Source organism: Aythya fuligula, chromosome 3 (assembly GCF_009819795.1).
Source record: "Aythya fuligula isolate bAytFul2 chromosome 3, bAytFul2.pri, whole genome shotgun sequence".
In the NCBI taxonomy this organism is placed as follows: domain Eukaryota; kingdom Metazoa; phylum Chordata; class Aves; order Anseriformes; family Anatidae; genus Aythya; species Aythya fuligula.
In genome coordinates, this window is record NC_045561.1 from 80,776,889 (window position 1) to 80,919,459 (window position 142,571).

Sequence of the window (142,571 nt, forward strand, 5' to 3'; positions counted from 1 at the left end):
AAAACACAGACATTCATGTTTATGCTGCATGATCAACCACTGAAACAGACTGGGCTATAGCTTTGGATTTGTAAGGAGTTTAAGTAATAATTTCCTAAATTTTCTAAGACTAGCAATCAATTTTTTGAGAGGTGGATGATCTGGATGGCAGGGGAATTTGTCAAAGGAATATTGCTTCCTTACTTCTCTCTTTCCTAGCTGAGAAGGATAAACTACAGGAAAACCCTGACTTTCCAGGGCCCCATGGAAGGAAATTCTCCATTTCCACAGCAGAAGTGTCCTGGGTGGGGTTCTAAGGAGGATGGCAGATTCATTATTGTCTAAGACTTTGGACATCACTGTCCCACCTCTAACTCCAAGCCCTTACCTTCACTTGATGTGGGGGAGAACTAAAAAATAAGCCCTGTAACTAAAAAATAAGCCTGGGAACAGACTCCTTTAAGTGCTAACAGTCACTCTCAACAAAGCCATAGAAATTCACTAGGCCCTGGGTACCTATTTCACAGAATCACAGAACTGTCGGGGTTGGAAGGGACCTTGAAAGGTCATTGGGTCCAACCCCTCTGCCAAAGCAGGTTCCTCAGAGCAGGCTGCCCAGGTAGGCGTCCAGACAGGCCTTGAATATCTCCAGAGAAGGAGACTCCACAACCTCCCTAGGCAGCCTGTTCCAGTGCTCCATCAACCTCACGGTGAAGAAGTTATTTCACATGTCAGTGCGGAACTTCCTGTGCTCTACCTTGCAGCCATTGCCCCTTGTCCTATCCCCACGAACCACTGAGAAGTGGTTGGCTACATCCTTCTGTCGCCCACCACTCAGATATTTATATACACTGAGGAGATCCCCTCTCAGTCTTCTCTTCTCCAGGCTGAACAGACCCATATCTCTTAGCCTTTCCTCATAGGGAAGATGCTCCAGGCCCTGTATCATCTTTGTGGCCCTCCGCTGGACTCTTTCCAGGAGATCCCTGTCTTTCTTGTACCAGGGAGCCCAGAACAGTACTCCAGGTGAGGCCTGACCAGGGCAGAGTAGAGGGGTTGGATTACCTCCCTTGACCTGCTGGCCACACTCCTTTTAATGCACGCCAGGATCCCATTGGCCCTCTTGGCCACAAGGGCACAGTGCTGGCTCATGGTCAACCTGTCATCCACCAGGACCCCCAGGTCCTTCTCCTCAGAGCTCCTCACTAGCAGGTCGTCCCCCAGCCTGTACTGATACTTTGCGTTGTTCCTTCCCAGGTGCAGGACTCTACACTTGCTCTTATTAAATCTCATTCGGTTTCTTCCTGCCCAACTCTCCAGCCGGTCCAGGTCTTGCTGAATAGCAGCACAGCCTTCTGGCATGTCAGCCACTCCTCCCAAAAAAAAAAAAAAAAATCCTTAGATCCCATTAAAAATAAATAATACAAATTTGCATTACTACAAGCAAGGCGGCCTTGTTTCATTGTCAAATAAGCACTCTTCATTTTTCTCTATAAAGCAAGAGAAAAGGTCCATATAAATATATCAAAACCCACTTCAGTATTATCTCAGGGTTTCTTAAAAATGAACCTAAAAGTAACACATGAAACCACAGGACTTTCCTCTGAACAACTGACAATGACAGGGGACTGTAATGTCTTACTTTTTTTTTTTTTTAAACCTAACTAGACTTTTTTTTTCTTCTCACCTTTTTCCCCCCCTCCATTTCCCTATCCCTCTTCAAATATTCTCCAAGACTCTGATGACTCTGATGCGTCTTCTGTTTTTAAGATGCAGGCTTATGTTCCTGTTCTGTTTATACCACAGGCAGCACAGGGATGATGGCTGTCATGGCATTGCCACAGTAAAACAAAGTAAAATTTAATAAACACTAATTCCTGCTGCAGGTGCAGCCTCACCTCGAGTACTGCAAGTAGTTTTGGGCACCATAGTTTAAGAAAGACATAAAACTATTAAAGAGTGTCTAAAGGAATGCTACAAAGATGATGAAGGGTCTAGAGGGGAAGGCATATGAGGAGCAGCTGAGGTCCCTTGGTTTGCTCAGCCCCGAGCAGAGCAGGCTGAGGGGAGGCCTCATGGCGGCCTGCAGCTCTCTCATGAGGGGAGGGGAGGCGCAGGCGCTGAGCTCTGCTCTCTGGGGACAGCGACAGGACCCGAGGGAACAGCATGGAGCTGGGACAGGGGAGGGTCAGGCTGGGGGTTAGGGAAAGGTTCTGCACCCAGAGGGCAGCGGTCACAGCATTGGACCTGACAGAATACACAAGTATTTGGACACCACTCTCAGACACAGGATCTGTGTTTTTTTTTTTTTTTTTTTTTTTTTTGTGGGTGTGTGTGGGTGTGTGTTTCTGTGTGGAGCAAGCCTTGTGGGTCTCTTCCAACCTAAACTAGTCTATGATTCTATGCTCTCCTTGCAGTTGTTGAGGAATTTTATTCTGACTGAAAGCTGGTAGAGGTAATGAGGATAGGGCATTTCTGCTTATAACAGCGGAGTTTGTATCAGGGCTTCACTGGGCATGAGCGGGGGACCTCTGTCACACTGAGATGATTTTCTAAAAACGTATGGAAACTGATAATATTGCACCACTCATGTGCCTTCAGTTTAATAAAAATCATACTAATAAGCACCAGCTCCTTTTCTATATAAAAATTCACCACCTCAAAGTTGCACATTCTTATGTATGTTTCTGTTGCTTGGTTTGTCTTCCAGTTGACAAGGAACTGGCCATGCTGCATGACCCCAGAAACACCCTCCTGGATTATCGCATGGAGCGGCAGAAGCTGGGGAGATCTGGGAAAAAAGTGAACAAATGCAGGAACTGAATGACATTTAAAGGAGTCTCATGTCTCAGGAAGCAAGCTTACAACCAGTGCTCAGCTCTGCAGGTTTAAAAATAACCAGCTGTAGATAAATACCACGGAGGAGAACAAAATGGAGAGAAGCAAGTGCGGCACTGTACAAACAAAACAGCTACTGCCATTCAAAAAGGCCTTGTAGCAGTTTTGCTCTGTCCCATGAGGCCAGGTGAGCAGTACTTTATTCCCCTCATCAGACACCAGAGACCTCCTGCAATGTACTGTATCAGTTTGTTTACATAACGCAGGATTTGGTGGGAGAGAAAGCACCTTGCTCACTAGTCCTTCGCTAGCCTACAAGGCAGAAAACTATATAACAAGCTCCTGAGAGAGCTGAGCTCGCATACAAGGCAGGCAGTCTTATTAAATTGAAGATGCAAAAATAGCAAGTTCATATCAAGCAGTGACATCTAGAAATTGAGAAGGGTGATGAGGGGGAACTGACTTATTTTCATTACATGTATACTTTGGGAAAGAGTGTAGGTTTTCTGAAGTATACTTCCCACAGAGTTTGGAAACAAAATATAATGTTGATGGGAAACAAAAGGACTTTGCTGATTGACCATGCCAAATTTTGAAACCATGGAAAATTGCAATCAATGTTTTTCCAAATGGTTATTTTAGATTGAGGACAATCCTTGAATAAACAGATGATTTTTCAAATAAAAAGCCCTTAAGTATGGATGTGTCTTGTCACACAATCTCCCCCTCCCGTTAGCTGTAGATGTACAGGTTTAAGTGTATTTCTGATTGGCTGAGGCCCACAAAAATACAACTCAAACTGTTCAAAAATACTCTTGCCTTTTATCTTCCATTTCTAATTCAAATTTAAGCCCAAACTGATGAAGAACAAGAAGTGACTGTACTTACTGTCCCTGATAACTATGGGACATGACTGTTCCTACCTGCTAGCAATTACTGTCTGCAATTACCTCTCCTTGCAGTTGGTTGTTGTTATCCACTATGTTCTTGCATGGTGGGTAATGTGCTTTGTATGAGTTATCTGTGTTTTTGCAGAACTGTAGGTTTCACAGCCTTCTGAGAACTCCTTTGAATCATTTTGTAAATATTAATGAGGCCAGAAGAAACAGTGTAATTTACTAAATGCTATGAGAAGAAAGGAGTCAAACATCAATTACCTTTACTATACGTAACAGTTCTCCATCACATTTTAATACTATCCTATTTTTAAAATGTATAACTTTTTCCACACATATATTTGTGCAAATAATAGATTCATTGCATTGAACAGGTGAAGAGCCAATTATTTGTTACTTAGAAAGAGCTACCTCTGCATTTTTAAAGTAAAGGGTAGGATGCTGAAATGTAAGTACCTCTAGTTAGATCTAGTAGTCTCTAACTTCTGTTTAATTAACTATGCTTGAAAAGTGCGAAGCACTTTGTAGTTCCTTCCATTTGAAATCAGCAGAAGGTTCCGGGTGGAAAACAAACAGGCATTTATGCAGAAGCCATAGCATTGATATAAACAGCAGAAGTTAAATACAGGAAAGATACTTGGACTTTGACTTCAAAGGAGGCAACTCGTAAAAGAAACACAGCAAAGCATGGAAGAACAAAAACAGTAGAAACAAGCTGATCTTGGTCATCTGCCAGAGGAATCTGCAGTGTGATTGCTGGGTTTCCCACCCTCAGCTGGCAACTCGCACCAGGTGCCCATTATCACTCTCTGGGTGTTTCAAGATGTCCTACCTGAACATTGTAGTATCACATCAGAAGTGTTTTTCCCATATCCTGTAGTCAAAAAGTTTAAGATGGTTTTCTTCTGATTTTATTCTTTCCATAAACTTGTTCTTTGCAGTAAGAGCAAAGTATGCATTCTTTTTGTTCTTACAGACCTCATACCACAAATTTCATTTGATTAACAACACATACAAATGCATTTCAGAGAGCAAAAGGAAAGAAACACTCTAAAATCTAAATCTACCTCTGCCTACAGTTGTCTCACACAAACAGAAAACAACCAGAAATGATCACAGCTTCAAGCAGAGAGCAAACCCTCCAGCTTTTGGGGACTGGTCCCTGCTGTAACACTCACTCGGTGTCTTTCTTAGCAGAGAATCATGATCAGTCAGGTAGAAGCAATTCATAGGCCTGACTGAGCACACAAACCACTCTGGAGATCTCACCTGGACTGTTAATTGTTTGGGTCAGGAACAGTCCTGGTTTTGTTCAGCATCTGGATGAATATTAAGAACCATATTCTGGTTGGTGTCCTTGTTCAATGCCTCTGCCCAAGAGTTTAAGAACTCCTGAAATATTTATGATATTTATCTTTGGCAGAGCAAGATAACGCTTAAGATGTAAGGAATATAAGGGACATTTAGAAACAGAGATTGCTCACTGTCTTCTGCATTAGGATACTCTTAGAGATCAAGTTCTTCATCAATCTGTGTATTTCCATTCTAAGCAGTATTGACTTTTTACATTGAAGAAACATGCTGCCAGTAGAAAAATCCGTGATTTTGGATATTGGTCATAAGTTACAGTAATTGTTCCCCTTTCCACTCCATTCTAACTCCCTCAGTTTCAAACACCCATTCCTCCACCATCCATGGAAAGACTCGCCTGGACCACATGTGAAGATATAGAAGTAAAGTTTAACAAGCCTTACTACAACCTAGCATTAATGTTATTTCATGAAATGTCTGAGAATAGAGATCTAAAATGTTATTTTTTTAATCACTCTTAAAGACTTCCGTACTGTAAAATAGTATTACAGCTACCGAGTAGAATGCAATGTAGGTATTAGATAAGAATTATAACAGAAAAACACTGGGTGCCTTTGCCATAACTGCTTATTGAGCTGTAATTGCTAATGTGCAGGACAATCTGACATTCAGGACTCTGTATTATGTCATGAAAATCCTCAGACCTTGCTGTTTTCAGTTCTGTTACTGAATAGTGCCAAGAAACATCTGTTTTCATGCTACTGGCATTAAAAACATACATCTTATGTTGTTCCTTGGACAAGGAAAAAATATACATTTAAATAACACTATAGAACAAAAGGTTTTTAAAAAGCAAATAGCAAATGTGTAAGAATAAATCTGAGGAAGATAAATATAAGCCTTTGAAAATTGCTGAAAGCTGTGAGAGTATTTGAGGTAGTACTACTTTCTAGTACAGTACTTACTCTGTTTTATATGCATCCCCAGGCAACGATCAGTAGCCTAGGTCAGTAGCCTACGTCAGAAGCAGCAAATGACTAACACTTCTGAGAGTGTTAGTCATTTAGCCTGGTCCAGTGCAGCCATTCATATGTACTTACCTCCAAAATCTTTGGAGTTCCTTCATGCTAACAGCATAAATTAAATAAATTAACACTGTAGTCATTAGTAGCACTGTTAACAATTGTAACTTGTACTAATATTAATAATCCAAGTATGTTTTCCCAAGTGCAGTGTAAGAAAAAAAAAAGCAAAATTAAACAAAACCACAGCAAAGCAGCCTGAAAATCAAAACAGTTTCAAACCTTCTAGAGGTGTAATCAGGTCAACCACATGGGATACCAGCTCCTCCAAGTAGCCCAATTCCATTGTAAACATTGTAAAAAGCTAAGAAGCTGCCACTGCTTCCTGGCCAAGGGTACAGTTAATTGTCACTCTGGCCTCTATCAAATTTCACAAACTCTGACTTCTGTCATAATATTTCATTTATCTTATTCTATCTACCTGATTTCAGTGGACAACCTAAAAGTTGCCATTCAGTCTGAGTTGTCCAGTAGAATGTCCATATTTCAAGAAACGCTTTGTACTGCAGTTGCTTATAGATCTGACCAATATGTTTTTTTTTCTTAAAACCAACTGTCTCCAGAGTTGCTTGCTTGTCCTTTATGAAGCCTTAATCAAGGAAGCAATCTGAACAACTCCAGCATTATGAACCCTCAGGTGATCAGGATAGAAAAGAAAGATGCATTAAGTATTTTTATATAGGATCCACGACTCACTGCTCTCAAACAGCATTTAAGCACAATCACTCAAATACCTTCTCCAGATTTTCATTAAATAGGTCTGTAATTGTGTTTGAAGTTAGTTGCGTAAGTATTGTAAAGTCAACTTGTGAAATGTCTCGAGAACAATTTGTTGCATTTTGCAGTTTTTGCTATAGATATATAAAAAAGTAACAATGAAAACTCAGAATTGCACAATATTCTAGAACAGGTGAATAATTTCAACCAGAATCTCTAAAACTCGGCTACTTTTAGGACTAATCACACCTGGGGACTAAGTTTTTCTGCATGACAAAGGCTGTTTAATTAGCACATGTTTAATCCATTAAAGCGATACCTATGCACAAGCTATGCACAAGCTGTGCTGAGCTGAAAGTATAAATTTTCCTTCAATATAAGGTTCTGATTAGGATTTGAAGAAATACATCTCTCAGTGAAAGTCATTGTTTTCAAAAATATTATATTTGCAGTTTTAAGGAGTAAATACAATTGCAATAAAAAACAGAATCGATCTAGTGCCTAACAAATCAAAGATCCAACTCAGTAAGGAATTTACTTTCTTCACACCCAACAAGTTCTGTAACTAATACCACACAATATCAAAAATGCCTCTTTGTAGAGCTTTTTCTTACACACTTATGTAAATCCATAAAATCATCCCCTTAAATGAATACATCTCCATTATGACCTTCTCTTATGTATCCAAGATTTACGACTTTCTTGACCACCTCCTTGCTCATGCACAGCATTGTAGTAGTTATTTTAGGTTATTAGGTTGGGTGGGGTTCTTTTTTTTAAAAAAAATCTGGTATTTTTCAGGCTAATGTGGATGTAATTAAGAACACCTGTATGCATATAAACGAACATCTTGGTTACTGTTGTATTACAGTGTCCAAATTATACAAAGCCAAAACTAAAAGGAATTTCTGTTAACCAAGCATGCTGACAGATGGCAGCAATCTAAACTGAGAACAGCACCAAAAATACATCACTCAGAAGCGAGAAAGAAATGTACTGAGAGGTAGTATGATTTGTTACTTTAAAATCATAGTACCTCTAACTCAATGAACTCCGTAGAATGACTTGTCAACTGGGGCATTTTAACTTGTGTAGTACTGTCCAAATCATTTTTTGGAGTCTTTAAGATTTCTTCTTCTCTGAACCACAGAAAACAGGATGCTTATTGCAAGACACCTAAAAAACACACTAATATATTAGAAGACAACCAATAATTGTACCACCCTTCAGGTAACTCTGGGGACTATTTGTACTACTCCCAAATTCTCAAGGTCCTGTGGCTCCTACAACTGCATTTCTCAAAATTGATTTGCTCATTTTAAGTATTATCAAATTTATGTCTGAGTGCCAATAGTCATACAGAGAATAAACAACTTTATTTTATAATAGAATTACAGAAAGCAAAAATAACACTTAATACAACTTCAAGCTGCTATAAATCTAATTTGGCATTTTAACTATACACAGAGTCAACAGCAAAACAAAACCAAAACAAACCCCAAAACAAACAACCCCCAAAGAACAACAAAAAAATAAAATCCAAAATAATTAACAGGTTTTCTCAGTCTTAAATGGCAGTTTCAAATGATGGTACTGTCTCATTACTTTATGAATGGAATCCATCACGCACTTTTTACTCAGTATCCCAGAAACCTGCATTAGCCATTAGACAAAGCATCTGAAACATATACCTTCTCAATAGCAGAAATGTCAGTTCTAACATGTAGGCAGTGAGGTTTAATAGAAAGCAAGCATTCTACAAGGTGTGTTCAGACAATGGAAGTGTTGAAGTTCGGACACAGTAACAAAAAAAAAAAAAAAAGCACTAAGGTTTTAAGCTGCCTAGATCATCTCTTGTTGGAAGAAGAGAAAGATATTTTGTTATTCCTTCTTTCCTTATCTGGAATGTTGCAGACCACAAAATGTCTACAAAAAGATGAGCATTGGCACCAAAGTGCAAAAAGAACACAGTGCTCAGTCAGAAGAATTTTCTTTGTAACTCCTCCTCCTCTACAGACTACCGCATCATCTCTGCCCCACAGAGAGGAGAACCTTAGAACAGAAAGAGTTACAGTAGATATCAGTATAAAATTTATCCAAAGAAAAATATTTTTTTTCAAATTTTAGGAAATGTTGTATTTTTATAAAAATCTTTGTTATGTGATACTATATATTTACCTGAATAATCTGCAAAAATGTAAATTATTCCAGAAAGATTTCATTTGAAATATTTGGAAAAAAAAACTATATCTAAATTAGTTAAGATCCCCCTTTTTGCACAATAACTACCTGCTCCAGTGAACAATACCTTCCAGACTTCTTTTGTGTTCACTTTCATATAACCAAGAATCAGCTTCAAAAATGCAAATATTTGTGAAAAAGAAGATCTTGCCCTCTAAAACTTCATTTTAAAAAGTCTAAGTTTGTTAAGAAGTGGTTATAAAAAATAAACAAGAAAGATTGTAAGGGAATATAGACCAAAGATGTTAACATGGAGTTTGGTATTGGCATTTCAGTCTTAAACATCTGGTCATCGTTGCTAGGCTCGGTGAATTCGGTTGAGTAGTGATGACTTGGAATGATCACAGTTCTTCGTGGTTATGAACATGGTCAGTATCATTTTCATTTCTGGAAGAAAACGGAGGGGGAAGATTACATAAGCATTCATAGCAGATGCTGTGTGAATGTCACATCATCAGATTCAAGACGAATTTTTTTTTTAAAACGATATCAGTTATTTTGAGGGAGGGTTATTTCACAAAAAAAGTGCTGTATGAACTAAGTCTCCTTCAATCCTGAGGTAAACAGCAATTCAGTTTCTATCAACGCTTTTCCTGCTTTAGTATATTTTTCCCTCCCCAAAATTCTCATGGTGTTTTAAATAGTCACCTCCTGCACAGTTTACTGAACCATAGTCTAGTGCATAAAAAGAAATGAAGATAATTGCTCAGTTAATAATCCCTGAGAATCAGAGTACAGCATCTTTCCCTTTCATTTAGGGAAAGCAAAGATACATAAAAAACACTGCCATAGTTGTGGTCAGGGCAGAGCTTTCATCACCTCAGAAACAAATAATCCAAATTCATTGTGCATTGCTATTGCCTAAACACAGCCGTCTAGAGACATTTCTACAGGCACATGGCTTTCAGCTGGTGCTACAGGAGGGCACAGGTCTCCAGATGGTCCATGTTGCAGACAGACAGATATTCAAGGCATTTCACATGGCCTATATCTGGGCAACTGAATTTGTTCCTGATTTAAATAAAAGGCATTGCTCAGTCACCACATCTCAAATACAAGAGTAACGTGGTCCTCTTTCACTTTCTAATAAGCATTTTAGTTTAAGAACTGTAAAGCAAACCCAGACAAAAATAATGCCTTCCAATATATTGCAAACACCATTCTACAATGTATATATATACACGATGTAAATATTTCTAAAAAAAAGCAAAACACACCCTCAGATGGAAAGAATTACTTTTTTTTTAACCAAGTAGTAGAATATTTGATGAAAGAATCAATTTTGCAGTTAGTCACTAATGTAGAAACATGGTGCAAACCTGCCAAGATTTTCTTCCTCCCATGTCAGAGTCCCTCCAAGAAAGATTACTTACATGGGACAGATTACGCTGAGCACTGATTCGAAACATACTTTTCTGGACTGAGATAGCATGAAGAAACTGTCATGTTCTGCACAAATATAACAAAAGAACCAAACTCGGCTCCCAAGACCTTTAAATGCACACTTAATAATAGTAAATAAGTATTTCAATGATAGCACACACTATAACAGCAAATCCTTACAAATCAAAACGATTTGTTCTGCTTTCTAAGTGCGTCTTTCTACCTCAGATCCTTCTCTGTAAATCCTGAAAATACGAGAAGGATGGTATGAGTGTGCATGCTTAGTGTTGCTGTGTACCAAGGGGCTAGTGAAGTTACCTAAAACAAGGGCATTCTCCTTTGCTACAAACTAACAGCTCTCTCAAAAGTGGTGTGGATTTTTCCAAGCTCCTCTGGAACACAGGTAACATTCCTATAACATTCCTATCTCACAGTTCGTGCAGGTGCACATCCTCTCCTGTGTTTTCAAAATAAATCTGGAGCATACGTGCTATACCTGTTTTCAGTGTCACTAAGCAACAAAGCTACAAGACAAATCCAGTTGAACGTCAGAAAAAAGTTAACACAGAGATTCCTGCACAGTTCTTCATTTTTGCTGACTTGTTCCCATCCCTCCTCCCCCACAAGCAAACATCTCCTTGACCCCCAATAAAGCAAACAAAAAACCTCAACAAAACAAACACATGCTCCTATCCCCCCCCCCAATAAATTCCATTACACACACACACCAGTTCTGTGGCCCTTCAGCCTATTGCTTTATAAAATAAATCTTTCCTGTCTAAATCGCTTTTACATATACAGCACATGCAAACAAAGGGTTGGAGGTACAGCACTGTGTTTTAAGTTACTGACAGCTGAAGTTGTCTGAGAGTGCCTGCAACTTTTTAAAAATATATTTTTAAAATGTCAGAACTCTGCTACCTCCACCAAAGACAGCCCTTTGTTATTTCCAGTTTATAACATCAACATCCAAGAGAAGGAGCGTTGACCTAGCACTTCCAAATCTGATCCATATTGGTTTTGGTTTGTATAAGTTACGAGCAAAACTTATTCCTTCCTTTTTCAAACACACAATAACCTGACTAACACTGAAGAAATTTTCAGAGGGCAGCTCAAACATAGCTCCATTCTGACTTAAAGGCTCCAGTTTCACAGCAAGCTCTCAAAGGAGAGTCAACCAAAAGGTAATTTATGAATTAAAAAAGTAAACTCTTAATTCTAGCACAATCTGTGTGAGGCCAGGAAAAGCAACTGGAACCCTCTCATTCAATACTTGGGTACGCCTGCACACAAAAGACCTGGAGGGGCCGCAACCATTCTACACATTACTGAGGAAATAAGAATTGAGACCATTAACTGCTGTAAAATAATACAAGATAATTTTCTTCATGATAAAGATGATTTTCATTTCTTCAGATGATTTTTTTTACATCAAACTCTACACTAACAAGAGTTTTCCCACTTGATAGCAGCCAATAATACCTCGGCTAGCCAAATACTGAGATCCATCAGTAGAAAAAGAAGTCTCCAAAAAGAAGGTTTAAAACATCACTGTTTAAAACTTCACTTATTTTTAAATCTCTCCTGTTGTTATTTAACCTTTACAATCAATATATTTTCCTTGAAGCTGAATCTACAGTCAACAAAACAATCAAGTTTGAAAATATTGAAGCTTCAGTTTCAGGACATCAGCCAGCATGACAAGCTGAAGAAACCTGAAGCTTTAAACACCAAAGCTGATATCAGGCTTCACATTAGCCTATATCAATTATGACAGCACTTTATTCAGTGTTCTTTGTGATCTTTCTGGTGAATACTTCAAGAACAGCAGTACTTTTAAAATTATTATTCCTATAAATTTTACTAGTAGCAACAAAAATAGTTTCCTTTTGAATATCTAAATTCTGAGCTGTTTTGTGGCACTGTAGATTCTGTCAATCAACACAGCAACTTTTTTTGAACATAAAAATATATACTTTTTTTTTTTAATCTGACCTGGGCCATTCTGGTTTATATTGACTGTCACAGGTTTTTGGTAATAGTTTGAGGTTACTAGATGGTCAAGACCTGGATTATACTGCTCAAGTAGAAATAAATTTTAGGTAGTACTTCATATATAATTTTTGTTTCCTAAAGTAAATCCTTTAATGTAATAAAACTCAAAGCATCCAATAAAAGTACAATTATTGGTAATGACAAGTATTACATTCATCAGTAAAGGAAGTTTTTATATTGATCTCATTCATACTTAAGACAGCCCAAACCACCTGTTCTGAGGTTTTATTTATTTATTTATTTTAATGAACCTTGAGATATATTAAATTATCCTTACCACCAATTTCCTAGTATTGTTTTTTCATGTAAGTCAAACATCAATAAGGAAAAATGCATTTTCCCTATTTAAGCTTAGCTTTTAGTTTTACGCCACTGGATAGCTGCATATAGAACAGATTGCTGATTTTCAGTAAGAATGGGATTTTTTTTTTTTTGGACCTTTATCAACAAAAAAAAGTGTCCAGATAGAAATCCATTTGTTCTAAAACTAAAGAATGTACAATAATTTTCCATCTGAAATGAGAACCTAAAAATCGTCTATTACCAATTCTGTTACTCCTCAATACTAACAATCTTCTATTAGTGCCTATTTCAATTCATTATTTTGTGATAACATATACCAAAAGATCTCCCATATTTTTGCAAGCCTTTTATTACAGAATGCAACAGAAACTACTGATAGGAAAAGTAGCATAAGTTTATCATTACATAAGTTTACCTGAAATATTTGCTTGAGGACATTTTTGATTTTAGTCTTCATCTTCCTCAGCAAGTTCAGTTTCTTTGTGCACCACTACTCTTGTGACAGACATGTCAGGGTGTTGTTCTTTGGCTTCTTTGATTGCCTGTGCCAGGGCCTGCAACCATATTTAAATTATGTAACTCAACAACAGTAAAAAAAAAAAAAAAAAAAAAAAAAAAAAAGGGGCATTAATAAAGGGCCAGGGAATAGGTATGTAGCATTGGCAGTTTCGATAATAAATATTCAGAAGTCTATGTTCCTGAGCTTGAGAGGGCTTAGAAAAAAAAACACAAAAGAAACAAAACAAAAAACCATGACACTGTAAGAAAGGCTTCAAAAAGGTATCGACATTTCCAAAGTAGCAAATAACCTTAAAGTCACCTTGTAACTTTTCTAGCTTACCCCAGAAGATGAAAAGTACTTTATACTGGAAGAATTAGAATTTGTGTAACAGATTTGACAAATAAAGATAAAACAAGGATGTCCTACTAAGGAAACACATACAGGGGAACACATCGTATGCCTTGGTAAAATACTGGTGTTTACTCATGTAATGTTTACTCATTATAATTTTTTATTGGTTTGAATTCTATAATGGGGCAAATGTAAGCTATGTAGTGTGAGGATTTAAAAGATAGTGGCTATTGAGATATAATAACCAGTATTGATCATCAAATGATTAACAATGAAAAAACAGAGGCCTCTAATCTCTAAATTACACATGTTAAAAGCACTTGAATTCTGAAATTCAAAATTAAAATATTTTTCTCCTATTGAAAAACTGTTTTAGCGATGTAGGGAGCAAAAAGACAAGAGTGAACACCCATCATATAGTTTGTGCTTCTGTAGAGCTCCATATCAAATGAAGAAGTTATGGTAGAATTTTCTTAAATCTGTTAAGAGCTGCTCACTGCTTTGAAGTTCAGTGATTTATTTTAATTAATAATTTCATTTTCTACTTCACTAATCATTTATCTCAAAACAAAGAAGGACTTGGAGAATGGTTTTTACTAAAGCATTGTCTTGTACGCTAAAGGTATTATGTGACCTTTTCTGATGTCCCAAGTGCACTGAGCATGTGTAAAGGCAGACAAGAGCTATGCCTAATGTTGAACAACCTCGTCATTTAATTATAAGTTTCAAGAAGAGATTGAACTTGTCAAGAACCACTTTCTAGCAGCAGATCAAAATCTGAAATTAAATTTCCTGAAAGCTCTCACTGTATTACACTAAGAAGCTAAATTAAACCCTGTCGAGTTGTGTAGCTTCCATAAAGTTAGAACTGGATTCACTGCATCTTTATTAGTAAGGTAGGCTTTTCTATTTATATTATGCAGTGACTGTTGATTGACTTTGTCACTATAGTTTTTTAGATTAAAAAAAAAAAGTGTGATCATCACTACAAAGAACAGATAATAGCGCTTTCTCAATGTATTTTTCTGTGTACTTCTTGAATTCACCTTTCTTAATTGGGCAGGTAGAAGCAATTTTAACCTTCATCACTAAGGTATCAAAATATAACCAACCACCTTGGCGCTGATAGAGATCAAAGGTACTAATTTAAGATTACAGCTGATCAACAATTATTTTTGTTGTATAGAACTTCATAAATACAAGTCAAAATCTATTTTTCACATTCAGTTTTTGTCTTAGCATATTTCAAAGCTTTCAGTCAAGATGACCTCTGCATTTAGATGTTGCTGACCCAAAGCAGTAGACTCCCATCTGTCTAGATTAATGTATCAAAATTGATTTAGTAATGCTTTTCCTCCCAAATGGCAAAAGCAGCACTAAACTAGGTGTGTCTCTTCCAAAAGAAGCAATCCCTGTGAAAAATAGTAAGAAATCTATTCACATGATTTATAATGTGAAGTTGAAAATGCTTATAACTCTCAGTTTTATTCTAAAGGCTCTCTATGCGCTAAATACCATACTTTAACAAATTTGCTGAAATCAACAGTCTTAGGATCTTTCTACATCCTTCTGTTCTCCACCTTTGTCCTACTTCAAGGTTTTTGAAAAATCTTCTATAACTCATTGGACTATTGATAACACACTTTAAGTATTAACAGCTTACATACTCACCTCATCATGGTCAATGTCTCCATCTCCAGTAATGACAATTCGCTTCTCAATTCTTGTTTCTGATACCCCACCTTTTACCATCTATAGATGGCACAAAAAAAAAAACACACAACTTTGTGTAATTATTTTATATGGCCGTAAGCTTTCCAGTACAGCACTGAAGCACGTAAATTTCTCTGTCACTGGACTACAGTTAGTAAGTATTCTTGGTGCCAAGTATCCTTTTTCAGTTATGCAGTTAGTCACACTCTACGCTTGATTAAAAAACAAGTAATGGAGAATTCCTCCTGCTATTGGAGCCCAGGTCTGAACAGACCTTGATATGCAGACCAACAGGAATTCCAGGCTCTTCCACGATATAAATCTAGCAACAAGGAAAATTCCAGGAGTCTTGTCTTTGATTTCAATCTATTCAGCATAGGCTTGTAATGAGAAATACTCACTAAATAATCCCATACCATCAAATACAAGCACAATCTTTTTTTTCCCTCCTCAACTCACGTACCATAGTGTCAAGTTTTCAACATATTTCACATTGTTGATGGAAATAATTTAATGCTTTGATTCTTAATTTCTCAGTCTAATTTTAGCACACAAAAATTTTCACAGAAATAAAATTGTATGGTGGTTGTTTTTTTTTTTTTTTTTTAAATGAATCTGCATAATAGAAAAAAAATAAAGTACTTCTCAAGATCCACTGGCCGTTATTAGAAAAGATGCAATATAATCCTGTCAAGAACATCATTTGAAAATTAAATCTATTTTGACAGGCACCTTTATCTAAAACAGTTTGGGATGTAAAATATGAAGTTGAATTAGAAAGCTCACAAAGCCTCTTCATCAACAATAAGCAGTCTACAAAAATATAAGGATCTACTGTGTTACGGTCATCGCCGTCATAATTGAGAAGACAAGAATGAAGCTATTTTCTGTAATGTTTCCCTCCAAAAAGAAGCTATTTTCTGTAATGTTTCCCTCCAAAAAGAAGCATTCACATGTGGACTTGACATGGAAATTTCTATTTTAAAATAAATTTATATCCATGATATCTCAATTTTTTGAATAAAGTTTTTTCTTAAAACAGTGATGACTTAATGAATGCAAAAGGGATCAAGAGACTGAAAAGAACCTGGTTGCTATTCCATCTAAAGAAATGTACTCATTGTAAATTCAGAGCTGATTTTATTTTATGCAGCTTTCATCTGATAAATTTCCAACATTACCCATCCAGTGTCATTCCATGAATACAACTTTCTATATTAAGTATATCTGGTTACTTAATTTATACAGTCAGCAACAGGTTATTGTTCCATTCTCTGATGATGTGAAACATCATCAGAGAATCAAAACATCTTGTTTTGGGAAGAAAAAAAATCCTTAACTAACACTTTACATTTCCTTCTTCCCTTTTGCTTCACTGTAAACAGTGCTTTCTGTAACCTTGAAAAAGGCATTTTAAGAGTTTAAAGACAAGAGCTGGAAACTTTGTTGTCAGGGCACTCCAAAAATTTGATATTTACATAAACGATGAATAAAAACAACACTTCAGTAGTTCTAACATACTCTGGCATTAAACATTACACAAGACCAAAATAAACGTGATGCCCTGATAACATTGAGTTTTCCTTTTATTTTCAAGCATGGAATGCAGAGCACATGCTTCAGCACTAAAATATGCTTGGAAAGTAATGTAGTCATATGATCTGTTTTTAAACACATTCTAAACCTAATGGCACAAAGGAAGGTCAACACAGAATCTGAGAAAACATTGTTTCATTACATCCTTATAGGAGACACCATAAGCAGGGCTCCAGTGGACCTCAGGCACATCAGCAATGTTAACAAAGATTCTCTAAGATACCAGCAAGCAAAGACAAAACTGAAACAAAAAACATAGATATGTTCTCGTTGCCAAGCACAGAAATAAGACCAACAAGAAAGATGAAAAAAACTAATCACATTTTCTACTTTTTCCCATCCTGTCCCCAGATATTCCTGTTTATTCATTAAGGGTTTTCTGCTCAAAAACTGTATGCAGAAAAATCAACTTTTACATGTACCTAGAATGAATTCACATGTACCTAGAATGAATCCAATCCACTTGAAGTCAGCTTTCTTCAATAATTTACCAGATATACATGTATAGGTATCAGAGACTTCACATAAGACTTGGACTTTTTTTGCCCTTTTTTAATTAAAAAAAACTTCAGAGAGAGATTATCCATTTTACCTTGGTGATGTGTGTAGTTGTGGTAGTAGAAATTGACTCTGATGTAATTGTCTGTGCACTCAGCAACACACCAGCACTGCCATCAGCACTGCCATCAAACTGTAAGATGAAAAATAGCATTTTTGTATTTTGGTATTTAAAAGCTGTGTTTTCATAGGAGTCAAAGCAAGTCTTATTACTAAACACATACTTATTATTTAGTTTAAATGGAAAAGTTAGAACTGAAATTTAAGTAGAAGTCATCCAAGTTCACAACATCACATAGACTCAGTAAACCATTACAGTTCATTCTTGTGGAAAATTTATGATCAAAGTTAAGTGCTTTAATGAAATGATTTTAACCAAGTTTCCAAACCTAAATACAACTTATATATTTAAAGCAACTAAATTATTTTTATCAAAAAAGACTTTCAGAACCTTAGGAGTAATATTGCTTTGTCTATACACATTTCACTTAACTAATTCATAGCCAAAGTATAATCTTAGCTGCTACAAGAAGTAGAGGTTTTTGAAAAGCACTTCTTGGACATTACACATTTGAGGCTACAAATTACTGGAATAAAGCCCAACTTTAATATAACAAATCACCCTGCCATTGTACCTGTGGAGATTCATATGTGATGGTTTTAGTTTCTGTTTGAACAATTGGAACTTCTTTTGTGGAGATTTCAGTTCTCTGTGTGGCGTCTGAAATGGTTACCATCTCTGTTTTCACTACTGGAGGCTATGGTGCAAGAAACAGACAATCAGCTCGAAAGACATAAGAGGAAAGTTTGTAAAGTGGAGCTAGAAAGTAAAATCAAAGACATGTGAAAAGCATAAGAATAAGGTAAGTATTAGACTGTTTTCTCCAGTTGAAATGCATGTAAAAAGCACCATGAAATGACGACTAATAAACCAGCCCTCTACCCACACACATCCACAATAGGAAAAAACTGTCTCCTAATAAGCTTTGCCAAAGTTCTGTGTTTCACCAACAGAAAATATCACAGAAGGTAATCGCTACAACCAAGTTTCAACATAGGTATTTAAGATGTAAAAAAGAGCATCAGTAGAAAGAATCTTAGTTTGTGTAAAGTTCCATCAAACAAGAAACTGATAGCTAGTTCAGATAGATATTTCCAAGATTAATGATATTCATATTAGAATTACTTAGTCAAATTGCAAATAAGTCCAAGAAATTCCAAAAATAACTAACGCAAAACTAACTTTTGAATGTGCACTACTGCTGGAACAGAAAAACAAATTTTACAATTGGATTTTAAGCAGGGGAAATCCTAGTGGGAAAAAAAAAAATCCTTTCCCTCCCTCTAATACTGTTGCACACAGAGGCCCTTTTGCCCTCCCTCCAAACAGGCAATGCTTTAGGAAATGTGGGTGCCTGCTTCTAAAGGTCTTGTAAACTGATTTTTTCACATCGTTAATCAGAACACCTGGAATTCTGCAAGCAGAATACAACAAAAGAAAGTTGTTTGGGTTTAATTGAACAAAAAGTCACTACTATAAGACAAGTAGGAAAAGATATCCAACTGTTCAAAAAATTCAGCAGATCATGTCCACTTTGCAAAGACATGCATTCCTGCACTGCATTTTTCTCTTCTGATTCTTTATAAAGTTTACGCAATAATGAACCATTCAACCTTTGTTGGCTTAAAACAGTCGATTGTGACTGTAACCAACCCATGCTTCCCTAAAAATCTATTGCACTATAAGACTCCCCAGTAAGATTGTGACATATATATGAATACACATATACGCACACACAAACACACACATACATATACTAAGTCTAGTCTATACATTTGTAACATTTCTTCAAAAAGAAACAAAGATAAGAAAAGCAGCAAATAATGTGTTAAAAAGAACAAAAATTGCAATAGGTGTTTTCTAACTCCAATTGCCAATAGGTTTCCAATTACAAGCCATCAAAGTGTCAAAAACAATTGACAAATAGACAAGACAGGACTTAAAACATTAGAAACATAAATAATAAATATGTTATGTAAATGTGTATAAAATAAGGGGGAGATTAAAAGGAGATGGCAGTCTTCAGAAGGTTTGCTTTACTGGTGATTCTCATCCAGTTATAGCAAAAAGCAAGAAACCATAACTGAACAAGACAGTTTCACTGCTCATCAGTGGTTTCCCCTTCCAAATGATCTGTATCTTGTTGGATGCCAGAAGGGCTGGAAGAATAGGAGAAGAAGAAAGGCAGGCACATTCTCACCCAAAGAAATATCTCTGCTTAATCTAGTTGTCAAACTGTTCTACCATTTACCTCAGAACAACAAATTATTTCTGGTGCAACGTCAATGTCAACATGAGACACATCTCCATTGAGTTTGAGCTGTTCTTCCTCCTTTTCTTCACCTAAGTCTTCCTTGATTTCCTCTGACAAATTCTTTTCCTCTGTAGGTATGATAATTGCGTTTTCCTGGACCGAATCTTCAGCTGTAACTTGCATGCTCTCAACTGGTACAGTTGGTTTACTGCTTTGTGGTGTGTCTTCCACATGCTGTATTTTTTCTTCAAGTTCTCTCCTTTTCACATCTTCTTCTTCCTCCTGTTCTTCCCTGATGACTTCCTCAATAGCCCTATGATGTGGTTGGTATTCTCCCACCTCTTCATCCTCACTCTCACTACTACTGCTGCTGCTACTATATGATGGCAATGAAGAAGAGTCCTTTTTCGATAGGTGCTCCACCTTACATGTTTCCCCAGCATCAGCTGCAACTTGCATTTTCCCTTTGTCGGTTTCGTCTACGACTAGTGTTTCTTCTATCCCAACCTCTGCCTGCTTCTTCTCCTCCACTATGTCCAGAGTCTCATGTGAACTCTGCACAAAAAACATGGATGAGGAAAAACAAAAGTAGAGCATATGAATAAATGAAAATGATGGAAACAAAATAAGCTGATGGCTGGTTCATGTCATATAGAAGACAATAGATGGTTGTGATGGTTAGCTGAAAAAGGAAAAGAATGAAGATGGATTTTAAGAGTTAGAGCCATATTTAACTATGGAAAAATCAGTAGAACCTTATCAGCATCGCTGACTCCAGTGCAAGGCCCTTCTGTTCTGGAAGCATGTCTCTGTGAAACAAAAAGCAATCAGAGAACAAAAATCAATGCATAACCCCTTTCAATAGTATAACATTCTCCAAGCAAGCTTTAGGAACATATATAGACGACACTAGACAGGTACTGTGTACTCAGTGTAAGACTCACATAGACCTATACCCATTTCCTTCTACTTCTTTGAAATATATCACTCAAACATAGGTAAGAATTATGCATGTTATTATTGCAGATAAGAATTTAATTATGAAAGACTAAAAATAAAAGTATGAATCACAGGTCAGTGATGCTAGTGAGGCAATTACTTATCTCAGTTGAATTTGGAATTAGAATCATAGAACGGCTCAGGTTGGAAGGGACCTTAAAAACCATCAAGTTCCTATTCCAACCCCCCTGCCATGGGCAGGGACACCTCCCACTAGACCAGGTTGCCCAAAGCCCCATCCAGCCTGGCCTTGAACACCTCCAGGGATGGAGCATCCACAGCTTCTCTGGGCAACCTGTGCCAGGGCCTCACCACATGAAGTGAAGAATTTCCTCTTAAATTAGGAATAAGTAACATTATAATATTATGGGTAAGTAAAAAAAAAAAAAAAAAAAGTTGCATTCCACTATAGGTTTATCATTAACACAAAAAACCTTTTGCTGTAAGATTTTATTAGTTCACCTTTGGGAGGGAGACTGTTGAGGCTTGTATGAGGCTTGTCAAAATAGCAGTATGCGACTACCAAGATGATCCCATTAGGATTCAAATGATGAGATTAAGGCAACTGTATTAGTATTTGTTCCACAGCAAAATGATTTATGATGGATATACCTGAAAGCCCACCGTTACGCAGTTTTTTGATCTCATGTATTTTTAGAAATGTAAATTCGAGTTCAGGCAGCGGAAGACAAAATCAACACACCATCTGTGACTTAATCCTAGCTTGTACGGTTTTTGAGGAGCACAGCACCTACAAGAGTGCCTGGCGATGCTCCAACACCAGCCCACTGCTGCTCCCAAGCACAGCGAGGGGAGCACGAAGCTCCTCAGCTGCATCTCCTCCGCACCCCCCGGGCAGCGGGGTGCAGCCCCCCGGCACGTTTTAGTTTCACGGGGGAAAGGACGGGACGGGGCAGGCACCTGGGGCGGCGGCGGGGCGGGCTGGGCTGGGGCCGGGCCCGGTGCCGGTGCCGAGGCGGCGGTGTCGGAGCCGGTCTCGGTCTCTTCCCCCGCAGCGCCCTCTGCTGGCCCCGCGCGGGCTGCGGCGAAGGGCCGGGCCGGGCCGGAGCGAAAGCCCTCTTGGCTAAATAAAATGGACGTTATCTCTTCTTCTAGGCTCTAGACGGTTAGAGAAGGGAAAGGAAAGAATTAGCCGGCGGCGGACAGAGCAGCAGGACCTACAGAGGACAGGGCAGGCATGCGAGAGGACACGACAGAGAACAGGACTTGCTTCGGAGAATCCCGCACAAGCACAGGGGGCACCGCAGGTGCTCCAGCTGCGGGCAGAACATGGCAACACACAGGCATGCTCTCATACATATTTTTGCTCTTCATTTCCCACTATAAACATTGAAAACATTTCTCATTTCCACAGATTTCCGAACCAGAACAGTTTGCCTGAACAGTCCTGTATTTACTGCTCTTAGCACGTTCTAATTCCCATTTCTGGAGCTTCAGGTACCCAGGTACATCGGCTTTGAACAACACACCCACAACGCTAAGAGGAATTTCTGCATTAGACCTTTTAAAGGCTGCTTTCAAATGCTTAAAAGAAACAAACTGAGCAAGTGTGCATTGATTAAACAATGCTTTCAAAAGCCTTTCCCATTCTAGTGGGAAAACTTACTCAAAAATACATACAAGGTACATCGCTTTGAAGCATAAATTGGGTTTATAGCTGGATCTATTTTCTATAGTACTATGGATCTATATATTAAAACAAGCTTTTAAGATTCATATCGGTACAAGCCTTTGAAAAAGCAAAGTTTTTCTTTATTTCAGTTTTCCCTCCACAAGTTCTTGCATGTAGAAAAAGTTAAAATACAAAGCCAATAATGCAACAGATACCTAACATGGACGCAACATACATTTTTCCCACATTAAATAACATACACTTCTACCTTAGAAAATGGGAACACAGACAATCAAGGTAGAGAAGCACGTCAGAGAAAAGCCAAAATGCCATGCAGATAACTGCTGTAGGGTGGACTTAATGTGCACTAGCAATGTAGAACACTTATATAAGTTACACCATGCTACTGTGCATACAGTACTACACATATGGCACGCAGAAGAAAAGGAATAGAAAAATAGCTTCAACTTTTTTTTTCACCTACAGTAAAAATTTAAAGTGTATTCCAAAGGTGGCTAAGAAAATTTTATGAGAATGAAGTTGATTAAATCTTCCCTTATGCAACATTTGATATCCACCAGGGCAATGTATTACTCCTCATCCCCACTTTATTTCCCTAGTTCACTGCACCCAGTAATGTTAATCTATTAATAGCTTGCATCAAAAAACCTATGATCATGATGCTCCTTCTACAATACTCTGGCACCATGTGTTTTCTAACCACTCAAGACAGTAAAGAAAAACATCTTTTATTATTGTATGTGGTCAGACTGTATGAATCTCTCTCCACAGATGTATAAGAATTAAAGACAGGCACATGCCTTCATCTTCTTGTGTTTTACCACATTTTTAGGTCTTCCAATCTTCTAAAAGGAAAACAACAACTGCAATTTGCTTCATAATGTAGCCCCTGTTCCCTGGTGAGACATTTAGTACAAATTACTAAATGTATAGATAGAATTGGCACTCTTGAATCAACTGCTGTATTTACAACAATGCATCAGCCTCTGAAGATGCTTAACTTCCTGGCAAACAGTCTTCTAGCACATGGGCACATACTCTGACATGAAATACTGTTTGTAAGCAGAGGAGGCTGGGCATGGGGATTAAAAAGTGATGATTCTAGATAACCATAACTTCATAAGGTAGCCCATATGTTTTGTGACATATATATCAATGCATCGCAATTAAGTCACAGATGCTGTGCATTTGTGGGAGTACAGTGATACAGGAGTACAGTGGTACAAATGAGTTATATCCAAAGTAGCATTTCTTATACATAGAAAATGACTTATTTGCAATTATTTTGCACTGGAGCAAAAGCAGGAAGAAAAAGAAAGAATATTAGCAGTGGTGTCCTTGCTTTATTCTTATCTACTGTCCAGCTATCATTAAAGATAAGCAGGAAAACATACCTCCCAGGAATAGGGCTGAGAAATGTCTAACAATACCAGGAAGTTTAAAATTGGGGGTAACAAAGAACTCAACCCCAAACTTCTTGTCAACGAATAATTTGGGATCAAAATATGCTGTATACCAAACTGCTTTTATAGATGTTACTGAAATAGGACTGACAGGTTTACAATCTGTTTACCTAGGTGGTAGAAAATAGTCCAAAAGAAATGTAAAAAAGCAACATCACAATTGCTGCACATCACTATCCTACTGCTAAGTCCCACTAATTATATTGTGCTTTTTCACTGCATAGATGTTAAGCAGTTTAGGAGGGAGGAAACCTCCCCCCTTTTCCAGGGTAAAAGATGAGGTACAGAAGCATGGAGGTACTTGGAACCTGGTTGCATTTTACAGCATTATTAATTTGAGTACTGATTACATAGTAAATATGTGAAACAAGAGTTTTTGTATGAAGTGTTAGATAACCACAAACAATTCCATCTCAAATGGAAATACATGTTTTGCTGTCATCCAAATCACGTAAAATGCAGTAATTTTCCACCAAAAAAGTGTTCTTTTTCAAACAGGAGCCATTCAGAACTTCACGGCCAGTTTAGCGTTTAAGCAGAATGCTGTTGGCATTCATATGTATAAATCTTGCTTTACAACTCAAACTTCTCCTTTCAGTACTGACATCAGGAAGAAAAAAATAGAAAAAGAAAGAAGTGCCCCAGCTAGCCCACAGCAGATGCAGCAAGAAGGCAGTAGATTTCAGGGCAGCCACCTTATCAATTTCCTCTGGTTTTGTTCCAGCAATCCGTGGCATTGCAGTCCATTGCTTCTCCTTCCCAGGCAGTGTTTTCACTTGGAAAATGTGGTCTCCTTTTTTCTATTTGGTTTTCATTTTGTAAAACCAGTGTAGATCAACAAGCAATGAGACAGATACACAGTACACATCAACATAAAACTAAACCATTTGAAAACAACACAACATACTAGGTGAGGGGAAAAAAATCAAGGATAAAAGAACGCTATTTCAAAGTGCCTCAACTTCAACACAAAAAAAATCAATATAGAAAATGCACACAAACAAAAATTAAGTTACTTTTTTATATAAATGCCTGTTTTAACCAAAAAGATATTTGTAACTATTGAGCAAGACAATGCATCTCAGATATTTGAAAATTTGTACCTATGCATGTATCACTACAGAGATATTAATGTAATACTGAAAGATAAGAGGAATAATTTTGTTGCAGTGGGGAGGGGTAGGTATAGCAGTGAAAGAAGAGGATAATGATAGAAGATAAACTAATTGCTTTTGAGGATTGATTTGCTGTTCTACTCTACAAAAGAAACATATGAAGTAACAAAATTAAAAGTTTAAGAACAGCCAGAGCAATTTATTTGGGTATTTTTTGTGTTTTTTTTTTTCCCGACAAATATTTAGGATGATATTTTTGGAAAACTGTTTTCCAAACTACTGCTTCAAGGTTCAGTCACAAAGGAAGTATAGAGAAAAAACAGGTAAATTCATTTTTACAGACTTTTATAGATTAATGTGAGTACATTTTAATGAATACACTAAATACGTCCTGAGGAAGTCAACGCTGTAAATTAAATGATTGTGTAAAGTCCTTCACAAATGACACAGGTCAGACAGCTGTTTATGTAGAGGCTGCTAAAAAGAGTTAAGGAGACACAATGAGTGAGACGTTTTACTGTCACTGAAAAATTAACTCCATACATCTGTGTAAATCAGTGAAATTTAAGCTGTCCTTAAAACAGCAAAATGTTGCCAGTGCTTCCAACTTTTTCTAGTGATTCTAGTCCAACTGTTGTAGGAAAACAAAATCCCACACATTATTTAAAGCCAGGTCCAATAGAAGTGTTAAAAAGTTAATGTATACCTAGTATAAACAAATATTACATTAGCCAAACAAAGATTTGATGTAAAGGATAACATGCATTTACTCTACTGTCTACAGGGTTGTATGAAAATGCATGCGGACAAGCGTCTGCAGTGACATACCCCTTGTGTCTGTAGGGACAGAGGTGTGATACGCCGCTTTTCCCACTCATTTGGGCGTGGTTCAGGTGTGGATTCCATGAAATTGCGCTTGAGCTCACTAATGCTAGCCTGGTGTTTCAGTAAGTCATCCTGGGTCTTATCCAGGTCCTAGCAACCCGCAACGTAAAACAAAGTAGGACAAAACACGACAACAAAGGCAAACTTAACAGTTTAAAAGAAAAAAGAACCAAATCAAGGAAAGTGCCTTGTGTTTAGAGAGCTAGCCTTCTTTGGAGCACCTTAAAATCCAGAAGTTTAAGGCCATAAGGTTTTGTTTGTGGCCACTAATACACTACTATTACTACCTAATACACTACTATTACTACCAGATTTTAATGCTAAGGAAAGATAATGCTGTGTATGGTTATTTAACAGAGAACTAATTTCATCCAAAATACAAAACTATTGCTGATTCAAAAGACTAGTCATTTCCAATGATTGTGTGCTTTCGGGCTGAACTCTAAGCAATTTTCATCTCATTTCTAAGCAGATATTTTTGATATTGCAAAAGTTACATTACTGAAGGCAGCTGTAAGAAAGATAACATAAGGAGCATTATGAAAATGCACCTCTGTTAATGCTACAAGCTCCATGAAAAATACTTATTTCTGTGAGGACAATACCACAGGGCCAAGTATGCGAGCAACTAACACCTGGTTCACTTCAGAGTGCCTCATTGTGCCTATCACATAGGCCTAGACATATTGGAAAAATCAGATTTAAAGACAAAGACTGTTATCAGTCTTTTCCACATTTGGCAATCTGACCACAGATGCAGCTGTCAAGTATGGGTGGGTTTCATGCATATAATTATCAAAGAGTTGTTTTCTTTTCTTTTTATCTTTTTTACCTTTTTAGGCAAGCACCAAAGGGGACACCAGACCATCAATGTCAAATTCTATTTTATTATGACCTACTGAGGCTAAGAGAGAGCAATTTGGATCAAAAAAACCCTTGTCAAGTCAGAAAAAATCCCAAACCAATACAAACTTAATTTCTGATGTCTTTGAATTTGTATATTCAACACTGGCTGTTATTGGTGCAGCAAATATTTCTTAATTCTGTGAATCTTCAGATATGTAGTTTGCACATTAAGAACCTTACCACCTTCTGGCAATTCACTAGGTTAATATTTTTACAGGACCAATGTTTCACTTTTAAATTAGGATTAATAAGCAAGGATACTAAATATGTCCCCCTAAAATGTGTTTTTTAGAGTAAACTGAAGCATTATATAAAGGATATTCCATTATACAACTGAAGCTAGTGACGATTCTCATATCACAATTTTAAAAACTGCTTTGGCTTGACACAAGGCACATTTCCTGGACTTGATCACAGCAAAGTTACGCAATGTACACTTACAATGCTTTAGTAAGTTATACACAAGCAAAGTTTGAATAGTTATCAAAAGCTGCGAAAAGCCAAAAAAAAGTATTAGTTTTGATTACTGTGATCCATACACCACCTTATTACCAAACAAAAACAATGATTTTTTTTTTAAAGACAGTTTGTGACAAAAGGAATTATTTATAGCCCCATTTGGATGAATTACATTAAAGACATCAGTAGGATTCTCTGTATTTTCTTCAGTTACTAGCTTGTGTTATTAATGATAAGTTATGATACCGATTATATCTACAGATTACTCCAGATTTACAGACTATATGGAAATTCTTAAAATAAAAATCTCTACTTCAGTGACAAATAATAGCACTACACATTAAAGTACTGTTCAAAGCTCTTTGCTTTTGCTCATCGTCAATAAGAACAAACTTTTAGGGAGCAAGAAATGCTTCCATTTTTAAAAAATGGAAAAAAGCAAACAAAAACATTTTTAAGTTTTCACTTTAAAGATCTGATCCTTACATATGTTTCTCAAAGCTCCTAAAAAATCCTTGCATGTCAGCACCAGAATTAGTTTTTCCATACTTCTACCACTGCTTGTGCCTTATGTTCATTCAGGTAACACATCTAATAAAAATTAATTAAATTGGTGAAAACCAGAAACCCTGCTCAACAGAAGATACACCCTTGAAATAGCAATGTATAAAAAAAACCCTGTTTAGGATGATGAATGGGTCTAATGTGTTTGATATATCTAAATAGGGCTATTATTCCCAGTTGCCACGTTTAAAGCATCTAGCAAAAATACACATTCAATATTCAAGCGGAGGGTTTTGTTTTGTTTTCTAAAACTTTTAAAAACTCAAACTAGAATCAGAACATGCAACATTTCCAAGCTGGTTTTCCCCATGCATGTCATGCACTGTGTTCATCACAGCCTGCAGGTGACCTCCCATCCCATGCAACTTGGCAGCCCGTGAAAAGGGAAAGTGTTTCTTATATTATATACAAACCTCCAACATTAAATTGCTATGTCTGACATAAATATTTTCCCCGTCTACTCTCAAGGAATTGCTCTGCGAAATTAAGTCACACAAAAAAATAAATTCAAATCAAAATGAACATAAAATGTACCAGTAAGAAAATACGAAAAATAAATTAAAAAAATCAGACAAATACAGGAAATAAAACAATACAGTGAAAAGGCAGTATTTAGAGAAAAACCCATAGAAATGAAATGTAGTTAGGGTGCTAACTAGGCAGTCAGCTACAGCCAGATTTGATTGCAAACTAAACAAAAAAAAAAACACCATGCACCTTCTGCTGTGCTTTCACCTCTTCAGGTTCCTCCAATGTAAGAACATTACAAATTATCAATAAACATAACATTACAGAATAAGAGGCTTCATCTCTTTGTAAATGCTGCAAAGCGTGCTATATTTACAGACCTTTCCTGTTTCGGCCCCAAAGGTTGAAATTATTAAGCGACTTGGGTCTTCCTTCACCTATGTTGTTGGAGAATGGCTGAAGTAATATTTGGCGTGTGGCATGAAAAATGGAAGTTTCACACTATGTCCCTCCATTGCTGTACTTTTCAGTGTTATCTCAGATGGATACTTAAGAATGTGTAATGGAAAAAGATGATGTATAATTTCTATGGTAACAAGTCTTAACACCTGCAACAAGTTGATGGTAAAATGGAATTTAATACATGATTTATTTTGCTTAAACAGTCTAGGATTCAACTCACACACCTAAATGTATTTACAACCTGTCGTAATTGTTATGTTTTGATTATTTGAGCCCCTCCACTCCCCTCTTATAGGTTAATATACTCTACCTCAAACTGGAATGAACTCTCTTGGAAATGATAGCTGACCTTCATTGCCTACAAGTATTCTGAACAGCTTATGGAAAGGCATTCTTTAAAAAGCAACGCACCACTTAGCCTTCCCAAACGTACAAATACCAACTGCTCATCTTAGGAAAAGTCAACACTGTGCAAGTCCATACATCTGAAGAGTGGTTTACGTACTGCATGTACGGTTGCATTTTCTATTGTGTGAATGCGTAAATACCATCGTATATACCATATATTTATTCGTTTCTCCCTTTCACGTGATTCTATTTTCTGCAAGTTTATTTTATGAATGGATTGATTTATGTCACAAAAGAAAGTCTTTAGTCTTGTTTTACATTATAAAACTTAGATTCGTGTTTTTAATGATGTCATATTTAGCATGTTTTTAATATATACATTGTATTGATTTAATCAGTTTAAACAACTTTATTAAGTGTGACATTGAACAAGCCCTCCCCTTTTTTGGTTCTATAATATTTTTATCTTTCCTTTGAAGATCAAAATAAGCCACCTTTTTCTAGCATGATGTTGTTGCTCTAACATGCACAGCAAATATAGGGAAAGGAAGCATTGTGTAAACTATTCCAGATGATCAGAGCAATGCATTAGTGTGAAAGAGGCTCCTGTACAGCAATTTTAAAAGCGTATTTCAAACAAAGTTCAGACTTTGGTGATTAGTCAGACAAAACCAACAATCCCAGCTAATGAATCAAATCAGTCTCCACCTTAACTACTGCTAGAGATTACTGAAAGCACTTAATGTTTTAGACTCAACTGAGCAAACCCTTTTGTAGGGCAGAAACATCTGAAATCTAGAACAACAGGAAGCTGATTTTTAAGCATTGACTTTTTTTTTTTTTAAATTCAGCTTTAAGGAACTTCACTTTCCATATCTTAACAGAACCTCTGAGATGCGCATTACAAAATCAATGCACTCAGGAGACATGCATTTTAACACACAAACTGATAGTGCAAATAGCACAAATTTTTACTGTTACTACCTAATAATGACTACCTAATAATAGCAATTCCAGTATTCAGTTTTATGTGCTCCTTAATATTTTGAACTGAACTACAAGCTATGCTATACGTAGCTCAGTATCATTAGAATATAATGAAATTATGCATGCTGTATGAATTCAGGAAAACAAACGAACAAGAAAACCCCAGCTATCTATTGCCTAAAAATCCCCTAATGGCAGTTTTTCACAAACAAGAGAAGTCAGAAAGATAGATACATGTTTGTGTGTGTGCCTACTTAGTTTATACAGGCACGTACATACACATATCCCTGTCAGCACGTAAAACTGAGGAAGCCTCTTGGAGAGCTAGCATACTAGCTACGCAGTGTCAACATTTAAGCAACAGAATTACACACCTCCTCTTCCTCTGCTTTGTCATTCAGGTCATTGTCATAAGAGGCACTAAATGAAGTCGGCTTAGGCTCCAGGTAGCAGAGGGACAGAGCGAGAGGAAGGGAAAATGTGAGTGAAAGAGGAATAGACTGGAAAGCAGAGAGAAGCAGTACAAAGATAAGGAGAAAAGAGGGGATGAAGGAAGGAGAGGTTATAGGAACATAGTGCTGAAGGCCAGGTGGGAGGAAAGAGATGCAAACATCAGGAAGGCTAGGAAAACTAATATAACCATCCTCATCAAGCAGCGAGCGGAAACTGAAAGAAAAGCATTTGATAAAGCTGAATGAGACACACAACTCAGTGTTTTTGTAGTCACTTTTTAAGATTTTTCCCTCCACAGCAGGGGGGACTTGACTAGCAGGAGCTCTCATAGATTCAAAGTTTTTATTTGGTGAGCCTATTCTATTTTTATTATGATCTGGTGTTTCTCTCATGGAATTACACTCCAAGATGTCTGGAATGGTAAGGACGGGCTCCCCTAGGGGATCTTCCTCTGAAATATCTGAAAGCATGTCCATCTCAGGGATAGGTGACAGGTTTGTGAGATGGGATGACACAGAATGGATGGGTAGCGATGGTGGGTGTATGTGAGTGAGCCAAAGAAACAAATTCTGTGCACAGTGGAAAACGAAAGCACAACAAAATGCAAGTTTGTAGGCACAAAAAGAAGGAGAAAGAAAAAAAATATTCGTTAGTGATTATTATTTTTTTTATTATTATTATTATTTATTTATTTTTTTTTTTACTTTGGGATAGCTCTACTAATGCAATAGAAATGCCAGATAAAAATAGAAATCCCTTTGTGTTTTACAAACAGTCAACTTGTTTATTTTATGGATTATGAAACCAAACCCATTATGAACGTTTTATTCTCCTGCTGTAAAGAACTGTGCACTTTGGAACTGTAATAGTCACTTACAGCAGATGGAAGCAGACAGACACTGAAAGCTTTGGCAGAAAGGTCAGGGGACAGTGCAGTACATGAAAGACAAGCTGGCACTGATTCTCAGGTTTGTAACCATTTCCTCTAAGACTTAAAGAGAGCTTTAGGGGGAAAAGAAAGCTGTTCAGAGTTGGCATGTGTAACAAAACCTTACTGATCAGCTTCATGGAACAACTTCCCAAAATACTACGTTTTTTTTTTTTTTTTTCCCTCCCTTTTCTTGATTAAAAGATTCTCCCTTGTTTCCAAAGTGGCAGTAACATCATTTTACCAAGCCCAAAGTCAAAACATGGTAATTTAACCATTTTTCTCCCATCAGAAAGATCTGTGTGTGCCTTTTCCTTGACTAATTCAAAATCATTTCAGCTACCTAGCAAACAACAACAAAAATGGCACCATATTTGTTCCCTTCCTATGTAGTGGGAATGTAGTGGGAACATGTAAGATGCATGGCTAAACTCAGCAGTCCAAACTTCACCCTAGGAATCAAAAGGATGGCTAACTTCCAAAAATGCATGAAAACAAAATTATTTTAAATATGGAAGAAATTTCTGACGAACTGCCAGAAAAAAAGAAGTGATATCGCAGAAAGAGGAGCAGCAGATTGTATCACATAACTCCGAGGTTTTAGGCAACGCTCTGGAAGGAAATTTTTACATTAAATTCTACATGACCTATGTTCAAATTTTTGATCTACTTCCACAGTAACTCCAACACACAAGTAAATGGTTGTTGGCAAGAAACAGACCAAAATACTCAACTTTCCATATAAATTTATACATCAACATTGGAGTGTTTAAAGGATGAAATAATTCTGTAGTTACTACTAAAACAAGAAGATTGTCACTTATAATTACTTAAAAGCAGTCATTACACCCAGATTCATATAACATATACAACTGTGGATACGCTAACAATTTTTAGGTCTAAACAAACCAAGGAATTGAATAAAGTACCATTTGCCCTTAGAAACATTTTTCCAGAACTCAGTCAAGCTTCCTGAAATTTCAAGTTATATTTATAGCACTAAAAGAAGCCCAGAAACTCAGGTTGCCTTCACTTTTCCTTATATACACTCATGTTAAACCTACACAAAATACTTGACAGTTTTGTTCAAATATTTAATATGGAGTTTTGTGAGATGCTTAGAAGTGATAGGCACTACATAACCACACATGCACACACGCCACATGAACAAATAATCTTGGTGTGAAAGAAAGCCATACCTTTCCATCCTGAGTCAACTCTAATTGTGGAGTTTTGAGCGGGCTTACATCATCTTCTCTCCCACCTTCTTTCAACTTGCCCTGCCCAGCAGCTTCAAGGTCAATGATTTTATCTCCTGCAGACGGCCTTCCTGTAGTAGGGAAGTCTCTTAGCAGGCTTTGGTCTGAGATACCCATAGGAGCTAGTAGGGAATCAAATGATTTGCGTTAATTGGAAATAAGTTAGATCGTTTTGTTTTCAAGACTTAAAATGATTTTATGGTGATGTCAGCAATGAGGAATACAGGCTAGTTACTGGTGACAATAGTTTTCAGCTTCTTGGCTTTACACAAAGTCTATGGTTCTTACAGCACTGATGTGAACAGCAATGTCCCCTTGTCGCATAATGTGTGCTTACTATGCAAGGGGGAAAAAAAAATAAATCAAAATCAAGTAGGTATTTAATTATCAAGTTCCTGATTACTCATAGATAGCAATTTAAAGATACTGTTCTTGGGACTGTGTTAATCACTATAACAAAACATAGAAATAAGTGTCTGTGGAGATTCACCATACTGAAAGGACCGTGTTAATACAACATAGAAATATCTATGCATATTGCTGTCACAGTATTTTTGTTGTGGAATCTTAGCATTTTTCATGTTTTTTAGTACTGCAGGAACAACAGCTTAATGAAAGTAAGACCTTTCCTCCTTACATGCCTGCAAAAAACAGAAGGGGAAAATTCATGTATATATATTCAATATATTCATGCAATGTAATCAAACAAGAGAGTGAATGGTGTTTGTTTTTTCCCCTGTTGTGGTTTAACCCAGCAGGCAGCAAATCACCACACAGCTATTCGCTCACCCTACCCCATCCCCCTCTGGGATGGGGAAGGGAATCAGGAGGAAAAAAAAGCAACTTGTGGATTGAGATAAAGACATATGACATAATATGACAGAAAAATAAATAATATGTAAAAAGCAAGTGATGCACACCACCCGCTATCCCTGCCTGCAATACCCAGCCTGTCCCTGGGCAGCCAGTACCTCCCATCCCAGCCAGCCACACCGTACATTTTCTGAGCATGATGCCATATGGTACAGAAAATCCCTTTGACCACTTTGGGCCAGCTGTCCTGGGTCTGTCCCCTCCCAGCTCCTGCTCCACCCCCCGGTGACCCACTGACAGGACAGTGTGAGAAGCTGACAAGTCCTTAGTTTAGTGGAAGCACTACTCTGCAACAATTAAAACATTGGTGTGTTGTCAACATTATTCTGTTTGTAAGTCCAAAACAGCACCATACCAGCTACTAGGAAGAAAATTAATTCTATCCTGCCCAAAACCAGGATATCCCCTCTTATCTGATTCAGCTCAGAGCAGGATGGCTTTTTTTTTCTTTTCCAAATAAGGATGGCTGGCTTGGTCGAAATAGTAGGAATGGAGTACAGGAGAGTTCATTAAGTTAAGCAGCCTTACTAAGTATAACTTTGATATAAACTTCATTTGTTTAGCAATCTTCCGTAGAACGTTCATATGCCCCTGAAGTCTTAACTTTACAAAGCCAAAGCGCAGAAAGTTCAAAAAGGCTTCTCTTTGAGAATCTTTGAGGAATATGGTTTTTGATAACAGTCTCAGCCAGATCCACATCAGAGGCTCTCAGTTAAACTGCTGAGAAGCCAAGGCCTTCTAATGGCAAATGTTCAATTTTGAACGTTATGCTTTCAGGGACTCTCTACTTAGCAAGCCTGCAACTTAAGCTTCTGATCCCTTCGTGGATGGCAAATAGAGCACTTCCTGGGCATATGTCTCTCAAGTTCCACAAGGGCAAGAGTAACTTAACAAATCACAAAATAATTTAGGTTGGAAAAAACACCTGGAGTTCAACTAGTCTGACCTCCCCCCTGTTCAAAGCAGGTCTAATTAGACCAGGTTGCTCAGGGACTTGTGAGCATTTCCAAAGTATTTGAAAATAAATATTTCAACAAATAAATATTTCTAACTGAAATTTCTTGTGTCTCAAACTTGCATCCACTCCCCATTGTATTATTGCTGGGCACCTCTGAGAAGAGTCTGGTTTCATCTTTTCTGTACCTTCCCTGTATGTCAACAGGGTATTTCCCCACACCCTTTTCTTAAAGCTGAAGGACTATATGTCTCTCAGCCTCTCCACATATACCACGTGCCCCCAGCTCTCTGATCAGCTTGGTAGCCCTTCACTGGGCTCACTGCAGTACATCAATACCCATCCTGTACTGGAGAGCCCAATGGTGGACACAGAACTACACATTTGGTCTCACAATGTGCTGAATAGAGGCAAGTAATTGTTACTTTTAATGGGCAGGCCATGCTCTTGCTAATACAGTTCAATAGACAGCTGGCCTTCTTTGCTATAAGCACACACTGCTTTCTCACGTTCAGCTTGTCCACTGGGAGCCCCCAGATCTTTTTCTGCAAAGCTGCTTTCAAAGCAGTCGCTCCTGCAGCATGTAGTGGTTTATGGTATAATTCTACCTCAGATGCAGGACTCTGCATTTATATTTACTGAATTTCATTATAGTTTCTTTCAGCCCATTTCTCCAGCATGCTGAGGTCCCTCAAGCAGAGGTGCAGTGAGGGTATTAAGACTAACTCAGAGAGATGAAGTACTCAATTGCAGATACTTGGGAGGAACAGTGGTACTGGACATGCTGGTGTCCAGAAAGAAGAGGCAGGGATTCAGTGTACACTTTCCAGGATTTCTCCAGTTACAAATATACACTCGAGGAATGACCTATATCTGGACTACTGCTTGAAGGAAGAGCAGGACTTGATTTTGCATGATAGTTTAAAAAAAAAATTACAGCACAAAAAATCCGCTGAAAGACTTGCTGAAGCAATCCCTAGAGTTGGGCAATTGTTTCTAGGCAAATTAAACAAACTGAATCAGACAGTTTGTACTGATGTAGTGTCTTTTGGTTTCTACAAGGACTCATCAGAAGCTAGCTACTCATCGCAAGCTAATAGAGCACACACTTTTCCCTCTTATTTTTGCTTAGGCCTCCAGATGGTAACAAACTGTAGGTTTCCCAAATAAGAGTCCTTTGCTCATTTGCCCCAGTACAGGAGTACGAAGATTTGGAAAAGTAAAAATATTCTGTGTAATACATTTCTGGAGAAAATAGGCAAAGTTAACAGCTTAATTGTAGCTAAACTCACATCATTGTTACAGTTCACTTCTATCCTAGTAAAGTTGTGTATGCCTGAATTTAAGTCAAACTCATTTTTATAAAGATTTTTTAAATGTTGTATCTTTCAGAAGTAATTTAGAGTAAAGCATGTGCTTCTATGTCTCTTGCACATCCTACTAATAATATATTTGCCTTTGCAAAGTATGTCTGTTTTGTCTGTGTCCTGGTTTCAGTTAGAACAGAATTAATTTTCTTCCTAGTGGCTGGTGGAATGCTGTGTTTTGGCTTAGGATGAGAAGAGTGCTGATAACACCCCGATGTTTTAATTGTTGCAGAGCAGTGCTTATACCAAGCCAAGGACATCTCAGCCTTTTGCTCTGTCCTGCCAACAGGCAGGCTGGGGGTGCAGTAAGAGCTGGGAGGGGACAGACCCAGGACAGGTGACCCAAACTAGCCAAAGGGGTATTCCATACCATCTGACGTCATGCTAAACAATATATAGGGGTGGCTAGCCGGGGGGAGGGGGCCGGACTGCTCGGGGTTAGGCTGGGCATCGGTCAGCGGGTGGTGAGCAATTGCATTGTGCATCACTTGTTTGTACATATTATTATTACTTTCCTATTATCACCATTGTAACATTATTGTTATTATTGTTATTATTATTTTGTTATTATTATTTTCCTGTCTTATTAAACTGTCTTTATCTCAACTCACGGGCTTCACTTTCCATTTCTCTCCCCCGTCCCAGAGAGGGAGGGGGGAGGGTGAGCGAGCGGCTGCGTGGTATTTAGCTGCCAGCCGGGTTAAACCACGACAGTCTGTTTCCATTAAAGAAAATCAGAAGGTATTTTTGTTTAGTCAGAGACCAAATATCAATGGCCACACATTTTAGATATTCGTACAAGCTGAACAGAAAGCTTGTGGGCTGAACACAGAAGTAACTAAGAAGCACACCAGAATGGCAATACACTAAATAAAATTATACAAAACCAAAAGGAAGTACTTGCTCTGCCTTTTCTACTTTGGCACAGAGAGACACACCCAGGCCAATCCAGGGTCCCAAAAATGCCACTGACCATACAATTCTAATCAACAGCATATAATGCACACCTATCTAGTAAAACAGATTGGAGTATTGAAGCATATGTCCAATTTAGAATCCTCCATATTTTCACTGCAGTACCATACAATTTAGGCAGTACCTTAACTTACTGCTTAACCAAAAAATTGATATAGTATGTTATTGATATAAGTAACAGAAGTAACTACTCTTCACTCAATCCATCAGAAACAGAAATTGACAAACTTGTCAATTGATATTTTAGGCATTCACAATGTCAACAATTTTAAATGTCACTCAGATCAGAGTGACAACACAATATAATTATACACTGGATAAATGTGTCATATTTCATACCTCCATCGAGACTTCTGGAAACACGTTTGCTTGAAGTGCGTTCAAAGTACGGAGCTGGTCTGTCTATGAGGTTGCTAGCCTGTCGTGTCTGTGCTTGTGTACGTCCGCTGTAGCGAAACTTAGAACCCAAGGTTAGAAACTTTGCTTTTGGAGGCTGTTCTGGTGATAGAAGTCTAAAAAGCAAACATGGGTAAAGTCAATTGTAAAGGCTTTATTTTTTCTATGTAATGAGGTACTTTTAACAGTACTTATTATATTGCAGCTTTAGTTCACTAGGCATGATTTGTGCATTTCAAGTAGTGATTTTATCAAAATCTGAGAAGAACTTCTAAAACAAAGAGTATTATTTAGTATTTGCATTTAGAGTTGAAGTGCTGCTGATAATCATCATGTTTTCCACGGTATAACTACGCAAAATCTTGATCTTCTCATACTATCTAGATTAAATGGTGTTTTTTTCTGAATAGCTGAGGCAAGTTCAGGTTTATGTGGCATACCTCTCAGATCTTTCTCCTTAGAACATTACTTGTAGGGGAAACCATACACACTGCATATTCAGAGGTACCAATATGGCAGCTGCTACTCCTCAGAGTTAGGGAGGGAATGGTGTCCCAAAGCTGCATAGCAGGCTGAATGAAGGAGGGGGGGGAAGGCTCAAATGGGTATAGAACTGTCACTCAACACTAAGAAGTTTAATAAGCTAGATTCAAACCCCACTGTATTTTACTTTGCGGTTTATAGATTTGTGTAAATTGATGCTTGCTGTACCTAAGGAGAGTGGGGAAAAAAGGCGTATCATGAAAAGAGTGAAAAAAAGATTCAGTTATGAGTAGTATTAATGTTGGATGTGTATGTTTATACCTTTGTTCTTAAGTGTTGGAGTCAATGTCAGAGAAATTCCTAGTAACAGTTTGGCAGAGTTGCTACGAGATATCCTGCAATTTTCTACCAGTTTTTGACACCACATGAATTTAAGGGATGTTCCTCTAAACCTCCCTGTATTTCATTATGAAGACCTCAAGTTCTTAATCTATACCTTCACTGCTTATACTTTCTACTTTTGAAGCCTGAGCCATTAACTTCAACACAGAGGGTACTGTATCCCCCAGTACCATCCTTGTTGATGGATCAACAGTCATCACTGTGAGAACTCTTCCCAGCCTCAGTTTCTCTAGAAAGGTATTTGATGTTTCCTCTGAATCAATATAGTGCTGCAAATACACGCTTATCCAGCATGGGGTATCCGTGTCCTATTCTCTGAACATCAGCTTCTTTCAAGCAGAACCAACAACTACCATGCCTATTGTACTTATGATGACACAGATGTGCCAGAAAGACATAGGATGCTGACTTTGTTCTATTCTTTTGAACCATTTGCACAGGGAACATCTGTGACAGTGGAATCAGATCCAGAATACATTTAGACAGTTTCCAGTAGTGGGTTCTGAAAACTGACAGTCATTTTAAAGATACTTCAGCAAAACTGGGGGGTTTGCAGATACTTTGCAAAAAAGAATGGTAAGAGGTAGAAGGCTACCATTTTCTCTAAGAGAGGAAGGAAGTTTATATCTTTGCCAGGGTGCTAGCCAGAGGGATCTGATCACACATGCCTACAATGCAAACGCATGCACCTGAATCCTAATGGGTTCCAACATATTTTAAAAGAAAACAATTCTCAGGACAGACTAGTCTACCCCTCTGCACTAAGGCCATATATAACAAAGTCACAAGGATCTGGAGTTTCACTTTTCTTGCTTCTGTAAAACAGCCTTATGCAATCTTTGTCACAAATATATTTCTCCACATTATTTCCAAAAGAGAATATATTCTGTATTATGAGGAAAAAGGCTAAGAGTGTTTTTCCAAGGTTCCTTCTGTTCTTTATTTCCCAGTCTTGGCAAAGCTACAGCATTGACTGCCATTTTTGTTTTCCACCCTGCTGAGAAAAACTTTTAATCTTTGAATGTGGAAAACACGAGATAAATAGTTACTTTCTGATTAAGGGCATTTGATTTATTTATTTATTTAGGTATTACAAATTTAATTACATAAAAGTAACTAAAGAGTATGTTTGCGTCATTTTAAGACATACTGGGGACACTAAAGCTATCTTGAAAAGTTCAAATAAAACATCATAAAGTAGAATTATAAACATGTTTTGGATAAGGTCTAAAGTTGCAAACTAAGCTTATCTCAAAAGATTAATGTAACTGTAATATAAATGTATATGTACATACATTTATAATGTATGTAATGTAATGTAATGTAATAAAACATTACTGGAATTCTGTAAGGCTGAGCTGATACAAACAAATCCAGTGCCTTTTAGTTGTCATTTTCAGTATAGTTCATTTCAAATTTCTATAAATAACTTCACATGCTCAATGAATTTCCCATAATTTAAAAAGAAGGTGGATCTTAATGCATTTATTATTTGAAAAAACTGAAATACTGGAAAAACGAATAATACAAGGAATCTTAAAATGTTATATAGGGCATGCTGGGAGGTCTGGAAACCAAAAACATAAATCTAGATTTAATACAATTTACTGTGGTATACACAAGCAATACACATGAAATGAAAAAAACTGTAGCTTGCACTGTAGCAATTGCTTCTGCTGTTTATCTTTGGAGACAAACAGAGCTGGATTTATTTTACTGTTTTTAAATCAGGATGAAAGGTTTTGAGGATTTTCTATCTGATGACATCAGTGGAGTATATGGATTTTACAGAATGGTTGAAGTATATGTTACATAATTCTTGTCATCGTGTCATGCCTGATTAGGAAAAGCCACTTCTGATTGGAATGAAATCCAATTAATTTTATTATGTCAAAATTTCTGTAGTAAGATTATCTGATACATATTAATACTCCTAAGAACTTTTATATTTGAAAATGGTATTTCTCAGTTTAGTATTTTTGACTTCCATAAGATTTTCTTCTCCATTTAGGTCCATTTTATTATTGTAAAAATAGGAAATATAGTTCATGCAGGCCACTGCATGATTTATTTGAAGAGCATTAACGTTCTTTCCATTGCAGAAAAGAACTGTATGCCATTTGTGGTAACAGACAGCACCAGCCAAAGCAGACTTCAACTTTTGAAGAAATATAGAATGATGAGCTATTTAGGTTAATAAACTTAACTAAGAAGTCTAGTAAGGAGTTCTCCTACTGAAGGAGAAAGCTTAATCCTTTACATGCCCTTTTTACAGTGAGAAACCTAGATTTGAGGACTATTCAATGCATGAGAGATTCAACCTAAATCTATTACTCCTGAGGCTGCATGAGTACATGCACTCCTTCATGGAGATTGTGCTATTATAAAAAAAAAAAAAAAAAAAAAGATTTTTCAAATTACTTCTCAATGCTGGAAGTAGAAAGAAACAACTCTGTTGTTGAAGTAGTCATTGACAAATAGACCGTAGTTTCAATAATTGATTCAGAATTGTGCATTTGGCAATTACTGAGAAAAAATGCAGAGAAAATTCTAAGCGCTTCTATGAAAGGACAATACTCTCAGACACATGGTCCAATTTTTTGGGTGGTCCTTAGGGGACTCAAAGAGTTCAACTCAATGATCCTTGTGGGTCCCTTCTAGCTTGGGATATTCTGTGATTCTAAGTTAGGGTTTATTACATAAATAAATAGCATGCTGTTCTTTGAAGAATGGACTGTGAATTCAGTCCAGTTTATAAACAAGCAAAAATTCAGCTGTAAGCATTTAGCTTCAACAGCAAAAGATACTGAAAAAACTGCAGTGAATGAAGATTAACTGTCAAACCCACAGCTTATTTTGTCTATTGGCTCTCTAGATTGTCATTTTAAAAAGTAATCTATCAGTAAATACTATGTATGATTACTAGTTTAGTTTCATACTGGTAGCATGCTGAAAGTTTAAATGACACTTATTTGTACTTTAGACCTTCAGAACTAGTAATTCCGTGTCAGTGACTCATAGGATGTCTTCTGTCTAAGAGGTGTTAATACAGGGAGGAAGTAGGGGAAAAGAGGGGATAAACCTTCTCAACTTTCCTCATATCCTTTCAAAGATGTGAGCATACCTGGCAAAATTGGGGAAAGAGAATTATCATTTACCTGAAGAAAGTATGGTGCTCCACACAAACCTTCCATAACCTTTTAGCAGCCCGGTGGTTTGGCAGTTTGAACCCAATAGTGCTCTCAAACTGTTCCAGCTGGAAAGAATCCACAAATAAATTAACCCATTTCCTTAACGTAGCTATTAACTGGAAGGCAGAGTTCAGATAATTCCATTACTGTAAGAAGCAGTAATTCTCCTGTCATAAGAGTTTGTAAGACTTCAAAAATACCAGTTTCTAGCCTTTTAATATAATTATACTGGGAGGACTAGTCATGACAGGTAATAAACACATTATCACTTCCTATCTTTACTAATAACTCTTCTGAGAAATCCAAAAATACATCAGCATTCCTTGCTAATTTTCTGACTAGCAGCCCAATACACTTTTAAACTGAATGAAAAAATTGTACTGCAGGTCGTGCTGCACATCTTCCTTGGATTCAATACCAGTTTGAAATCCACTTTGCAGTGTCACTCTTACCAATCCATTTCATTAAATATCTTTTTTTTTTTTTTAGCAAAAATATATCTGTTTATACATACGTTTTTCAGAAGTTACAAAAGTACAATGTAAGTATTGCATTACTGGCAATTAGACTTAAGCTAAACACAGCTCCTGTCATTTCATGTGAAGTCTATTTACACTAAAATACTATAGTGATTTCAAACTGATAGTGTTCCGTACTTTAATAAATCCCTTTTCAACAAAACAGGGTCTGGGAATTGCTCTGTGAACTTTTAAGTGTGTGCAAACAAAATAGATGCTTTGAGAAATGATGAGTTAGCTTTATAAGATTGTGTAGAGGCTAATTTGTTTTTGGTCACTTAAGAGACCTGGGAACTAAAACTAAGATAGATTTAAAAATATATCTTTAAAACTTGCCTATTATTTATAAGCACTACAGCTGATTTTGTATCAGCATAAAGTAGTCTGCTTTTATACAAGGCTGTGGGAAGGTGACTTGCCATTTAAAGTTTTAATGGATTTCAATTTGAGATTAGCAGACAGTACATATCTTGCCTAGAATAATTCAGGAATAAATTCAAACCTTTTCCTCCATTTAGCTCTGAAAGGTCATTAACATATTTTACTTTATTTATTCACACAGCAAAAGCTACCCTAAACATTTTAGGATATACTTTAAAGAGTTCATCATTTTGTTTTCTACAAAGAATTTCCAGTTAAAATGTGCTCAAAATGTAAACCTCCCTCCTTCGTTGACTCCCATAAACTCACAACGGTAAGTGAAAAAAGGTGAATTCGATATTTCTGCAGCAGCTAACAGGAAGTTAGAGCTCTCTACAGGACAACTCAGGTCTTTGGTTACATCCATAAAACTAGCGGCATTGACATTTAGTGAACAATTATATCCACAGAGGAAGAGAGGCTGACTCTCCCTAGGGGCTGCAATTTTGTAAAAACGTGGCCAGTGTAACTAGCTTTACCTGCACTAAATATAAGTTACAGCATTGCATCTATTACTTTTCCCCTCCAAAAAAAAGTGCTGGAGTCACATTCATTAATCATCAGAAGTGTTTAATACAAGCGGTAGAATCTGATGAGAAAAATAAAACCCTCTTAAATTCTGCTCGAATCCAACATAAGCCTTCCAGGATGCCTAGTAAAAACTGAGGCTGTTTTTCCTGTTGCTGGATAGAAATAATCAGACAAAAAAGGCAAGACAAAGGTATTACTTACTTCTGCTGGTCTGATTTTGATGTAGAAATTACTTCGCTTATAGGAAATCTTCAGAATTTTTGGCCAAGCAAAGCGGTTGATCCGGAGTCTATCTTTGTAAATGAGCAGTCCATTAGCACATACACCCAGCATAATATCCACACCTTCAGAATCCTATCGTGTATGAGACAATTCCATAAAAATCATTTTATTAACATTCCAAACAAGTAATTATCTCAGGCAAACCTTGAGGGAAGAAGGCAAATGGGACTCATTTCATATTAAAACTTGAAAGACCGTGACATTGAGATTGTTAAAGAAGAAATAACCAACTGTAACAATTTTGTAACAAAGGATTTGGACTCCAGTAATTTGGCACTCCTCTATCTGCACTTACCACAGTTCTGGGAAATTTAGGTATTCTGTCAATAAGGACAAAGCCAACAACTATGAGAAGTACGGTGGGTGTACTGATGATTTGATTTCTAATACTAAAAGAAGTGAAAGTAAGAACAGATCTCTTCAACAAGAAAGTCAGAGCAAGTTGGTGACAGTGATCTTTTACATTCACCTACTATTCCAAAGAAGATACAGGAAGCAATGGATAGCTGGCTGAAATATCAGCATAATCATTTCAATCAAAGTGCTGTCACACAAGGTTTCTTAGCATTCTGTGCTACTGACAGCATTTGATGCCAGTTCAGCAAGCTACATAACCAAACACTTACTGATAAGGCCTGGATATACTGTACTGCTGCAGAGTAATATGGCGTAACATGTCCTCACAAAAAACAAATCAACTACATCAAATGCCAACACTGTCATTAAGTGTTGCTTCACTGGCATAACAAATAGCTGCAAGTGGACCCTGGCAAACAGCAGTTCTTTCGGATACTTCACTATGGCAAAGGAAAGCTCAATAAAACTCTTAAGTATGCAAGTTCCTTGAAGTGCTTCAGACCAAGTGAACTGCCATACTGCACGTGTATTAGAAAATGAATAAATATTCCAGACATATTTAATGTACGTGAATAAAAATGTAAGCATATTTCTTTCAAGTGTTTCTAAGAGAACACAAGATGTAGTCTGTGGAAAATTGCAAATGTAAGTGCATAAAATTTCTGTAGGAGTCCATCTCCAGTATTTTAAAGTCTTGGTTTTCTTCTTTATATATATAGGACTGATACGCTTACAATGCATTAATTTTCCTCATCATTTGAGGCTCTGGATTTCCGGGAGGGACTGAAAGGGGATTGGCTTGTTGGATTTTTACATTAAAAATCCTAATAGAAATGCAGTTTTGATTTGACTCATCCAAAGGGATGAAAAAGAAAAGCCTCTGAAAAGCACCCTCCCCCCCCATCCCCCCCCCCCCCCAAGACCTCTTCCCACCCATACTCGTCATTTCTAACTCTTGGGGAATTTCAGAAATAATTACATATTCTTTGATCCAAAGATCAGATGCTTAAAATCTACTTAAAATATTCTAGAACATTCTTTCTAGGATGCACTTATGTCTATGCATTAAATAAAACTCAACTTAAAATAGATTTTAAGAATGTCAAAGCTGTTAACTGAGTAGTTATCATGAGATAAAAGGCTCATATGAAAGCACTGAGGATCCAAACACTTTCAAATCAAGCATACACTACTCTCTTTAATACCAAGCACTATTTGAAAACCAAATCAAACCCTGATACCTTGGCATGATGTAAATCCACTCCATACATGGAAAGTCTCTTAGCATTTTCTAGGAACTGGGAATCCGCCTGTGCTGGAGTCAAGCCCCTAAAACCAAAAAACAAACCTTGAGTTTATTGTCCAAAGAACAAAGAATCAAAACGGGAATCCTGCAATTCAGACACAGTTTTTCATGTCAGTTTGTATGGTATCAATAGCATTTTCAATGTAAAGCAGAACTGTTCTTTCAGAGCAGTTATATTACTTTAATTTAGGTTTCCATATTCACTCTTCCAAAATATTTTTTAGGTCTACATTGTCATGAATTGGACAACTAATTCATATGCTTGGATAAAATATTTTCTCCAAATGATCTCTTCTGATATCTTAGTGAAGCTATTATTTTCAAATCGACATTTTGAAATGCACGGGATTAAGAAGCTCCTGTTACGTAGCAAAAGACTTACAGAACAACAAAAGGCCTCAGTTTAGCAGTTTATAAGCTCTTAAGAGAAACGGTAATGAACATGACAGCATGATTTAATTTCATCACGCTGTATCTGACAGACCTGTGTGTTTTGTGTAGCTCAGCTACTTTCTCCTCCATTTCTTGAGTTTGATTGGGTGCAAATTGGAATTCACTGATGTAGTCACCGTGGTGCTCCTCTGGGTCATGATCACCCATTTCAGCCTGCAGGATATATGAACCAAGGAGGGCGTGAGTCACAAAAGAACATGGCAGTCGACCAGAAGCAATATCCTGGCGAAGCTGTAGGCACAAGAAATATCTGCAAGACAAAGAAAAGGAGGGGGAATGGGATGAAAAACGTGAACAGATGAAGAGTTACCAATTAAAATATATATATATATATATATATATATATATATAAGATAAAGCAGAATTTCTCTGATACATGTGATCATAAACATTTTTAAAGTAATCCAATACACTAATAATTTGTTACACCTTATTTTGAAGGTCATTATTACATAGTAAATTGATTTCACTTCCACAGTCATTAGCTCATCAAGTAATGTAACAGAAGAAATCTGTATCATTACTGAAACCATACCTGCCTTCCTTAAACGATGTATATATTAGAATTTACTATTTCTAGTACTGCACATAGTCTTCTACCAAATATAACAAGTTAACAACCAGGGGACATCATGCCCTAGCACAGATATTTAATTAAAAAAAAAAAAGTTTTACAAGTTCAAATTTTAAGGAATTTCACTTTAAGCTATAATCATAAAAACGCTTTACCAGTTGAACACGCAATTCAAATGCCAATTGACACTGAAAACTTTCAAACTAAACAGACAGTTGAAATACACTGCATACTAAGTGTCTTAGCTTATTTGTAGTAATATATCAACTACAGACTCACATAGCTACCTTATTTTGTGTAGAGAACTGATTAAATGCAGTATGTAATGACATATCCCACCTCACCAGAATTAACCAACTCGAAATTAAAACAAAGTGCTTAGGTTTGCCATAACTCCTGACAAAGTGAGCCAATTGCCTACACTGCTTATGTTAGTCTTACAATGCTGTATTTTAGGTGCTTAGAAAGTACTTAGTTCTTACATCTCATTAGATCTTATTCCATTGCCATCTAAGCAACGTAATTATTTACATGTTTTATGGTTTTACTAAAACTAGAAAAGCTACATTTTCAACAATCTTAGGTAACTGAATTACCTTATGTCCCTTAAGCTTTGCTCTCCAAAACAACACTCCCATACCCTCATGTACTCTATAATAAAGCAACAGCCCAAAAATAAACCACTGTCTTCCTTCGTACATGATCTCATCTCCCCCTCCTGCATTCTCCTCATATTATATCTCAACTTATCATTAAGTTTTTCTTTCTGAAGAAACAAAGGCCTCTTGTTCTTTTTGAGAAATACCCTGCTAGGTACTCCTGCTTCCTCAAGATGCCTTCCATGCCAAGGGACAAATTTGTGTCTATACTCCAAAAAGTAGTTGATATGAGCATTCTACAGTAATAGAACCTGTTCTGGCATCCAGAAACTTATGAAGCCTATTTTGATTAAATAGCAATAATTTTAAAGTTTAAAATTATGAACTGTACATACCTAGTGATGTCTTCAGTCAGTTGTGAAGGATCCGGAGGATAAAATTTCACATTAAAGGTGAACAGCCAAGGTAAACCTAAATATGGAAAACATCTGATTGGTAATCTCAAAACTGTTGAAGCAAGCAAGCAAAGAACTTTACTGAAGAAAATAAGGCAGTTGTATAAATTTTAGATCACTGAAACCTTGAAAATATTGGAAAGTTCTTTCTCTTTTTAGAGTATATTAGTAAGAACCATACATTATTTTCCATTATCAGGTATACACAGAATGAACAGAGTGAAAGAAAAATGTAACATGTTAAAAACTAATTTTTAAAATGTTAACAGTAAGCTATGTAAACATCAGAAGTTTTAATTTGAAAACTACCATAATATATAACCAGATATTATGTGTTCAAGTATAAATAGCTGTTCACACTAAATCTGCATTTATTTCCAACTCTTTCAAGGCTAGTGATCTCCCTGTTTAAACTGATTGTAGTTTGAAAGACTGTACAGTAACTATGAACTTGAGATGTCAATATGAAGTCTGTATTGCATACAAAGACAATAAGTAAACTATTCATATTCATACTGAATGCGCAGAAGACAAAAATATTAGCCATTTCTCCTTTAAAATTTTCTTAAACAATAATATCTTTAGCTATAGTAGCAATTATATTTTTTTAAATTCACATATGAAAATTGTAATTGCCTATCTTAAATACAAAAGCACTTAAACTAGATAAATAGTTTGACGAAGCATAAAATTCTGCTTTTAATCATAGCTCTAGTTCTAAAACAGCTTTCAAATCTTGAACGTTTAAGTCACTTAAATAATGAAAATCCATTCCAAGAACGTTGCTGTTACAATACCATGTGCAAGAGAAATATGTTAATTGGAAAGTAATAACAATTTAACATAAGTAGAAGTTTCCGAATTCAAACATTTCATTTAGTGTAATGCAGACACACAAAAGAAAATCCTAAAATAGAAATCCAGAAAAGAACTGAATTGTTTGTTTTTGTATGCTGCTTCAAAGCAGTTGGGCTTTATCATATCTTGCCAGACATAAGGACGGTAAAGCTACAATGTAGATTTGCCAAAAATAACGATGAAAGATAAGAAATAGAAGTTATTATCAGTAAAATTAACTAGTATGTTTGTCTTCCTCTCACCCTTTTCTCATAAGGCAACTAATACTTTTGGTGAAAGACTTAAAAATAACCATTGGTAAAAAAAAAAAAAAGAGGTAATTATTCTATAAACCTTGTTAACAATTACTTTTGAACCTTAAATAAGATTTTAAAAAGCTGCCATACTCAGATAAATCATGCTTCAGAAAAATTGTCTATTTAAAAAAATAAATGACCAAAATGCCATTTCCAACATTATGCTGCAGGTGCTGATATTTTTGCCTAAGGTTGTTTTCCTAAAAGTAAAGGAATAATAAATTCACAGCTGTTAGAAGTGAAACGATGCTTTGTGTCAAAATATGTATTTCAGCATTTCAAAAATTACTTCATATTTTCAGACGTGACTATTCACTGTAGCATTTTAACTTCTGCGTAAGTAAGTCTACTTAACTGTGAACCTCATCCTCCCTGGCTGCTAAGTCACTATTTCCTTTTGGAAGTGCAGGGATTTAATATATCTACATGTTCCCAGTTATCAATTATTTGCTAGGACAATGAAAGCTTGGCTTACAAAATAAGGCACATCTCCTTGAATGAGAAAGCCTAATTTATCTGATGTACACATAGCACTGATTTAGCTAAGATAGGCCTCATTCCATTATCTATTGCTATCTAATGCAAGACAGAATGAAGAGAATTTACATTTCTAACAATGATTTATACACATACTATGAATAAACAGAATTAAATCTGGAATAAATGATGAAAGTGGACTGATCTGTTTTCAAGGATATTAGCATCATTTAATGCTAATATTAAGTAAACCAAATTGATGACAAGATGCAATTGGGCCAAAAATACCTACGCAAACAGTGTTTAGGGAGAGTTATGTTAACAGGGGCTGTGGAGGAGGTTGGAGCAGGAAAGATGAAAGGAAGATGTGTCCTTCCTCACAGGTAGCAACCAGACAATGTTATCCTGGCATGGAGCAAAGTTTCCTGATGTGAAGGAATTTTTACTGGTCTAAGACTACAATTCAACTAATCAGATGAATTTGGCCTTAACCTATTTCTTTTTTTGTCAGCATTTTTACTGTTAGCTTTCAGAAAGCTCTGTAACAAGGAGACCTAGACACTGCTGGAAAAGAAAAAAAAAAAAAAAAAAGAAAAAATCTTCTAAAAGCTATAAAGAGCACAAATCCTCTGAATCTACAGACTACATAAAAAAATCGTATGTTCATACTAATTCCTATAACTAATCCATAGAAAAAGTGTTGTAGTTGACTTGCTACTAAGTAATTTCTGGACAGCTGATGACCTGATATTTTACCTGATTACTGAAAACACATTTATCCTCGGAACATAGACCAGTAAGCGTACTATACAGGCTATATTTATACTTCAATACAGCATACTGTTTGTAGCCACATAACAGAGGCACACAAACAACTGTCTTCACACAAAAACGCGTGCTATAACCGGCACTTTGAATTCACAGCAAAAACAAAAAAAATCTGATATTAAAGTGATATTTAGCATTCTGTTCCTGATAAGGCTCTCTGTCTTAATGTTTATAGTATGTGCTACAGAAATGTCAAATTCTTTTCTGGAGGGTTTGTTACCTCAAAAATGCTTCTGTGGCAGCTTTAGGCACATTCTTTGAGAAAAAGAATGCAATAACTAACCAGCTAACAACATACAATTAACATGATTCATCCCATTCACACTGGAAATCAGTGAGTTTTTAGTCTAGTGAAGGCATTTATAGCTTTTACTTGTGATTCCTGTCTCTCAGCTAACATTTTCAGGGTACTGTGTGAGCAGTTCATCTGTCCTAGTCACAGGCAGATGTCCAATGCCCCATAAAGATAAGGAAATTATTTCTATAATATAGCTTAAATTACCTTCCAGGGAATCAGAGCAATATAGCAGCTGTACAACTAGCCCACATTTTCAAAGTTGCATCAACAAAACCAGAGTGCAGCCAAACCTTTTTGGACCAACAAGATGCAGCTCACAAACTCAGACATCTCTAAACTGCAAAACAATTTTTATGGCTAGCAGACATGTAGGAACACTTCCACAGGACAACTCTTCCCTGAGCACAGTGCTTACTGGTCTTCACTACTAGATTCTAGTGTGATAAGCTTCAAAGTTAGCTCCAAGTTTTACACATATATAGTTATTTAGCTTATTTTATTATATCTATTTCTTTAAAGTGACCTTGCATATACATATATACACTTTTTTAACCTGAGCTTGCCATGTTTTATTGGCAATAAAATCAGAGCTGTATATTTAAAATGCAATCCTTTTCCTTAATGAACTGTAACTTCCCTTCACACTAAGTACAAAGTATAAAATGTGGTAGTACACAGTGTTGCAAAATTCTAAATTCGTGTTATACTGTTCTCACAGAATTTTATTTATTAATTTATCACCGTTTGGTCTACTGTGAAAATACACACATTTAATCATATCATCTTTTCTTATCCTCTTTCCTGAGCAGTTCAAACATTTAACTTTCACTGCAGAATATGCTACAGAACCAAGAATGTCAAAATTCTGTTTCAACTTCATGGCATTCCCAGAACTACTTTAATTGTTGGCTACACGTGTCTCAAGGACAAGCTCAGTAACACATTTGTCTATTTTAAAGTTCCCCAGTGTGAATGACTGGATGCCCATAAACAATAAAGATGTTGAGAACAATCTTCAACATGAATAAAGAGCAAAATTTAAAGCCCAAGATTTGCCACCAGCTACCTTAAATATTGTAGCTGTATTATTGTATCTGTTCTAATCTACTTCCAGAATATTACAGGGAATTTCCCTCACTCCCCTCAACAGTTAAACTGAAACAAGGGAAAAGCAAGCCAAGTTTGTCTTCAAGCTAATCATTCCTTTCTAAAAGAAAAACAACTTTTGTATCACAATGGCTTATCTCTTTTGATGCTAGTAGACAGGGTTTCATTCAACCCTTGACTGCTGAAATTTATGCATCTGTAATGAAGGAAAATAGGCATTTACAAAAACTGGTTTGGTTCACCTCTTAGGTTCCTATTTCAGAATGCAATGCCTCACCTCCTGAAATTGCCCATAGGTTCAGAAGACAAGTGTTGTTAGTGTTGTTACCTTAGGTGAAATTAGATCACATTCTGGGTACAGCAATAAGTTCCTAAAAATGTTTCCAGCTAAGTACTCTCATGACAAAAGCCAGATTGTTTACATATTCACATCTCTAACCTTTGCCCACAATATAACTGTGAACATTTAAACTGAAGACAAGAGATTGATCTTCAATGGCAATTAATACTACAGTAAAAACCAGCTTTATGTGGCTTATTCAATTCTGTTACACTGAGAATGAGCTCAGAAAAAACTCAAAACTGAATTGAATGTGCTATATACAAACTGCATGTACCACATCTTGCATAGATAAAAAACCTCATATTAAGTTTCATGTAAAGGTAAAACACCATACCCTCCATGAAATCTGGGATTTGGCTTTTCCAAAGTCAGTGGCTACTATTTGTCCCTTCACTATATGCAAGGGCTGCAGCTCTAAGTTTTGTGAAAGTCTGAATCCACTTTGGATGTATCAGTTTCCAAGCTAGCGACAGAAATGTCATACCTGTCCGTAATTGAAGTAATTAGAGGTTTTATCATATGCCAGTGGATATCCAATTACATGAGTTTAAAAAAGGTCATGAATTAATTTGTCTGAAGAGATCAGGCTGAGTGAAGCCAAACAAGTTTTTTGCCACCTTCATAGCCTTGAGAAAGGAGAGAGTAATTTGTGGACCAAGTTCATTAGCTACAGCAACATTGGTATATGGGTAATTGCTGAAGTCCAATATAATTGCCCAGCCAAAGGACAGTGTGAATAAATGACAGATCACAAAGCCTGGGGACCCTGAATCTCAGCAACAGACAGCCTGATGCAGACCGTGACTTGCTGGAGACTACAGGATTCTATTTTCATCTTCCCCAGGGTGGTACACAAGTGCCCCATATGTGGAGTATTGGTACTGCTCACATGTAAGAGAGATTATTACAAATATTAAGTTGAAAACTGACATGCTGAACTCCACTTCCAAATTCAACACCTTTGAGTGTTCAGATCGATGTATTTGTCCACACATGCTCATCCAGCATGTTAGTGCTTCAGTTTTTGCTATACATGAGAAAAGGAAATGAGTTTCCTCATTCTGAATGGGCTAGTAGGTTTTACAGATATCTTAAATATATTTTAACTGAATATTTTTTTGTACATAAGATATCTATTCTTGACTAGAACTAAGCCTGAAACAAAGAAAAACCTCATTACTCAATACCCACATAGTTGGGAGAGAAAATTTGCTTTCACAGTACATTCCAATAACTGGAAATTTTAATACAGTGATTACAAAGAACACAACTAACAGTGTGTTCATTACTTGCAAATCAGTGTAAGCAAGTTTCATCGTAGAAACCTTCGAAATGGCGTTCACTTGGTTGTTTACTTCATGCAGTATGCCTATGGACTCAGAAATGCTACAGACCAGAGAAAAAATTTCAATTGTGATGCTTAATTGAAGAAACTGGACTTGACCTCCAATATAGAAACAGGTCTTCATGTTGTATGAAAAATCAGATTCCCTTAAAATATTTTTGGAGTACATACTACATAGTTAAGAAAATTATGTAGTGCATCCAAAAAAATATCAGGACAATCCTTGCGTTTCAGATTCATCATACTTGTAAATGATGCTCTATAGCATGCAGATCACTACTGAAGACAGTAACATGGAAAGTACAAAGTCCTCAGTCTTTTGTCAAATATTAAAATCTTAAAACCAGCCATTAACCACATATTTTGACTACTAATATATATATATTAACTGAAGACCTCACATTTCTATGGAATAAGTATTGCAACTTTTCCATTATTAAAAGGACAATTGCAGATGGCTTCTGCAATTGCATAAGCATGCAAATACATTCACCATTTTAATTGGACTAGTTTGTTTATACAACAGCATATTAGATCAAAAAAGTCATCAATGAAGCTTCTGTAACTTTAATTTCTTCATTGGAAATGAAAAATACACCTTCCTCAACACAGTAAAGGATTTCACCAATTAGGAAAGGCCTAAAGGAAACAGAATTAACACCACTACCAGTTTTGGAAAATGCAAGCGTTGCCTTACAAAGAAGTTAGAAATAGTAAAGAAACCTCTTGTTAACCGCTGTAGTTATCACAATGCTGTTCTTTATTGCAAGTACTCCCACTGGATCACATGCCCCAAAAGAGATCAAAGTCAGTTTAAGTAACATTCTTGTTGCGTTGGAAATGTAGACATGCAAGTCTTATCACCTCTTCATAAAATTTGCATTCTCCCCCCACTTACATTTCCTGTCAGACGCTTAAAAATGTTTCTACCAAAAAAAAAAAACCACCAACAAAAACATTAAAAGGAAATCATATTGGCCCCAAGCACATAAAACAATGAGAAGAGTGTCAGTTAAAAGTTGTCTAGCCTTTCATAGTGGCTACATATTTTGAGACATTTGAACTCAGAAAGAGTATTTCCTGAATATACTCACCATTTGCTCCTGTCTACTACAAAAGCTACATGCCAAGTGAAGTACTTAACAGACTTTTATGGAAACAGAGTAAAATAAGTTATTCTGTGTATACTTTATCAGGGAAGCAGAAAGATATGAACGGCTTGACTGGGAACGACTCCCAGTCAAATGTTCCAGGGAGTCGTATGAGGTTCCAAGCTATCTAATCCATTTCCATTGTTGAAATGGTGCTGGAGTAATCAGTTTAAAAAATATGCACCTTCTGTAAGACATACTGATTCTTATTTTGTAGTTTGAAAGCCTTACAGCAACAACCATGACCATTTCTGCAAGTTAACTTTTTCCATCTCATAACGCAAATATCAGCATCAAAATTTGAATAACATCTACTGTTTTGGAATGCAAAAGATGTTAACTGATTAGTCAAATGCAATACAGAAAAAATTGGGTCAGCAGCCACTACAGTCATTAACTTCTACAGCAGAAGTCTGAGTGATCCTTTCTCTCCTTATTGGACAGTGGACAGAAATAGAAGCTTTGCTTTTTGTTCTAAGGCTGAATGTCATCATCAGATACAAATTTTTTAATGGTGTAAGCAATTAAATCAACATCCAGACTACTGAGTTTAGGAAGAAAGTTTGTGTGAGCAGAAAAAGGGAACATTGCATCCAAATAAATACTTACTTCGAATTTGTCTCTTAATTTCCTTTGAAGGATCTAACCAGTTCTGAAAAAAATAAACATTTAAAATAATTTCAGAGATAAGATAATTTCATACAATGCAGTTGAAGTCCATATTGTTTACACTTCTGTTCTACTTTAAAATTTCTCAGAAATTTCTAAAATTGAACTTGTGATTTGCTAGCAAGTCTCCCCATCTATACACATAAATGATACTGTGTAATGCCACTGCCTTCATGGCTTGTCTTATTGCTTTAGACTATTTATGCCCTGTAATTTTGTAAATTGGATAGTCTTGACTAGTACATTACATCTGACAAATACAATTGTCTCTTTCCTTTTATTGGCATAAGCAGACTTCATGAGCAACTACGTCATCTCTACATGCCAGCACTTACACACCCATATAAAGTCATCAAGATGAGATTTCTCTTAATCTCTAGAGATCTACTATTCCTGTTACTTGTCTTAAATTACATACATTTCAGCTCTGATAACATTCAAAGGTGCTTGGAAAAAAATAATCAAATTTCATTTTTTTTTTTCAGAGCTTCCCCAAAGCAAGTTTCTCTATTAACTTGTATGATGTTAATGCTGATACACAAGGTTCAAAACTATAAGCTTTGCTCTATTTTAGGCAATGCAAATAAAGAAAAATTTCCATATAGGTGGTTCACTATTAAATGTTCAACACCAAGAATATTTTGCTCTATTTTGTACTACCTATTAAGTTAGCTTATAGCTTTTCAATTACTATTGCATAAGTAACAAAAGACTTTTTTTGTGACTGATCATCTAAAAACATAACTTTGAAAATTGAGAATGAGAAATCAGTAATGCGTTCATCTGTAATTCAAACAAACCTGTTTACAAATTTTACCCATAGACATTGCAAAGCAGATCAAGTAAGAGACTAGAAATATAAGCCTTTTAACTGCAGTTACTGAACATTTATTTTTTACAGCATTTGAACGTTTATTTCCCACAAACAGACAGACACAAACATATACATGAACACACACATACACACATATGCACACACAGCCAGTCTGTCAGCCAAACTTAGTATGTTTCATTAGCAGAAGTGTGCAGAGTAATGAGGAGCTAGCAACTAACTTGCAAGGTCAAGGTCAACAATTGCATTTCAACAGTCCCCTGCAGGTAACAGCAGGGACCTCAAGGTCAGCAGAGACCTCAGTGCCAGCACAAACATTGCTAAGGATGCATCTGTCAGTTTTTCTTGCCCAACCTAGCCAAGTACCAGGTATTGAGTACACTGTGACTCACCATTCAGTCTGTGATGACAAACTGTAGAAACCAATAATTGTTTTCCACAACCATATAAATCAGTCTTTACTGCAGACTTTCCAACTCAAAATTAAGTTCATCTCAGGAACACAAATTCCAAATTTCTTGCTTTAAGAAACCTGCAACCTCTACATCTCATAACTGTTATGATGATTCCAGAGATACACAGTCTATAACATTGTTATAAAGGAAGAAAAAAATCCTCCCAAAGAATCTGGATAAAATTCATTTTGTTTGAATCAGAAAAAAATACTACCTGCTGGAAGACTCTTGACAAGGACAGGCCTTGGAAGGCATGAGAAGTCTTCAAAAATTTTAGCAGAGACTTTCAGCTTCATTTCAGCTACAGTTATCATCCTTGTTTTTCAGATTTGGTATTAACTCCATTCCCAAATGATACAAAGCCATATTCCTCTGATTACAAAGAGGACTAAAACTATCTTAAACTCTTAAATTTTAGACAAAAAGTAGTATAAAGTAACAAATAATTATATAGTGTGACAATTACAGCAGAAAACTAGGACGCATGAGTATGTTATTTTCAGTGCTATAAAGCACTTTTAACTCTACTTTGTAAAAAGTAGAAGAAACATACAGAACAGAATATGTTGCAAAATGAGAATAATATTTTTTAAAAAAGGAATTCATTTCTTTAAATTAAACTGTTTTCAGTACAGCTCATTTTCTGATTTTCCAAACCTGCAGCAGGCTTATTGGAAGCAGATTTCATCACCAACTTTCATTACTGTTCCATCAAATAAAATCAGATGTTTGTATTCCATTTTATATGTGCAATTTTTTTTTTTTTTTTTTTTTGGGGGGGGGGGGGGGAGGGGGGAGGGTTTGCATCTGTGCCTTTTGTTACAAGTAAAACAAACACTATTGAAGAATCTACCCTGAAATAGACCTCAGCACAGAATAGGCAGGTCTGTCTTTCAACACAAAAGACAAAGTGTATGCACGCTACGTTGCTCCAGTAGGCAAAAATCTATTTGTTTAATTTATGAATGGTAAGGTTATAGATAAGACAAAGTAATGAATTGTCAAAGAACAACAAAATGTTCTCTACCAGCACAGAAGTATTTTGTACAAATCCAGAAAAGCAGCATTTCCAGCTGGTGCCCAGGACATAAGAGCACAAGCTTTCTAACACTTTTGCAGACCAATTACAGCATGAATCAAGCATTCATGAACTTTTGAGGGTGTAATGCAATAAAATCACTAACTAAACTTTCAACTAATAAATATAACATTTGTAAAGCCACAAAAAAATCATTAATGCATAACTTTACCTAAATAGCTTTAAAATGTCTATGAAAGCTAACAAAAATTGGTCTGATATGAAAACATAACATCTCTCCCAGCTGCACTGAACACCCATAGAGAGAAGTTAATGGGACTCCTCCTCCAATGGTACCCCAATGGTGCATTAGGGAGCAGCTCTAATTCAAAAGAGTGCCTGGCATTGAGTTTCCACACCCCACAGCTGCTGTCTAGCTCAACAGCTGGCTCCTAAATGAGTGGCTGTGATGACTGCATAAGAATGAGAAAACACATCATTCAGCATTTAGTACTGACTGGGATGGAGGTCAGAGATTTGTTCCATTTCAATCAAGTGGCAATAGTTATAACTGGAAAAAAATGTATCAGAAGTAACTGGTACTGAGATGAAAAAAGAATTCAAACTTGATACAGTGAGGTGAACAAACGAGAAGGCCAGCCCCTAAAACCAGCAAAAGCTCCAAGGCTTTCTGTAGCAGATATTGCTGAACACAACTGATCAGCATCCTCATCCCCATCCATTAATTAAATCAATACATGAGATGTTAAATGATTTTTTCTTAGAAAAGAATTAAAGCAAGTTGAGATGTATGTGAAAGTGCTAAGACAGAAGCACAGGATCTATTAGAAAGACATACCACAAGTATTTAACATTCTACAAACAATATAAAAGGTCTTCATCCATGTATAAAAAGGTACATTTAATAACAGAAATCCATGCATCTATCTTACTGATCCCATTCTGTGTAGTTATACAATTTCATATGTACAAGCATGAAGGAAATGGCAGTTGGGTGTTGCGGGGCACAACTCTCTCGTGCTGAAGCCCAGGCTTTCAAAGTCTTTTTTGGAAACCTGGGTATTCCTGCTCATCTGGTAATTGCAACTTAGAGCTGCGGCAGAGCCCTACATCCACACCAGTTGCACATCAGGAGATGGAATGGGTCACCTATTTTTTGGGGGATGGGGGGATTATTTTTTGGGGGGCTTTAAATTATTATACAACCTTTTGTCTTCCTTAGCCTTTTGTACACCACCACAGATTCCCTTATCTCCAATCTAGTGATCATAAAATGCTAATTGTTGAGGAAAGAAAGCAAAACCAGATGATCAGTAGTTTTAGAAGTGTCAATTAAAGCACAAATAAAGAATACAATAGTCATCATCTTGCACATGTACCTAAGTTTGTAAAATACAGGCCAATTGCACAAGACAAGAACTGCTCTAATAGCTTTGGTAATCAAAGTAAAATGAAGGTCTTACAAATTTAAAGTAATAGGTAAAACAGACAATCACTGCTGAACAAGCATCAAATGCTGATTCAAAGATCATAAAACAAACTCAAATTGGGATATTTAGGTGAAGTACCTCCTTTTGCCAGTCCAAAACTGGATTTTCTTTTCTCTTCCCTCTCAGACTTTGAAAGATGTCCGAGTGAGTAATCCGGGGAATTAAGTAGTTCAACTCTGCTCAATATCTGTTTGCAAACCAAGTGCCTAAAGACTACCCAGAGTTCTTTCACCAACTGAAGACCTTTTTAAGAAATCCATTGGTTGACAAGAGTTTCTAAGGAAGCCAGAACAAGCTTAAATATTTTAGATTCACTGAAAGCTTAGCTAATTTAGACAAATAAACTTCACATCATTCTCTATATACATCAATAGCAGATCCCACATCTGCTATTATGTATTTCCTCTCCTGTCAGTGAGGAGACTGTCCTATGTTGTGTACACTCACATATTGCCAAGAATACTGAATAGCACAAAGGGACTGTAAATGACAACAACAAAAAATAAATTAGATTATGATATTACTCAGAGGATCAACTTGGATGCTCTTCATTGTTACACTGAACAAGGTCAAATTTCTACAAATGTTTTATAAATCATGATCAAAAATACAATATCCAAGTAGTAAAAATACATCAAGCCCATTTTATGCATAGAAATCTTTAACTGAGAGGAATCAAGTATTCTGCTCTTTACTTCACAAAAGGTCTCCAGCAAAGCAAGGAAGTCTAGAAAACAATTGTATTTGAATAGAAGTTGTCAAAGTCAAATTTATTCAGATCACTGCATTAGACTTCATTTCAAGTGTAGAAGTGGAATGAGAAAACATGAAAAAAGCAAGAAAGTCTTCACTAAGTATAATGCATATATACAAGTATATAGTATTTCGAGTATACGAGCATAGTATACTCATGTAATGATGCTTCCTGACTCAAAAACAGATTGAGATCAAAATCATAAGAATTACATTTTTTCATTTCAATTCGCAATTATTAGTTTGTTCGTTATGATGGAAAAGATGTCTGCACGCTTATCTTTAGTTAGTGGACACAGTGACAACTAGTCCATAACTAGACACAAACATTCAGATGCTGGGAGAAGCTAATTGGCTCTTAGTAATTAGTAGGATGAATACCAACAGCTGATTTAAATTTTTTCCTCCACTCAATCTAGATGTGCTCACCATGTACAAAGAAGTGTAAAAGATTACTAAATATGATACCAAAAGGTACTGAAGAGATCTTATTTGAATGTAGTCATACCAAAACACCTCTTCATTACTAAAGCTAGCATCCAATGCTGGTGAGAGGCTAGCCCCAGTCTCACCTTTTCAAATGACCTGTTTAACTTAAAATTAAGAGGAAAATAAACAATTAAGGCCTAATAATTACAGACTTACAGACAACATGTCCTTCATGCTCCTTGTCAAAGCATTATTAAGCACACGTGAGAAAAGAGTAAAATTTTTAGAAGGCCAGATTAAAGATAGATTTGTTTGCATTATTTATCATCAGTTTTGTTTGTCTTTGTATTTTTAAGAGGGTTACAAATTAAACTGTGGGGAGTCTGGCAGATTAAGGGAATGATATTAGTTAAAGTTTCCTATCTTCACTGGCAGGTATGGCATACTATTTTACCATTCCAAAATGAAGTCTAGGAACTATTCAATTAATTTTTCCAGAACTGTGTATATTTTAAATATTTCACACTCTGAAGTAATAAATGGAAACTTTGTTATCTTAACATACACATCAGTATCTTGCACACAGTACCAAACTATTCAAGTCAGTAGCAATGTAGGGGAAAAGCAAAAGGCCTAATACAGACTTACCTTCTGATCTGAATTCTCATAGAACAACAGCCCAAAATAGTCCTTTTCCAGTAAATTGAGATGCTCACACACTTTGTCAAACAATATTTGGCCTTTTGCTCTTTTCTGAAAAAAAAAAAAAAAATTACTATCAGTAAACATTTAATTTTATGAACATATTCAGCTGATGAAACAGGCTGCACAACAGGTACTGTAATTAGATGGGATTAGTCAGGAAAATTAAAAGTACCAATAAAAAAGATTATAAAGCTGTCAGCTTTCTTATGATATTCTATTTATCATATTTTCAAGCTATACATATCACAGTTAAAAATAAAGACTTTTTTTTCCCAATTCAGAGAAGTTGACTTGCATGTACAAGAAAAATTAATTACCATTTTTTACTTAAGTATTGCACACCTTTAATTGCAGCTAAATAGTCCTGAAATCGTTTTCTATAGGTCTTTAGTTTTACCTAAAGGCCAGGCTGGATGGGGCTTTGAGCAACCTGGCCTACTGGGAGGTGTCCCTGCCTATGGTAGGGGGGTGGGAACTAGCTAGTTTTTAAGGACCCTTCCAACCCAAACCATTCTATAGCTCTATGAAAACCAAAGCATGTTATCTTCAAGGAACAAAAAAAGATGAAGCAGACCACTAAAAGTAGGTGATCAGGCCAGTAGGAACACCATACAAGCATAAGCAGAGCACAAATTGGTCTGTCAACATTGCAGAGATTCTGAGGGGCAAGTCAAAGAAACCAAAGTCTTAAAACAAAACCAAGTCTTAAAGAAGTTAATCCCTTCAAAAAAATCTATTGTAGTAACAAAAAAGAAAATCATTTTATTTGAGATTAGTTTCAATATTGTAGTGTGCTATTTTACAATAGTGATGAAAAACAAAAGTTTTAGCACACTCCTAAAAAGGCTGCTTTTTGCAGCTCTGAATAATATAGCTTAAGTAAGTTGCAATTACTCCTGAAGTTCTATCTTTCCTTCCCACACCAGTAACAGGGAACATAAACATGGTTATCCTGTCTTCTTATTGCTAGTAATGAAAAACAGGCCTATGATTTGTTTCTGTGTGCCAGATTTTAGGGAAAAATTGTACTGGAGATGACTGCTGACAAGAGGCAAAACATTTTAGAGCATTTGGCTTGCAATACATCACCAGGGGTGGGGAACATCAGAATTTCTTTCCACAGTTAAAACACAGCCTGTTGGTGGAACATCTGAACATGAACAGCACGCAGTCTCGCCTTTTGAACCGAGCCCTACATGACTGTTCTGCTATTTGTGGCATTTACCAGGAAGGCCACAACATGGTATTTTCCGAGGCCTGGCAGCTCAGAGGAATTCCTGCATTTGCTTATCCCACAGATTTCAGTAGATGCCACACACTGCTGCAATTCCAAAGAAACGCCATCAAATGCCTCTGTGTAGGCCCTGGCAACACTGCAGTTATTGTGTCCCGCAGACAGTGACAGAGCTCTCACAAGTGCCTCAAGCGTGCCTCTCACTGCAGCCCCATTGCACTGTACAAAATGTTAAAGGCTGGGAGGGGAGGGAAGGGGGAGAAAAGGTATGCACAGAGCAAATACTGAAGGCATTGTTTTTATTCTCCAACAATCCAAACCTCTGATTCTTCAAGACTGCATTGTTCAGTAGACATTACAGTCTTGAAAATCAGAAAACTTTCAAACGACACATTTATAAAATGAGCACAATTAGTTGCCAAAGCATCACGGAGAGTCAGTGGGGCTTAAAAGTCCAAATCAGTTGAAAAAGGGAGCTGGGAATCTTAAGCCTGGTTGGTACTCTCACAGGTTTTACTCTTCAGAAATACAGGTAACTCCTTCCCCTAGCAGTTTGAAGTAACCAGATTGCTCAACAGCCTCCTCTTCAGCTTCATAAAAGTCAGTGTGGTGGGCTGAGCTCCCAGCAGGCCAGGTGTCCCCGCGGCCATACTCTCTCCTCAGCAAGACAGGAGGACCTATGCCAAGGCAGCCAGCCCTGAAAGGCCATACTAATGACTGATCTCCACACAAGGCACATCTCTCCTTTGGCTTTGAGACAACTTCACTCAAAAACATTACTTTTAGTAGTGTCTCTTGAATCTGGACCAAAGTTTTCAAAATGTGTGAAATTTTATGTCATCCCTGTTTTACTTTTTCTGTGTAAGAAAAAGTTCGTACTTGCAGCAGATCACTTAAGTTTACCCAAACACTAGTCTACACATCTGAACAGTCAAAAAAATAAAGATTTGCAAATAAAAGCCCAACTACAATTGAACATCTGATCCATATCAAGTTCAATCATACTTCCCTTAATTCAGGGTTAAAAAAAATATCTTAACTGTACATTAAGCAAACACAATTTTATTTTGTATAAGCAAACTAAGTAACCATAGGACCCTTCTGTCATCTCCAATGTATTTCAGTTGCTCATACGTGCATAAAATGTGGTCAGTGCTGGCATCCTTTAAATGCCTTTTGTTATAAATATTTAATTAGACCGCTGATTGAATGCAGTAAACAAACCCAATATGATCTACATTTGCTTTTAACTAGCAGTTATTATACAGATAGCTTTTCTTTTTTGAAAGTAGAACTGTTATCCTTTACTAAAACCAAGATTACATTTACAGAAGAAAATCTGAACAAGCCTTTATCACAGATCCTAAATATAACAAAAGTTTCCTTACAAGTAAGAAACCACAGAAAAAGAAAAAAAGCTTCAAAAATAGCTTCCTCCTCAAAGCAAGACGAACACTCAGACCACTGTAAGAGAATGAGAACTTACACCTGCTCTTATAGACATCAATTATCAGGAAAGGAGTTCATCAAAATTATATAATCTGCACTACGCTAAAAATAAATAAAAATATTTGCATCCTAAAAATTCATCTTGAGCATTCCAGTCTGCTCACTCAAGCTATTAAACTGCCGTTACTTCCCACAAATATTACACTACTCAGTCATGAACCTGTGACAGTGAATGTTTGTTATTTCAAGTACAGTGATTCAGTGATTGAGAACTTTTGACAAACTCCACATCTTTCATCCCCACATGCTTTCACAAGTCTCTGTCCCACTTACATGTTGCCATTCCTGTGAGTGAACTTAATTCACTTGAAAGAAAGCCATAAAAGGTAACTGAAAGTTACTAGCAGTTCACAACCTGTGAAAATTGTTTTAATTCATGTTCCTCCAAAACTACTCAAACAATAGTTTTTACCTTTCTTCCTCTAGTCATTTACAGGTTCCTGTGAAGAATCTGAGGACACATGGAAGATATCCTTAAAAGCTACGATAGTTTTAAGGTTAAAATAAATTGAATAAATTGCTCATGTTCTCTACGCATGCACATACTGTGTAGACAACTCATTCTGTTTAGTGAAATGCTTCCACAGAATATTATTCCCTTATATATTACATGAATTTCCTAGTCCTAGAGATAAGTACCTTTGGACACTTTTACTTTCAAGTTACAGGACACAGAAAACCAACCTATTTTATTAACATGGAACCTAATAAGCAATTTCATATGCTTTAGACTAAAAGTAGACTTAAATATAACCTTTCAATGGAGGTTGCTTTGCTTCCTTACAAAACTTTCCTAGTTCCCCCAAATTAAGCAAGTTTGAAGAGTTGCTGGTATCAATGTTTGTAATACTAGAACATTGGTCCCACCTAGAGTTTTTAATTTCTCCAAACAAATACCAGAGACACTGGCATTAGAATTAACTACTGTTCAGTTTTGGCAAAATCAAAGACCACGAAGCACCACAAGAGTAAGAGTATGAAGTTTAAACGAACTGAGGAATAGTTTTCACTTGCTACAAAGCTCAGCTTCATTACACCAACTTTTCTGGAGGACAGCAGCCTTAAAGGTTGTCAGAACTGGCATTCAGACAAGCCAATTTCTAGAAGCTATACTGAAGAAACAGGCTATAAACCAGGTCTTTCCATTTTGCATCTAAAGAAGCAGAATAATAAAAGAATATAGAAAGAAAAAAATTGAAGGAAAGTGTCACCAAAGAAGCTGAAATATCTGCTTAAGAAGTTTTTTATAGAAAGAATTATTGACTTAACTAAGTTCAGACTGGCAAGTTGACACCCGTCAGAAGATCTACTAAGGCAAAATAAAGAGTTCCAAGGGCAAAAGCACAAACAGATAATTCTCAAAGGTGATAAATTAATTTACAAAGTAACCTTCAATAAAAGAAATATCTGAGACATGCTTTATGCTAGAAGCCAAACGTCTACCATGTCAGGTATGCCTTGGGCAATGGGAAAGACATGCAAAAACAAGCCAAAAGAAATAACTCCCTAGTTAAACACTATGCAGCTGCAAATAAAAAACTTACAGCAATTATCAATACACAAAGCATACAAAGTGGCAAAGAAATATGAAGGGTACAAATGTGTACTCCAAGAGCAACACTTTGTGATAAATTCTGAACTATGATATAACAGAATCAAATTATACAGTCCTTTGCAAAGAAGTCTTTGTATCATAGTAAAAATATGCTGATTTGCTGTAAGTGAACCATTCCCTTCATCCCTCTCCATAAGCAATTTCAAACATAAGTTAGCTTTAACACAGAGGCAGCTAACATTTTCTAACAGAGCACCTGCTATCAGTTTCTATTCTGTGGTACTCACCAGCAAATGACATAACACAGAGAGATGACATACAGAAATTAGTTTTCATAAGCATTTAAATGCAGAAACAGAAGTCATTAGGATTTTGTTTACTCAGAAATCTCTCAATGTATCCTTCATGTCACATAAATACACGTTATACAGAAATAACATTTCTGCAGCATATAATTAAATCTTCCACGCATAAAGTAATTTAAGAAGCATTTGGAGAAAGTGACAGATGTGTCAGTCTCAACCATTCAAGTGTTAAATACTTCAATACTGGACATAATCTTTGAAGGAATATCTTTGCAATTTGCCATTACTTATGGGTTATAGTATAACAAGCTGAAATAATAATACCAGCCGCTATAAGAAGTGTAAGCTAATAGAGGCATAAAGGCATCTCATATAGCATGTTATGCAGCTAATCATAACAGGTAACTATGCAACAGGCTGAAAAAAAAACTTAAGAGTTTCTGGGCTTCTACATTATTCTCTCCAAATTATGGTATCACAAAACTCTATGAAAACTTTTAAGGGATGCAGATTCCAGATTCAGAACTTCCAGGTCTCTAGCATCACAAAAAGAGGATTTGAGTTCCTTTCTCTGTAACCGAGACCTGGAATAGATGAATTTATTTCCCACTCATCCCCACATATCACATCTAATATATGCATTCTTGGGAGTCCCAAGTGAGAAAACTCAATAGTTTCCACTTCTGAATTTACCAAGTTCATAGAGAAGGATGGAACTCAAGTACACGTATAGAATAACAGAAGTAAGAAGGCTACATGGAAATCAAAGCCATAGATGCAGCAAAACGCATAGACTTTGAACTGGAAAGCATATTTCTTCAAATACTGTAATAGATATTGTCTAGGCGGAAACAAAAAGATGAAGTCTGGACTTTTTTTCTTGCAAATAAAAAGAATTGAAAATTCAACCTTGCTTTTTCTCCCATAGGAGGTCACAGGACAAGCAATAATATTCATTTAGCTGAGAACATAGCTTTTCCTTAGACAATCTTTATGCACAGCTGATGCCTTTCGCTTTTCTCATCCTTTGAAAAGGAATTATCACTTGTATACATATATAAGCGATCACTTGTATACGTGTATTTTTATATGTATATAAAAAGCCATGATATTTTTCCATTCAAATACACCAGAAAAAACTATAAAGGGACAAACTATTCCATGGGAGATGACAGAGCTTTTTAAAAGTATCATTAACTCAACTTACTGTGATACAAACCCATACGGTTGCTGAGTCTTTTCCCACCAAGGACCCTAATGTTTTTGGCTTTTTCTATAGCATAATTAGGGAACTTGGTCAGAGGGGAAGGACCACCTTCTTTTGAGCAAAGTTCTTCCTGCTGCAAGTCCAGGAGCCTGTCAGTACCCCTTGTCCACTAGGACCCCATGGCTCCCTCTGCAGAGCTGCTTTCCAGCCTGTCAGCCCATAGTTACTCCTCTCAGGTGCAGGACTCTGCATTTCCTGTACTGAGATCTTTCTTTGCCCAGTCCTAGAGACTGTCCAGGTCCCTCTGATCACAGCTCCTCTGATGTATCAGCCGCTTCTCCCAGTTGCATCACCAACTACAAGCTAGCTTAAGCCCGATTGTTAATCGTCATACTAGCAATGCACTTATGAAGAGATGTCAATTAGAAAAAGACAGGTTTCTGACTGTGAAACAAGAGTAGCAAAAGCAAGGTACTTTTCCAGTTTTATTTCCCTTTTAGCAAGTAAATATATTTATAGAAACATCTCTAACAATAAAATATAATAAAGTTTGTGTACAGTACAGAGCAAGAAATAGAAGAGGCATATGGAATGTCCTAACTCTGAAAATCATCCTGAAATTTGATTTAATAAAGAAACAACAAATGCAAACTGAACTTTGCAGTTTGTATTAAGACTGCAGAGTTTTTTTTAACTTGCTTTTTAAATCTTGTATGATTACACACTGTTACTCTGTAAAGCGGAAATGAACCATCATTCACTCAAACACAAAACATTAAAAGAAGACTAAAGAAAAGATCTGTACCAGAAACTCATCTAATAATATCTACTGCAGAGAGTGAAAATTGAAGTTTCAGTTATAAGTTGAAGCAGTTTTCTGAGAATTTTAATATTTTGGTACAGTAGTCAAGTATAAAAACTATTTGTATTTAAGAAAAATATTTTGTAAAATTGCAGTCAGCAGTCCTCATGTCCTGTAAAACATGATTCAAATGAATATAGAAACCAGGTTGTTCCTATTCCACTTTGCCATTCCCCCCACCCTCCTTGATCTTTACTTCTGTTCTTATAGCAAATATTTATTACAATAATTAGGAAACAAGATTAAGATTAATATGCAAATTAATATATTTTCAGTTGTGAAAGTGAATTAGAAAGTCATTAGAAATCTTGTTTACCATTTTAAACGTATCGTGATGGACCTCATCACATTATGCATTATGTCTCATTTTTGGCTGGTGAAAAAGCCCAGGATGATCAAATTCATAGTCTTCAATTAGTACAGAGACCATTCAGATTTAAACAGACTTAAACATCCTGGCTTCAGTGGAAGCAAAAGAACTCTGCAGTTATTACACCATCTGTGTCAATTTTCTGTATTTACTTTTAGAAATCTGTTGAAAAATGTAATATATACACACACACACCCTATCTGCCTATAAATACAAACATATGTATAAACATTTTTCAAGAGCTTTTAGAGACAAAATTCCTGCAACTTCAGAACATTGGTATGCAAAACCCTACACAATTTGTTCTGGAGAACAATTATTCTGTAGAGTATTTTTCGTGTTCGTGTTTTGTTTATTGTGATAAAACCTTTTCTTCTGCTGACACAGCTCAAAAAGCACGTAGACAACTAACAGCAACGATGGCTTCGCTATTGCTTTTCCACAGCTGGACTTAGCTTATGGTGAATCACAGAATCACAGAATCACAGAATTTCCTAGGTTGGAAGAGACCTCAAGGTCATCGAGTCCAACCTCCAACCTAACGCTAACAGCCCTCCACTAAACCATATCCCTAAGCTCTACATCTAAACATCTTTTGAAAACTTCCAGGGATGGTGACTCCACCACTTCCCTGGGCAGCCTGTTCCAGTGAATGGAATGGTGAAGTGGTATACATTTGAGACCATCAGGTAGAAACCCCTGGACAGCTGAAATATTGTACTTGAAGAAACATACACTGAAACTGTTTGGTTTTAACATCAGGAATAGGACCTGTTTGACAAATGAAGGCTCCAGAAAGTTTGCACCACTACCAACTATAAAATACACTCTTTAGAAACTCCAGCAAACTACAGCCAAGTAATCCCAGGGAGTATTTCATATTGTCAAACAATGAATAATCATTTCTGAGCTACCTGAATATACATTTGAAGAAAAAGATATACTAAGTAATGAAATAAAACTTAAGCCACCATGACAGTTATGAAAGTGTTAAAATCAGATTTCTTCATATTTGACTTCTTACAGGGTTTTAAAAATTGTTTCCTTGTCCTATCAAAATAGAGAACAGGCAATAAAACATGCTTCTCCATGTCCTCAACATTCAGCTTTAGAAATAATATCCAGAAACTTTATGCAGTATCTGCTCAAACTACATTTCTATGCTATTCTGAAAATCAGTTTTGATAACAGTATAATCTCACAAATTTCCATAAACAATCTCATTATTAATTCTTCATAGATCCCACTGATCCTAGCCTTCTGCACCCTGCTAAGATCTTGCAAATTCAGTATATAGGGTAATGTTTTAATAGCATGTTTATATAAGTCAGAATAAACTGGGCTTCCCTCAGAAGTCTTTAAAATTAGAGGTCAGGTGAAGGCGAAGATTGCAGTGCCCTCCTAACATTTACTTTTAATTGATCGTTAAGTACCCCTGGATATCATGTCCATCAGTTTAAAGATAACAGGAAACTAGAAAAAACACTTCAATGGGTAAATGAAAGCTAATCTTACAAGCTACTTAGCATTATGTCCTGGAGTAAACACCTGGTTCTTTTACCTTTACTAAGAAGGTTGCAAAAAAGTTATCAATCAATTCTTGATGACAGAGCTTCCAACAAAGAAATTTCCCATGTCACCCTAACCAGGGGATTTTTGTTTTCCAGTTGCACTCATAACACATTCATAATTTGTTTTTTGTTGTTGTTGTCTGTGCACATAGGAACTTTCATACATAATACTAAACCACTGCAACAGAGCTTTAGGTTGCATTATCAATACAAGTGACACTTTCTCATCTAATTTAAGCTATAAGAGTTGTTTTTGGATAATTCAATAGTATGCTGATTTACCAATGCCAGTAGGCAGTGAACACCTAGCAAACAGAAGCTGTGTTCTCTTTCCTGTATGGGAAGCAGCCACAAGTCTGCTGAGCATCTCCTACCTAGCGAGGATATTGCAACACAGCTCAGGCCCACAGTACTACTATAGCAGTACTGCAAGGGAGACACTGAGACTGACACAAAGCAAAAAGCAGGTAGAGAAATCAGAAATAGGCATCCGGCAGACTGGGGACACCACAGTAAGCAGAACGAAAATTTAAAAACCTCCTTTGAAAGAAGTATGCTAACTTGACTACGCATCATCTTGCCTAATACTAGTCCTACTAGAACAAGGGCTTGCTCAGACACAACAGCAGGCAAACACATTAAATTTACTTAGTTTCTTTATATGTTAATTATGGTGGCTTTAATTCATTGGGTCAGGGATAAGCCTGTGACCTATTCACACAATGCAGGGGTGCACAATACTGTACACCCCAGAGTCAACAAGAGACATTCCAGGAGCTACTCTTAGAATCACCTGAAGTAATCTGCTGATCAGGTAGGTCTATTTACTGCCTCACCCACAATTCTCAAAATAAAAAAACTCTAACAAAAAGTACTCTAGACAAGTAATGTATCTAACAGAAGGCCAGGGTAAACTTGAAAGTAGAAACATGACACAAGAAAGCCCTATATTGTCCCTACATCTCTAGAATCCTCAGCTCTAGGGTTTCCTGAGCCCAAGTGCCTTTCTGTTTAACATCTCCTTACAGATTTTTCCTACAAATATTTATCTAATCCCTTTTTGAAGCCATGGAAGCTTTAAGTCTCATAAAAATGCATTTTCCGGAATCCATGTTACATGTAAAATGTGAATCTTCGTTTGAAACTGCCACCTAATAATTCATCAACAGTACCTATAATTCATTCGCTACTCTGTAAGTGAAAAGTTAAGAAATAAGCTGGAAAAAAAAAGAACTTTATTAAGACTTAGTCATGAGCACCAGCACACCAAAAATGAATGGTAGATTTGATGAAATTTTGAGGAAAAATATTAATTGTATTTTTGTAACTGTAACAGAATTTTGTTTTGAAGCAAACTTAAAAGTGTGCATCTCCAGCTGAGATTATTTTTAAATGAAGTTAATTATCTCAAGACAACTTGTATTAATATATGTGACACTACCTTTATCTTTTGCAGGAAAAAAAGGTTTGAGCTGCAAGAGAAAGCACCTTTGAACAGTTTTCTTTATTGCATTTTATCTTTGTGTACCTCACAGTGCATTTTTAAGGTTATATACTTAGAGATGGAATTTTAAAATGAAAAGTTATCTGAGCCTTAATGACAGTAATGGGAATGTAACTTTGTAATCAGCTCATTAGATATACAATAACATACTTGTTAAACTGTCAATGCAATGAAAGGTTTTTTCTTCTCTATTAAAGTTGTACATAAAGAATTGATGCCTTACCTCTAGATCGCAGGTGTATTCCGTGCCATCCAAGAGAACCACTTTACTCTGCACAGTTTTAATTTTCTTGGGAGATTTTTGGGAAATAACTTCAGCTGTCTGCACTTCTTTTGTCTCCCTTTTTTCTTTTTCTTGTTTTTCTTCCTTTTCCTCTGCAACCTTTTCTACTTCTGTTTCTTTACCATCTTCTTTGGCAGGCTATATAAAACACAGTCAAACAATTCTGTTAAATAACTTAAAGTCCCGCATTTAGATGTTTTTACCCTGTTCATTTCTTTTATAAGCCACTAAAAAAGACATTAAGTTTCGATGTAATTTATGCACATAATTGAAGTACAATAACCTCTGTAAGGTTAAGATTAATGCTTACCTCTGTAAGGTAAGCATTAAGATCTTCCATTACAGACCAGATATTGGAGAAAAAAAGATGCGTGCGCCAAATTGGAGTTCTTTATTTGTCCCCACTGCCTTTTCGTCATGACTATTTGTCATTTCACTGCATGCCAATGAGAAGAGTCTGACTCCTCCTTTTTCATTCCCTCCCTTCACGTATTTATACACATTGATAAGATTCCCCCAGACTCTCCTCTTCTCCAGGCTGGAGTGTGCCAGCTCTCTCAACATCTCCTCCTATGAGATGATTCTCCATGCCCTTAATCATCGTTGTGGCCCTAGAACACGAGGCTTGAGTTTTAAGACCTGATGTGCAACTTTGCACATCAAAAAAAAAGAGCAAGACTTGAGAGCACTGCAGAATGTGGCATTTGCTTTGGAACTCAGCATCAATCTCCAGAGCAAATCAGTAAGAGCAGTAGCTACAATCATAGTTACAAAGTTGGCTTCCACTCAAGTGGAACCACAACAAAATAACACAGAAATTAACATCTAAGGACTCTACAACAGATAACAAACAGATTAAGTCCCTAAGGAGGTATTTGTGCAATACAATGGCTTCAGAGGCAAAGCTGGTTAAGAAGCTTCTCCTCTTATCCCTGCTCATTTCTACCTCAATAGCACAGTTCGCTATCCCTTTTGACTACGCCAAATGATAAGGTCACACTCAAGTCACAGCTGAAACAACTTTAGTCAAGAATAAATAAATAAATAGTGCCACAGAGCAGGAACTATTCAAGTCAGCTACATTCCTCATAACTGTATCAATCCAATTGCACAAAATGCCAGATAATAACTGCTATCTTTCCATGATGATGCCAACAAAGCCTTACATGAATTACACAAATCAACCAAGTCCCCTTGGAATTGCTCCAAAGCGATCAGTAGCCTCACACATACCTGTGTTTCAGCACTACTAACAGAGTGTTTTTCTTCTTTGTCATCTGCTTTAGCATTATTCTCAGCCACCACTTCTAAAATCCTTTTTGGCTGAGCCATCCCCTCTGGTGGATGGCATTCACTTTCTTCAACTACTTGTTCTTCCCCTGCTGCTCTTTTCTTGGCCTCATCTTTGGGCTCTGCCAGCGTATAGGATTTTTGTTTCTTAAGCCAGGGAGGAAGGAAGCGAGAAATACCCTTGCTTTCAGATGAATCTTTTTCCTTCTTCTGGCTACTTGGGCTACTATGGCTAGCTGGTGCTGGGACAGAGGAAGAATCTTGAGCTTCTTCAGAGGACGTTTTCCCAGACTTCTCATTTTCTACAGTCTCTGATGCTTCTTCAGGCTTGTCCTTGGCTTTGTCTGGTCCCACCTGCTCAGGATCTTTCTTTACTTCAGTTTCTGAGCCAACTTCAGTTGTCATTGTCACAGCTTATGCTAAAAAAAAAAAAAAAGGCATCAAGAAAAATAGTTACGTAGCATCACCCCTTTTTACTGATTCTTGTATTATTTGCAGTAATTTGTAGTAATGCTCAACAAGGGATCAAATTAAAGACAATTAACACTATAATTAGACATGAACTAGTAATCTTTAATAGCAACGTTATTTGTTGATTGTTAGTTAATTCTAGCTGATTTTTCATATCCCCCCAACCACACTAATGTGTATCACTAGATTTTGCTGCTTTGATACTTAGAAAAAGTAATCACATTACACTTTCAAATTTATTGAAGTGGACCAGCAAAAATAAGCCCCAAGGGTCCAACAATAAAAGTTTAAAGTTGCTGGATTCTATCAGAAGTCACTGATTATTTACAACTTTCTTCAAACAATTCTTTTTAAATTAATGGTATACTTGTTTGGCCTTGAGATTAGCAGATTAGTTACAATCAAATTCATAACTTGGAATCTCTGCATTAAAATCAACTGCTATCAGTCCCTGCCATTAGTCAGGAGGTGACAGCTTAAACTGCACTTGAAGTTGATTAGAAACCAGTAGAGATCACAAGAAGGTATGAAAACAAATTACCTCCAAACTTCCAAAGCACATTCATGAGTAGTCAGAAATAATACCACTTAATCTAGACCATTCCCAAATACAGGAAAAAAAGAGATACAGAAGCTAATAGATGCCTGAAATAGATACCCAAACACACAAGAGAAGCCCTTCTGGCAAAAGCGGATGGACAACATTCAGCTAAAGGAAGCAAACTTGATGATTATCTTAGAAGACACAGGAGCCTTGAAATATCTATAGGCAAATTCATACTAAGCAAGCATCTCAAGACCAAAAGTCTAGCTATATGTGGTAGGTGTTTCCTTGTTTTAGATAGTGAAGGCTATTAAAGTAACAAACAAAAGCATTCAGTAATGAGGAAATTAAAAGGTAGTGTATCTACTGCTGCATTTGCAATTTCTGAATATAATTAAAGCTTAAATATTAGTTATGTAGGCATTTCCTTCAAAAGTCCTTTGTGTTTTATCTAACATTCTTCATAAATAGCATTAAAGTTTTAACATTTATGTATTATACTATTTCTCAGAGTTAATAAGCCTCTGAAAGGGAGGTTTCCATTTGACTAGCTGTTGAGAATTTGCTATTTAAAACCATGTATTAGTATGCCAGTTTGGAAGTTGCTAGGACATTGAGAACATTTTGCTTATGTCGTCAGATCTTACAGAGAACTCAACTGTTGCTGTTCTTTCCTAGTGGCAGGTATCAATCTCAATAAAATACCATACAAGTTTATTTTCCAAATCAAAATGACTAATACAGATTAATTTTCCTGAGAGAAAAAGTCCAAGCATCTGCTGATCAAAGAATAATCCCAGAATGATCCACTCTGCTTAGTAAAATCAAATCAGAGGTTTCATTGTTACAGATGACTTTTTTCCCCCATGCATCTCATAGAAACCCTTTTTAGCTACTTTCTTAAAGTCTCATCCAACCCTGCAATGTAACAGCTAATAATGTATCAGAAAAAACAAAACAGAGAACAGAAGCAAGCAGGTAACATTTCTCTCAGAAGATAACGACAAAAACAAACTCATTTAGGCTTAAAACTGTCAGGTCTGAAGCTTTAATTTTATCTTTTCTTGCTCTCCTGTCTCCAAGAAGGCATCATAAACTCAGGTTTGCTCCTACTAAACAGAACAATCACATCAAGTATTTTCTCCCCTTCTTAATTTCTTAGGCCCTCTAAACATCTACAGCAGGACAAATTTCTCTTCATCTCCCCTCCTTCATATTGCAAGGTGGCATTAAACCATTCACAAGACTTCATTTCGAAATGACAAACTTGAATGAGCGTAAGAATCCTGCAGCAAGAGTGAGAAACAGAGAAGAAACCCTAGGCAGACACTCAAGTGGCAGGCTTACTGACGTCTGTAAAAGGAGAAGTCTCAGCAGATTTTGCACTTGTTGGTCATTGTGTTAATCCATGTACGTAATTTAAGATTGAAGAAGTTCTTGAACTTCAAGAAGTGAATTGACTACCAGAGAACACAAGTTTTCTTCCTTTTTTTTTTTTTTTTATTAAACTTAAAGCTTTTTAAACTTAAGCAACAATCAAATCAGAGTCAAGCAGTTTCCCATGTTATGACAAGACCACCAGAGCTGGAGCCTAAACTGATCTAATGCTGTCAAATCTCTTCTCTGCAAACTCAGAAGATAAAGTACTAAAGGGTAGAGTAACAAGAACAATCCTTTACTGCATTTAGACAAAAAAAAAATGATTTCTTTTAAAGCTTCATCGCTATTCTGAAAAGCCATCTGCAATAGTCCAGATGACAGGACAAATAAAGCTGTTATCATCCGCCCTTTGCAATAGTATTTCCTGATAAAAAATATTTATCCCAAACACGAGACAGCTAAAAATTGCCCTTTCTTATGATTCTGCACAAACTGCCTCTGAATTCCTCACCGGCAGTGGATATTCAGTGTAGCAGCCAGGTGAGCAAACTGTCATTGCCAGTCTTGACATTGGTCAGCAGATGGTGCCATAATAGTTCTAAAAATCCCCAGCACAATTCAAAGACCAAACTGAAAACAGCAACAATATTTCAGTGTGAAGCATAGTTCAAGTTATAGCAAGTACATGTAAATGTACGTTTTCCCACAAGTGTTAACATGATTTATTAAAAATATATAGGACTTCAGGACCAGACACTGAATTACTACTCTGTGATACTAAAAAATTATCATATATCTAAGGACACATGAGCATGTGTGTCTAATTATATACATATAGCCTCCACACTCATCTTCAAGATCAGAAAAGGCACAAACCAGCACCTTCCCAAGGTTATTAGATCTATAAAAGCCAGTCTCCAAAGACATCCTGGCACATGCATGATGGCTAGCAGCCCCAGAGTTAACGGGAATGATCATCATAAGCAAAGTCACTATTCGAAAGACCAGGTATTTTTGTTAGCCTTCACGTTCACATCTACACCACCACACAGCTGAGTATCTGCAAGCATACAATGCTTCTAAATATAGTAGCCTATGTGTATTGCCAGGAAAACATTTTTTATCCCAACATAAACATTAAGCCTGTAGAACTAAGATTTGTAGCATGAGAAAAATATTCCAAGCGTGTTATCATTTCTTGCAACACACAAAATACCAAGAAAAAAACTGATTACTCCTTACAGAAGATGTGAGCTTAAGAAATACTTCTGAATCTATGATATAAATATGGTATTAGAGTTATTCTGAAGACAAAAACATCAAAGATATAGATAAGTGAAATGCGACAGAGAAAGTTACCTCTGCCAAAAACTGAACAGTGAGTACCTGCAGTCTAGATAGACTTTCACAATAAAACTTATGTTGACAAATTTCTAGGAAACAACTTAAAGCTACTTCAAATCCTCTTCGTAAAGTCAAGAGGGAATCAGTGAATATGACTGAGGAAATCCTTCACTCAGAGGATGGTGAGGCACTGGCACAGGTTGCCCCATCCCTGGAGGTGTTCAAGGCCAGGCTGGATGGGGCCCTGGACAACCTGGTCTGGTGGGAGGTGTCCCTGCCCATGGCAGGGGGGTGGAACTAGATGGTCTTTAAGGTCCCTTCCAACCCAACTGTTTTTATGACTTCTTCAGTATCTTTTTCCAGTTAAAGCAACTCAACAGTACATATCTATTCCCTACCATTTAAGTGCTCCCAGCTTTTCATAAGGCACCTTTTGCAGAACATTTTTTTCTAGTGGATAAGTCATTTACTGCAATACATGTACATCTTAATAGCATTCATTTTAAAGGATAATTCAGTTTAAGGGGTATAACTCCTCAGAAAGGAAAGATGCTACTATGGAACACGCAAATGAAAATTCTTTAAGCACTATTTTGATAAAATTTGTCCACTGACAGCACCTAGTGCCCTAAAAACATATAATAAAACATTTAGAAAAGTGTTGCTTCCCAAATGGAATAAAAATCTTTGAAGACTGCATCATTTGTGTCACAGCATCCATACAATATGCAAAGCTCATAACAACAGGAAAGTTTTCAATAAAACCAGAACATAACTACATTCCAAGTGCTACACAAAGCCAAGTTCTGAAGCCAACATCAGAACATCTTTGGGATTAAATTTAAGCAAATATACAACCTTTCACCTATGCTGATGTTATCCATTTCCCATGCAGAGACAACAGGAGTCTATCAATTCTGCCGTTACAATCTACAGACATTTTGATGTATCAAGTCTAAGAAGTCTCAGAAAGCAACTTAATTCAAATCAAGCAATCTCTCTGCCAGAGTACATACACACATATACAATCTGCTTATCAAGTTAGCTTTGTGCTGTTCCCCAGTGCTGAAAAAAAAAAGTTGCAAGCTGATGAGAATCCAACACTTTTGAAAAGCTTTATTGAACAAGAGTTACCCCACCCAAGCCCTGACACTGCTAGAGAAGGGCACGTTCAGTGGAAAACCAGGATTTAGTTCCAAATCTTTTCATTCCAGCAGCCAGAAAACGCACATGGGTCAAGAGACAGCTCTGTTTTCCTGTTGTCTGTCCAACAAACTAAAAGCAACAGTTTGAGAAAAAAATCTCTCCCTATCTTAGAAATCAAAGTTGCAAGTTTACAGTGGTTTTTGACTGTTCACATTAACCCCTCATGGGAACCACAATTTTAAAGATTAAAGACAGTAGTAAGCGATCATTTGTTCTGAGCAATGCTTTCTCTGCTGGCTCCATATCCTTCCTTCAACCCCATCCCATACCAAAGGGCTTTGTTTCTGTGACAGTGCCACAATTCCACTGCAGCACAGGCAATATTTCACTTTTCCCAATTCTGATTAAAGAAAATTGAAAAAAAAATCCATTTAGGTTCTGTAAATTATTCTAGCTTGTTCTGATTTAGAGATGATTTCTCTCTAGATGCCATGACAAATTTTTAATTTTCAACTTTTATTCTTTGCATTTGCAATGAATCAGCAAGATTAAAAACAGTTTCATTTTATACATGTGACATTAAGCCTACTCTTGCATAAAGTATGCTTTCAGGGCACTCACAATAACATAGTTGATCAAAGCACTTGCCACCTCAGGTTGAAAAATGATGTACTAGGACCCAAGACTTCCCCTCCCACCCCCCAGCAAACTGAGAGGCCCCAGAATAATAAAGCTTCTGGATGCTGGAATCCCAGACATGCACAATTGTTTTGACAAGTATCTATTTCCTCTTTAGTGGAAGTCATATAGAGAATTATTACTGTCTCACATGTTGAGGAAACATATAAAAGCACAGAAAAAAGGGAAATAGCCATAATACCAGAATTCAAGCTCAGGAAAAAGAAGTGACAAGTGACCAACCTGTGCTTTTGGTTTAATGCTACTGACAGACCTTACAAGCAGAACATTTGTGCACAGCTTTCATAAACAGATACAGCCATTGTCTTTATTTCACCAATATGTCAAGGTTGAGCGTCAAAGATGCAGACGTTACTGAGATCATGTTAAAAATGCCTGCTAGCTTTTTATTTCTGGTTTTTCAGCTTATAAGCAATGGCAGAAACCAACCAAGAACACATTAAGGCAGTCTGCTCTGCCATGTACAAGACCCGAGTTCAACGAACAAACATTTACAAAGCTTCAGGGTGTAAGCATCACCACAGAAGGGCCTTTTCTGAGGTGGCAGCATCAGTTCTATATTTCAGCTTTAACATACGCTTCAAGATTTTTTCTGTTGTCAAATATGTGCACTATAGAAATAACAGCTCTCTTTGGCAAGCCAGAAATGTGTAAACCTCTATCGGTATTGTTAAACTGAGGGAAATAAGAACTTGGAAAAGTGACATTAAAATTATAAATGATTTTAAATAGTGTAAAATTATCTAATTTTCCCCCCCCAAATCAGGATGCAAATTGAAATACAAAACTGATACTACCACCATTTCCTACCAATAGGAAGGAAGTAGCCAGTTTCAAATACTTGTTTTACACTTGGCATCCCTGGCAATTAACCTTAAGCAATCTTAATCCGAACTCCAAATAAGTACAAAGCCTCAAACTATACAGTGAAATAATCCTAGATCTCCGCAGGTAAGCTGCAGCTCTCTGCTGGCTATGCTGTTGCCAGTATGTGAATTAACTCTTGACAAACCTTCAGAGATATTGACACACATCCAAGGAAATAAACCTAGCCTATCAATAGTATAGCAAATCAAAAATAAAGACAAACAGGATAGTTTAAAATATGATTCACAATCACTGCTGCACTGAATAAATGCTGTTCCCATATCCCCTCTCCAGCTATCCTATCTTCCTCAAACCTCAAAGTTAAGCCATCCAAGATGTCTTGTGCTGACATTTTAATTTCTATTTTGCAGCTAGCACAAGCTAGCTGCTCCTGGAACAGTTATTCTCTTGAAAGATCAGGGCTGATCTGCTCAGTGTTCTTTTTCCCTGAATAGCTATAATGCACCTAAAATGACATATTTAAAGTGGGACACTGCAAGCTTTTTCTTAGATGCTTGTATTGACTGCAGTATATAACAAAGTATTGAAAATACAGATAATACTGCTCTTCAGGAAAGCATGTATCTACTGCTCCTGGGGGAACATAATGTTTCCAACCCCAAGCAACAAAAACCAGTGAAGGAAAGAAATACCAGTGAAGAGAAATACCTCTTAGCTGAGCAAATAAAATTGGCAGCCAAAACTTCATCGTTCCCATAGGCTCTTCTGAATGCTGGTATTTGATTAGCGGAGTGAAAATATCAGCAGTTTTGTAAAAGGTTCCCACTTCTTGTGGCAACTGCTTCACCATTAACAATATTTCAACTACTGCAATGTCTCTGGGCTACATAAAGTAAAATGATGCTCTAAAATTCAGAAATAAGTCTAATAACACTAACAAAAACTGCAAGAGAGCTTTATGCTAATTGGGGTGGTTTTGAGCCTGGACTTTAGCACTTAACATATTTGTTAGTCATCTAAGTGCTTTAGCTGTTTTGTGCTTTTTGGAAGGACATTCCCAGCATGAAAGATTGTAATATAAAACAGATAACAGGATATGCAGGAAAGCCTCAAGGGAGCAACTATTTAAACAAAGTGGCTTTTTTTTTTTTTCTTTTTTTTTTTGAAGAGTTAGGGTAAGAAGACAGATAAAGATTTAAAAGAATAATTCATTTGTGAACACCAAGCAAAGGATGGGGAGGAGTATTCAGAACTGTCCTGCAGACAAGGAAAAAAAGCTGGTGACTTGCAATGGCATTCCCATATAAATACACATCACAAAGTACAGTTTACCAAAGCAGACTCACCCACTGCAGAAAAGCTTTTTAATGAACATGTACAGATACAGATGGCATGCTATTACAAGAAGCTTTCAGAACAAATTAAGTAGAGGCTTTATTCAGCTTTCTTGGGCCACATTTTCAGTCCACATTCTATATAGCAAGAAAACTTGAAAGCTTAGAAACAATTGTAGGCATACACAAACCCGAGCTGACAGCACTTATTAGATAATAGTTTTATTACAAAAACACATAGCAAGACATTCTGAGCTACATGCCAAAAATACGTACTTGTTTGAATGAAACTCCCAGTCGGCACAGGTTTGTGGGTTTCTTTTCCTCTTTATAGGCTCAACAGTTTAGGTGCTGACAGAACAAGTGTTTGAAAGCATATTTAAGTGTACCTCTATTCTCTACGGGTATGCTTATCCTGCATCCAAGACCATATTTAAGCTTACAGTTGTAGATATCCTCCATCTTATCTAGCCTTTCCTTAACTATGGATTCACTTCTAAAATGCCTTGAGAAATATAGAGTAATGAGAAATGGAAAATTGGTATATGCTAACAAAACGGACAAGAGCCTCAGACACTTGCATAAAATTGTGAGAACATCACATTCTCTCAAATCAAGACCACTAGAGCAATAAATCCCAAAGAGCGATGTCTAAGACCAAGAACTGGAGCTCAGGTGCAGATGAGTCTGGGACATACACATCTAAGAAGCCTGATGCATACAATTGTCAACAAATAAAAGAAACTGATCACTTAGAAAACATGTTCATCTATACTTATGTAAAGGTAAGAGAAACATTTTTCACAGCTTTGGAACTACATTGTGATAGATTTGACTTTTGGGAAACAGTAGGAATGACACAAATTAGTGCTCAACATGCATTCAGCAGCAACTACGGATACAAACACACAGCAAAGGGAAGAAGTGATGTTATAGCTCTCAATTCTCAACAAAAAAATAATTGGGAAAAATACGTAAATGGTAAGAGACAAAGCTAAGACAACACTGGAGATAGAGCCAGGAGTAAAAAATGGGGTGGGGGAGGGAAAGAAAACAGGAAACAGGCACTGAAGACAAAACAGGAAAAAAGGTCATGATTTGTGTAATAGCCAAAAAACTTCAGTGAGGCCAGAAAGGGGGTAGGGGAGGAAGACACCAAATAAGGCTGAAATTACACTGTAGAGACTACTGGACAGAACACATCGCCAAGTGCAGGTCTCCAACTTCTGGAGTGAACAGCCACAGTGGATATAGCAACGGTGATTTCACCCTCACATATAAAAAAATTGCCTAGTAAAAGCTGCATTAGCATAAAAAAAGAGTTAGGGCCACTGAACAGCTAAAAGAGTAGGAAAAGAGAATTTGTAAGATTTCTGCCCTTATGAGTTACCACAGAACAATTTGTTTTCAGGAGCCTAAAAATCTTTCCTATGCAACCTCAGAAGTGGCAATACAATCTTACAAAAAGAAATCACGAACTTACCCTCCCCCCTGACCCCCCCCCCCCAGCCCCGGTATCTTATTTTCATAACAAGTCTCAAGACCTGTTCCACTGGTGTAAAGTTTAAATAGAGTGCTCCTTAAACTACACTTGTAATGACATTTATTTGTTTTTAAACAGTGAATGCTTGCTTTGTATTGTCTAATGGATTAAGTGAAAACCAGCACTTTCTGGAAGAAAATAGGGCTACTATACTCCCAAACCTCTGAGGTGACAGAATTTTGATTAGTTTAGTTTTTTTTTTTTTTTTCAAGGCATATAGATATGGACGTAAGTATTTAAATTCCATTCAATAACAAGATTTGATGTGTAACATTTCAATAATTTAACTGCATCTTCAGCTCTCCAGTTCCTAAAGAACAACCTTCTTCCTGTTTTTAAAAGCTGATATATGGTCATGAATTCTCATTTACTTTTTGTTGAAAAGCTCAAGGATTGAAAACTGATCTAAAATAGATATCTAAACACACTAGCTAAACATTTTGTGGTAATTATGAAATTCATTAATCTATAAAAAGACTTTGGCAAAAAATAATTTTACAGATAGAGAAACATGGGCACTCTGAGGAGAAAGTGATACATGAGACATTCGCTAGGCTAGCAGTAGAACCAAAATGAAATGTCTCAAGGTCTCCTCCCTTACATCCTATCAAGTACTTCCAGATGTTCCCTGTGAGGTAACTTCAATCCAAGAATTTAAGGGTGACAGTCTACAGAAGTATAGTTTTCCTCACACGATAGCAATACTTCCCAACCCAGTACAGAAAAAGGGGAGACAAGTATTTGGAATGTTTACATTATTAGATCTAGGCATACAGAAATATTGTGTTAGATATATAAAATGTCAGTACTGGGTTACATGGAAGTCAAGAAAACTATGAGTAGTTATGAAACAAACCTTTTTGCTGGACAGGGAATACCTCTTGGAACTTAGACAAAGAAAATATAAGCAAGGTCTGGCTTTACAGGGAGAACACAGAGCTGCAGTTTGCATTTGTAGGGAGAAAAGAAAACCTAAAGCTCACCTTGAGTTGACAGAGATGGTGTCAAACAACAAAAAATGGCTTTAAGCATGTTAACAGCCAGAAGAGGTCTAAGGAAAACATTGGACTGATATTTAGTGATGGTCACCTAACAAGTAAGGATGCAGAAAGCAGCATTTAATGCCATTTTTATTTTATTTTATTTTTTTTTTTTTTTTACCATTATGATAGATCTTGGGTTACCCAGTCTTTTGTTGGAGGACCATAACTGGGGCAATGGTGACTTTTCATTTGTGGTCACCAAAATTGTAAGCAATCAGCTGAATATTTATAAATCCATGGGGCCTGATGGGATTCACCCCAAAGTACTGAAGTTAGATGACATTATAGCTGGACCCCCACAACAATTTATCAAAGGTCATAGGAGTCTGCGGAGGTGCCTGCTGGACTAGAAGCTAGCCAGTGTTATCATCTACAAAACAGGTAGGGAAAAGACCTAGGGAACTACAGACCTATTTGTCTTAATCTCAGTCTTCTGCATAAATTTTCCAAGGAACTAAGATTACCCCAAGGAATACTGAAAGGCATTATTTATTAAAGAATAAAAGCTATTATTTGGCATAGTCAACATGGGCTCATGAAGGTAAGTCCTGCCTTAGTAAAACAGTCTCCTTCTATGATAAGATCAACCACCTGGTGGATGAAGGAAAGGCAGCAGACGTCATTTTTGGATTTTAGTAAAGTCTTTGATATAATCCCTCACTGCCCCTTCTAGATCAGTTGTCCAACCATGATATAAAGCAGTACACATTACACCAGGTGATGAACTGGCTGACAGCAGAGCTCGTAACGTTGTAGTGAATGGAGCTATATCTGGCTGGCAGACAGTCACTAACAGTGCTCCCCAGGGCCCAGTTTTAGGACCAGATCCATTCTACATTTTTATAGATGATCTGGATGCAGGAGTGGAACACATCTTTAGGAAGTTTGCTGATGACACTAAACTGGAAGGTGCTGTTGACTCCCTGAAGGGACAAGAAGCATTGCAGAAGGATCAAAAGGCATTGGAGCATTGGGCAACCATCAGTGGCAAGAAATTCAACAAAGGTAACTGCTGGGTGTTGTATCTGGGACAGAGTAATGCCAGACACATGACTGAGAGACAAGCAGCTGGTGAACATCTCAGCAGAGAGCAACCTGAGTGTGCTGGTTGACAGCAGGCTCAACACGAGCCAGCAGTGTGCCTTGGCAGCCAAGAGGGCAAACAGTGTTTTGGGGTACATTAAGCACAGGCACAGACAGGTCAAATGAGGCAATTCTGTCGCTGTATTTAGCAGTTGATGCCACCTCACCTTAAATACTCGTCTCCACAGTTCTGGACTCCACAATACAATAATGTTAAGATATCTGAAAGCATCCAGAAGACACAACAAAGCTTATTATAAGTTTGGAAGACATGTCCTGTGAGGAAAGGCTAAGGATATTTCAGTTGTCTAGTTTGGAGAAAAGGAGGCTTAGAGGCTACCTCATTGCTCTCTGCAATTTTCTCAGGAGGAGACATGGAGAGGGAGGTGCTGGTCTCTTCCTCCTGGTGCCAATGATACATTGCGTGGGAACGGCACAAAGCTGTACTAGGCGAGGTTCAGACAAGAAAGGAAAAAATTCTTTACCGTAGCTTTATTCTTACCATGAGGGTGGTCAAACACTGGGACAGGCTTCTGAGGGAGGTGATTGATGCCCATGTCTGTCAGCGTTCAAGAGGCATGTGGATAATGCCTTCAATAACATCCTTTAACTTGTGCTTAGCCCTGAAGTAGTCAGGCAGTTGGACTCTAGGTCCAACTTGTAGGTCCCTTCCAAGTGAACTACTCTGTTCTGAAGTTCTAACCTGGAGCGGAGGGATTCCCAGCTCAGTTTCCACTGAAATGACGATTATACAACCTAAAAGCTTGTTCTCATGAGGGGCACGACATAACATTTTCCTGTTGAACAAGCCAAGCTAATTCATGCTTGTATGACATCACTAGAAACTGGAGGTCAAATTCACATCTAAGAGACAGACACCATTATTTAACTATATATTAGAATACACTAGAATAGAAATTCACCTGGGTTATGCACAAATGAACCAGATTCTCAGCTATATCAAGTGAAAAAATGAATTGTTTTGGCAAATTCCTTTCATGAGGTACTACCATCATCAAGAGATTCCCTGCAATTTCATTGATCATCATGACTACATTTACACAATTCAGTACTTGAGGCAAAATTAATATGCAGTTTTCCTGTGTTTCCTAGTCAATTAAAACAATGTTGCATTGTCTTTTCTGACAAAGGATAATGGATTTTAGACTGCATACATCTATAAAATATACTGCAACTCTCAAGCTAACAATTGTGCAGATTAACATAAGCTTATTGGAAAAGAGAAGCAGAGGAAAAAGGTCTTCCTTTTAATATATACTAATATAAAATATAGCATGCTTGGGTGCAACTTCTAAATCAGTGTTGACTTGCTGAAGAGGCTAAATATTTTCTCATTCCCTGTAGGTTATAGGAACCAAAATATAATACCAAAGTTGACATAAAGTGTAAAGTATGCCAATGTATCCAAAAAGATTTCCAAGTCTTGGATATTTGAGAAGTTATTTATATAATTTACTCTGAATAAGTATTATTACTAGCTTGTGTTACTCTGTGCTAAGATGCATAGATGAGCCTCCTAAAAAGATAAATATATATAGCCATATGATAGAGACGCTTAGAAGGAAATGATGAAAATAATTGTGTTGGAGCACAGCATTCCACAGTCAAGTAATGGGAAACAGATTCCCTAAAATTCCCAAAACATAGAAACAAGGCTGTTTTAAACTGTGAGGTCTGGGCTTCACAATTTGCAAAACAGATCTTTCTTGCTTCATTTTAGTTTTGAGTATGAACACCTCTTTCATCTTCTTCTCCCTCCTCTCTTGTACCTTCACTTAATCTTATTTACTTTTTTTAGAATCTTCCTAATTATCAATTAAGCATTCTTCTACTCTTAATTCCATAAACTTTGCTAAAAAGCCATGAAGCCAAACCATATCAGAAGCCTGGGTTTCATCCAAGCAGTTTAGATCATCTCACCTGAACAGTAAGAAAATAGCTGATTCAATATGCAATCTTCATTTTGCTTTTGAATTGTATTCATAAGAAAACAAGCAAAATGAGCTGTTTGTGAAATTACCTGAATGCTTTTATTTGCTAACTCACAGTTAAATCCATATACAGTACTTGAAAGTTGTACAACTAATCACAACTTGTATCACAGCCAAATACTTAATATGAATCAGAGCTTCAGAAATACAGAAAGAATTTCCACAGCTAATTTTTTTTTTAAACAGAGTTATACTACTGTCTAGTACAGGGATTTTGTTTCTACCCAAAGCAACTGGAAACCAGTATAGCTAATCTATCAGATTTCCAGGGAGGCTGAAGCAAAGGGAATTCAGTTTTCTTTTCTGTGTATCATGACATGTTCCAGTTAGCCTTCTCAATGTGCCCAATAATTGGAAGAAAATGACAAATTCTCTTAAAACAGAGATATTCAAATCTGAGAATGGTATAAATCAACAGATTTTTCTGCTCTGAACTCCCAATCACGTCTCTTGTTCCGAAAATATATGGATTGATATTATTTTCTACAAAGACCTCCACACTCCAGAACTGAAGAGATCATGGGCAAAAACCAGAGCTACTTTCATAGGAAATCTCCTCCAGAAAAACCCTTGATGAGCAGAGAAGAAAATGGAAGGACTTAATGCTTCTGAAAGAATCTGCCTGCCAAAAAAAACAAACACCAAAGGCAACAACAAAGCTTATCTAGAAGAAAAGGATTCTACACTCTGTTGACGTTGTCAGTGACCTCCTTTTAACTGTCATAGATGGGATGACCAGCGTAAGTCACCAATCCATTTTATGACTGCTCAATCTGAGCCAGGTTTTAAGCAGCATGCTGTGCTGCACAGGCTATGTTAATCTGTCTACAAGATAAGACACACGGAGAGCTGCAATCTGCTCATGCTCAGCAAAGAATATCCCTCATCTTCATGCTAATTGAAGACTACCTTTATTTGAGGAAAAATATTTCCAGTTCCAATAGTGATTTTAGAAGTTTCAGGAAAATATATATTCGGCATTACTCAACTCAGAGCTGACTTTGTTTGCAGACCTCATGCAGAGGTGGTATCATCACATTCTTTCTCTCTCGCTTTTGACCATGACACTATCTTATGAATTGGCTCTGTCTAATCCTTACTATATCCTTCAGTAAGAGAAAATAAGCCAGGCAGGAACAAAAATCAATTCTCAAAAGAAAAACTGCAAAAGGAGAGATACCATTTGTCTTTTCACTAGTATCATGGGCCTGTGAAAAAAAGAATACTGAAGTCTCTTGGAAGCTGTAATATTTCCACATCTTAGTGTTTAATCCCTCCAGGAAACTCCGCAAGAATAAGAGGAATGCAAACAAATTTTAAGAAGCTGTGCTGGAACAAGTTTTTCTTCCTCTAGTTTTGAGTGCTTTGTTGACACTGATCCAAGAGAAGCTTCTTAATGTTTAAAAACTAAGTTGATGGGAAAAAGGCTAATATTTACACGTGCTGTTTAGAAAAAAAAAAAAAAAAAAGTAATTTTGTAAAGAAATAGCTATCACTGTTTTTTAAACTCTTTTAGTTTGCTTTAGTGGCAGACCCTCAAACAGATCTGACAGCTAGTTTTAAATTATAATCTCCAAGCTTATTAATGAAATGACCATAAAATTCCATAAAGCCACTTGCCAGTTTCTAAAAACGTTCAAGGTTGTCATTTAAAAAGTCTGGGACCCTTCCAAAGTATTCTGTCTGATCTTTCATGAATACTTTTCTCCCCACCATCCCTCCCATGCCTTGATAAGGATAAGCACCAAAACCTGGAGTTCAATGCATAGCAAAGCAACAAGAGCCTCAAGGTTGGAAGCCAACTTTATGTTCTAAATAGAACTAGAACTGACTACTTTATTGACTGAAACAGAATTTATTGCGGTGTTTCTTAACTTAAAGAACTACAAAAGGTATTACAATACATTACACACCTTACTTTTAAGCTGCTTGCCCTGCAGCCTGTATTCATTGAGCACATTCATCAATAAGGGAGACAAAAGACTTGGTATCTTTACAGCCAACACATTCTATGGAAGGGCATTATTCCTCAGGACTGACCAAGCACACAGGCTGGTTGAGAGGTAAGACTATTAAAAATATATAAATATCTGTTCCCTGATTTCAGTCAGTTGGCAATAGAGTTCTATCAAACATATATATATGCCTGCATATAAATGTTTGATGCTTCTTGAGAAAAATCATGAACTTCCTTTTGTTCAGTAGATAAAATAGATTCATTTCAGTACAATGCAACATTAATATTGCATTTGCTATTTCTTTTGTGATAATCAAAAAGTTTTTCATGCATACTGAGATTATTGTATACCTTAATTTTGGATGCTTTATTTCCCTTAAAGAAAAATGACTTATTGAACATCACTTGTTATTATGCATCATGCTATTTAGATTGAAATATGAAAGTTGAAATTTGTTTTTCAAAGCACAGTATAGAATACCACATCACTGAGATAAAATTTTTGAAATATACCTATTTTGATTACAGACATGATGTGCTGAGAATATATCACTATCCTCAAATCTGATTTCAGAAGTAACAGTCCTCACTAAATTAAAAAGTTGGTCATTGTTTCTTAATTGTGTCAGACCCAGCTTCTTACCAGACTGAGGACAATGCTCCTTTTCAGGAAGGAGGCGGTCCATAGGTCCACAGTATTTTTCCCCTGTTTAGTACTCATGTATTAGATCTTCTCACCTCAATCTCCTGTTGATAAACTAGTTTTGATAAACTCAACAGGTCAAAATCCTTAAGCACTATTATGTAACAGCTTTTAGTTTTCTCTCTGCTTTTCAGTATGTTTTTGAACTGTCAACACAGTTGTTAATGGCATTTTAATATACTGTCATTTACAGTGCACAAAGCAGCAAGTTCTTTTCCCTTCTACTGCCTAGTCTCTTGCACATCCATCAGGCAATTCCACTGGTTCTCTACTGCTTTGGCACTGCCCCAACAGAAGGTCACAGTATTTGGAAGGGTAAGAAGATGTAGCATTATAGATTCTACCAGGATTAGTGAAAGCTTGACATGGGATTTGTTTTACTAGTACAGATGTACCAACAGAATTTTGAGCTATCACTTCTGAATTTAAGTTTTGTGCCCAAATATCTGATATTCACGTCAATACTTCACAAGTATTTAGTTCCCAAACCCAACTCTGAACAGCTTACGGCAGAAGATTCTGTATCATAATCCACAATGCTTCTTGGAACACACAACTTAACTCATATGTGGATTAGTACCTAATGAACAGTAGCAATTCTTGACATACTTCATTGCTCTAAACATATCTCAAATAATGCTATTGCTGAAAATAACTTAAAATCAAGTATTTCTTATCAAAAGATTTCTTTAAAATATTTTCTTTAAAAAATGTTCTCATAGCCCTTCTCCAACATCTTAAAGCAGCAAATATTCCTCTGTATACATCCAAAATACTTCAGAAGATAGCAGGTAAGAGGAAAAACTATAAGAATGATATCAAAGTTACATTTTGATGTGGGTAGCTTAAGTTGCAGTATTTTTGTAGCTAGGTGAATTGGCTGAAATAACATCGATAGCAGCTGCAGTTCTGGACTATGGAAAAGCACATTCTAAAAACATCCAAAAATAGTGTAGACATGGCCACTGGAGAGAGGTTCTCTGACAAATATTTTTCCCCTTACACAACTGTGATCCTTAACTTTGTGAAATTACAAACATGCAATCAGCAAACAGGCAGTAGGACTAACTCTAGGAAGAAAGAATATTTTTACTCAAGATTTAAGTAGAACATGCCATTAGTGAGCCAACAGATTTGCTTCCAGCACGAACGAGCAGAGCCCCACTATATATATAACACACCCTCCCCAGCTTTATCCTAGGTATCACGAATCGCAAATTATACACACCAGAACTCATACAGTAATGTGTCCTATAGGGATCAGAATTTATCAAATCTCATTCTAACCCAAGCTTTTAACAGAACAGGGCTCTAGTATACATTGCACTGTTCATATTACGCTATTCATAGCTTGGATAAATGTAACAAACTTAGCAGCAACATAGGTTTTTTTTTCCTTAAATACAGGAATTACTTCTCATACTTAAGTCATGTACATACTCTTGATGTACTAAGTATGTAAGAAAAAATTATGACTAACTAAACCAGATTCTCAGTTCTGAAACTGTCTCAGTGAGCAGGGCACAGTTTCAACAACTTTTTACTCTTATTTCCTAGTTCATGCCCTGCATGCAAAAACTCATTGGATTTTGCTATTTCAGGATATTATGCCCTCTAAAGAAACTTTTCATAGCAAGTCTGTAGCTGAATACCACATAAAACAGGAATGGTTTTGTCCATGAATATTTCAAAGAGTGTAAGGTAGTTCCACCTTGCCCATGAACTTCATTAACAAGCAACTCCCTTTGTATAGGACGAACTCAGTTTGAATACTACCAAACAACCCTTTGTTACGAGCTGGTGTTTTCTCAACTTGCAACACCCATCAAGATTTCTCCCCTACTCCCTTTTTTTTTCCCCAACTCACAGTTACAGCTAGAAGAACCAACCTAGCTGTTCTAGTGCTCTGCACAGTGCAGGCCACTATATGTTCCCTATTTACTAGGGATGCACAATACAATATAAACCTTCCCAACAGCTGTATCCAAATGTATTTCAAGACCATCAGATCAGTAACATTAAACATTTTAGACAATGAGGTATTAGTCAAGGTGAATCTTCCTTTCTCCTTACTACACCCTTCCTGTGTTTATGTTACCTATTTCAGTATCTTGAGATACTGACTCCAACTCAGCCCTTCACAATGCTGGCAGTCCTTCCACACATAGAGCTCTGCTCCAGCACTTTGCTGGAGAACAAGGTAAAAAAAGAAAAAAAAATACAGAACACCACATGTACTACTTTTAAGGAACTTGACAAATGGGAAGGGTAGCAATGTACACACAGCCCACCTCTTGCTTCATTTTTGCTACAGGAATTGAAAGGCCAACTCTCACCAGGGGACAAAGGCTGGCACTCAGAAGAAGCCAGCACACGGCATGCTGTGCCAGACCCCATGTAGCAACCAGCAGTATTGTTTTGTATCGTATACTTTCATGAGCCACTTAATTTGGACAAGTCTGAATTTAGCATAGAGCTATAAATTAGGAAAAATCATTTTAGAAGAGACATCTCGTATCAGTCTGTACAAGACACCTCTCTCCACTTCCTAGGTTAAAAAAGCAGACATGGTAGAAGAAAAACACATGCAAAAGACAGACAGGCATTTACAAATGCTTATTGAGAAGACAACTTAAGTCATATCTGTACCAGCAATGATACTCTAGGTGCACTGTATCAACCAACTAAACATCTACTCCCTAGCTCATACGATACTCAGTAGTAACAGAGTACAGTATTTCTCTACTTTTTGCAGAACTCCTTTTGCCATGGAACTTATGAAACAGGACAAACAAGAATAAAAATCTAGAGGTAAAGAATAAATGGTAGCTGTCATGCGTCTGCTGTAGGAAACCACAAAGATGATTACATATGGCAATACTGAATATTATGCCGAGAGATACTTACTAAGTGGACCAGGCTAACCTTTGGCTAGCAGCATTCACAGAAGGAGTCTATGCAGACATTTTGCAAGAGTTCACATTTTGCTGCTTATGTAACAAAATTACAGTGTGGTCAGGTTCTTCAGAACCATTCATTATTTGACTTCACCAGTCAAGATCTGTAGAGAAGTTTTACTGGCAAGTCCAACTTTATTTATTGACAAAGCATTAGCTGTTAAAGAACAGTATAGGTTACTGTAAAAACTGTGGTCGTTAAACAAAGAATTGTCAGATTCTGTAGTTCAAAAAAAAAAAAGCCTCTAGTAACCTATCAGTCAAGAAGAGTTATTTTTCTACTAGCTACCACCACAGAAAAAGTATTGAGTAGAAGATCATATGTTGTAACCAAACTAAAATACAAGTTCTATTGCACAAAATAACACCTTAGCTCAGAGTTCCCATAGCACGGGATGAGCAATCCTCCTCTCCACATGTCCTCCCCTCCCCACAAACCATACAGTAACACTGTACAGCACCAACAGTGGGAAGAAGTTGTAAACAACTTGAGAAATTCTGATACAAAAACAAATGAGTATAAATTTGTGTAATATACTCAGTCCAGAAATAGAATGTTTTTCCATGCAACACATGATTGAGATTTTGGGCCATTTTCCAAGAAGAAGATGAAAAAACAAACTCACCTTACAATGGCACTTGCAAAGATCTTGAAACAGGTGATGTGCTTACTTAAATACTTGATGACCCAGGAACTTATTCAAACTCCAAGAGGTAACAATTTAAACATCCTTACTCTCACCAAAACTGAAACCAGCCCTCTGTCAACTTCCACTGCTGTCACTACTGCTCAGCATCTCCTGCATGCATCGTTTTACTTTCAGAATAGGAACACAAAAACACAATGTACTTTCTCTGCTGCTTTGAACAGACAACTTTATTTGTAGCCACTCAAAGAATGTGTTCTGCAATCTTTCATAATTTAATCACTGTCAGTCATAATAGGCTATTGTGAAAAAATAATCCACTCATTTATTTTATCATCAGTGCACTCAGGCATGGTCAATTTATGAGCAACAGTCACATGCATCAGCCACGAGAGATCCATTACAGAGCTGCTGGAAAGTTTGTTCACAAGCAAGTTGCTTTACTCCCATCATCCACAGGCTGAATCTAGAAGTCTCTCAGTCTTTCATGTCATTCTCACAGTAGAAATAAAGGAAGGCCTTTAAGCCACAGTCCTACTGTTCAACACATGCTTACACAGACAGTAGGCTAATTACAACTTCAAGTTTTAACATCAAATTACAGTTACAATTATTGTTACTATGTCCTTCAAATCATGTGCTCATGGAAGAAAATGTCATCTTGGTATCTCCATAGTAACTCACAGGACACAGGTTATCCGATCCAAGCAGCACAGCTATTCATTCTGAGACACCAAAACCATAGCTGTCATTGGAAATGTAGGAGTTGTTTGGAAAAGCAGAAGCTACAGTAAGGCTTGGAGCTGTAAGGCTATGTAACTGTCAGAAGGTGACAAAGAGCAAGCCAGACAGATACACGTGCATGCACTTAACAAGCCCTACCTACACAATCAAGTTAAGGAAATCCTGAGAGCAGTATCAATAGTGGCTATGACATAGTACTAAGCGAACCAGACTTTGCTAATCCAAAAATCAACTTCATGTATGAGTAGATGCCAACAGACTGAAGATTTCTGTAAGATACATACACAACAGAAACGTGCACGCACTTTTTAATTAAAACGTGTGTTTGCACACACACGTATGTATACTATAGTGCTGTCTCATCCAGCCCATGGTTACACAGGAAATACCCTCCTACATGAGATTTCATAAAAACTCCTATTTTAGCAAAGATTAGACGGGAAGTTGTTCAGATTATCATAAATCCTTGAACTCTGTAGGAATTTTCATCTGATAATTGCTGAAGAAAAGTAATACTTCACATACAGTAAATCGTTGAATCCTGCCTCTTTTTGTGCATGCAAAACACCTGTACAATACATTACTCCTTGCAGTTAAAAAAAAAAAAAAAAAAAGGATAAAAAAGCTCTAACTTCCAGCATTAACATTTTCAGTCAGGACATGCAGCTAAATCTAGAAGTGGTCTGCCACTAAGTTCAAAAAAATCTAAGTGAAGAGCACTCAGCCACTGAGGATCCTTGGCAAGCTACAGAACAAACCCATCCATCCTCCTGGCAGCGCTTTGATGCTATAGGGTACAGCACAACAGAGACATGGCAAATTTCACTGCACATTCTGCCAAAGCCCCACATATTTCTGTGGAGAAAAATTGCAGATGCTAACAATTTGGAATGCTCTCTGGTTTGTATTAAGCTTTATTCTACAATTTACTGGACAAAAACAGCAATGCAATTCTCACAATGCACAGAATGTGGCCAGAAAATATTCCCGGACAAATCTTTAGTCCAATAAGGTGAAAATGAGTTAGAGTATAATTAATACTCCAAGAGGAGGCTTAATACAACACAATCCAGTTAATTAGTAGGCCTAACATACAGGGCAGCTGTTGTCTTGGAGTAGAGTTGTGGCTACGTGAAGAAAACCTGCTTTGAATGTAACAATTTTCACAGTGAAAGTTAATCAGTGGCTTCCACAATAAATTCAGTGTACCTGACATGTCTAAGGAAGTATATATGCATAAAAACTGGTATCAATAGCATCATGCCAATTCTCCCATTTTACGTTTAATTCATCCTCTAGACATGTTCAGTATCATGAAATATGACTTTTTCCCATTAACTGAAAATTACATACTTCCTTTTTTTCCAAGTGAAAAAGACTGACAAAGCAAAAAGATGGGTATAACTACAAATCACCATAATGTCCGATCTTTAGGTGTCAAAATTTTAATGCAATAGAGCAGTTACACCACTATATGAAGTCACTTGAATTCAAGCAGATACATTACAGGAAACCTTTTCAGGCTTCAAAGGTTACTACTGACTCCTTTGGAAAGTTCAACAATGAGAAGTAATTTTTCAAGCAGTATTCAATTTTAAAGTCTGCTGAGAACTCAGAAAAGGCTGAGAACAAAAGCTGGAATTTACTATCCAATTAGGTCAGACACACTAGTGCCTCAATAACCCAACACTAGCAAATACACTAAGCCTTTGCTATGGCTAGAGCCTCTAATTCAGAAACATTTGAGACTCATGAACTGAAAGAGCAGTTCTGCCACTTGTAGACTAATAGATGGAAGTTCTGAACAGAACAAAGCAATGCAAAAAAAAGCCAGACAAATAAAATCAAGCAGCAATAATCCACAAAACTAAGCTATCAGATTTATCTACAAAAACAGAGCCTCTAATAAAAATAATCCTTTGTTTTGCACCCTTGCAAAAGATCCCTGATCTAGAAGTGGTTTTATGTTGGAAAGAAATACCAGCAATGAGTCTTTATACCTCACTATATACCCCTTATGCAGATGTTAAATATATATTATCTATAAATTACCACAAACTGGCAGTTTTGACTTCTACAGATTTCTCAGGTTACAGAATTAAATCCTAATTTTAACGTTGTTCTTCAGAAATGTCTTGCACTCAAGCCTACAGAGAAACATTCTTATAAGAACAGAAGTCTAACTCCACTGTACTGCTTGAGCAGCAACATGGTCACAGCAATGCATCTTCTGGGAGCCAATGAATTTGAATGTATCTGAATCTTTCTGAATGTATCATTTACCACGCTATCAGAGGGTCACACACAGCCATCTGAATCCCAGCTAGTCACAGGGCATCACAGCATCACCCTGATACTCAGCAGTAGTGGAGTGGGTCCATGAGGATCCACTGCGCTCAGCACTCTCCCACCCATTTGGCACTGCTGAAGCCTCCCTCTCCCTCTGAGAAGGGATGTGCAACTCCTAGATTCTCAGCCATACAGAGGTTTTGGTGTGAACTCAAAGGGCACAGAAGTGTACTGCTGCTTCAACAGCAGTGCTACTTTAAGGTGGTCCTAGACAACTATAAACAATTCTGGTTTTACCTGTTGGACACTGAAATGGGTCTGTTCTATTTAACATACCGCATAGTTCTGAAATTTTCAAAATAACTGAAGGAATACTGACAGTAAAGGAAAGAAAATAATTTGACTAGAACTTCGTCTTCACAAATGAGAGTCTCCTATTCTACTTTTCAAAATTCTAATTGACCAGTGCAATGCAAACATTTGCATTGGACTCCACAAGGCAGTGAAAAAGTTATTCCACGGAAGTAAATTACTCAAGGAAATGGTATTCTACCTTGGATCACGCAGCACCTTACTTCACAGAGACCAAATCTGCAATATCCCTAACCTGAGTCTGCCTTTTAAATATACTGTCAGTATATAATTAAAGTTTGAGATATGCGGTATGGCTAAAAGTGAGAATTTTTTTATGGCACCACATGCATGAAACGGGATGCATTTGATCACTTTTGACTGTATTGTCAGGGCCACCTCAAGGTTTACGTCCTAGTAATACATCATGCACAAAAAATACTAATAAGTTCTCTTCAAATGGTTGAACTATAGAACAAGTAGAAAACTGTTTTTAAAGATGAACATTTAGGGCCTCAAGCAATACTAGGAAAACTGCAAATTTGATGAGTGGAATTTTTAGTAGTAAAAGGTTTTCCTGTTATTGAGATACATCCATCTTCATTCTGGTATTAAACAAGTTATTTTGCTTCATTAAATGAGTTATTTTGCTTCCACAGATTTTTCAAAGAGTTCCATGCTATTTAACATATTTGATTTATAAAGTATTTGTTGAAGGAGGATTTTCCAGAATACTGTTTTCTGCACAGTGGATTTACTGGTCTGGTTAGTTCATCCGATTCCAACAGCAAGCTAGAGCAGTATCACAGATCAAGCACCACATTTCTCAAATTACCTTAGCAGTACGTTTTGTACACACTATTGAAACAAAGCTTTCAATATTCCTCCAACTTTTTCTCTTATTTCTAGGATTTTGATATACCAAAGAATTAAAAGGAGGCTTATTTAAAGAAAAGTGAGCTTCTCTGAAGAGATGCACGATATCATTACTATAAACATATTTTTCAAAAGCAAATCACAAAGACACTTTCAAATGCAGCTGATACTTAGATTTTCACGATTTGTCTATTAAGAGGCACCAGTCATGTGACTTAGTAAGACCATTAGTGATTCAATTCATTTTCAAGTTCAAGGACAGAACAGCACACAGAGATACGCAGCAAAGGACAGAGAGCAATTTAGGGACTCGGCAGTACTGACAAGATGTAACTTTTTCCAGTCCCATTCATTTGTACCACAGCAACAGCTCTCGGTTCCGTCCTTTCTCCCTTAGTTCAGAAGTCCCAGTGACCTCAAGAGCCTCACTGCACAGTGACTCTTGTCCTGCTGCCTTCATAGTGTGCTCCTGGTTCCTCTGTGCTCCATTTTCCAACCTGTATCAGCCTACCATAAACCTGCCCAGTCTCAACCAGAAACAGATGAGGATACCACAAGAACCAAGTTTTTCTAGCTTGCCTCTGCCTCTCGCAATTCAGAGCTATTGCAAAGATATGCCACTGCTTAACCCACTGCTACCATAATAAATACAAGTACAGGATGGGGCAAGATGCGCAGGCAGAGTGGGGTACAAGCCTCACTCAGTCGCAGCACCCTGGGCCATTTAAGCAGCCCTCATGCCAAAGCACATCAGGGCCAGAACCTCCACCCAGGGAATCTGCTCCTGTTCTAGGCTGTGACTTCACTGACCTTACGGGCCCTCCAACGTACAAATTAAATGCCAAGATAAAGATGCTCAAGAAAAGCATATAACAAAGGCAGCCTTGGTCTATACTTTCACTTTTCAAAAAAAAAAAAAAAAATTAAAGTTATTTTACTTTGCCCACAGTTTTAACATAAGGTAAAAAGAATGAGCAGCTGTCTGACAAACTTCGGTATAGTCATTCTTACCAGCTCTCAGATGAGTTTACTTTAGGCATTTAAGGTAAACTTTACTTTTCACTGAGAGAGGGGAGAAAAGGGAAAAAAGTCAGTACACTACTACTACTGAAAAAAAAAGTTTGTTTCCAGTTACAGCTAAATTCAATGTGAAGTATCTCACTGGAACCTCCTGAATTGCCTCAGGAGGCATTCCTCTGTGTTTGGTTTGGGATTACTATACAAACCTGCCCTGTAAATTCTTCATCCCTTTACAGCTGTCTGTTTAGAGCTATGCTTCACTTGACTGAATGGCTGCCATCAGCTACCTGTATTCTACACAGACTCAGGCTACATGTATTTTAAAAGTTATTGTATAACATCTGCACTTTTGACATCTTCAGTATTGCTCTTGGTATCAGCAGTTCTGTAAATTGACAGTCTCCTCAGCCAGAGGCTCATTCTTAAGTGTTTAAAAGCTATTCTCCATAATCTGTCAGTCATTAGTAGCTTCACAATTTACACAAAACATTACCTTCATGCACATACTTTTAAAGCACCTGAGTTATTGATAATCATAAGGAAGACAGAAAAATAAACTCTCCCTATTACCATTCACAGTATTCACAAGCACTAGTTTCTCCCAGCCAAAGAAGCTACACAGGATTTATAAACTATCTTAACAGCAACCTGTTGTAGAAATCTACACTCTTATGAACGACTGACTATTAAAGAAATAAAAGAACAACTTTCAAGTGTGCTACAGATCTGTTCCTAACAGGCTACCAGCTTCTTTAGATTGTCATCTGTGTTTCCTCAGGTAAATAACAGGTGCACTAGATATTCTGGACTAAAGACTAAAATATTTGCATGCTATCTAGATGACTAATGTCGTTTTCTAGTAATAAAGCCTATCTTGGTTGTGGATTAACATGAAGATTCAGTGTATGACAGCTTACATTACCCTTACATAGGGTAAACTAAACTGATCGAAACCAAACTCCAAACTAAGGACAGAGGTGACTTAGCACCTGTAGGAAGAAAAGACTTCATATGTTAACTAAAATTCAAAGGCTATTCATTTGACTTGCTATTTATGGTGATTTTAAGGTGTTGACGGCATTTTATATTCTAACATTTCACTCTTAATTGGCATATTCATGTTCTAGGAAGTGTTACCCATTAAATCTGATATCTTCTTCTTTCAACAAAAAAAATAAGAGTACCCTCCCCACTTACTGCTATGGTCAGCTATCATGCCACAAAATCCAGAGGTCAGTATGCAGTATTGCCATTTTTTTCATTTGAGATCAGTAAAAGGAATGTAAAAGACAACTGTATGCCACCTTGTAAAATGATGTTTTTACAGCCAGCAAGACCACTGTACAAATGAAAGTGAACGAGAATGTGGATTTTCCCTTCAAGTAGAAGATCGTAACAGTTTATTATCACAAAAGGGAGGGAAACAAGAACAAGAGTACTCCCAGTTAAACACTGGTGTCTAGAAACCCAGATAATTCAGAAGATATGAATACCAGGTTTGAGGACAAAACAGGACTTTTTTCCCCACTTTCCTAATTAAGAGCACAGGTACTTCAACTAACAACACTGTACACCAGTAAAAATTAAATACTAATAAATTCTACAAGCCAGCAGCTGTCACATTCAGAAGTCTGGTTTATTTCTAGCCTTGCTGTAACCCTACTCAAGATCATTGGAAAGACATATCCAGATATTCAATGGAAACTAAGGAGAACGGTTTATGGCCATGAGTTTAAAAAGAAAAAACATCTATTTAGTCTGACATTTTGTTTTTGTTTACAGCTTAAAAATAATTGTAAAAAAAATCCTCAGTTACACAACAGAGTAGGAGAAAACACTGAAAGCCTGAAACACTATCATCCCCCCATGAAAATCCATGTGATTTTTTTCTTAAGCATTAATATAATGAACGTTTAGTTTTCAAGGATCACCATATCACTTTTAGTTTGTGGAAATGAAAGACTTCATCCTTCTACAAAGGTAAAGAAATACATATATTTAAAGGTATAACTTGAAAATAATTATTGGACACAGACTGGCTACCTAACTTTATCATATTGGCTACCTAACTTTATCATGTACTTGCAAAAGAAACAAAGTTGCATGACTACAAAAGCTTATTACCACTCATTTAAACAGCCCTAACAGTATGATTTACTGATTAACTATACGAAGGGGAAAAAAACATGTCTGCATATACTTTATAAATTCAACAGTAAAAGCAAAGTATCTGTTTCAATGGTCTTCAAATGCATAAAGACAAAAAGCAAATGCTTTCAAGGTTAAGTATGACAATTATGTCATAGGCAAAGTATTTTCAATTGTAATTGCAAAAACTTATTTTTGTGCCTTGTTAAAGCAACACATTGTTACTTTAATTCAGGACTACCAAGCAGGTGTAAATAGCACTAGTAGATAGGATGGGACTACCTTTCAAACTATGATATCCAACCAATTCAGCATTAGCACCACCTCTAGGGGAAAAACTACAAGAAAATGCTTTCATTCATCTTTTCATTGCAGTGCACATTACTGCACCCATTCTTAACCAAGTTAAAATTTAACAAATATGGTTTGAATTAAATGAGGAATGGTGTTAGGTTGCTATCTAGTAAGGCTGCCTACATTCATTACTATTTTATATTAAAAAGGGACTCCCTAGCTGATGCCTAAAATATAATATTTCACATATCAGGTTTAGGGAAAAGACACCTAAACTACTAACTAAAATCGAGAAGGGGCAACATCTGTCTTAGGACATGTGGAGAACAATAATGCCGCAGTCTCTTTTGTAGTAGAAGGGAAGGGAAAGACAGGGAAGGTGTGTATAGCTACAGAAGCTTAAGTGAGAACTGATGCCAAAAGAATTGTAACAAGCAACCAAGCCTTTTAGTTGTTTTTGCAGATTTAGCCTCTGTTGCATTTACAGCATTAAGAAAAAGCCCTTTTCTGCTAATTAATATCAATTTATCAGAATTAACTGTACTACTTGTCTTAACTATATCATAGTAGTGTATTTTTTGTCTTACCTATAACTACAATCTCTTGTGAAATACCAAGTCCTCAGGAATAAGATGCAGGATTCTTGACTCAAGGGAGATACCTAGAGGTAAAGAACAAGTTTTACAAGCTGTCGTACTGGGTTTGGTAATCCACTTCTCATCTCTCTATACAAAGAAACTCTAGGCTTATGAATATCTTCAGAGAGCAGCAAAAACATAGCAATGTTACAAAGTCAATTTTCAGACTTCACAACAGATGAAAAGAAAAAAAAAGACTTCATCTTCACAATGAACTATTCAATCCCTCAACTCTTATAAGATATAAAACACTTTGCATTTAGTAGATATAATTGAGTCTAGGGAAGACTATGCAGTTATTTCAAGAGTCCTATTGGCAGCACTTCAGTGCTCCCTCCAAAGAAAAACAAATACATTGTTCTGTTAATCCAATTCTTTTGCATGATGGAAGTAGCTTCTATGTGCACAGTAATCAGAGTTTTTCCTCCTTGCAGCTACGGTTTTCTTTATTACAAACTTAAAGCAACATTTTGGATCAAAATGCAGACTGACAGGTGCGATAAAATTGAACTAAGAGCACCAACAATTTGTTATTGTCAGGCACTTCACACAGATATGAAAACTGGAATTTACATGCCAGAAAAAAAGATATAGCACAATATATACCTGATATAAAATTAAGAAGGACATCAGTAGACAAGTTTTCATTTCACTTCAAGATACTGTTCATCCTAAATACCCCCTCATTATTTGAGGAAAATTACTGTCTTTAAATAAAAAATCTGCCTTAAAAACACACCACATTTTAATCGAAAACAGAATACATGCAACTGCTCCATAAAATCCAGTCAAAGGAGCTATTCAAAGTGTTCCTTACACATTTGTCTCCACTACTCCAAACAATCAACCTAAAATATATGTTCCCTTTAATACTAAAGATGTAATCAGACATTTTAAAGCAAGTTTTAAAAAAAGTGTTTAAAACCAGAAGTTGTAAAGATATATGCAATTCTGTGACCTCACACACTTCATTCCACAGAATGATAAAAATGTATGTGTAAATAGAAAACTGTTGTAAAATTTCAGATGAATTTTATCATAAAATACAGTTCTGTAAATGGAATATTCTTGTAAAACTTCAGTATTCTAGTCCAATGATTTAGAAGAACAAGCTTACTTCTACAGTTTGAGTATCTTATATAACACTTTAGCTACCCAAATATATGAGTTTATATAAAATAAGCTGTCTTTATACCAATTATCCACATAGCTAAAGCCTTATTAAATGTATTTATATTTTGGAGTTTCTAAAAAATTGTGCATAAAGGAGGAATTCAGCTCCCCGAAGACATCCAGTCTTTCCATCAGAAGCTTTCCTAAGCAGGTGTAGCTACTCTCTTCATTTGCTTTTCTTCACACTTCAGAAGTTTTACTTCCTTTAAAATACCTAAGCTATTTTAATAGCATGCTCATCACTATCACACAGTCATAACAGAAAACATAGCTATGCTTGACTGCATTTTCATCCCTGTTCTTGTCAAATGTGATGTCAAGTGGCAGTTATCACTAGGCACCCAGTCACTGAGAACTAAAATTCATGACACTACATTTGGCCCCATAGAAACCTTAGAAAAAAATTAACCATATGCTTAAAAACTAGAGAATAAGGATCAAGCTTGCATTTGATAAGCAAGGAAAGACTGTGTACAAAGCTTCTGGAATGCTTGGGTGCACCATGTGCACTCAAACAATGGCTTGTAGAGTATTTTTCAGCTCCAATTTGATTGCAGATCATTGGTTCCATCACAACTAGCTTGGAATGTTCTCAAATTTAGGTAAATATTCACCCGATATTCAACTAGGATGCAGAGCACATGATTGCCACTGTAATCATCTTTCTGCCTTCTCCAGCTATTTGCAACCCTCTTTCCCCATTGCACTAGAAAGGGAAAAGAAGCCAAAGAGACCAAATAATACCCATCCCCATGGAGCTTTCTCCCCTGCTGCAGGCACTGGGATTTATAATCAAAACTGTCTGGGACACAGACCGCTGCTAGTGTTGCCTGCAATGTTGGCAGGCTGTTAAAGTTACAAAGAGAAAAGTATGTGCCAAAATATGTACTCTAGCTTGCCAAACATATAATCCTGATGCAAACTTCCTGATAGGAAAAGGATTTAATAAATATGAGACAATTTCCTTTTCCCTTTGCTTAGGAGCTATCTTCTTTCCCACATGCTTAAAGTCAGAGAAAAAGAAACAGCACAGCTTCCACACTTAGAAGTACCGTTAGTTCTCTGCATGGAGTACTCAGCTTCACTTGATCAATCATATTTCATATTTTCTTACCAATTTGGATGATGACCACCAGGATAGGCTTTGAAACATAAAGAGTCTGTCTCCCAGTATTCATGAAACACTTGGAAACACACTTGACTGTTAAGTTTGTTTGGTGGATGTGGCCCCAGTTGCTGCCTGGCCCCCTCTACTTTGTGGTCTACTACTAGGCTCTCTCCTGGTCTGAAACAGTAAAGGAATACCGGTGAAGGACTATGGGTTTTGTACTGGAGTCATGGTACTCAAACAGTTGTCCACATACTGAAATATGCTCAGCTTAAGTGTTACTAAGGTAATGATCATGACTGTGTTTTCCCTAACATCCTTCTGCTACTTAACATCTTTTCCTATTTGAAAAGAAAAAAAGAGGAAATAAGACCTTTTAGTCATTACAAGCTGTCACAGATTTCAGTTGCTAAATAAGATATATTCAGCTGAGTGAACTTAAAAGCTTACAAAAGGATATAGCAAAACAGTTGACATGCTTTTTGGAACAAAAGTCAACAATGTAGAGTTTGCACAGCAGTGAGATTCTGCCTGACAGCAAAACACAGCTCACAAGTAGTCAGTTTTAGCAAAAGTATTAACCATTCTTGAAGCAAAAGAAAAAAAAACACAAACAATTTCATCGAAAGTAAAAAAAAAAAAAAAAAAAAAAAAAAACCTGCTGAAGTACTTCAGAAATTCCAGCTGAAACTGGAAACATTAACTTCTGTCTTCCAGTCCATAACTGCCTAGTCTAGCAACTGTACTTTACAAACAGAGCTTAAGCTCCACCTGACATCTCCTCAGGACGTATCTGTACAAATAGTGATCAAAGTGAAACAAAACAGACAAAATCTCTTACCTTCGTTTTAGAAACTAAATCACATAACTTTTTACTTTTAACTACGGACTTAGAAATCACATGCTAGATAAATTTTATACGTATGTACAAACATACACATACGTACACACACACACTTAGGGCAAAACCCATTTTCCTTATTGACTCTTTTGACTAATCCTCCCTTACCCTATTGCTACCATCTGAAATACCTTATACAAGCCTGGAAGCTGGACTTTAGAACCAAATATGTACTCTATATTCTTAGGAGGAGTGCCAAAGTAATCACTGGCAAAATATACACAGACCACACATGGCAGAGCATTAAACAAAGTTGTAGGACCCTCTCTCATTCTAACATACACCAATGAATTCACTGTATATTGAATTCTGGCATCGTGCACGGTTCACAGGTTCATCCAGTTTTAGGGTCCTCTGTACAGAGGAGACATGGATTTACTGAAGCATGTCCAGCAAAGATACTTAAAGGCCTGCAGCATCTGGCATACGAGGAGAGGTCAAGAAAGGTGCAATTGTTTAGCCTGGGAATGAGAATGTTCAAAGGCTGGGAATCTTACCACAGTGTATTAACACCTGATGGGGGTAGCCAAGAAAACAGTCAGGATCAGTGGTACCTAGTGAAATAGCAATAGTGGGCACAAATCAAAATTCAAGATTCTAAGATTCTACTTAAATAGGGAAGGAGATGAATCCCTCCCCCCACTTTTTTTTTTGTTTAGAATTCTAAAGGTCAAGCACTGGGAATAGGTTGTCTAGAGAAACTGTGCAGTTTCTATCCTCAGAAACATTTGAAATCTGACTGGACAAGTTTCCATGACCCTACTTTGATACCTTGAACAGGTAGGGGGATTGGACAGGATGATCTCCATAGGTCTCTTCCAGCTTCAATGATTCTATAATTTCCTGGCACAAATAAAATAACTGATCTGTTCTCCAAGGGAAGCAGAAAGAATATGTGAAGTTCAGAAACAAAAAAAAATTAGAATCCCTACTTCAAATAAGTTAAGAATCTAATCAAATTAAGACCATGATACCAACCATCATCAGATTGTTTTTCACACAACTAAATTTATTAGAAAGTTGCTGAAAAGAAGTTAGCAGAAACAAATCTAGCAACATAAGCCAACTTTGACATTAGATATTAAACAGATAGGGTCTCTAACCCAGTTTATTCAGCTTGAATGAGTCGCAAGTTTTGCCTTCTGGTTTTCTTGTCTCCCTGCCACTGTTACACTCAAGATACAAACTGATTCATGCCTTTAACCCCAAATCTTCTGAACTCAGAAATATACAGACAGCTGACCATAGAAGCAAAAACAAAGGGCTGTGAAGCTCTGACTGCTGCAGGCATTTGAACTGGTACTACAGGAAGATATATAAAAAACAACTGTTCCCCAAATTGACAGTTTGATCATTTTGGTCAAGTATTTGTGATGTTTTTTTCAAGTACTCCAACTGACTTAGTTCACACTGATTATCAATGTACCTCAAACATTGCAGCTGACAAACCTGAGAAGACAACTTCAGACAGTCCTTCTGGTATTTTAGCAGCAGCAATTCATCAGGTTACAAATAACCCATGGCATCATTTCCCATCCTCACACTATCACAAGGGCAACAGAATTTGTTGCAGTTTACTTTATTGGGCATGGCGACATGTTAGACAGGAAGCAGAGATCATAACCACTGTGCATGGAAACAAGAAAATATCATGTCCTGAATCAAAAGGTGACCTTTACTCACAGCTGGGTACCCCATCTGCATCTAATCTGAGAACAAATGAGCCATTTTAAAGCTGCAATAATAGTTTTGTCTACATGTGAACATACACCTCTGCCTGTGTCCAAAGCACTTCGGTCTCACTTAGAAGACTGACTGACTATACCAACTTTCACCTATCTTTCTCTTGAACATACAAAGTTCAGTAGGCTATGTTAGAGCTGTTTCTATCATAAAACACTTCAGAGGAGTTCATTTGCAGCCTGTATAGAACACATTACTGAATTCATTTTCTTGATTTAAAGGGAGAAGAAACAAAAGAGTAAATCAAGTTACAGTTCTCTTGACTTTCTAAGGGAAAGAGAAAAAAAGGAAAGCGTCTTTGGCATCTTATTACAAGAACTCAGCAGATCTGATTTAGGACTCTCATAATGGCATCTCAACCTTTTCTGAAAGGTCAGGAGATACCTCATATTTAATGACACCCTACTCTCCTAACGCTCATGTAAGCTACAGAAAAAAACAAAACAGATATAGTCATAAAACCACTTCAAAATATATCACAAAAACATAAAACATATCACAAAATAAAACACCTTCAGAAATCTCTTAATGCTTTCATCTTAGCATTTGAGGGGGGAGGAAGAAAGAATCAATTTTCACTACCCTCCCCAAAAGGCTACTTTCTACCTGTCTGCCAACTACTGTATTTCAACATCCTCATGTGAATTGCTGGTAGGGATTTCAGTAAGTCACTAAACCATTTGATGAAAGAACTTTCTTGAACTGAGAAGTCAAACAGCTGAAACATATGATAAGAAGAGGAAGAAATTAGTTCTAGTTAATATTCCTGCATTTCTTACACATTCTTTAAGTCAGCAGCAACAGTCAGCAAAGACATCAGGATGTCTTAGCTTTATAGACAGAGTTAAATGTTTAACAGTCAAAATACCCTACATAAGAAGAGGAAATAAAACTATCTACAGGAAAAAAAGCATCATCAGATCATACATTGCTTGCTGACTCAACTGTCTTGTGAGCAGAAAACCACAATAATGCAGTCATTGCAGTACATCAGACTGTAAGTCCCTTTGACTTCCAACTTTTTCTGAGTTATGCTATTCAAAAAGTAGCTGCTAGTCATACCTTTGAATATCACTATTTGCGCTATGACGCTAAGCAAACAGCCACAAAGACTACTATCTAAAGACAGACAGACTTCCAGCTTTTATGCTAGAAGTGGAATAAGTACAACTAAGTAAAGACTGCAGAACAGAAGACATAAGTGACTAGAGAACAGGGGAGGGAGGCATCATGCAACTTTAGATTCCTCCTATTCCTATCTTCTACCCCAGAAGTTACACCTTCTTTAATTTGAGAATCAGAAATGGAAAGCTAGTGGAAGTCAAAGCTGGGGAGCTTGTATTTGAGTATGCTCCACACATGCGTTAATTACTTCTTACTATCACCTCTCCCTATGCAGCAGCAAGCTGAGAATTTGAAGACACGTTTTGAGGAACCAAACAGAAAGAGCAAACTTGCACACTAGAATCTGTAGGAGTGTTTTGAAGAGTTATAGAAAACAAAGCCTGCAATAGGTTGAAACAAGTAACTACAACCAAATCTTGAGAACTGAATATAGTACACATGCTCTTTTGGTTGAAAAGCACCGAATATCTGAGAAACCTCTATCAGAATATTTTAGCCCTTTGCAGAATTACCAGCCCTTCGGGGTATCAGCATCAAAGGCAGTTTTGTCATGTGAACAACTGCTTACTCTTGAGAAAGAAGCATAGCCTATGGCAGTACTTTTCAAACACAGAGATAGGTCATTAAATGGAAAGGAGGACATACCTCAAATGATAACACATCTCCCTTTCCTCTAGCACAATAAAAGGAATAATTCTTTTCAAAACAAAAGGTGAGAAGCACTAGGTTGGAGCACATTCAGCTTAATTTGATATTACAAAAGAAGAGCCTTTAAATTGTAATCCTGATTATATAAGGCCTATTTTAGATCATCTCATTTGCAGCAATAGTTATGTTGTCCATTCTTAAACAAATAATTCTGAGCTGGCTGTTACAAGTCCAGCTAGAGACCTAAGTGCATTCACCTTCAAATAAAGAAACAAGAAGCCTTTCATACTTGAATAGTGTAGCACTTAAAAATCCCAGCTGTGGGTCAGGTAACTTTTTACTGCTCTCAGCAGAGACAAAGTTACGCCCACCTTTACATCAGACCACTCTCAATTCATTGCAAATGTTTCTTTAGCTAGGACTAGCAGAGAAAAAGCTGTTTTCAATTCTCCAGTAGCTCAGGCCTTTGCAAACAACAGTAGTGTTACTTCAGAGCTAATTCAAGGGGAGAACACAAATGGCAGTGAAGTGGGAAGAAGAACATTATGAAGGCCTTGCACTGAAAGAATGAAGGGGAGAGAAAACAAGGAAATACACCTTTTAAGGATAAATTGAAATGGAGGGGTGAGAAAAGAAATCCAGCTCAAAGGAGTACATCTACTGCTGTAAATAAAAAAAAAAAAAAAATCAGCTGCTTTATGCCTTCTGGCTTAACCTCCATACAGACTACAGATACTCATCCTCCTACTTTAAAGATCTCTCCCTCTTATTTTCAAGGGCCCATGGTAAGACAAACAGTTCAAAAATACCATACCTACCTATGGACACAGATATCACTACTGTAAAAAGCTCAAATTTAGTATTGAGGAAAAAAAATTACATCTGTTAGTAGCCAAACTTGCTGTTCAAATATTTGCACATGCAAGACAGATATGAACAAAGTTTCACAAGAGGCATGCTATTCTTTAAGCTTAACACAGCAGACAAAGGAATAACAAATCGTAGACAGGAATGTCTCAAGTATCTCCATCTCCAATTCACCCCTACATAGGAGCACACTTTTCCCCTCTGTACCATCACAGTTCATGTATCATCTCAGACTGATAAAGCTCAGCAAAAATATGCTTTAAAAAAATAATCCACGATTCTACTTTACACTACTGAAAAGTAGAAACAATTATAACTAAGCCTTAAAAATCCACGGTAAAACATGGTTGATTTTACATAAATTAGGTAACTGCTAATACTCTAAAAACATTAGGAAACAAGCAACTAAAAAGATGATAGGTAAGATTTCCATTAGAGCAGCATGTTGCTTTTCTAATAAGAATATTTAGTACTTAAGAAGCTTTGCATTGACAGGTAAAATTATTTCATAATTCTGTTTCTCCTACCTTTCACAAAAGAACATATACTGCAGAACTTTCCAACTTTGTAGAGAAACCAAGCATTGCTCATGTGGGAAAGTTACTCAAATCTTTACAACACCAAGAAACTTGATAAGAGAATTTCCACACAATTACTCAAGTACCAGTGACATTCTTGAGTTGCCAGAGTATCCCCCCATAACTGAATACATTTGGCAAAAACACAAATGCACAAAATCAGACATTTTCGTATCTGTGTAACACTACTAGACAATGAGTCATCTATCATGGAACATCCTAACAATGCTTCAGTATATAGAAGCCCTCTCCCTCAAATCAAGGTGGCACTTTAATTCCTGGAAGTATCACATCTGACAGCGGGCTAATGCCATCACAACACAGTGCTGCCCCTGATTCCAACAGATGCTCAGCAGATATAGACTGTGAGGTAACTGGATCAAACATTATTGAGGAAGAACCTGAAACTAGTTAACAGAAGCTGTCTTCTCAATAATAATAATAAAGAACTCCATACCCAAGAAAGAGAAAAACTTTGTTTCCCCAAGTAAAAGGGATATTCTTTATTGCAGTTTATACTGGAAACGAAGGTGAGGTAAGAACAAACAAGATTCAACAAGCTGCAGAAAACATGGGCAATAAAGTACTACCTAACACAAAGTTTAGTTCAAAAGGCAGATAAAGCAGTATGTTCCTCTAAATAAAATCTAGGTGCCTACTGCTCTAAGTTACAGCTCAACTAATTACCTATTAAAATAATCCAGGGACACTAAAATTTAAAGGAAAATACATTTTCTACTAGTAAGTTCTCTGAAAGAGGCAAACTAATTCAAAGTGAATTCATATTGAAATAGAGAACTTCCCAGAATAAACACTGCAGAGGCCATTAAAAAAACAAGCAAAATGCACATTGAAGAACACAAGAACACAATGAATCCTTAATGTAAATATAAATATTTATGTATTTAGTAAAGTTAGAAACAATAAAACAACACATGAGGACATCAATATGTTTCTCAGTACTGCCTTAAACCATCTTGTGATGGTTAAAACAAAGCATTTTGCCTATTATAAAAATTGGAATAACTTCTTCATATACTGTGCAGTGACACACGAATACTTGAGCCCTGCTCCAACTTTTATCATTCCTCAAAATACTGCAACTCCAGCTTTCAAGTGATACCTCATCAAAAGCACAGTCTAATATTGAAAGAATACAGTCAGAGCAAGGAATTGACCTCCAACATGAGCATGCAAAGTATTAAAAAAGTCTGTATAAAGCCTCCTATTTATCTTCTATAAAAAGTTTTTAAATCAACACTAACTTCACACCAACCAGACTACCTGTAAGTTCTTGAATACAAGCATCTCTTCTAATAACAAACCATGAAATATGCAATAATATACAATCCCTTAACCAAATTACTTTTGTTAGGTGCCTGTTCACTCTGAAATGCAAGTAATTTGTCTACCCTACATCTAGATGACAACTCTTTCCACTACAGTTTTTCCTCGAATGACCAACAACTTCCTGAAACCCTGAGCCCTGATATTTCTTGCAAAGTTTAAAAAAGTGAACCTCAAGAACAGCATCTGCTAGAAGCCAGTAGCCAAGAACAGCTCTAGCCATCACTTAACTCTACAATGCTGACTGCTCCAGATGAAGCTGTTTTTTTTTTTTTTGGTTGGTGTTTTTGTTTTTTAAAGAAAAAAAGTTGCATTGAATAAGATCTCCAAGAACGTGTACATTAGGCTCTTTTAATTTGACTTGCTATCATAACTATATGATCATTTTACCAACACATACCTACAGACATGCTTCCTGAGTTATCTGAAACAAAGCTTCAGTCAGGAAAAAAAAAAATAAAGATCAGCTGATAAGAAGACAGCATTCTTCCCCCTCAAAAAGCCTCTGCTTTTACCTTCTTTACATAACCAAAGGTCAGAATATATGCACAGAATACACACAAAACAGAACTCCATGATACATATGGAGACCAGAAGTAATGCACGCTCTGGCATCCTATTGTATCAGAGCTAGAATTGCACGAACTTTTTCTTCAGAAAGATTTGTTCCACATTTAATACCTAGTCTCTATTTGAGACTGAAGTTTTCTGTCAGGATAACTGAGCTTGCATGGTCTAAGGATGAAAGCAAAACGTGGGGTTATGTATCTCTTGCTATAAGAAGTGCATGGGTATACAGGAGTGCAGTGGTAAATACCTTTCTGGCTTCAGCCCCACCAGATCATCCAATTCAAGAAGCTGAAAGTTGTATCTGTTATATATGGCTGCTTAAAACTTGCTTAATTCAATACATCATATGCATACTCTCCCCAAGTCAGAGCACTGTGGTTTACTAACATGTTTCATTTTAAGATTTCATTTTGTATTTGGATGAAGTTTTTGAACATAAATCCATAACACTAAGTCATTTTACAGAGCATTTTTATGGAAAACACACCTTTTTTTCCAAGCATTTTCTCATCTACAACACAGGATTGAAGTGCTCCCAGGTTCACTTCTGTAGAGTTTCATTGTTGCTACAGTGCAAGAACAAAGTGCTGGTAATACTGTAAACTCCTCCCTACCCCCAATATTTTCTCACAAGTATTCAGTCTGTATTTTAAGTCATTATTCCATTCTGAAGTTATCCCATGGAAGTTAAATCATACAATGGCCACCGTTGGAAGAGACCTTAAAAATTATCTAACTTCAACCCCTCTGCTATAAGCTGGGATGCCACACACTAGATCAAGTTAGCCAAAGGTCAACATGAATAAATGCCATAAATAACATCTGAGTTTCTGGGATGGTACTACACTAAGATCAAACGTAACAAAAAATGTTTTAATATGGCTAGGTGTTTGTTTCACCTTTTCTCCTGAAAAGAATTACTAGGTGAAGACTGAGTATGGATTTCAGTCTCAGAAGTGTGCATCTTCCTTGAATTAAAAAAAGCGCCAATGTTTGAACAAATTTGGGGAAAAAAGTTAGAGTACATCATACTCATCAAAAAAAGTACATCATACTCAGGCATGAGGAAAGAAAAGTAACAGCAAACCATCAGTGTACAGTTCTTAAACACCTCCATAAACATTAGCTGCTTTCTGTAAAACACATCCTTAAGCAAAGAACAAATAGCATGAAAGTAAGTCCAACAGCTTTAGTTAATTAGCATGAGATCCACAAGAGGTTTAATACTATTTTTAATATTAAACACTTGCAATATCTTTGTTGCCTCAGCCTCCACAAAGATTATTCAAGGGCTGGAGCACCTCTCCTATGAGGAAAGGCTGAGGGAGGTGGGGTTGTTCAGCCCAGAGAAGAGGCTCTGGGAAGACCTTATAGAGGCCGTTCAGTGCCTAAAGGGGACCTACAAGAAACATGGGGAGGAACTTTGTCAGGGAGTGTGGACAAGGGTAATGGCTATGAAGTAGAAGAGAGTAGGTTTAGATTGGATGTTAGGAGGAAATTCTTCACTCAGAGGATGGTGAGGCACTGGCACAGGCTGCCCAGAGGAGCTGTGGGTGCCCCATCCCTGGAGGTGTTCAAGGCCAGGCTGGATGGGGCTTTGGGCAACCTGGTCTGGTGGGAGGTGTCCCTGCCCATGGCAGCGGGGTTGGAACTAGATGATCTGTAAGGGTCACTTCCAACCCAAACCATTCTATGATTCTGTGCTTATTTGTAAAAAAGGGAGTAGTAACATTGATACGTAGCAACCTCAGGCTTGACCTGAGCAGCTGCCTCTCACCATTATGTAGATAACCTCTTGTCAAAGATTACTGCAATACAGAAGCATTGACTAGAGAGGGGACAAAGCAGCCTTAACACCAAATGCTGCCTGAAATAAAAAGTTTATACTGAGACATTCTTTGTGGTTCCAACCCCACCCCCTCCAGACATGATTTGCTTCGGATTCATGGTCTGATAATGCAACATCCTACCAAAAAGAGTACTCAAAAAGCCATACAAGAAAAACAGTCAAGAAAATGAATAATATACAGGCTTACTATTTTGCCACACTTTCATTAGATTGATGGGAGAAGAGCAGCAGTTACAGTATTAACTTAGTACAGCTGCAAAAGGAAGTAACAGAACAGGGAATAAAAGTACAAAAAAGAGCTACTTTCAACAAAGAAAGAAAATTTTCATTTCCAAATAGGGTCTGCAAAGTAGAAAGTACTGTATTCAGAAATTGAAAAAGAACTTTCAGATCCTAAACTGAGATCTTCACACTGAAGTGGTCTTGTATTGTGTTTTTAATTTTTGCAGGATAAAGTCCATATATTCTAAAATATTTTATTAATATTGAGTAACAGAAAGCAATAAAAATGTCTGAACAAATGTGAACCCCAACTGTTCATATTTATAATCACTTTTGAATTTTGTTTTGATTTTCAGAAGTAGTATACATGCTGATTCAACAGTCAGAATTTAAAGCTCCGCCTATGATCCAATTCGAAAACTTGCAATAAGAATATATACTTTAAATCGCATATACGGGATAACAGAGCAATTCAAATTAGAAAAAGCTGTTCTAATCTTCCATTTTTCCATTGTGGTAAGAGATCACATCATGCATTTTAAATGTGCACTGAAGAATGTTATTAAAAATACAAAAACTATGTTCTTAAGATGTTGTAGTCAAATTCTTATCCAGGCCACTAAAAAGAATACCGCATTTACACTCTATACTTCTCAAGCCACAGAAACAGGATAGCAGTAATTTACAGTAAAATCTGGTGTTACATTTAGCTGTACAACACTACTAATTACAGGATAATTTCAACAATAAATATTTGGTTAAACTCTGCTTTGTCATCAGTGCAAGCAATTTAAGCTGAAACTGATCTTTCAGAGAGTCCAAGCTTCTCTTTTGGAGACTATTTTTATTTTCTGGTAACTGAACATCTTTTCCTACAGAACATTTCTCTAGAAATAGTGCTTTGCAAACAGAAAACCACACAGACAATGTTAGAAGTAAAAGAGAAGATTCAAACCTAGAGCAGCAAGGCAATTCATAGTTCCTTTCAAACTGTCCTTAGCTAACCCTATTTTACTATTCATTGCCAAAGTCTAACAATAATTGACTTTACTGAGCACATAGGCTGCATCACTTAATAACCGTTAGGCAAATCAAAGACAAGCTATATCACACCCTTCTTCTGAAAGCATCCAGGGAGGAAACAGACACAGAAGAGTATCAGCACCATGGTAGGTATTAGATCAAGTAAAACACTTGTGGTTAGGCTTCTGGACACTGTCCGAAGTCTGCAGTTTTACAAAGATCCTCCTGCAATGCACAAGGTCTCTGAAGAGCCAAGCTACTGTTAATGAAGGCACTACACCGATGAACAGCAGTGCTATCTTATCTCCACAGAAAAAAAATACAAAAACACACAAAGAAACCAACATTAAAAAATACTACCTGCTTCTGAGAACATTCAGAGACAGACAATCAGTATTCTATGGAAGAGGCCAACTTAACAGAGGTCAGGCCTTCAGAGCATCTCATACTCCAGCCCAGCCACCAACTCTCATGCCACCACCAAAGGAACTCATGAAATGCAGATCAAAAGGTAGGCATCTGAAACTATCCTTTACAAGATCTCAAAGATTACCTACAATCTAGTCATCTACTCTGATAAGAACGAGAACAGATCCAGACCCAGCTTTCCTCCAGAACTAGGAAAAAGCTGCTACACACAGAACATGCTTTTTGCCTCTCACTAGAGAAACAGTTTTTAGGTTAGTCTATAGTAATTAATCAATACCCTGTTGATACAGTGTTCACACAGCCTGTAAATCTTTACAAAGTTCTCAAGAAATGATGAACTCTAAGGTGGAAAGCAGTCATGAGTAAAATATTCACGCAGCAGTTTAGACATGTGATAATTAAGAAATTAAGGTTTGCTAAAAGTCAAAGTACTTACTGTATCATTAATATGTTCTTGTCTGTGAAATATTACAAAGTTGCCACATTTAACCATGTAAATTTATCACATTAACAGCAAAAACATTTATAAGAACTTGAAAAAGAACACAGAACATCTGCTATTTAGAAAATTCCTATAGTGAATTTTCTCATATTAAAAACAAAAGAAACTAAAAAGTTACAAGTTACCTTTAACTCCAATAAAAGCCTTGAAGACTGGCAAAATACGATCAACTATGACAACTGGATAACAGCCCAATATCTTCTTTACCTATAAGAGAATCTGGAATTAGATTTGTAGTCAAATTACACCAACCATCACCCCACTAACTGATTTAGAAAACCAGAAAAGTGAAGTTGTGCTTAAATGAGAAATAATTAAGATGTTAACATCCCTATAAATACTAAGAGGGTTAAAAACGGTAACTCAACTTGAACTCTCATTGTATCTGTTTTCAAAAGTGTGTGAGTGTGGCAGTTAATAATAAAGTCTAACTCTTGAAGTCAAGAAGAGACATCTTCCATCTAGAAAGATGGAAATAACCCCTTACAATGCAATTTGACTTCTTGTATAATCCAGGCTATAACACAATCACACATTCCCACATCCCCTTTTCTTGCTTCCATCCCCTTTTTGTGTCAGGCAATTGTGCAAGCATACAATGAGCAGTTTTCCAGTACAGCTTTTTCTGGGTTCATTCTGCTTGTAGTGAGGACAAAAACCCACCTTCCCCCTCCTCATCTACCCTCAACAACATAAGATCACTTCCAGAATGAAACCACCGTTTGAATTGGTACATCTTTCTCAGGAAGTATTTAACCTTACTTTTAAAATACCTAACAGTAGTGAATACACTATACACAACCTTTGATAACAGTTCTGCCCTACTGAAATCTAAAGCAATAAACGGAAATGTAGAAAACTTGTTCTCTCTTAATAGAGGAATACTGTATACTGTAGACATAACTGTAAGGAGCATAAGTTGTTTAGATTCTCTTTCTAGATAGTGAATCCTTTCATAGCCACTACTAGCTGTGTCTATCAGTCTTTTATTTTGTTCCCTCCCCTATTAACACTTGAATAAATCAATCTTCTGTACTGAGACATGCTTCCCAGTTCTTGCAACACTTTAAAATCTTTCCAATTTTTCTTACAATATCATCACATTGCAGAAGTTCGATGCCACAAGTGAATGCAGAATTCAAAAAGTAATCCCATAAGCACCAAATTCAGAGTAGAAAGATTATATTGTTTTGTCATATATCTTATATGCCATTTAAAAAAACTAGTTTGATTTTTTTAAAAGCAATGCCTTACAAAGAGCTTACACTTAAATGACTATCAGCAACAACCCACAAAACCACCTTTGAAAGTCTTCAAATGTTCCCAGAATGCTTTCCTGTTCTTCCCCATGACCTGTGCTCATCATCCTTAAAGGTATGACTCAGGAATGGGCCACATGAAAAATGCATGTTTTGTCTGTATCTACCACAATCACTAAATGATTCACATCATATTGAATACAGTAATACAATCATTCTCCAGGTTATCCAGGTTATCCCCCTGAATAAGAACAATTTAACTCCACAGTATTCTGAGCATCTGAGTTGGAAGGGATCCACAAGGATCGAGTCCAACTCCTGGATCCCAAAAGGACCACCCAAAAAATCCAATCACTTGTCCAAGAGCGTTGTCCAAATACTTCTTGAACTCTGTCAGGCTCAGTGCCGTGACCACTGCTGTAGGGAGCCTGTGCCAGTGCCTGACCACCCTCTCCATAGCTTGTCCCCAGGAAGACATCAACAGGTCAGACTGGCTACAAAGAGCCATATTTATTTGCACCTACTTTTAAAGCCACATCAAGAAGAAGTGGTAATAAAGTAGAAATTTCTTATGGATTAACTGCAGTTGCCGGAGACTTATGAAATTAGAGGTGGAACAAAATGTGTATTTCCAAAGAAATGAAGCCTCTAAGTCTATTCCATATCTTAAGTTTGCACTCCTCTTCAGTTCCAGCATGCATACACACAACACATACTTTTGAAAGTCTCGCCTAGACCTTTCTAAGTGAAGTTACTACAGCACAAACTCCTCTGCCACGGGTACAAGCTGTTGATGTAAACAGAGACCCACAGCCTCTGAGAACCAGGAAGGGAAGGTCTATTCTAGGCTCAAAAGGAATCAAACTCAGCAGAAAGCTGCAATTCAAGCAAGAGAAAGCAGCTCAGCTTCTCACCATAGAGGTTAACACCAGACAGAAAACAGCACGGTAAGCAGAAACAAACTTGTTGGAGAGGGGGAGAGCAGTGAGTGAAACAGAGCCCCTCAGCCGAGCGCCCTTCTGGGGCCATTCTGGAGTAACGGAGGACGGCACCACACAGCACCCGCTCTGCAACAGGCTGGCTTAAGGGCCGCGGCCATCTCCCATTCGAAACTTTAAAATATCACTCCAAAGAGAGCAACTTTAATAGTAAATAGTCAAAAAGTGAAGCAGCATTTTATCATTTCAGACCCTCCAGGTCTGGAAGTTTTTGAGAGCTTGCTGAAGGCTAGGCTTTGGAGGACTACGTGCTTGTAGCATGGTACTCACACTCTGGTTGGTAGCACACATGCTAGCAGGCAGGAAAACAAGGCAATAAAGCACTACGTGTCAATGAAAAAGCTATAAATTACACATTTTTAATTAAAAATGGGTCTCGGACAGCTTTATAAGCAGAAAGAGCATCCTAAGTGAGCTGTTTGCTCGCCGTCACTAATATCAAAGCGCCTCGCCCTGAATTTCCTCCCTTGCCGGCTGCTAACTGCTCCCTGCCAGTGCCCATTTCGGACCCCGCTGCTGGAACCCGCAACCACCCGGCTGACAGCCCCGCACACCGGCTCCTTCTCGGGGATCACCCACAAGCAGCCCCCAGCCCCCCCAGCCTCACAGCCCGACTCCCCGTGTCCCGGGGCAGGCGACCAGCACCCCGCAGCCCCCCACCTCCACCCCCACACTCCCGTCCCTAACCCCCCCCGCGCCCCTCCAGCCGGCCCCTGCGCGCAGAGGGGCGAGCCCTCGGGCGCACCCCCTCCCCGCCGCTCCGGACGCGCTTCCCCGGGGCCGCTGCCGCCCCCTGCCGTCCCCGCTGCTCCCCCGGTTCTGACAGCGCCCGGCCGGGCCGGGCCGGCGGCTCGGGGAGGGGCGGGGAGCGGGCAGCGCCCCCCTCCCGCCGCCCCCGCGCCTCACCGAGGCGCCCCCGCCCCGCGCAGCCGTTACCTGCCGGCCCAACGGCCGCCCAACGCTCGCGCTGCCGCGCAGAGACCCCCCCAGCCGCGGCCGGCGGCGCAGCCCGGGAGAAAACCCCGCGCGCCCCGCCCCCCGGCCAATCAGCGCCCGCGCCACGCCTCCCGCCACGCCTCGGCCGCGCCTACTCGCCGGAGGGGCCGCCCCGCACCCTGCGCCTTGCTTCTATTGGCTTCGGGGACCGTCAATCAAGGGAGATGCCCCGCCCAGCATCCCGCGCCCCATCCCAACGGCTGCAAGCCGCTGAGGGACGGGGCGGGGCGGGGCGGGGCGGGGCAGAGGCAGGGGCTGCCTCTGTGGTGCACAGGATAGATGCCCTGGTCTGGGGAGGGCCGGGCAGAAATACGAGCCATTTTCTGTGTCATCCCCATGGCATTTCTGGGGAAACTAGAATTAGATGGGAAGGGAAAGCAGGATCACGGCTAAGGCTGCCGAGTGTTCACAGAATCACAGAATCACAGAATGTCTAGGTTGGAAGAGACCTCAAGATCATCGAGTCCAACCTCTGACCTAACACTAACAGTCCCCACTAAACCATATCCCTAAGCTAAGTTGTTTTAAGGACTGCTAAGAACTCCCCATAACTCAACTTTATTGGAGATTTCTGTGTGGTGCTGTGCGCCGCATCGCCTGAATCATACTGTGCAAAGGGATTTGTCTTCACAATGACAGTTGTAGGATGCCAGGATCTCATTTAGAGTAGCTTACTGAAAATTAAGTCGATGGGCAATGTACCATAAAAATTCTGGGCATTTTGCAATGCTTAATATGGAGAAATCAATTAGACACCTAGGACTGATGAGCACCCTGTCTTTAACCTTGGTGCTTCAGAAGTAAAAGCAACCCCACAGCTCATGGGACTGCTATTAAAGGAAATTAATGTGAGCACACAGAGGAGCAGTGAGCCACTGATGATCAGAGAGGAAGCAGTATGGGGTGTCTGTGCTTCAGTCAGCGCTGTTCCACACACAGTGGAAGAGGTTAGGGACCGATAATTAAAGAGTGGATTATAATGCGTTTGCACAAGCAATGTGAATTCTGGCATTTACTAGGTGTGATGCTTGATGTTGTAATCTTCATATTTCATTATAGTGTACAATTGAAATAAAGCTAAATTCAGATTTTTCAATATCTCTGGGTCCACGCTCAGAAACAGAATTTGAAAAAGCCTTTGACTCTTTCAAAGAGGGGACGAAGCATAACTTTTCAAGAGAATCAGTCACTGTGGTTCTTTCTTTGATATGGCAGGTGCTGAAATTACCATAGCACCAGCTGGGTTAGGTTTGCACTCCTATAGGCTTTTTATATTCAGAATGGTCTCCAAAACTGTATATGTGATCTTCTCTAACCTGTTTCTGACATGCTTTAATATCTCTGAGCATGAAGGAATGACAGCAGAGTATGGTCCAGTTCCTCAAGAAAGTAACACGGCAGCTTCAGGTGCCGTCATAAAAACAGCAACTGCTACCTTTGGAGGCTTAATTTACAGATGCAATTGGAGGCTCTTGGTCTGTGCAGCCTTCTAAGGCTACCTGAGTTTCCATGATCCAGTTTGCTTTTTCTCGCTATTGCTAGCAATTGTTTGGCTGCCAGTGTTTAATGCCATTGGCCTGAGCAAGTTTAATTGGCACAGGACTAAAAACAGCTGTGCCTGCAACGATCTCATCTTCAGCAAGGTTCCCAGTGCTGCTAAAACTAATGGAAATGCCTGTAGTGAAATTCGCCCAGATTAGAAAATTCAGGAAGACTGTAAAAGAAACAGCTTCTGACTTGCCTCTTTTTGCTGCTTTCCTCAGACAGCCTCAGACACTGCTCCTGAGAAGCCCAGTCAGGAACACCCCCAGAGAGGTTTATGTACTCCGATGTTTATTCTCACGCTGGTTTTAGGCCGTTTGTTTCTGGAAAAATCTGCTGCCTTATAACAAACTTCCCTTCTTCTCTGGTGCATAAGTTTAGGAAAGTGAATAGCCTGGCAGCTTCATTGGTTTTAAAAACCATGTTGATTTTATTTAAAGCATAGAAAAAATTGAATACAATTTTCAGTGTCTGCTCTTTTATTATGGGATGTATATGGCCTAAGGAGTAGAGGATGTAGGCAATTTCATAAGCACAGTAATGAAACATCTGGGTGGTCAAATGTCATTCCATCTACGTGACAGGTGGTCATTTTCCTAGGCTGCTAACTTTTAGATGTATTGCTGCAGTTCTAGCACCAGAGAAATGTCAGTAATACCATCTTAAATATTCTCCACTACCCTCTCTCCACTCTTCTGAGTTTTTATCTAAATTTTGTGTAGGTGCTGCAGTGAAAAGAGCACTCTGTTGTTGCATTCAGTATGCAAAATTTCTTGGAAGTGCTGATACAACCAAAGCACCATTTAACAGAAATAAAGACGGCAGCAATACAGCTGAATGCAAACAGCAAATTCTGAACCTCACATTGGAGCTGCTGTTTGTACAGATGAGAGCTCTGTAGTAAAAAGGCTGTTTGCTCAACTCTTGCCAGCAGGCTTCTCAGCTTTACCTTCATGATATTAATTTAACTTCTCTTTTATAATGTTTGTCCTGCGAAGACTTCACATTAGCCTGGCGGCACAGCTATCAGCAGCATCTGTTACAAGGGAAAATAAATGAGGAAAAAATATTCATTTCCAATTATAAACTTTAAGATGTCAAAAGAAAACAAAACATAAGGAAAAATAGTCACGTTGCCTTAGTTGTATGTAGGGATTTCTCCATTTTAGAGATTTTGAAGAAGGAACAAATGAAAAAATATTCCAAGTAATGGCTGAAGCAAGTAAACATACTAGCAGTAAAATTGCATAATCTATTCCTAGGATGATCGTGTAACTACTGTTGATTTTTAATTATTTTAAATTTAATTATTCAGCACCACCATTATTCAGCGGTTTTAAATGAATAAAACTGAGTGATTACTGGTCCTGAAAAAGTGTATCACTCCTTGTTCCACTAAGTTTCCTTATAAATGGGAATAAGTTTCTAGAAGGCAGCTCTCTGGAGGGGAAATCTCTCTCTCGCCTTTTTTTAATCCAGAGGTCAGTTTTGTGGCATGTTTGCTGGCATTCAGAAAGGTTCCAAGGAACTGGAAAAGCGGGTGAAAATATCTTCCATGATTAATAGAAAACGTGCTACCACACACAAAATATGCTCTAGGAGAAGAAGTTTATTGTACTTCAAACTTTACTGTGATAAACCTGCATTCCTGATGAAGCCGCTCTTCATGGACAGACTTTTAGACCTATTGGCACAGGAGGGTTTGTGTGTGCAGCAACGCGAGGTGTGTGCAGTGTCTCAGGGTTACACAATCTCTGTGCGCTCACGAAGTGATGTGAAAGGCACGCGTCAGCATCACAGGAGTGGATGTTGCCACTGCGTTTGATTGCTGGTCACGGAATGTCACTTCCAAACGTGTGATTCTTGCTTTGCGTTTCTGGCAGTAGAACAGTGCAGTGGATTAACTCTGGCCTCAGATTTTGACACATCAGATAGAGCCCAAAACAAGAGACAGATTATATTGCTCTAGTGTGAAGGCATGACTTTTCTCACTCCCCAGCCGTGGTGCTGACAGGAGGGACAAATGCAATAATCCCACCCTGACAGTTCTTACATGATGATTGGAAACCGATAAATATAATTGAAGGGTTTTGAAGTGATTAAGATTCCAATCTTGCAGACACGACTGGTTAAAGGACTCACTGCTGCGAGTGCACCTTCTGAATTGCTAGGATTCTTTTTGGTTACTGCTACCCTGCCTTGAGGACTGTCCTCAAGTTAGGACATGTTGCCTCTGTCAAGGGAGACGTTGAATGTCAGACCCTACCATTAAGGAAAAAAAGCTTACTTTTATCTCTGGCACAGCATAAGGGACTCCGTGTCTTTTACTGCAGTAGAAATTGTTAGTTACGAGTGTTAAATGAAAAATAAAATAAAATAAAATAAAATAAAATAAAATAAAATAAAATAAAATAAAATAAAATAAAATAAAATAAAATAAAATAAAATAAAATAAAATAAAATAAAATAAAATAAAATAATAAAATAAAATGCCAGAAGATGAGCAACGTGTGATGCAAGCTAAATACAATTAATTTAAACCCTTTGCTCAACTGAATGTTGTCAGTGAAATTGGTACCCGTAGGTGATATTTGTCTTTTATCTCTAGACTTCCCATTTGTTTGATTCAGCAGTGTTGTTAAGTGTCAAAATCAACCCCACGACATGAATTCCCCCAAACGGTAAAAAAGCCAAGTAACAGTTCAAAGTGACTGCTGATGTGAAAAGCCTGTGTTCTCTTGATGTTGCTGCTTGGCATTGCTACAGACTGGGTAGTGAAGCGGATAACAAATATTGGCATGGGTAAGTGGCAAGTGTCGCTGAAGACCTAGATTTTGTTCTGCAAGCAAACATCCACAACACGCAGAAAGATCCAACCTGGCAGGCAAACCGGGCCTCGGGATCAGCTACGCCAAAAGAAATGTAGTTGAAACATTTTTGTGTGGTAATGAAGTAGAGGAGAAAAAAACCATTAAGAAAGAAAAGAATTATTTCACAGCTGAACCATTACAAACAAAGGGAACTCCAGAAAATAAATAAATAAATAAAATAATAAAAGCAAGGGATGTGTGTTTTTTGTAGTTCAGTAAAAATATTGCTGCCAATCTGGAGTTTCTATGGCAAAGCTGATAATTCTCAGTTCAAATACAATCTCTGTTAACACCTCACAGTTCTAAAATGTTTCTAATTGTACCTAATTTTTTAAGTACTTCTGAAAACTTCTGGACTCTGGCTGGAGAGAGCCTGTCTTCAGAACATGAAAAGCCGTGATAGATCCATTTGGCACATACACACTAGCTGCAGCTATTAGTTGTAAAGCCATAAAGTGAAAGGCATTTGGCATGAGTGAATGATCACTGCACAAAGAGGGCAAAACAGCCAGCTCGGTCCTACGCTGGAGAAGAAAGGAGCTGAACATAAAAGAGAGAGTTGGAAAAAATGCTGCCTGCTTGAGACTTCAATGTTCATGTGGAAAGGATTAGATGAAATGGATATATGTGCATTAACAATAATAATGTTCTGACTTCTATACGTCCCACAGCTATCTCATTAAGGTAACAGAAGGAAGCAGCCTCTGTGTTCTCTGTGCAGGGACGTGCATAGCTGCTATTGCCTCATCAGGAGATCTCTGTGTGCCTGTACGGCCTCTGATCTCCACTCCTGCTTTAAGAGTACTTTGCTGTAAAAGCGTGCAGACCATGCTAATCTGTTCTCCTCCTGAGGGTAAAGATTTTCTTGATTTGACTTTGCAATTTCAGAGCGAGTGAGAGAGCGCTCACTTTGCTGACAAAAGCTATGGATAATTATTACAACTGAAGGAAAATGTAATGCGGCTGATAAATGGTATCTTGGAAAAAATGTATGCTGGAAAGTCTGATTTTTTATTTATATTGGAGCCCCATGAGAGCTGTACCAAATAGGCTCAGAAATTGATGTCACCAGCGTAGTACCTATCATACCTATTCCTAAAATTGTCGAGTTAAAGAATCTGTGACCAAGCTGTGGGCAACCTTACCACTCAACTAAATTTGAAAAAAATGAGGCTAATTATAACTCAGTGTAAATCACCTCATAGGAATGGACTCCCCAGGAGTCTTTAAAGAAGTTCTTGTGATCCGCATCCTATGCTAGGAAGACAAAGAATGCTTTCAAAAGAGCGTAGTGCAACATGACATCACGCAAGGGCAGAAAGTGACGTTAATTGGATGAGTTGCATGTTAAACCCACAACTCTTCACAGGAGTCTTGGCCTTATTATTCCAACAAAGAAACAAATCAGAGTACACATATCAATATTTGTGCAGGAATAAAGCCAAGTCCCTGCAAGAGTTTTGAGTAGAATATTTCTTTACATTTCCTATTGCTTTCTAAAATGTTTTAAGTTTCTATAACTCACTGGCTTTATCTTCCTGCAAAGTTTACGAAACTTTCCAAAGAAGTTAAAAACAGTTCAAAATCCAATTCGATCCCTCTTTAAAAAAAAAAAGCAAACCAATCAAAGAAACAAAAAAAACACCACGTAAAAAAAAAAAAAAAAAAAAAAAAAGCAAACAGCAGTAGTACCTCTATGTTTCTTCTCCTCACAATTATAGTAAAGAAGGAAAAACACAAATTTGATACCTTACCCAGCTACTTACCTGTTTCCTGAGAGCTAAAGTTAAATATATATATACATATAATAATAATAATAAAAACTTTTTGCTTTCTCTCTGCTACTCTTCTTCAGGATGTGTGCTGAGGATCTTCTGCAGCAAGATTTCCCAAGCCACAGAGTATTTTGGTGTGGGTCACCTCCCATTTCATTTGTGGAACAAGCAGGGACAACCACATAACTGCTCCAATGGAAAAGTAACCGTAAGAAGATACTGAGTCACTCCTAACCATTGCAGCTGTGGTTCTGGCCTTCACTTGCACCGGGAGAACAGTGCATACAAGAGGCTGTTAAGATACATGTTTCTGTCCTGTTCCAAGTGCTTAGACAATATTCCCAACTTTTCTTTTCCTGGCTACTCCTCATAATATCTGGAAGCAAGGAGGCAGCATTATGCATCCTATCAATTATCTACAGACCATTAGAAAATTGCCTGCAGATCCCATCTTGGAGATTGCTACTACAGAAAACACTGCGAGGCTGTGTTTCTGTAGCTGTAGTGAGTCCACTTCACTTGGTCATGACATAGCACTTCTCCAATAGTTCAAGCTTATCGATATCTCACTCTATTGTGATAAAGATCCAGATATTTCTGGAAATATCCTTTTTTTTTTTTCCCTTTTTTTTTTCACTAGTATTAGTAGGGCAACCCGGCTCCTCCTGCATTGTAGTCCTCACGATGTGACAACTGTCCCACATTTGTGTAAGCTTTTCATAGGGCTAATTAATAGGGAGTGCATTTGTAGCAGATGACAAAGAAAATTCAGGTTGGAGTTTGTATGTGAAAATAATGTAAAGTTTCTTGATTAGCAAGATTTTTTGTTGTTGGTTTTTGTTGTCGGTTTTGTTTTGTTTTGTTTTCCATCAAAACATGCCACTGGAATCGCAGCATGTTCTGTGTATTTAGTGACACTTCATCACAACTAAGAGATTTTTTTTCTTCCAAGTTACTGCCTTTTTCTTGGTGCAGTCTCGGTGCTCCTCCCATAGTTTATGCACATATTTTTCTACAGTTCTGTGTGTTTCTGTAAGCACACACTTCCAGCATCTCTGAACTTTCTTCCCAGGATGTGTCCCAAGCGTTAGGGGTGAAGCAGTCAAGTGATTTAACACACACGGGTTCAGGTAGGGTGTGCCCAGAGGAGGGAACGCAGCCCACCCAAGTCTGAGCCTGTGAACGCCAAGTTAAGTCCATTTACTAGCAGGCTTTTTCCCTTTACCCCCCCAACAAAACATATAATCAAAAGGTGAAGAGTTCAGTTATGAAACAAACAGGACTCCTTTAAAAATATGTTGCTGGCTGTGGCCAAAGACAGGCCATGATGTCATTGGGTGGGAACTTCCCCTCGCTGCATGCAGGCAGCGCAGGAGGGATGCGGGGCTAGTCGTGAATAAATCCTGGGGGCCGTTTGAACATATTCTGGCTTTTTGTTAGAGCTAATTTGCAATATCACCCACTTACTGTTTTATATCTTTAACTCTTGTTCATCTGCCATAAATCGGGGCCCGCAAGATTTTCCATGCCTAGCCATGCTGCTCTTACACACAGACTGAAAGCTAATCTGATTTGCAAAGTTGTCAATCACAGCATCGATTAGGTGGTAAATAATGGTGCTAATGCAATCGTGAAATGGCAAGCAGCTTCTGCAATGTTTTCTTTGAATAGCTTGTTGGGTCCCATCTGTATTACAACCGCAGCGGATTCGGGGAACCCTGTTGTTGACAAGTTACCCTATAACTGGGTTTTAACATTTGTATTGATTGGCCCAGGGCTGCTAAGACCTCACAGTGCTGCAGACCTTTAGGTACATAGTTCATATTTTTTTGTCTGTTTGCAGAGCTAGAAGCTAGTTTTGCCCACAAGAGGTTTCCTGTGCAGCCAGCTAGCCCTAGACACCTTGATAGGAAACTCCCTGAGAAAAGGTCATGTGCACTATTGCCAGCAAAGGTGTCAGAAAAATGTATTTTAAAGAAAAAATTGTTACTTACATCAATGTCTCTAATTCTTGTTGTTCCACATAAGACACTAATTGTTGTAAAAGAAACAAAAGTCAAATCCTGGCTCCACTTCATCACTAAGAAACAACCTCTCTTGACACCACTGGGGCCTGAATTTTATATTTTTTTATTGAAAAATGGCCAAGCAGGACAAAGCATCCCCTTACTTGTGAGAGCTTAGATAAAAATAAGTTGAACAAGCAAATTAACCTTTTTTTTTTTTTTTTCCTGCTTCTATATGTGCATTTGTCTGTATCATTAAACTTTAATGCAGTGCTTTTTTTTGTTGTTGTTGTTTGTTTTGTTTTGTTCTGTTTTTTACCAAAAGAACAGGATTAATGATAGAAGCTTTATTGACCTGTGCTGAATTATATGCAGATATGTTTGAGAGACATCCTGTTATAACATACAACTCCTTTACATTTTGCTGTTCCCAGGAATAATGGAAAAAATATTCCATTTTTAAAGAGTTTGATTTTTCAATTTCACATATATGATTTTTTCTTTAAATTGTACTCAAGAATAAAAAGTGAATAACAAACAGCTTCACAATTGGCATTGCTTTTCAAAGAAATCTGTTACCATTTTTCAAGTACTGTATTCACAAAGGTCAATATACTCAACATGCACAGACTCATTGTTTGAACCTACAGAGTGCTGAGGGAAAAATGTGCATCACAGAGAGCTAATCTCTTCAACATCATCTATCTCAAGTGTTTGCCTCAGGTCATTCTTCGGTTTAAAAAAACCCTACCATGTATAGTCATGACCTTGCCGCAACATTTGTTATGTTTGTATCAAAAATAATGAATATCCGAATTTTCAGCAAAATTCAAATTTGCTTGACCTAAAGTCAAAGGCTTCACACTCTTCTTTTTTCAGTATAGACTATTCATTTTATTTCTTGAAAGGAAGAAATGACAACTAATATGAATACTGGGCCTGGTTATTCAGTTCCAAGTTCTTTAATGTAACACGTATTTATAGTGTTTAATTAGAATGGTTACTGTACTGATATTTTATCATGCTACTACCTTTGATTGTTATTGATAAGACTTTTAGCATTACTAAAGTTTTCTACAAGTGAAAGCATCCTTTGCTGTTAAAAACTGACGTGTCTAGTTGAGTCAGTAGTGGAAGATGTGGTTACCCTTTCTGCAGTTTTAGATGCACGTGAATTAGTCAGTGTTGTTAATCATCATGTGAGTTTAAACTTTCTGTATAAAATCAAAGGCCAGTAGTCACAAAACATGCTTTTTAACCTCTCTACTGTTTTCCCCAGAGTGTCAGGAACCACCTCTTGCACTGAAGGTCTGCCTCACACACGCAGCCCCATGCATCTGTTCAGGCTGTGCTTATGGCTGGGCAGAGTTCCTTGCCCTTTCCACAAGCACCGAGTCTCCTCACTTTGAACTGATTTAATGCATCTGTACAGCAGGGATGTACTAGGTACCGATTCCAGGGAGACCATGCGCACAATTCTCTGATCAGAGAAGGCCTACAGCAGCTTTTGAAAGAGAAGTGATAGCAACATCGGTGTCACTGGTAATGTCCTTTGGAGGCAGGCAGAGCAGCAGAGCCGCTGGCAGCTCCTTGCACAGATTCTCCCCACTACCGAGGGAGTAGGTGAGCCCACAGCGAGATACGGCTCTGTGGTGACTTCCTCTCGAATGCCCTCCTGGTCCCTAATCCACCAACCCTGCTAATCTGTGCTGGGGCTGCCCTGCATTATTGTGGATTAGCAAAGTTCTGCTATATCATATAGCATATTATGCACTGTTTGCACAGCCTATGGAATTTAATCCATCAGTCTGTAATCTCAAGTACTGGCAGCCTTATTTAGTACAGGTATAAAAAGCATAAGTATAAAAAATAATTATAAATAACTTTTGTCTACTTTAGAGTTCTAGACAGCATACTGCATGCATACCTTATTGCCAAGGTTTTTCACAAGCTTGCAGAGAAAGGCTAAATGCCTCATGGCACATTCATCTCTTGCCTTGTACCCTGGCAGTCCCTCACAGGGAGTTTGCCTGGATTCGCCTTTATCCCACATCCTTTTTCCAGTTCCTTGGCACCAACCTAGCAAGGTTAAGTATTCTCCCTCTCTGAACAAAACCAGTAAGGCTCTCTCCTACAGGAGGCTTGACAGTCTTTGTGTCTCTTCTCCTACAGACTTCAGTCTCCCTGTTTTTGTAAGGTCTACCAGTAATCTGGCAAGCGTGGCTCTGTTAACAAGTGGTCATGATTAGTTGAAAAGGAGGAGCAATTTACAGGACCCACTGAGTTCCTGTAATGTCATGGTTTGTTGGCTCTCCTCCCTACCTACCACCATGATATTGCCCATTCTCCTCCCGTTCTCCATGGTATACAGTCTCATGGACATAGCCACTATGGGAAAGCACCAATGCAAACGCAAAATCAGAGCTGCAGTCAGACCTAGGTGAGGCCAGCAGCACTGAACAATGTTCTCCAGCTCTTTAGGAAGGACTGGAGCCATGGAAGTGCAAGACCTGGGGAGGAGTGATCCACTCCGCCAGGGCCCAGACAGGGCACCCCATGTGAAACACTGCTCCTATTAAAACTTGTACCTCACTCAGGATCGCCTCTCCCACCTGCAGCCTCTGCTCGCTCACCTTTTCACAGTCTGATTTGCCAACACTGTATTTGATTCCCGCTCTCTGTCAGTGCTAAAACACGTGGCAGGTAGCAGGGACAAGGAGTAGGGAGGACTCTGAAGCCAGTGAGAAGGTGCAAGCCTGAGTCATAGGGAAGAGGAATTTATGTGACAGTGAACTACCAGTCCCTGCAGTACAGTCTTCAGCAGTAACACTAATTTCACTACTGACAAATTGCTGCAATTCCTATACAACAGGTTATTCACTTCTCTGGGTACTCAAGCGGCTTGCTATACTCTACGCACCATACTTCATATTCAGACTTAGAACCAAAAACAAGGCCTTTCTTTTCTGATATGGATGAACTTGTAATTTTCTTCTTTTTAAAAAACTAATTTACTTATTGATTACAGGTATCTGAAGTGCTGTAAATGAAGGCAGGATGCCACGTCACACAGATGGGTTGTGTGCTCTGTGAATATCTGGATTACTGCCATCAGGGTGCCTGGAGATTTTACCTACCCCTATCTCCTCCCCTTCCCACTCCATCAGTTGCTTGTTTTGTGGTGCACGACTGCCATGGGAAGCTGACTTTACAAATACAAAATAGATCCAGGACCACAACAAGTTTTAGTACTGGGATGATGCACCCGTGGAACCAAACACAGTAACACCTATTGAAGTTGATATGCTTGTTGAAGCATTTTTTTTCTGTTGACTTCAAGCAATCTTGGAGAGGCTTCTGTAATTTGTGACTCTAAATAAGTAGCCTATTGAATTTTGTACTGGATGCAGCATTTACTGGTATGTCTAAGCAAATATTCACCCAAACCAAACTATAAATTGTCTGTATGTATGACTGGGGTATATTCTAAGAAATCACATACTTCTTCAAGAGGCGTAGCAGGAACTCTCTTCACACAACACACACAGAATCTTTTGTGATATAAATGTGAACAGACTACGTATGTATCCTTGACATGTAAACTCAATAATCCAAACTTCCCTGAGGCAAGTTGCCTGTGTGTCTAAACAGTACACATCTGTTCTTTTCCACAATTTGTTTACATGTTCTTCAGTGCCATGTGCATGCACCATTCTCATTTTTAAGAAAATCCTGAACAGTTTGTTTATTTCTCATATCTAATTCACAAATGCATGCTGTAACAGTAGTATGTGCTGAGTGCTGGCTTCATACAATTTGCGACCCAGTGTTGTTTTTCAGTATACTAGTGTATATTAGGAATAACTCCATGAAGTCATTCAAGGTTAAAATCAAGCCTTCTGGCTTCAGGCTGACTGGGCAGCATCATGAAATACCACATTGCATGGTAATGTAACTAATGAATCTACAATGATACATGCTATAATGCAGAGTAAGTGATTTAGGATAAGAGAAAAAGCTTATTAAAATTAGCAATTCAATAGTGGCATACAAAAGATTAACCTATTTCTACTGAGCATAGTAAGAAGAATACACATTGAATTAAAAAGATGATTATTATTTTTAAAACGATGACTATAGGTGCAGTTTTCTGTTCTCAACTGTTAAACACCCTAATTTTACAAAAATGCTGAGCAAACATTGGTTCAGTAGTGCTGAAAAAATAATCCTAAATAAGTAAAGTCTATGAGGTCGACCATCTTTTCATTGTTAGTACAATGCTGTACAAATATTAGGACAATGAAGATGCTCATTTTACCCTAAGATTGAAGTAAAACGTTGCTGCTGTTTGAAAATTGCTGCTAGAATATCCCAGTTCTAAGAAGGAGCTTATGAACCTTTCTGCTGACTGTGATTTGGTGTTGTCGTTGCTGTTTGAAGTGTTCTACAATTAATAAGCCAGAGAGGCTGAAGTGGGTTGTTTGTTCTTCTACTGAAATGACAATTGGTGCTATCAAAACAAAACACTCACCATAGCACTTGTTTACATGTTTAGTCTGCTTGCTTATCATATTTGAGTGGTGATTAGTGCTGCCTCCGTCTCTTCTAACAGAGCCTTGATTGCCAGCCTGGAATGGAGCCTGCGTTGTGGCTTCTCAAAAAAGGCTTAAAAATAAAAGTATAATTCACAGAGAAACAAACATTTTTTTCTTTTTTTTTTTTTTCTTTTTTTTCCTCTTTTTTTTTTTTCTCTTTTTTTTTACCTCTCTCTCTCTTTTTTTTTTTTTTTTTTTTTTTTTTTTCCTATGTAGAAATTACAGAAATAAAACATATGAAAAAGTCTGTGATATTAGGAATGGGCACATTTGACATTCCATTTCTGTAAAACGTGTTGAACAGATTAGCAGTGCATTGTTCAGAAAGAAAACCAACTATTTTTAAGTTATAGTAACACCCCACAAAATATTCCAGTACGCAAATGGACATTACTATAGGAAAAAAGCTTCCACTGATGCATCTCTTGGAATAAGAAAATCTTAAATTTGGCAGAAAATTGATATGGAATTAAAAATCAAACACTAAGAAACTCATTAAGATAATTAGTCTGCTTCTTAGGCTCCCTTTTTCTTTGTTGAGTAACTCAGCTGTGCTCATCTCTCTCCTTTTTGTCATGATTACAAAGAAGCAAAAATATTTATTTAGATGTGTATATATATTATTGCATAAGCTGATCTCTGATAACTGTAAAAAATGTATTATTTCCTTTGGACAAAACCCTCTCTTCATTAGCACTGAATGGTATTTATCAGTCCTTTTCCTGTTTAGATAATTTGTTCAGTGTTGATATATTTTAAAACCCTCAATTGGTTGGAATAGTATCTGCTGCTTCCCATCAAAAGAGTGATGGCAGTAACTGTGGGTCTAAATCTCAAAGCACCACTCTGTAGACTTCCTAAGTGATTAGTACAGCGTATTATCGCTCCCCACCATCTGGCTATCTAACATGGAAACGATATTAAAGGAATCAGAAGACTTATACATGCCTCATCACTTTGGACATAGTGTTTCACAGCAAAAAAAAACAAAAACAAAAACAAAAAAACAAACATGGAAGCTTTGTTTGAAACAACAAGAGAGATGCTTAAACATAAAATAATTATTTCTATTTGCAAAGAAACTACATGCCTGTCCTCCTTCAGCTTAATTACTTGCAAGTATATACAGCCATACGTATGCATACCAAGATAATACAGCTTAGCACATACACGCAGGCAGCGTGTTTAACATGCTAGGAGTGAAATCTGTTTAAATTAAGAGTCTCGTTCTGTTTCTGATGTCACTACAATTAGTTGATGTGTTGGATGGATTTTGAGGCTTTGATTCATCTGTACTTTTAAGGTTTTGAAGTTAAATGCTTTGGATAAGGCTAAATTAAAGAATCACTACAAATTTCTGTGTTAAAGCCTTACAATCCAATACATAAAAACTCTTGTAATTCAGTGTACTGTATATCTTTGTGTATAAAAATATCCCTTTATAAGGAAGAACAAAAGATACGCTTCTCCACTCCAGGAACATTACATAGAATAAAGAGCCTCTGAAAACCTCCGAAGCACAGAATGCAAGCCTGTGCTGCCAGACAAAAGTGAAAGCCTATCCTGTTTTCTCTCTCCCCGATGTAGTTGCTGTGTCAGATGAGGGCATCAGGGCAGATTCAAAAGTCAGAAAGAAAAAAAAAAGGGAACCAGCACAGAGAGAGGATGGAGTGTGGGGAATTCAGTCCTAAGAACACCTAGGTTTTCCCTACGCAAGCCCAGCTTTAGGCTTCTGAATGTGTATGTTTTGCAGAAGTGCAAAATAAGGAGGCAATTAGAAATGGTATATCGCCTTCCATCCATTCATAGGTGTTGTGCTCCAGGGGATTGGGAGCCCCATATCCGCTGAGCAGGGAAGCAGAAAGAATGGAAGTATTTTCTCCTGTTTCCTTCTAGCTATTTAGGAAGTAATTTCTTTATTTCTTTTTCAAGTGTTTTATTTTTACCCTATAATGAAAAGCGAACAGTTTCTTGGCATTGTCAGAGAATTCTGAGCTAGTGAGCTTTCATCTGTGAGTTTGTCAGATGAGCTCAGTAGCTGTTAATGGGGGCACAGCAAACACTTTGCTGAGCAGCACAGGTAACAGAGTCTGGTTTGGTAAAGATCTGTGTCTTGCTCCTTAAACCTGCCTCCCTGCTGTGGTGGCCTCAGCCCTGCCCCCTGGGACACTGACCTCCATGGAGGGTGGAGGGGCACGGGCTGTGGCTAACCTGGGGAACAGAGCGGGGCTGACTTCTGTCTACCTTTCCCTCTGCTAAAGTTATTCTCCTTTCTTCTCTAGCCAACTGCGCTTTTTTTTTTTTTTTTTTTTTTTTTTTTTTTTTTTTTTTTTTCCCAAAGCCTGTAAGACGTTAATTGTCTTTAAGATCACTGTCCTCTTGCACATATGGCTGAAGTTGGTCACTGACTTCAAAAGCTAAAGGGCAATGGCTGACAGCACAGTCATGGGAGACTTAGAAAACTAGGCTATCAAACTGCTTCCAATGTGCTTTTTATATTTTGTGTGTTCTCAGCTCTTTTGACCTCAGAACATCCACAGTTCTCTGATGTAGTCCAGGGTAGACAAGGAATGTCATAAGTGAAAAACTAACAAGCACCATCTCCTTATCCGAAATGTCCACCTCTCTTTCTTCTCCATGTACCATGAGAAGAACGTGGCATTTTTCACATTGTGTATAAGCTACTTTACACGTGAAGGCTGTAGATTTTGGCAGCAAAGCCAGCTCCAGTCAAGTCGATTTGATCTGCTCTGTTTGACAGGCCTGCTCCTGATCTGATCAGATCTGCACTGTGCTTTGCATCTGCATCAGTTGTGGAACAGAGCTGTCTGGGGAATAAAGTTAGTGGCTCGCTAAAATGAGCAGGACTAAATAAATAGTAATAAATCAAACTATGTAAGGTATTGCTAATCCAAATTATTCCAATGTTCTCATTCTACTTTAGTGGCGCAGGGACAAATGTGCACAGCTGCAGTGGGGAAAGGAGCTAGGACAGGAGTCTTACACTGGGTCTGCTACCAATGGGAAAGTAATTTTTAGTTACCCCTGAAGTGTGAAATTCTGTCCTGATGGAAGATACTAGAAAGTTTGTCTTCTGCTGCCGAGAGGATAGAATTTCATCTTGTGCAGCCACAGGGCAAGGGCAAGAATCCAGGCCCTACCGACATCAGGAGTAAAATATCCAATGAATTCTGCATCTTGGCACTGACTGAACTCCAAAAGCTGTGACTCTGTGCTAGGGTAGCAGCAAAACCTGTGAAAAATTATCTGTGGGTAGTATCTCCCCTGCCATTACAAATTCCAGTCATAACTATGGAAAAAGGATTTTTAAAGAACCAAAAGACAAAATTAAAAATGCTCTGGACTTAATTGTCATGATCTTTTCAGAAATGAGTTAGGGTACAAACTACTGTTAATTTTACAGTGTCTACTTTTACATTCATAGGTTAGGCAACTTTATTATGCAAGTATTTAAACTTCCATGGTGATATTTTTTTTTAATCAGTGTCAGTTAATACAGATTGTGACCTGTTTTCCAAAAAAAGTTATATTAACAGTGCAGGCAGATATGAAAACTAGAAATGTAAATGGTATGGCAGTATTAAAAATATGAAATTCAGATACCCAGTAAAACAACTGCTTGCTGGCAGGATATACAAGGAGAGAGAAAAACAGTCATCAGCCTCTGCACTCAGTGTTTGTCCAGTTCCTAATGACCTTCCATGTGCTGGTTCATAACGTACAGGACCTGCTCATGAAGAAAATTTAATTTTCCCTGAGAAAAGAGGGCAGAGCAAGCCCTGCAGTGAAAACTTCGTAACAAGTCATGCAAAGACTAGCACAATATAGAAAAATACATTTTCCAAACAACTTATTTAGTCCTTTTGTCTTCTGGTTTATAACCAGGTATTTCAACACAGTCAAGAAACTGTTGCTAACTCAGTTAAATGTATTTGTGCTAAACGTTTACTTATTGTCAGACAAGTACAGTATATGCCTGAGAGCAGGAACACAGCAGCAACAGTGTTTTTTTTCTGATCCTAAGGGGACAGTATTTTTGGCAGCAATTGCCCTGCTATTCCAAAAGCTACCGACCGCGTTCAGTGTGCTAGTTCAGAGTAGCTGCTAAGCAAGAAGCGGGGGGATTCAGCCACCCTTTGCCAGCAAGAAGAGAACCAAACAAAAAAATCTGTGTCCAGCAAAATCACTGTAAGCATATACCCCTTTGGCATGCAAAGGACTAATTAAGTATTCCAGTGTCATCACAGCAGAGAGGCAATATACACATTTTCTTTTTTATATAGTAGAAGTCAGGGAAAGCATATAAAAATGTCACTTTCAAAAAAGCAAATTTAAATAAAATATAAAGGACTTTATCATTCCCTAGATAATGCTTTCTGGTACATATTTTATCATAGCTTTAGATCCTGATTTCCAACAACATAGATGTCATCTCATGTGCCACCTCATGCAATTAAACTGCATAAATTGTAACAGTCCAGGATGTAAGAATTCACACAGAAATTAGCATAAGGAAATATAGCTACAGGAAAGTAAACTTTTCTGGTAATAATATTTTAAAACATTCAGGAATAGGTATTTGCAGAAAGATGGGTATTTTATGACAGGTAATTTACTGGAATTCTTACAGGTTCTCTTTGAAGTTGTGCACTAGTAATTAAAACAAGATTTTAAAATAAAGATTTACAAAGGAATATTATCTCTTCTGTCAAGGCATGAACTGATAGTACCTATCACATGAGAAGTTTTCCTGTCTTGCTCTTTAATGTGACAAAATTTAGGTGTTTTTATTTTATTTTTAAACCAGACAACCTCCATCTGAGATAGACTGGGATATATACAAGAGCTGTAAGACAAGCGTTAAAGAGCTTAGAAGATTGACTTAGTATTACTAGCTCAGCAGTTGTAAGGATTATTGTTGTTGTTGTTTAGGATTTTTTTTTTTTTTTCTGGCAACATCGATAGCAAATAACAGTTTAAAGGAGAACAGCAAAGCAGTTTTGCTGGTGCTAACAGTGAAGTTTTTCCAAATGTAAGAGGGCGCATAGGAAAGATCATGGGTAATATGTCTGCGCAGTACTATGTAGTGATGTTCACAGTTATTTGAGCTGCTTCTCATTGAGTAAACATGGCACTAGAAGCAGAACAAATTCATTAGTGCAGTACTCTCTTTGGGCTATTTACCCAGCTAGGAAGCACAATACACTCATCCAGATGTACAGCCACGGAAACCCAGCCATGCAGCTCCCAAGGCCAGTTGTTAAGATCTGGACTGCGTTTCTCTCAAGCTATGCAGGCATTACTGATAGCTCCTGTTCAGAAATTAAGCTGCAATCCTTTCAGGAAAAGAAATCAACCTTTTCAGTATTAAATAAAGGATAATTATGGCAGGCATCAGCCCTAAGGAGTGAAAGTCATGACACCTAAGTCTTATTTGCTAAAATACAGGCAAGTAAGTTGTGGAGGAATGTAAAGATGGGTGACATTGTCAAACTTGAAATTCTAGAAAAAATAACTTTCCAAAGACTTTCTAAGTGACTACATAGGGGAATTAAATTGTGTTAATCAAGGCTACAGAAAAGATGTTTCACTACTGAGATGTAAGGTGACAATCTGGGCAAGAATTTAAACAGTAAGCATTGTAAGGTACGTTGACAAGATCCTGTCTTAGATAAAAGCCTAATTTCTGTATAACACATCTTAAAACACAGACTGACATGAAAGCTTTGAGAGGGAGGTCTGAGACAAACATAATGCCTGCTTGATAGGAATTGTCAGACAGGAAACTGTGGTCCCTGGTGACTGAGAAAAATAGAGTATGGAGAGGGAGGAAGAATTCTGTTTAATGACGTTGCACATGGGCTGAAAGCCAGACATCCACAGGCTGATGTCAAAGAGAGGCTGAGATCTTAATTTGAATGGAAGAAAACACACATGAAGGAGCAAAAGACTGTGGGGGGGGGGGGGGGAGGGAGTGTGTTTGTGTGTGTGTGGGGGGGAGTGTAATAATGATAAAAATAGTAGCTTGTGCTTTAGATGAAAGAACGTTGTCTGAAGGGTATACAGAAAGGTATGGAGGAGTAAGACAAATCCTCCAGAGGTAATGCTGAAAAAGGGGAGAATTGTGAGTCAATGCTGTCAAAAAAAAAAAAAAAAGGCAAGGTTTCATATGGCCAGAGAAGTAGGGACTTGGGTCATTTGAGACTTGGGTGAAAACAGCTTCAGCTGTAAAGCAGAACTGGACTGCACAACATGCAATTTTAGAAGAGTTCAGATGGCAAATGTAAACAGCATATTAACTGAGCCTAGAGCTGAATGGTAAAACACATAGCGTCTAGGAAAGCAAGTACATACTGACTTACTATCAAAGGGACACAGACCCCTGAGGTTGCCAGTTCTCGTAGGAAGTCAGTGGGATGTATCTAGTTGCTCTCTCTTGTTCTGAAAACTCCCAAATTATCATTCTGATGAGATGGATATGGCAAGTCAACTGTCATTAGTGGTACTTCCCATGAGTCTCTGGAGTCCTCCAAGTAGAGCACATAATTGGTAACATCTGCTCTAGACCAACACGTAGATTCAACAGAAGTGCAACTCAACTTTTCCTTTGGCAAAACATTTTTTTTTTTCTTCTTCTTCTTCTTCCTTTTTTCCCTTGTTCTGCTCTGATCCTGCTCCTCTCAAATGCAGGAACAGGTCTTATTACACTGCAGGAAAACATGGCTTCTTTCACTGAATGCCCCTCAAGTGGGGGATTCCACCATTGCCTTCTGAACTATCCTGAAAGAATGAAGCAACATTTTCCCATGCCAGATTTCACCCTTTTTGAAAGTCTCCATGCAGCTGACATGCCTCAGCCAGCTACAGTGTGAGGAATGCTATTCTTAGGATTGTAGGTACCATTTGTAGTGGTTTTGGGTTGGATAGAGTTATATTTATTAATAGTAGCTCATATGGTGCTATGTATTGGATTTGTGATGACAAACAGTGTTGATAACATACGGATGTTTTATTTGTTGCTTACACAGACCCAAGGCCTCTGCTGCTCCTCACTGCCCCACCAGCAAGGAGGCTGGGAGTGCACAGGAGGTGGGGAGGGGACACAGCCAGGACAGCAGCCCCCGACTGCCCAAAGGGATGTTCCCCACCACGTGATGTCATGCCCAGCAAGAAAAGCTGGGGGAAAGAAGGAGGAGTGGGGGGACTTTCAGAGTGATGGCCGTTGTCTTCCCAAGTAACATTTAGGCCCGATGAGCCTTGCTGTCCTCTGAATGGCCTGATGGTGGGAGGTTGTGCCAAGACGCAGCAGAAAGACAACTGTGCGTCCCATAGTATTATTTGTTTGCTATTTTCAATCTTCCTATTTCCAGTTTTCCTATTTGCAGTTTTGATGCTTGTCTGTTTTGCTCAAAATGATGACAAAGTTTTAAGGAACCAGTGAAAATTAGGAGAGAGAGCAGTCACACTGTAATGCTATGTTACATGGGAAGTCATCATAGCACTTGGTCAAAACTGAATGCAAGTGTATCTGATGAGGAAATCTGTTGAACTGAGCATGAATTATGTGTCAGATGTCATTGTTTCTCTGGCTCTCCACCAAAGGTAAAGTTCTTGTGAGGGTACATTTCAATGTACGCCTGAGCTCCCGCCTTTCCATATGCAAAACAGATGTATAAGCTACTTTCCGTGATTTGTAAGATGTAGACTGATTTTTTTGTATAGAAGCAAGTCTGGCAAATTCTACTCTTAAAATGAAAATCATCCAGAAACTGGTTAAAATCTTTTTTTTTTTTTTTTTTTTTCTTTTCTTTTTTTTTTCTCTCTGTCCTTCATGGGTACAAGTTCTTGTGATAAAACCAAATAGCTGTTGAGATCGGACTACATGAACAACAGTTCTTCTGGAGCCCTGAGGAGACACTTTTCCTCACCCTCTCCTCAATTCATGCTAACTGTATTAAACAGCTGTTAACCCCTTTTCACAGATACATGCTGAAGGGCACAGCACTGGCTTATGGGGTAAGACTGTATGCCTGACAAAATGACCTCAGTCTGATCTTGGCCATAGGCATGCTGAAAACACTGCTCCAATCTGGACCGAATGTCAGATTTAACAGCAGAAATGTGATGTTTTCCTCTCTTTCACATCTCAAAGAATATTTAGTGCTACTGTATGGCGAATGGGATTTCAAAGGTGCTCAGCAAAGGTTGCAGAACAAGAACTGTAAGAGACAAAGGAATGTGCAAGCCTGAAGAATTAAAATCAGTTTATTTTCCCATTAACCAGAATGCATTGAGGTATTTTTGTTTAATTGTACTTAGAATCATAGAATCATAGAATATCCTGAGTTGGAAGGGACCCTTAAGGATCATCAAGTCCAACTCTTGACACCGCACAGGTCTACCCAAAAGTTCAGACCATGTGACTAAGTGCACAGTCCAATCTCTTCTTAAATTCAGACAGGCTCGGTGCAGTGACCACTTCCCTGGGGAGCCTGTTCCAGTACTTGTTTTCTTAAATGTTTTTTCAGACTTTTGCATAATGCCAGAGAAGTGTCTCATGTAAGGTAAGTTACAATAATGATTGTAAACAAGGGAGCTTTAAATCGCTTCACCTTTGTGGCTTGATACATTAAAACCTTGAGCCTCCAGAAGAGGATCAGGAAACTCCACCGTCAGCAAAGAGATGGCGATCACCCACGGAGCAATACACCCAGTAACTGCAAGGGAGGTCAGTGACAGAAACTGGATGCCAGATCACATCGTCCCAAGTGTGAGTGGCAGCTAAAACAACGTGAGAGCTGGGTCCTCAAATTTCTTTGTAGGTCAGGGACCCTCTTCTCTTTCCGACAGTAAGTTACTATTTCCCTGAATAGCTCACAGGAAAGGTATTTTGAACATTGCTGGTTTTGTTTTGTTTTGTGTTGTTTTTGTTTTATACTTCTGGTTAAACACAAACAGACATCTTAAGAGACTGCTGATGTGAAAGCAGTGGGTGACATTTTTTTTGTGCAGCTAGGCCCAGCCGCACCAGGGGTAAACCAATTTCAAAATTCACATGAAACATAAAACAACACTACTCAATTATTTCTTCCTAGGTAGGCTCTGACTTGGCCGAGCCCCAAAGCCTACACTGTGTGAAGTTTTCTGAGCACTTGGGCTTCACAACATTAGCAATAGTTCTCATCAGGTTCTTCCAGATGGATGAGGGTTAGTGTCACATCTAAGAAATGTTGTTTTGACATGAGTGTTTCCAGTTAGAGAGTTGATGTTGAATTTAATTGTCTGGGCTCCAAGAGCTCTGGCTTTGCCAGAGGCTGAAATACTGGGCCAAAGCACAGAGCATTTTGCTCGTTCTAAAAGAGCCTATCACAAAATTGAGGCCTGGATTCATTTCACCCAAACTGCGCCTTCCAACTGATGTGCCTCAGCAGGACACAAGCCTAGTTGTCCTGGCCATCTCTGCTATCCACGGAGGGAGAAAAGTGTCTCTAGAACAATTCTTACTTAAGAGAATTAAAATTTTCTTCTGGAGGAGCTTCTGTCTTTATTAGCCACTGGAGAGTCCTAGGGCAAATACGTTCATATCTTAGACTAAATGATGAACTGGCTGAAACGCTGGTAATGCTCACACATTAATGGCTCAGCTGTTCCTAGGAAGACAGACAGGCACGCACCAGAAATGCCTATGGGATCAGAGTGATGATCTTCACATCAGGAAGGACTGCACTATGTTCTGGCAATAAAGAGCTTAGATTTACTTATGTTTTTGACTGGGCTGTGTGTTCTGTGAACATACATGAAATATACTGCCCCTATTCCACAGACATCGTAACGTTACAAAGAGTCCACAGATAAAGAGAGGAAAAAAGATCCAACACCACGCAAAGCCTGCACAGTGGTGACAAACACATGGGATGTTTGTGTAATATCTGGAGCTTGAGAAGGCAAGGAAGACAGGGCTACAAGAAAAATTTTTGTGGCTGAAGGGAGAGACAGAAAAGCAAGAGGGGAGAAGAGAGCAAGAAACACAACAAATAGGCAGCTGAGTATCAAGATTTTTTCAGTTTAGTCAGTAAATACGTATTTCCCCCACCCACATCTGGAATACTATGCATTTTGGATTCAGAACTGCATTCTTTACTTGCTTAAGGCTCCCAGTAAAGTGTCTTTTGCTCAAGGAATGCAGGATCCAGCGTCTCAGCTGCATGACTTCTGCATGTAGTTGTCAATATTCACTCCATTTAAAATCAAACTTTTTTTTTTTTTTTTTAATTGCAGGCAGTGTCTTCTTTTTCAAATAAGCCACTTTCTCCCCACATACATTTTAAAGTTTCTATTTCAGTCAGAAAATAAGAGCAACTCCAGGAAGCTGGAGATTTCAGATCAAACTTAACTTGACCTCTGGAGCTAAAAAGTCCAGTGGGTTTACTGAAGACCCTAAAAGAGAAATGTGTTTTTATTTCAATATACAGTCTCTCATGTTGCATATCTCTGGAGGTTTCCTGTCACATTGAATGGTGTCTTCATTTTGCACACTGTCTTTGTTAATGGTCTCCAGAAGACAATTTTTTTTCTTAAATGTGAATGATACATGTCAAGAATAAGAGAAACAAGACTGTTTATCAAAATCATTTAAAGTTATTTTCTGTTTTATAGTTATTTTCTGTTTTATGTATTTTCTGTTTTATATTTTCTGTTTGTGCAAGTATAAATATTTAATTAAAAGAAAGCCATCTGCTCACAGCATAAAATATGATCTAACAGAAGTAGTCCATAATATTATTTGTGTTCTGGTTACCCCGTATCTTGGAAACTGAAGTTATGTATATCTAATTGTGTGATGGCATTTGTGCTTCTGAGACAAAGGTAAAGAAATCAATAGTTTTTTTTTTAACCTGATGCTGGAGCAACACAGGGAAGATTTGTTTTGTTAGCACTAGAAGGATGATAGCTCTGCTGCAGAATGAAATTTTACCTATGAGAATGACTTCTGGTGAATTATTTGTGATGAGGAGAGAAAGAATAAGTAGATTAGGAAAGCATGTTCTGCTCCTGCTGCTTCAAGTATTTTAAGGAAACATTAAAACTAGCCAACTAGATACCAATTGCAGGGCAAATGAATAAGAGCAGTAGAAATCACGAGGACAACCAGGATTTATTTTCATCCTATCTCAACAACTGGTAGCCCCTTAATGGGTGCTATTTGCTTTCCTTACATCTCCACCTTTCTCCCCTATCCTTGAAAGAAAGCAATTTATAAGTGAATCAAGAGCAATGTGGTAGAATCACACAGAAAGAGATCTGCAAGATACCTATGTGCTTGTGAGGTTAGGCATGTCCTGAGCCAGTCTCCCTGCACTCAGTATGACTAATATTGTAGTTAAGTCTTAGCTCTCTCAAAGGTACATCTCCTCTTCCATTTGCCTTAAGGGGTATATATTTCACTGCAAATATGGCTCTGCATCATTTCAGTCTGCTTCAATGAAGCAAAATTTTAAAAGTATTTTAGTCAGCTCCTAAAAGGGGACATCTTACACAAATTTATTTTTGCCTCTTGGAGATATTCTTCCTGCTGCTTTTGTTATTGCAAAGCCCTGAAGGATTTCAGAAAGATTTCCTCTCTTCTGGCTCTTCGGAGCTATGCTGAAAGAAAGCTGGGAAGATGTGAAGGTGAGTACAATGCCTTAAGTCTTATTTTTATACTGAAAAAGAGTGTGGTTGAAGTTGTAAAGCAATTTTGTATAAAACTAAAGCCATAAAGCACGGCTACTTTCAGAAATTTACTACAGCAAGACAATCTGGCTGAAGGAGTTCAGGCTAGAAATTACACCCAAATAGTAACGCCCAGTGCAGGGTCAAAGTTAGCAGAAAATGTCAAGGGCTGTATTAGTGCAGAAGTGCATCCAGACGCTTTTGCCAAAATCATCTGTCCTCGATGCAGGATTTTACGTTTGTCCTTGTTTGCTTCAGGAAGCACCTGCTGTCCCACTTCTCCCGCCGGCTGAGGTCCCCCCAGGTGTTGGTCTGTCTGTGTGCCAGCACTGCAAGCACGCTGCTCTCTCAGGCAGGCAGGGACAGCCTCTGCTGCTGCCCTGTCCTGCATGCGCTCTCCCACCATCCACTGCTACCTCTCTGCTGGTGCATCTGGAACACTGTCTTCTAGCTGAGGTTTCCATCCTTCAGTAACCTAGCTTAAAGTCCTCCTTACGAGGCTGGCAAGCCTGTTGGCAAAGATGTCCATGCCCCAGTTTGTTAGGTGAATCCTCTCTCTGCCCAACAGTATCCTCAAAGAGAGTCCTGTCATCATAAAAGCCCAGAGGATCCTGGAAAGGTCTGAAACGACATGTTGGCATTAATAGCACATGAGTGTCTGGGCTGATCTTTAGCCAGTGTCTCTCACAACGGGTCAAAATCCAGAGGGTAGCAAGTGAGTAATCGCTGCTCTGCACAATGAGTTCATTTTTCAGCTGATTCCCTTTTGTGTTCCCTCCTGCTGCAATGTACATGAACTCCCGTGTCAACAGATCATGCTAGTATCCCTACATGTTAATACTCTCCACATTAATATCCATATTCACATTAGATGTCAATCCAATGTAGTTTCTATTTGTTAAGTACAACTGATGGCATCTTTGTACTCTTTTTCCTTGTATACCATTTCTTGTAGAAGCCCGAGCCTAT

At 37.6% G+C, this 142,571-nt stretch overlaps 1 protein-coding gene across 9 annotated transcripts; it reads right to left on the bottom strand.

Moving 5' to 3' along the window:
• Positions 1-13,220: 13,220 nt before the first annotated feature.
• EPB41L2 (erythrocyte membrane protein band 4.1 like 2) lies at positions 13,221-117,075 on the bottom strand. Of its 9 annotated transcripts, XM_032184415.1 has the most exons (23): positions 117,022-117,075; positions 113,954-114,035; positions 99,693-99,766; positions 71,636-72,111; positions 70,343-70,540; positions 59,946-60,050; positions 54,240-54,282; positions 46,868-46,943; positions 45,331-45,549; positions 44,782-44,869; positions 43,103-43,255; positions 41,400-41,497; positions 37,300-37,472; positions 32,731-32,912; positions 28,299-28,361; positions 25,900-26,046; positions 24,652-24,756; positions 20,596-20,649; positions 19,838-20,395; positions 18,161-18,283; positions 17,560-17,658; positions 15,330-15,410; positions 13,221-13,359 (listed from the first exon to the last, which is right to left on the bottom strand). In XM_032184415.1, the coding sequence occupies exons 4-23, from the start codon at positions 72,095-72,097 to the stop codon at positions 13,252-13,254; spliced, it is 3,135 nt and encodes a 1,044-aa protein (XP_032040306.1). In that variant the 5' UTR covers positions 72,098-72,111; positions 99,693-99,766; positions 113,954-114,035; positions 117,022-117,075; the 3' UTR covers positions 13,221-13,251. The 9 variants fall into 9 exon arrangements, with proteins under 9 accessions (XP_032040306.1, XP_032040307.1, XP_032040309.1 ...); XM_032184416.1 differs by lacking the exon at positions 99,693-99,766; XM_032184418.1 differs by lacking the exon at positions 24,652-24,756.
• Between the last annotated feature and the right edge of the window lie 25,496 nt (positions 117,076-142,571).

Coding starts and splice junctions, on each gene's coding strand:
- EPB41L2 (XM_032184416.1), bottom strand. CDS start 72,097: ATGACAACTGAAGTTGGCTCAGAAACTGAAGTAAAGAAAGATCCTGAG. Junction 70,541..71,635: donor TTAGTAGTGCTGAAACACAG/GTATGTGTGAGG, acceptor TGTTTTATATAG/CCTGCCAAAGAAGATGGTAA. Junction 41,498..43,102: donor TCAAAATCAGACCAGCAGAA/GTAAGTAATACC, acceptor GATTCTTTCCAG/CTGGAACAGTTTGAGAGCAC.